The sequence below is a fragment of the Planococcus citri genome, chromosome 5 (assembly GCF_950023065.1).
Source record: "Planococcus citri chromosome 5, ihPlaCitr1.1, whole genome shotgun sequence".
NCBI classification, from domain to species: Eukaryota; Metazoa; Arthropoda; class Insecta; order Hemiptera; family Pseudococcidae; genus Planococcus; species Planococcus citri.
The window spans coordinates 26989068-27120406 of NC_088681.1; the positions used below are offsets into that span (position 1 = coordinate 26989068).

General features: G+C 33.3%; 2 protein-coding genes and 2 long non-coding RNA genes across 9 annotated transcripts; 3 read left to right on the forward strand and 1 right to left on the reverse strand.

The window, feature by feature from the left end:
- Window positions 1-4902: 4902 nt before the first annotated feature.
- Window positions 4903-81834, forward strand: wdp (windpipe). Of its 5 annotated transcripts, none has more exons than XM_065367510.1 (4): window positions 4903-4922; window positions 42423-42498; window positions 64351-64400; window positions 78912-81834. In XM_065367510.1, the coding sequence occupies exon 4, from the start codon at window positions 78920-78922 to the stop codon at window positions 81110-81112; it is 2193 nt and encodes a 730-aa protein (XP_065223582.1). In that variant the 5' UTR covers window positions 4903-4922; window positions 42423-42498; window positions 64351-64400; window positions 78912-78919; the 3' UTR covers window positions 81113-81834. The 5 variants fall into 5 exon arrangements, with proteins under 5 accessions (XP_065223582.1, XP_065223581.1, XP_065223584.1 ...); XM_065367509.1 differs by lacking the exon at window positions 4903-4922 and adding an exon at window positions 15472-15653; XM_065367507.1 differs by lacking the exon at window positions 4903-4922 and adding an exon at window positions 28429-29034.
- Window positions 75748-90246, forward strand: LOC135847793 (uncharacterized). The gene is made up of 7 exons (XM_065367506.1): window positions 75748-76017; window positions 82038-82386; window positions 85041-85635; window positions 86000-87768; window positions 87865-88044; window positions 88121-88326; window positions 89870-90246. The coding sequence occupies exons 1-7, from the start codon at window positions 75986-75988 to the stop codon at window positions 90111-90113; spliced, it is 3375 nt and encodes a 1124-aa protein (XP_065223578.1). The 5' UTR covers window positions 75748-75985; the 3' UTR covers window positions 90114-90246.
- Window positions 90247-105118: 14872 nt separating this feature from the next.
- Window positions 105119-107824, forward strand: LOC135848762 (uncharacterized). 2 transcript variants are annotated; one of them, XR_010559429.1, is made up of 2 exons: window positions 105119-105159; window positions 105457-105838. It is a non-coding gene; the product is annotated as an uncharacterized LOC135848762 (long non-coding RNA). The 2 variants fall into 2 exon arrangements; XR_010559430.1 differs by lacking the exon at window positions 105457-105838 and adding an exon at window positions 106701-107824 and having other exon boundaries at window positions 105124-105159.
- Window positions 107112-107571, reverse strand: LOC135848763 (uncharacterized). The gene is made up of 3 exons (XR_010559431.1): window positions 107512-107571; window positions 107318-107430; window positions 107112-107225 (listed from the first exon to the last, which is right to left on the reverse strand). It is a non-coding gene; the product is annotated as an uncharacterized LOC135848763 (long non-coding RNA).
- Window positions 107825-131339: the final 23515 nt, after the last annotated feature.

The following is a 131339-nucleotide window of genomic DNA, read 5'->3' on the forward strand; positions in this document are numbered from 1 at the left end:
ACCAAAGAACTAAAACCGTTTTTCGTAGAATTTCTCATTTGTGTTTACTTACTTATACTTTTTTTTTTTTTCACCAAACAATGTAATTTCACTTAGGTACCTATAACGTTGAAAAGAGAAAAATAAAAGGTTCACTAATAGACTGCAGTTGGACATATTTACGATGCCACAAATTCATCATCGAGCCCATATGCATCGGATTAGGGGACGATACTTCGTTCTCAACATGTTGAAATACATATAACGTTAGGTTTCATCTTTCATCGCCGATAGGTCTTCACGCTATGAAAAGGTGGCCTGGACCAGGCCGCCGACAACAAAGAAAACATCCGGAAAACAAGACGAACGTGTAATTTGCCCAAGCCGAATGATAAAAGCCAGCGAGATAAGATTATTAGGTGTATACGACGTGTTTTCGCGTTTTATTTGCCCTCTGTCTCCTCCTCAGCCCTCCTAGCTTGAATCTTATTTCGTCTCATCGATGATCTTCGAAGAAGAACGCATCTAAAGTGTGAATTACCACCACTCTGGGCTGCACCGTGGTCTTATACTGCATAGGTCTGGGTATATAAATGGTGGGTAATCACCACGTGAGGCATTCTTTTGATTTAGAGTGCTTCATTTTTATGTGCAGCATTTCGGGTTCTCTGGTTCTCTTCGCTCTTCGTGTAAATTGATGAAATTAAGGTTGTCTTTTGCTCTTTCAGCGTAGGGTAAGGAGGTGCCTCGTAAATTATATCTTCGAATTGGTTTTCGTAATTGCAACTACGCCTATTTCGATGAAAATGGAATGTACTGGAATTGGAATTGATATTTGGGCTCGAGCATTTTTGAAATGTTCATCTTCAAGAATGTTCATAGTGGCAGGTTGAATTTTCTTGGCAGTGGACATTAAATTTAAATATGCACCGAAGTCGAGAATGCGAATTTAGCTTCCCAAATTAATTTCTATTCCTTCTGAAAAAATTGAAAATCGTGCTGGAGGCTCCAGAATTGCAGAAATAGTGAACTTCAGTTTGGACAAGTTGATATCATTTTTAGGGAAACATTTTCACCCCATTATATTTTTAAAAAAAATCATTTGGGATTTTTAAAAATTTACCAGAAATCGAAAAATCAATTTTTGAGTAGCTGGAATTTTGATTAAGGGGGTTTTAAATCAGGCTCCTTTCAAAAATCGCAGCCTCATTCAAATCGGAGACGAACGAACATCTCGAAATATTCCTTGGTTAATCACTGAAAAATACAAAAAATAAGATAAACCGTGAGAAAAAAATACCAACTATTCAACTCCTTAATCAAACAAAAACACGTGACATCCGTCTTCAAACATATTAGTAGGTAAGTTACGAGGTACATACATACTACACACGACAACAACAAAGACTCAATTCATTTCGACTACAGCAGGTCTTACTGTATAGTACAGTGTACACCGAATTCAGTAGCTGGTAATTATATTTAACCCTTCTAATTAGAGAGATGGTATTTTTTCAAAGCGATATCTCATCCCATAGTATAGGCACAAACGTTCCTAAAATCTTTACAGCAGGAATAACCCCCTCGGGACAATAAATTCCATTATCTGTAAATATATTACGAGTACTGCGAACGGCGAACCTATCCAGTATTCGCCAGTCTAACTGTATCATTATTCTGGAATAAATGCGATATACCTACAGGATTTTCATTCGTTCAGAAACAATGGCTTGACATAGACAAGTGGAGTTGCAGCGGTCAGATTATGTATATGTAGGTATACGATTCATAGAATACCAATGAATACGCATTGTTCGAGAATTGTGCTCCTCTTGTTCGTTAGTATACGAACTACCAAGCTTCCAACTTCAAATGCAGACCTGTACGTCTACACGGTTCCACAGTAGGTACTATCTACCTATACATAAAAAATAAAAAAATATATAAGATCTGGTTTGCAATTCATATAGGTATGGTAAACTGCCACCTGTTTGGCTTCTTAATAGTGTACCTACCTAACTCTAGCTACCTTCATTTTGAGTTGAAAATGACCCAAGAAATTTTATCTCCGAGTTTCTGGAGATAAGGTTCTTCAAAGAGGAGGTATTTTCTAAAAAAAAAAAAAATAGTGGCCAAGAAAAATGGCTTAATTTCAACAGATGGTACATATTTGAGGTTCTGCGTCGACCCAGACAGTTGCCATTGAAATTCACGATCACTTTCAATTTTTAGGGTTCCACTGAGAGATTAAAAATTTACAAAATACCTAATTTTGAGTAAACTTTATTCAAAAAATATTTTTTTTGCCAATTATTACGCTTTAATTAATGTTAAAACATCGAAAGATATCATTTCTGAAACTGGGGAAGTATTTTGGAATTACAGTACGCCAATTTTTGGTCAAATTATCAACTTCAAGTAAAAATTTGATAAGTTGATAGCTGTTTTTCTAAAATTTAAAAAAAAATGCCATAACTGACCAGAAAATGTCTTCTCTGGGTAGCTCACATTTTTCAAAATGGCAGATCAAGAACTGAGAGATGCTGAGTAGATAAATCTCACACAGAAATGGATATTGTAGAACTCAACGACCTCGAATTAGTAAAAATTAACATACATAAGTACGTATTACCAAATTTTTACAAATTTTTGATTTTTTTTTCAAAATTGGAAGACTAAAAGGGCGCTGAGGAGTAGTATCCAAAAAATAAGCGAACATGTATTCGAACAAAACACTTGGAAAACGAAACAAACTACTAGTATCAAGTCGAATTTTCAATCAATTGGAGTTTTGACCCAGTTCAAATACCTACACTGATGGATGGGGGGGGGGGAATAGCCAGATAGATGACAATAATATTGAAAAAATGAGCCTATATTTTGAGCAAATTTGAAAGCCATTTGTAGGTTTAACCCATGTGAAGTTGAGATCCCATTTTTGAAATCTACGTAAGTATATGAAAACAAATTTTCAATTATTAAAGCGACTTCGATGGATTTTTCAAATTTCTAAACGGAAGCCTGCAATTTGAAAAGTAGAGCTTTTGATTTGGAAATTCATCATCATCACTGAAGTTTTCAAATTTCAACTGCATTAATAGCTAACTTTTTATAAGTTAGCGAACAAATTACCTGAAAATTTCACCAGACTTGAAAAATGAGACCTAGAAGTTTGTCGAAAAATTGACCTGAATCCAAATCGAATAAGTCAGATGTAAAGTGAGGGAAAGTTGATAGAACACAATCAAAATTGTGTAAAGTAATAGCAGAAACATAATAAAATTTACAAAAAAAAAAAAAAAAAATACGGTCAAAATTATTTTTTAAAAAAACGTAAAAATTCATCAAGTGACTCAAGTGTTGTAAAAAATATACAAAAAAGTAAAATTTAAAAAAAATCAACTGAAATATCGTAGCAAAATCTGACACAAAGACATAAATTGTTGAAAATGATAAAAAATTAAAAAAATTATTGAAGTAAAGCTCAAAATTTTGCAAAAAAAAAAAACAAAAAAGGCTTGAAATCATAAAATTGGTTTTAAATCAAGAAGAAGTAACAAAAAACATTATCAAACTCACGTAAAACTAAACAAAAATTTACAAAAATCTAAAATAAATAATAATGTTGTGCATTTTTCTGCAATATTTTATGAATGTTTACTTAAGTATTTTATTTTAAATCATTTCCGTGTCAATTCAATCAATTTTTCATAAATTTTAGAGAATTTTTGCATTAATTTGTACTGTTTTAAATTTTAATGACGTTTTATAAATTTCTTAAAATGAAATAATCAATTTTCAATTTCAATTTTACTAAAACATTTCGCAAAGTTTTACCATCATTTTATCATTTTTTCCCCCGTATTTTTAGCAATATTTGGATAAATTTCATCAATCTCCCGTTGATTTTAAAACCATTTAAATATTTTGAGCAAATTTCACAATACTTATTTCATAAATTTTTTGTTTTTTGCTTTATTTCCCTTTCTACAATTTTCAGTAAGTAAGTTTAGTCAATTTATAATGAATTTTGGGAAACTTTTGCATTATTTTAGGCTATTTTGATAAATTTTATTTTTTGATGATTTAAAGTATAGACATCTGTACCCCGGAGGGCACAGGTACAGTGTCTATAATTTAAAGTTATTTTGTCAGTGCATATTTAATATGATTTTTGCAATATTTGGTTAACTTATAGCGTTGTTTTTGGCATTTTTTCTAGGATTTTGGATTTTCCACTATTATTGAACCAATTTTTTCCAGTTTCAAAAATCTTCACTCAGTTTTTGTGATGCTTTGAGTACCTCTAGGTAATAGGTATAATATTTTATAATACCTACACATGTATTTAGGTAATTTTGATAATAATTTTTAAACAAGTCAAGTCGCAATAATATTCTGTTGATTTCAGAAGGTTTTGTAAATATTTAGCTATTTTTTCATAAATTAAAGGACATTTAAAATTTTCTAAACCATTTTTTTTGATAAAATTTTACACCAAACTTCCGCATTTGAAAAATAAAACTTAAGGTGTGTCCAAATACACAGGATAATTCATCAATAGTACGCGTCATGTTCTAACTTGGTTCCTAAATGTTTTGAAAGAGAGAAAAAAAAAATTATTCAAAAGCGTGACTTACATATCCGACGACAAGAAACGAATACCAAATGTAATCATTTGAATTTCCACCGACAAAATCCATTTTTGGTTTGTAAAAGAGACGCACATTCAAAACACGTGTGTACATTTTGTACGGTGACGTAAACGAATACTTCAAAAGATAGATTTCCAATTGCATTGTCTTTCACTGATGGTTGATAAACGGTCATTATTAGTTTCGGTGTCGTTTCGGTGTCCACTGTCCAGCAGTCCAGGAACAGCTACTAGATACTCGGTTTTCAAGAATATCTACAACTCCGTTCTGGAAATCATATAACATAAGGTAAGTACCTTTAAAATCATTATAATATACTTATAGGTAGGTAGGGTGAAAAAATACACCGCGGTAGGTTATTTTAATTAGTGAGGCATCGAGTAAAAGTTTTATCATTCCTTGATAATGACGAATCACTCAACAAAGGCATTCCCGAGCAAAGAGATTAATTCATATGGTGCGCCTGCTGCGAGAACATCAACTGCTAATCGCCCCGAACTTGTTCTCGTTCTTGTAAAAGACTACCAACTACCTATTCATAAAAAGACCGAGCAAGATTCACGTTCCTTCTCTAATTTTTTTTTTTTTTTTTTTTTCAACAAATTATTTCATAATTAATTTCTAAATAAAAAACATCTCTTTGATGACCATTTCAACAACTTTTTTTTCTTCTTTATTTCATCGTCGCGAACAACTCTGCGAATATTCTTGATGCAGTTGAGATACACAAGGTTACTTTGTTTGTGGTGGAACCACAGTCTCGATTTATGGCAATTAATAAACAAAGGTATAGATAGGTAGTGTAAAAAATGGTAACAAAAACATTTTGTAAATTTCACCAAAGGCCATTCGAAAAAATTTATTTTCAATACCATCGCAAATTAAAAACACGTTGTAAGCATTAATGCCCTATTTTGCATAATTGGCAAATAACTTCCGTCTACGGTATTACAATCCTACATTTACTACCAACATCAATACTACCAGCATATTTTAAATAAAATTGGAGACATATTCTAAACAATATAATGTACTGTATTTGTATTCAAGAAGCAAGTTTCACTCGTTAACATGACCGGTTTTTTACCTTAACGACGAAATTTGTTTCATTGGTACCGAGTGTAATTCTTCGAGTACCTAATGCGAATTTTGGGTTCGAACAGCGAGATTGAAAAATGTACATTGTATAGTCTACGTGTCTTGGCAGGTATAATTATGATTTGTTGGAGAGTTGTTGAAATTGACGACAGAATGGCGAATGCTAACGATATGGTGAAATGTTTATCGAAATTTTAAAAGTATCTGGCTATTTTTAGATAATCACGATAGGTAGTTACTGAACTGATTAAACATTAAGTACCTACATATGCATATGATTTAGTTTTAAAGTTTTCAAAATCATTATGATTCGTATTACACATCACGTAACTAAAATTCAAATCTGCTATCCACTGGTAGTGGTACCTACTTAATGATTAACTTATTTAAAAATCTATTCGCTTAAAGGCTTATGATGATGTAGCCGCAATAAATCGATCGCCGAATTCATTAAAAATCTAACATCATTGTTTAGTTGCCATACAAAAACATTTTCATTATAAAACGTAATACTGTCATAATGCACTGATCTTTAAAAAACTTGGTGGATTTATATCCACAATGCCATGTTCGAACAATATAATAACTACAAATGCATAGTTACTCAGTTATAATTACGATAAGTACAAGTAGGTATGCTTAGGTACATAATGAAGAAAGAGGCTAGCAGCAAGAAAACATTAGAAGAGAGACTTGATATAGATACAAATGAATAATTTCATCTTGTACCGTTGATAATACAAGTACACGAATAACAAACTCAAAGGAAGGATATAAGAGAGCAATTTATGCTCACGTCGTTATTCTTCAAGAAGAGATGTACAAGTGTAGATAAATTCTCGGTAATGTGGTCACAGGTATCACGACGATGTAATAAAAACATCAGCGAGCAACATGTGTACAAAATACACGGAAATTTATGTAATGAAACGGGAAGGGAAAAAACTCGAGATGCTTTTCAGGGTCTGATATTTTTTGAAGGTATTTTTGTTGAGAATACATTTCAACCCAAATTTAGTTCAAAGTTCTATGATACTCTTCTCTTCTGGATGATAATTTTTAATCCGTGTAGGTTTCTTTTGAATTACTTTTTCTCGGCGAAAAATTGCAAAATGATATAAAAAATTTTGAAAAAGCATTAAAATCATTGGAAATTACGAAAAACGAATAATACATATTTTAGTAGAATCTGGTGACACAAAATCATTCAAAATTGCCAAAAACTAACGAAATTTTATAAAAATTTTCTAAAATTAACCAAAAATTGGGATAAAATAAACCATTATGAAAACACGTTAAAAATAACATGAAAACATTAAAAACACACATTAAAATGATATTTAAATTAACACAAAAATGTAAATACGTATAAGGAACCAAAATTGGAAAAAATTGCATTAAATATTTTGTCAAAGTTGGAATATTCAAAAAACACGTATAATAAGCCCCATCAAAATTGATGAAATTGCAGCAAAACTTATCAAAAGTTGAATAAAAAAAATCGTTGAAAAATACGATAGCAAAGAAATACTGAAAAAGAATTAAAATTACTTATTCAAAATTACCAAAAAATTTGTTGAAATTTTTCAGAATTTGAATAATAAATTACGAAAACATTATTTATAAATGGCAAGAAAACACGATAAAAAAAGCATTAAAATCGATAACAATTTATACCAAAAAAATGATGTTATGGCTAAATTTAGCAAAAATTCCATAAAAATATTATAAAATCTTGTTTATTTTACCATTCAAAATATTGAAAAAGTGATAAAAATATAAAAATTCAATAAAATTGAATAAAATCAAGCATGCAAGGAACAAAGTCAAAACTAGTAAAAAAAAAAAAAAAAAAAAAAAGGAGACAAAAACGATCAAAAATAGATAAAGTGTCTCAGAAATGTCATCAGAGTGAAATAAAATTTGGCATTTGAAATCAGAGTAAAATATCATAAAAATGCTCAAATATGAAACGAATTAAGAAAAATTTACATGAACTTGGCAACAATTGCTTGAAAAATAATTCAAAGTTGATTAAAAGTAAATCAAAATTTGATTGAAATGTTGCAAAAATCCTAACTAATGTCGTACGATGAAAAGAATGAGGAGTAAGTAGAAAAAAATGATGACTCGTAATTTTCATGAACCATAGTATGAAAAATGATTCGAATCAAGACCTTTTTGATCCGAACTGTCTTCAACCCAGGGTGGAAAGCCTTCCACGAAGAAATTATGCAACGCTTATTGATTCAATGTGAATATATTTGTCTAACGTCCAAGTCGTAGGGGTAAGACTATGCTCATTTGAAAACTCTCCACAGATCATTTTCCTTCCTTTTCTAAATTCTGAACGATGAAATTTAAATTACAAGTTCAATTAATTTGTTTTTTTTTTTTTACGAAATCTTGTTTTCTGTTTTATTTGAATGATTATTATAAAATAAACAACTTCCAAAGTTTATTGAAAAATTCGAATTTCGTTTTCTCAAAATGAAACAGAAAAAATGGTACAAACTTGATTTATTAATTTTTCAATTAGTTCATTTTTTATTGTGGGGAATGCCAAACCAAACATGTTCCCAGAACCCAGAGCCCATTTAGTATCCCAATGAGTCTAAAGGGGGAAAAATTTGAGCGGTTTGTACTCTCCCTTTCTTTTCCTAAAATTTGAGACTATAATCTAAATTTTGATTTTAGTAGAAAAAAATTATTATTTCACGAAAAATGGCAAAAAGTTACTTTTGGTGCCAGATCATGAAACAGATCTTGTTCATATTCTAGTCCTCTCCTTTCCCATGCGAGGTATTTCAATAAACTCGTACGGAGCTCATAAAAATGTCGCGAACTTTTACGCTGAGTACATAAATTAGATAAATTAGACGAATCCAATGATATTTATTATTATTCCTTCAAAAGAAAGGATATTCTACTATTTCAACAGTACTGTGATAAAGTTCATCTTACTTGTAGTTGCATGGCACAGATGCAGGTGCATGGACAGAGATTGTTGATTGTAGAATATCCATCGTATTTTCTTCTTTTTCTTCTACATATTCAATATGACCACTTTTTCCTGAAAAAGTCAAATATATATACGTTAGTTTTTACACTTGTGGAAAAAAATTCATTCAGGATGGTTTCAAAATTATTTGCAGATATCTGATCAGTAATCACAAATTTTCTCAGATCATCTGACGGCAAAATTATTTTTCATTTCGTTCTTTTTTAGAAATTAAAATTAGGAGAGAATGTTGATGCAATGAGAGTTTTGTTAAAATTCCTATCAGTAACCAGTAAGTAATAGGTAACTATGTTTTCAAAATTTTAAATAAGATATCGATATTATTTTCTGTAATTTTATAATTCTGACAAATACTTAGACCATTTTTTTCAATTAAAAAAAAATTTTTTCAACTTGAAAAAATCAAATATGCTTTGAACTTTTTTTATTTTTCAATTTTAAAAAAAATAATCAAGTAGGGCTCTAGGTAAACTAAAAAATTTTCACGTTTGTTTTTTTTCTTACAGGTAACTCAAAAACAAAAAACAAAATATTTTTCAAAAAAAAACAATGATGACCAGTAGGTACAAATTTAAAACATTAAACACTACTTTCTTCAGTTTTTAAGAATTCGCATAAATTTAAAAAAAAATAGGTACTTCGAAATCAGTCTTAATATTTATTATTGTTTCGTTAAAACTTAAAATCATGAAAATGTTTCCTTGTTAGGCACATAGGATATTTTCTCGGAAAACTCTTTCATTTCTCCAAGTCATAATTACTCCTCACTACAATAAATAAATAAATTTTTTTTTAAAGTTGTGAAACTAAATAACTCATAATCTGTCTAGCATTTCTTTTCTCATTTAATATACGACAATTAATTCAAGGTGAAGACAATTCAAGTCGTTTGCATCATTAAAAAAAATAGGTACACTGTCTGCATATAAAATTAAACAAGCATAAAGACATAACTCATCTATACTTTACTTACACCTTTATTTCATTAATGAAATCATTAAACATTAATCTGCAGTCAGTGGATGGCCGCTCAACATCAACAAATAGGCAAAGAAGCAAATGGTGACTAGGTTCTAATAATGTGAGCTATAAATTGTCCATATATACAAGCTCGGGAAAAATTCAATCGCATAAAAGAGCGAAAAATATTTGAGATAGAAATCAATGACATCTCGAATTAAAAATAAGTAGCTAAGTGATATAATTTTTCAATTTTTTTCCAATTCTTTTGCAAATTTTCTAGTGACAATTTTTTTATATGTTTGAAAAATGATTAGGTAAATTTTAAACGCCAAAAAATGAAAATTATTACTACACAATCTTGCTGACTGATTATGAGCTTTTTTTTCACTGCCAAGTTGAACTATACTCGCAGCTAATGATTTATTTCGACGAATATAGAATCTTGTAAACTTTTGAATAAAAAGCTACATAGCTTAGATGACATTAACATGCAGTTTGAAAACATTCGAGATGAAAGTCGTGTACCCACGCGATAAAAATAGATTACCCCCATACAATGTTTAGGTATGTATCCCGTTAACATCTCAATCAATGAAACCGCACAGCAACATTTTTACATTGTTATTTATACAATACACATTGTACATAATACCTTCCTGTATCATCTTTATATCATCTCATTTAACGTAGATCATCGTCTCGAATAAATAGGTACTCGTACCTTATTTAGCTTTGATTCAGATACCTATAAATAAAACTGCAAACCAAACCCTGAAACGATTTTAGGTATGGCACGCGTGCACTTACATCATTTTCGTCGAATAATTTTGAATTTATTTTCAAAAATTAAAATAACGAGCCACTCAGACATCTATTTCCAAAACCTTACAGCGACATAAAGATGAATCGATCGATTGGTTTGAGTTTGTGTGTTTGTCACACCTGTCTGATCATATCTCAATACATGATGCGTATATTTTTGTCATGAGACCATAATTCAAAATACGAATAATAAATATTTTATCGAATACACGATTCTATAATATTATATGGGTACTCGTGTCTAAGTTATTCCAAGTCACCTATGATGATATCTTTCTATGTACGTAAGTATATACGAACGAATATCTCTATCTACATAATGCGTTCTACGAAAATCATCCAAAATTGCGAAATTTTTCACCTCGTAGTCGATGCTACAATATAAACAAATCTTGTATGTAGACGATAATAACTCGACTATTGGGTAAATTCGCGCTTCGCGGTACCGTCTGACTTCAAAGTGCTTGCTAAACAGTAAAGCAAACAAGCCGAATCATAACCGCAACTTTTTAACCGTTACTATTTATTATAAACTTGGGGAGAAAGTATCTACCTCCTGCCTTCTGCATACCCATATATCCAATAATCGTTTATCCAAGTATTTATTAACCATCGACGCGACGTATGCAGTTTTAATAAATAATTAAATTAACTCGTATACTACATATAACTTCCTGACACTACGAGCGAATATACCTGGAATCAGGCAACTGCATAATAAGCGAAATAATTAAGCACACGAGGAGGTGACAAAAGCTGACGAAAAATATTATATCGCCACCGAATTTACACCAACTACCAATAATATAATCGTATACATCGGACATAGCGAAACGTACGATGACGTCACACGATCGCGTGACCAGACTGATCACTAATTACCTAAAATTAAGGTGCGAGCTGCCAATATGCTTAAACTTATACGCATACTGTATGACCCTAAAGTCTCGTGTGGGCGATGAATGAGATGACTAGACCAGGGTCAAGATTTATTTTAAAATTGAAAGGTAATTTTAACGCTAATGCAAAAATTTTTCAAACTGCAGTAGTACAGGGTGTCCCAAAAATTATAGAAATTGATGTTTTGAAGAAAAATTTGAGAAAAAAGGAAGGCACATATCACTAGTTTTCAGATCGGGAGGTCATGTACCTACACACATCAGGCAATATTTCAACGAAAAACCACTCGAGATATACCTTCTATGAAATCTGATTTTTTTCACAATTTTTGAAATTTACAATTTGGTCAAAAATTTACTATTAAATTTGCATTCCTGGAATTTTGTAATAACCACATGAAACGGTTGATAGGGTGCCCAATAAATACCGACCAAAATTACAGGTACAAAAGTTCCTATTTAGACACTCAGAGCGATTTAAAATTTCTGGAAAAATTTGAAAACTCGCTGTAGGTTGCAAAAAAAAAAAAAAAAAAATGTGACCACTAAATGATATTTTCCTCAAAAATCACTTCTTTCAAAAATTTATTTTTTTTCGATTTTTTTCTGGATTTTACAAATTGATCAAACATTCAGTAGTGAACTGGCACTCTTGGAATTTTACTATAATCTACCTGAAACGATCGAGATGGTGTCCAATAAGCATCAACCGGAGCTATAGGACTCGAAGTTCATTTTTGACCCTTCCAGAGCGATTTGAAGCTTCATGGAGAAAATTTAAAAATTTCTGGATGCTCCCAAAACCGGTAGATGTTGATGTGTAGAAGTTGAATTGAAGAAACTAATCACATCGGTTCACTTTGCTAAAAAAAAAATAGTTATATTTCTTGAGAAAGTTTTTAAAAATTATAGCTTTTTTGGATTTATGAAATTTTCAACAATTTGCCAAAAATTCAAACATGAACTTGAACACTTGAAATTTTGGTTAGGTACCGAGGGTTTTAAGACATGCTCTTTCGAACTAATCTGAGAACTAGTTTGAAAGGTTTCCTTATTATGTAGAAGAGGTGGAAGAGATTAAAAGCAAATTTGAAAAAACTGAGCGAAACTGAAGCTAAGTAAGAAAAGCTATTCACCTCAAAACGCCCCTTTAATTTTTAAAAAAATATTTCAGTTTTTTCGCTTCTTTCTTTTTCTATTTTTTTTTTTTTACTTTTTAATAAAAAAAGTTTTATACCTATAATTTCTTCTCTTTTCAAGTACTTACCTACTTTTCAACGCTTTTAAAAAAAATAAAATAAAAACAATAGATTTACGAGGAATTATTTTTCTATTTAGGTACTTCATCATTTTATTTATTTAAAAAAATAAAATTTCTGACTTTTTTAAACCATTTTTTAAAAATTTCTCTACTTCAAAATAATTTTTACCAGGGAGGTTCATGGGAGGCTATCTAAAATGCATTTTTCAATTTTTGGTAAATTTTCAAAAATGAAATCGGGGTCAAAAATTATTTTAAAAATCAAAATTTTACCACATTGAACTAGAAAGCTGAAAATTGTCACGTACCCTATTTTAGACTCTTCGAATCGGTTGGAAATGGGTTATTGAACCGTTTTGAGCAGTTCAGTTCAGGAGGCTCAAAGCAGAATTTTTAAAGTAGGAAATATTTTTATTCTAAAAGCTAAAGTAGATTCTTATATTTTCGGTGAATTTTTAGAAATTAAATGGGGGGTCAAAAATTAGAAAAAAATTAAAATTTGAAATTTGTTATGTATCTAGCCTATTTTCAACCCCCTCGCCGTGAGTCAATTGGAAACTGGTTTGAATTGTTTTGAACAGTTCCAGAGCTTCCAGCATATTTTCTAAAATTTGCTTCTAAATGATAAAGTGCATTTTTCGATTTTTGGTAAATTTTTGAGTCAAAAATGAGAAAAAAAATCAAAATTTTACTAAATCGACTTCGAAAGCTGAAATTTAGTATGTGGCTCATTTTCGAATTTTTAAATCGATTAGAAACGGTTCTGAACAGTTCTGGAGCCTCCAGCAGATTTTTGAAAGTTGAAATTTCCACAAAGTTTCAATCAATGAAGTTGGAAAGGTACATAAAATTTACTTTAAACCTTAATTCTAACATTCTGAGTCGACTGCTGGCGATTAAAAGCCGTTCTGGAGCCTCCAGATACATTTTGGAAATTCCAGATTTTCAAAAAGTGCCATAAACACTGTCTAAATCAACTTTACACGAACCTATAAATGAAATTGGAGATTGTTAATTTGTTAGTGACCTATTCGATCGATTATACGCAATTTTTCCAAGCCTTTGAACAAAAAAATCTAAAATTTTCTTTTTGTTTGATTTTTGACATTGACTGGACATGGTGTTTACCTATGTGTTTTGGAGTCTCCAGCAACTTCTTTAAAATTCCGGTCTTCTAAAAAATGACATAAAATCTGTTGAAGTGAATTTCATTACCTATAAATGCGTTCAGTGTACATTTTGTGACTCACTTGACCCTTCACATATCAATTTTCCAAAATTCAGCATGTTAAAATTAGGGTATAAGGTGAGTTTTGGCGTTCCAATTTCATCGGGGAAAGTTTAGTAGAAATTTCCAACTTTCAAAAATCTGCTGGAGGCTCCAGAGCTGCTCAAAATGGTACGAAACCGTTTCTAATCGATTCAAGGGATCGAAAATAGAGCAACTCGTTGCTTTATTAGGAAAAGGTCGTAACTACATGAAAGTTGATTTCTCAGAAAATGCATTTTAATTTTTAAAGAGCATTCTATCAAGTACACTTGATAGTTTTAGATAAGGTAAGAGAACATTTGGTTATTGCAATCATTTTCCTGCTAATTTTCAAAATAAACATCCTGGTAGCACTGATTTTTCATTTTTTTATTTGAGGAACTCTGAACTGAAAAAAGTAAAATTCAACAAAGGAACTTTCACCTTAAGTCAAGCTTTTTTCATCAAAAGCCCATAAGAAATACACAGGAACGATATCCTTAAGGTGATGAGGTTGATTTTCTGCAATTTATCAGTGAAATTACGTGAAATTATGTGTTTATAATGACTTTTCTTACCGACAAATTACAAAAATCGAAAGAAATAGGTTCAATCTGAGAAACAATATCATTTAGAACCTTTTCATTGTAACGGTTTTGAAAACGTATATTTAAAACCATTTGTTTTCGGCTATTACGAGAACAAAAAACATCAAAATTCAATTTCAAGTGTTGCATCATGTAGAGGACAAAATTCTCTTTCCAATGATACCACTATCTCATTTTTTATAAAAATTGTAGTTACGACCTTTTCCTAATAAAGCAACGAACTACATATCAAATTTCAGCCTTTTATAACAATTTGTGTTAAAATTTGAGTTTTTCCCCATTTTTTGTCCAAATTTTATTTTTAAAAATTCACAAAAAATCGAAAAAATGCAGATAATTTATTTTTACATGCTCTTTTGATCTACTCGTAGCTGCGTCCGATTCAAAATTTTCCTGGCAGTTTAGATCCTATACCGATCAAATCACCCCCTCCCTCTACAAAAGTCCCACTACAAAATTCATCAAGACTTTTGGATCACACTGTACAAGTAGTTAATCATACACACTTACGCACACCGAGATCATTATAAAGAGACGGTCGCCTTCAGCTAACATCTTCTCATCTCAATGCAGACTGGTATTGAATGGGATGCGATGGCTGGATGGATCCATGTTCCGCGTAAACGCGCTCGTGCTCTTGTGTGTGCTTACAGCTTGACGACGACAACGACGACCACCTGAAAAGCTGAAACACACCATCGTACGATCATACACATTATGTTGCATGTTGACACGTGTTTTTAATAAACGCCAAAAAAATAATAATTGCAACGTATAGCCTTTCATCGTCACGCTAAATTATTTTTAATTACAGGTAGCTTAGGGCGAGCGATAAGCGACAAGTTTGTTTTGCTTTTTCTTGCCAAAATATTTGATTAACGGCTACGTGCATTTTAATGCCAATATTATGTTTTGGAATTTCACATATGTATGTACCTAAACCTATACTTCGAGTGCATTTTCAAATTCGCGCCATTGTGTAAGTTTGATCGTATACCTACCTATTAATATTTTTCCTATTATGCGAATTTTTTTCCTCCGGTTCTAGTTTCGCGATTGAGTTTATACGAGTGAATAGGTGCAAACAAAATAGACCGGTGAGTTATTTAATTCGTTATCTACGCGAATAGATACCTTATATAATCTAAATTTAGACTCGCGTCCAAGTTTATTTACATTATATATAATTTTTTTTAGCGATTAAAGGTGAAGATTATACGCTTCTGAAGTGAAGGTTAACGTGCAATTGCGAGTAAAATAAAACCGTTTGATAATTTACCTACATTCGTCTTCGGGCAATTAAGAACTGTACTTCCCATTACGCTTCGTTGAAATTTTTAAACAATACGAGGAAATTTGTCAAGTCGAGAAAAGAATATTATCGAAGTAAATTAGCTTCAGATTGGACTTTGGTTCTATAAACGAGTGCGAATTTTCTCCCGATGTTTATTTTTTATGAAAATGGATATGGAACTGGCGAACTGGTATCATGACACTATTTTAGATGCTTTCTAGGGTGTTTTTGAAATTTAAAATCGAGATGATATCCACAAAAAAATGTTTAAATAAATAAAATAAAATACTAAATCAAGTTTTGCGATTAATTCTAAGAGGTAATTTCGAACTTTTGACCAATTTATCTGCTTTCAAACAGTTGAATGGGCGTAAATTCTAGAAATTTTGATATGAAAATGACAATTTTCAAGTACGTTAGATACTTACTAAGTACCAACATACAACAACATTGACGAGATTTTTTCAAAAAAAAAAAAAAAAAAAAAAAAGTAAGTTTCAGAACGGGATTGATGTTTTAAATTCTTGACCATTGCTTCATTTAAAAAAGTAAAAAAATACTTCTCAAAAAAATTGGAAAAAAATTATACAATTTAACAAGATGACGATACGTCAAGAAAAAATCCTTTCTCTCATATATACACGAAAAAAAATTTTAAAAATAGAAAGTAAAAAAGCTACCAAAACAAATTGAAAACAAATCTTAAAACTGACAAAAAAAGTAGCTGTTTTCATAGAGTAGAGAATTGAATAAAAGTAGTTAGAATTTCAAAAAATTAACAATTTTCCCAATATTTAAATAAATAGAAAGAAAAACAATCAAGTGTTGAAAAAAAAATGAATTGAAAGGTCGAAAATCGGAAAAAATATAAAATTTTTTAATAGTACCTAATCAAAATTTAAAAATTGAAGTATTTTTTCTGATACGAAGAAGAAAATTGAAACCAACAATGCAAAGTTGTCCAAAAACAGTTTTAAAAAACACAAAACAAACGATTTTTTCGTTCAAAACATAATTTTTAGATTTGTGAATTTTTGGGCGCTCTTTTTTAAGGATTTTAAAACATATTTGAAAATATTTTTAAAAAGTAAATAAAATGCTTAATAATAATTTCAACGAACATTTTAGATTTAACAGTAATTTTATTTTCTAATTTAAATTTAAAATAAGACTAAAAAAAATAAAATAAAAAATTTGAAATTAATTTTTTGATACATTTGTTGCCTGTTTGAGTTTGAGTAGTTTAATTAATCACAATGTTTGTGACTCCGTGAATTATTGCATTCTTTCCTTTTTCAGCCTTTTCTTGAAGCTAACAAAAACAAAATGTTTAAAATATTCCAAAAAATCACGAAAAGAAAATACAATCTATTCAATTTTGAAGAATTGAACATAACTTTTTTCAAAAAAAAAAAAAAAAATACAAAACCAAGTTTTTTTAAAAATTGGAGATGAAAGAAAACGTTTAAATAGAACCAAAAAACACACACACATTTGAACACTGTCTATTTTTTAACGCTAAAACGTTGCTTTAAACGTTTGGTGATATTTGTCAATTAACGTGTCAAAAAGGTCGAAGAATAAAAAAAAATACCATGAAAAATCATTTTATAAAAAACTTGTAAAATAAAAAAAAAACTGTACTAAGTATGTGATAACATTTCTTGTTAAAATTGCATAGTTAGATTAACATGAGAAAAGAAAAGAAGAATCAAAAACAAAAAATTATACAGAGTGATAAATTTTGAAACTAAATTTCAAATAAAAGTCAAAAAATTGAAAAATTAATATTATTTGACAAAATTATGGAACTGTGTCATAATTTCAAAAAGATTAGGTAAATATTCTCCAAGGAATTTAGAAAAAATTGGAAAGAAAAAGACAAAAAAAATATACTTAAATAATTCATAAATTGAAAAAACTGAAAAATAATGGGGTTATTCCATATTAATATTTCCCAAGTGGGTTTTACTCGAGGTTCTTCGATTTTTCCCGATTTTTGTTTTCAGTAGATCGTGTCGGACCATACTTTAAAATAACGACGTTTATGCCGCCCCCTACCAAAGGTTTAAAAGGGTATGAGGGAAAGATTATTTTTTTACATTGTTAATTTTCTAATAACACTATACAACTTTGAGAAATCTATTGAAGCCAACCTGCAAATTAAGAGATTTGATGGGTTTTTTAAAAAGTTTCAAAAGTTGAATGTTGATCTGATTTACATTAAAAAAAAGCTCAAATTCGGACTCACACCCCCTCCTTGTTCTCTCCAATTATCAAAAGTCATATTAGAAATTGATCATTGAAACCGAGCGATGGAATTGAACGGATTTTCGAAATCGTACTGCACAGAATTCTTCTCCATTCCCATCCACTCATCGATCTAAAATAGCCTATAGTTATTCTTCTAACACAGAAATCCGCTCAAAAATCACACCATACCCAGCGTTACATGAGTAGGTACACAAGTGCTTTCATCGATTATCAATGCACTTTTTACAATATAAACCACTGCAATACACACACAATACTCAGTGAATAGAGATCAAGTTCCTTTGAAAAGACAAAAGACTGTAGAGGCAAAAAATTAATCCGCTACGAGTGCTCGTACATCACGTTCGAGCAATTTGCAGACACCATGTGTCCGAGTATAGATACATACGAAGGGATCCGTTGTCAAACGAGGAAAATTTATGTACCATTAATACATAGTTAGGTATACCGATTCGTACATACGTTGTTGTTCCATTCTGTTGTTTTGCACACTGCTTTGGAATGCACACAGCCTAAGAGTAGGTACCGAAAGATCATCCGACGGCTATTCACACTTCACAGGGATTCTCGGTGTCGATACTCGAGTCTCGAGTGCGTCGAGTAGGTAGGCAAAGGTATACTGTAGGTATATTTTCCTCGAATCGTATTGACAAACGCAGGCGGTCTTTGTGGTATGGTAATTCGAGATCATTAACCACTTGATCAGCTTCACATACAAAGTTCGCAATAACCTGTAACAAACGTCATACCGTAATAATGTTTACATTGAAGTTAGATCAATTTGTATAGCGTTAGAGGTACGAGTATGAATGTAATACGAGAACATGATGTAGAAGAGAACGTCGCCGTCGCGTGTTTGCTATTTGCGGCTTCGTAGTAAATATTTGAAGGTTAGATTTTTTCTTTCTCTCTTTTACCTTTTTCCCTTCAAAATTGCCTAGAAATGCATAATGATAATTACCTATCTACACTTACGTCGATATAGGTACATACGTAAGTAAGATCCGCGTCATGTCAGGTGTAATTTCGTGTTTTACGATTTTTGCTATAAATTTTTTTATCAACGTGGACGTGGACGTGAATTGTGAATTAAATAACTGGTTCATTAGTTTAAAGTAAGGTAATATTGACGTTAAGGACGATACATGGGAAGATTTTTTTTTTCGTAGATTGTTTTACTGATAAATTGGATTAAGTATAAATTAACATTGTGAATAATCAAGTTGCCATAATCTTCGCTTACAAAGTTTTTAAACTCGATGTAGACAGAATGATGCCGCAGGCTGGGGATATTTTGGTGGTTTCGTACTTTTTGCTAAGACTTAATTAGTATTTACTCGTATTCGTTTTCGTAATTGCAACCGGAAGTGCTTATCGAGAATTCAACGGTGGATTTTGACAATCTTCGTTCGCTTATTTTTCCCCATTAATCATGAGATCAAATTTTTCCTCGAAATGTCTACCTATGCAATTAAATTTTTTTTTGAGAGCTATCAGAATTTTTTTCATTTTTTCAATATTTATTTTTATAAAATTTTAAATTATATTTTTATCCAATTTTCTCAAATTTCACAACATTGATTTGAATCGTTCTCGTTCGACTTTGGGTACTCAATGTTTTTAAAAAACAAAATCTTCTCAGTTCTCCCTCAATAAAAAGAAAAACACCATTGATGGGTTTCTTCAGTTCCCATGAAGGAGAGCGTGAGAAGGGATCATGTTTTATTTCGAAATCTCCCGAAATACTGAATAATTTTCAGGTCGAAGGGAGAAAAATCAAAAGGCATTTAAAAATACAAAAATTCAACACCAGACCAAACAAGAATTGAAATTCATTCTTAAATTTTTGTAAATTTTAAAATTTCATCCATTTTTAGAGAAAAATAAAAAATGTCACCAGATCAAGATATTAAACTCACAGCAAAAGTTAATACCCCGCATTCGACTTTTCGAATCAATTGGTGATGGTTTTTTTGAGCCGTTCTGGAGCCTCCAAAAAATCAGTAGATTTTCGGGTTTTAGAAAAATATTGTATTGGAGAATAACCAAAATGATATTCAGCACCTATATTGGAACTAATGTTTGTGACCTTTTTCATCAATTCGGGCAAAAATTTTTTAAATTTATTTCTGTGGGCTCAAATTCGAAATTTTTTTACAAGCAACGACCATTTTAAAAAAATGAGAAGTTCCTTGTTCACAAACTAGCCCAGTAAAAAACTGAAATTTGGATTATACGTTATTTTTGATCTTGAAAATCGTTTGCTGACGGTGTTCAAGCCATTCTGAAGCATCCAACAAATTTTTGAATTTTTTAAAAAATGATTTTTCGAAAATTCGAGCTTACAAGGGAGGTGCTCCAGGCGACATGCACCGATTTCAATGATTCTAGCACCATTGGATAGAGGACATCGAATATAGTCTACCACGAAATTTTCAGCTGCTGAAGTTGATATTTCAGCCTTCCAGGGTGACTTTTTTATTTTCACATGACAATAAATTTTGAAGAATTGGCCAAAAATAGTCGGCGCAGGTCGCATACCGAAACCTTCAATATATTATTTGGGTATTTTAATACATATGATGAGACTAGCCCACGGTGAAATTTTCAGCTGCTGAAGTTGGTATTTCAGGCTTCGAGGGTGATTTTTTGATTTTTTCAAAATTGCAATGTGAAAATCGAAAAATCGCCCTGGAAGGCTGAAATATCATTATCAACTTCAGCAGCTGAAAATTTGGGGTTAGAAGGTTCGATGTCCTCCATCCAATGATGCGAGAATCATTGAAATCGGTGAATGTCACCTGGGGCACCTCTCCCTTGTTAAATTAGTCGAAAAAGTCAAGACATTTCTACAGACAATCCCAATTTGTGGATGATAAATTTCAATTTTGGTCTTTTTGATGACATTTTTCCCAGACTGGAAAATTCAAAATCCGCTGGAAACTCCAGAACTGCTTGAAACCACCACCCATCGATTCAAGCGACCGAAAATGGAGTAGGTATGCACCAAATAGCTTCTTATCTTGTGTTGACGTATTCATTACCGAGGAGGCGAGGAATCTTTCATTTTCCCTCCAAAATATAATCGTTAGAGAAAATTTTGGATTTGAACCGACATCACATAAAGATTTTGATAATATGTGAATATGAAAGGTACCTACATTATTTTATTGAAAGGACTATGAAGATGGCCCATCCGAGTTCGCAGAAGCCGAATTCCAATCTTGGTCTTTTAATTGTAAGTTTCCCAAAACTGGAAATTCCAAAAATCTGCTGGAGGCTTCAGAACGGTTTAAAATCACCTCCGATCGATTCAGTAGGTCTAAAGTAACGTATAAGCCAAATTTTAGCTTCTTACGTTGAGATGTTCATTAACGAGGAATTTTTCATTGTTGTCAAAAAATAATCGCAGGAGAACATTTTGGATTTCAACCAGCACAATAAATGGATTTTCAAAATTTGCGAGTACATGGATTGAAAGGATCATAAAGACGATGCATCGGAGTTTAGAAGAGCTGAATTTAATTTCATTTTGAACGCTTCGTGGTAATTTTTCAACAAAAAAAAAAAAAAAAAAAAAATTGGAAAATTCCAAAACTCACTGGATGCTTTAGAATCGTTTGATACAGCCTCCAATCGATTATGTAGGTCTAAGATAGAGGATAACCCGAATTTCAACTTCCTACCTCGATAAGATCAAATTTTCAATTTTGTATTTTCGAAAACTCGTGCCATCTAAAAATAATGTCAGGACCTGAAATTTGGCCTGGTAGTTCGGATGCTTTTTGGATTTTTCTGTATTGATCAAACCATTTTTCGTAAGTTTAAATACCTTACGTACCTAATTGATTTAAAACTGGCCTCGCCATTCGAAACTGGGCGAGGGAATTTGGCTCAGAAACGTTCATTAAAATTTTCTTACAGTCAAAAGCTCAACTTTTCAATAGAAATTTCCCTTCTCATTTCTCAAAATGATACTTTCAGCCGAATAAAATTACAAAAATGATTTTGATGATTTTTAAATCGCAATTGAACATCCTCAAAAAAAGGGGATCACTCCCACTCCTAAATTTGGTTTTAAACTTCAAAAAAGGAATTGGAGCACGTTATACCTACATTGATGCCGATGTCTTTTTGAGGGCATTGAACAAGGTTATGGCTTATGGCCTTAATCATTCAATTTCACCGCCTCTAACTAAACACTTCGTACCACCCATCTAAAGTCAAAATTTAAACAAAATGTTCCTTCGCACTGTCTTTTTGGTAAATTTTTTATAAATTGTCTTTTATTGCACAGACTTTTTCACTTTATGACGGTCGTAATTTCATTTATTCTATAGTAATTTAGAAAATTCATCAGATCACAATTTATAACTTGAAATTCATCTTCTGCATTTTATTTTATTCGGACATTTCCTCCCAAAACCAAAATTTCTTGCAAGTTTTTATTTATGTAGGTACATCTAGTCAACTAAACAACTGAGCAGATACCTAAACTTATCCAATTTTTTTCTGTTTTTATAAATTTCACGGATATTACAGTTTATGCAATGTTCATAAATTTTCACGATTTTTACGATTATTAGCAAATTAAAATACTTATATGTGGGTATCGTACCATCAACTATCCACCTAATCCAGCTACGAATATTTACACCTAATTGAGCCATACTTCGTAACCCACATATTTTTTAATAGGTAGATACGCGTATTAAATTTACTTTCGAGTCTTTAAAATTTAATCCTACAAAGTATTTAAATAGAGTTTGAAATTCTCAAGGTTTCAATGCTCCATCTAATTTGATCGAAAAATCAGTCATAAGCAATTCGACATTTCCAAGAAAAACGAAAAGTTTCTTTATTTTATTCCTTAGGGTCTCAGACCCTCGCTGTTTTCTTCAATATTTTTTCACATTTTCTGAAATCTACAAATTGGTCAAAAATTCACTGTCTTTTGAACTGGAACTATCGGAATTTTGCAGTACTTAATCGCCTGAAACAGTTTATAATAACGACCAGGAGTATAGGTCCTAAAGTTCATTTTAGACCATTCCAAAGTGATTTGAATTTTCCTCAGAAATAGTTTTTAAAAATAAAAATTCACCAAAAATCCAAAACTGAACTTTGGGACTTGAATGGGGGGGGGGGGTTTAGGAGTTGTTCTCTGTTCTCTCGATCCAGTTTGATTTTGTTTAGATAGGAGAATACCCGCTTAAAAGGGTCCTTAGAGTGGTGTCTGTTGAGATGTTCTTTCGATGAACCAAATTTCGGCTTGATTGGAGTTGATGGGTTGTCTAAAGACCTCCTCTCGAAAGAAAGCACATCTTCGCTTATCTTCTCGTTAATTTTTATCTTGGAAAGGAACCATCTAAAAAAATTCAATTCTCGTTTCGAATTTTCTTAATGTTTCCTATGACCTATGACATCATACATACGTACTTACACCTCCACATCTTATTTGATCGTCAGCAATGTCAGCATACACGTATCAAACCAATGACGCGTGCTCAATACAAAACAAAAAAAGAATATTCCACGTACCTACGTAATGCCTTATTTACAAAAACGCGCCAAAGCCTGAAATAATCTCATATTGACGGAAATTGTTATTGCGGTATTATTCACTCACTCCTTAAGAGAGAGAGAAAAAAAAAACAGTGAAATGTTGAGGTTTTTCCATCCGATACCGTAACGTAAACGTAAAAATACGAAGGTAGGTATACTTACGTAAACACGTTAAATCCTTATCCGAGTCGGCCAAAGAACCGAATCTTATACTCGGTGAATTTCCAATATTTCAAGGCCATCTTATGGACCATTTAACGATCGAATGGCTAAAAATTCTTTCATAATTAGCTTACAGCGGATATCATCATCGTACACTTAATATACTTAAAACAAAATACGATGCTCACCGACAGTGCAACCAGACAAACGATCAAGTTCCATTTTATATTATAGCGCCGAATGGCGAATTACACGTTTGATTGGATAAGGAGCAGGTAGAGGAGCTGCACTGAATTTCAAGAAATCACATTTTACCTCCAATTCTTCTATACAGAAAATTCACTTCGAACTTTGAATATTCAATAATAATTACACGAGGTTCATTATTCATTAATAATACGAGTACGTACAATTTGGAGATTACCTACTTGGGAAAATTACGAATTAGCGGGTAATTGCCGCCAATGTTTCATTTTCATTCACTCAACCAAGTCTAATGACATTTATTAACCGACCTTATATTACGCGTACTTACTAGTATTTGCAGTACGAAAACGCTCGCGAGATTTTCGATCTTTCCTCAATGTCATTTTCGATTAATTTTTCCGCTGCTTGATTGCAAAAGAATAATAATTGTCAGTTTTCAAACGAATGAAAAGCATGCAGTTTTAAATGCATTATCATTCTATAATCGTTAAAACCATCACGGGTGTCCTTTCTCGTATATATCAGCTCGTATAGCTTTCTTCAATTTACGAGTAGCACAAGTTGCTAATATGTACCTACGTATACGAGTATTTTCTCAGAATAAAACACGTTGCGTAATATAGTAGGTAGGTAGCTAGGTGCCTTCATCATCATCTTCTACTTTAAATACCCTTCGCGATGAATAATTTGTCAATTCAAGGTCACTAATTGACGATCGTGGATCGCTCCGAATCCGATGAGCTTTGATGTAACTTTTTTCAAACGAGTTACCTACGAGAAATTCTCCACCTATCATTGTTTTACTTGGAAGTTGAATTTGGTGTTTCTCAGAAACACCGTAGATTGAAGATACATATGTTTCGATAGAGAATTTTATACATAATTTTTTTGGTAATTCTGCTCGGCTAATACATAGAAGTTCCCAGTATCTGGACTGAACATTGCCTCGACCTTTTTTCATATTTCATCATATGGATCATTGAGTATATTTTTCAAGAAATTTGAATCCAAAAATCAGCATATTTGACCAATTAGGTGCTAGAATAAAATTCTGACAAAAATTTTTGAAAAGATTTCAACGTTTTAAGAATTTGTGATTTGTCTAATAGGTACCTACCTAGAACTTACTTTTATTAAAATTTTTATAAAACCTTCATTCATAATATTTCGTTTTTAGGAGGACAACTTTATTAGAGTCCAAAAAAATTGTTTTGCCTATTTTATTCAAAAGTTTAAAACATTTACATTACAAAATCAAATTTAAAAAAAATTAAAGAACAACAGCTAGTAGGAAAATAAAAGTGAAAAATTGAAAAGTTTTTTAACACACAAAATGCAAGCGTTATAAGTACCTACTCAATTTTTTTCTAAAAAAAGGTAACCAAAAAAGTTCAAAAAATAATCAAAAAAGAAATAAAAACTTGAGCAAAACATATTATTGCAGAAAAAAATTACTAAAAAAACCAGAAACATTTGAAATTGAAATATACTGGTTTTAAGTAATTAAACTCCAATAATGAAACTCGACAAATACTCCAACAATTTCAGCAAGAAGCAGGATTTTTGGCAAACTTTGACAAAAACGTGATACTTTTTCACAATTTTAGTCAAATATTTTGACAATTAATTCTTGAACAAAAAATGTACATTTTTAATTTTGCCATTTTTGGTAAAAAAAAAACAATTTTTAGAAAAATACGAGACTTTGAAAATCTTGTTTTAAAAAGAAGAACCTTAATGACAATTTTTGAAAAAAAACATACTTTTTTGCAAAAACCACAATTTTTAATATTTTTGCAAAAAATACGGTTTTTTAGTAAAACTTTTTTAAAAAAAGACAATTTTTAAAAGTATTTTGCAAAAAGTGACAATTTTTGAAACTTTTTGCAAAAAATGACAATTCTTGAAGTTTTTTTTTTTGCAAAAACAACAATTTTAAAGTTTTTTTGCACAAAATGACAATGTTTGAAAATTCATATTTCACAAAAAGTGACGACTTTCAAAACCTTTTGCAAAAAATGATAATTCTTGAAGTTTTTTTCAACTTTTGATATTTTTGCAAAAAAACACGTTTTTCAGAAATTTTTACAAAAAATTACAATTTTTGAAGTTTTTTTAGTTTTTTGCAAAAAATGGCAATTTTTAAAAGTATTTGCAAAAAGTTTCAAAAATTGTCACTTTTTGCAAAAAAAGACTATTCTTGACGTTTTTTTTTTTTTTGCAAAAACAACAATTTTCAATATTTTTGCAAAAAAACACGTTTTTTAAAACTTTTTACAAAAAATGACAATTTTTGAAGTTTTTTTAGTTTTTTTGCAAAAAATGGCAATTTTTAAAAGCATTTGCCAAAAGTGACAATTTTTGAAACTTTTTGCAAAAAATGATAATTCTTGGCGTTTTTTTGTTTTTTCCAAAAACAACAATAATTTATGAAATGTTTCACAAAAAATGACAATTTCTCAAGTTTTTTTTGCAAAAACAACAATTTTTAATATTTTGCAAAAAAAAACACATGTTTTGCAAATAATGAAAATTTTTAGCAATTGATAATGTCAACATTCTTTCCCTTCAACACTAATAAAAAATTGAATTTTTGAAGATCTGCAAAAAAATGTAACTTTAATATGCAAACATCGAAAAAAGTAACCGATAGCAATTTTTGTAACTTAATTAAATACTTGAAAAGAAACCGAGTAAGAGCCCTGAATAGTGAATATGGCCACCAAATTGAGAAATTTTAGGGCGCTGATTTTGGCTGATTTTCATACAATTGATCAACTTTGACAGAATATTACATTTTTCTTGAAAATAGTTTATTACCACTCCCGAGGGTTATTTGGGGGTTTCAGTTGAATGACCATCAAAAATGAAATCAACAGCCTCAAAAACTGGTGTAAACAGCTTGTAAGGCTACATTTTTCATCTGAAAGATCACTGCGATGTCTGTTCCTTTTTCCACTGCAAAATTTAAAATACAGAAAATATTTTCATTTTGAATCTTCGGATTTTTTAAGAAAATTAGGAGAAGAAGAGTTGAATTATTTACTATTTTTTTTAACAATCAACCACTAAGCACTGTCCATTAGAAAAAAAAAAAATGGAAACCATCCAACTTTTATGTCTCATTCATCCAGTATCAAGAAACAAAATATTATGTACCTACTTGAGTAAATAGGTATGTACTTGACTTTTTTCTTTTTTTTTTTAAATTTAATTTTTCAAGACAATCAGTCTCTCTTTTTGAGGAATAAAATTTCCAAAAAATTCAAAAAGTGTATCTATGCCTAAATTGCCTATTTTAAAAATTTATTTAAAATAAAAAATGCATTCCAACTTTTTTTTACTATTCGCTTTAAACTTTTAAAAATCTTGGCAATCTCCACCAGGTTATCTTGTTCTTTTATGTCCAGTTTCCTTTTCAATTTTTTTTTTGAGTTTTTGGTAGATATTTTACCAAATCATAACCCAATTGATTTAGGCAATTAATGAATTAATAGACTGAACGAGTTTATTTTCATCAATTTCGAAGATGTCTTACTCTTCTCAACATTACACCGTCTCATCTCGCCAAATACGAAATCGAAACCCGCAACAAATGACCCTTTTCAAATCACTTCCTAGATATTAAACCCTCACAAAAGAACTCATACACTTTGAAGTTTGTTCCATTCAAATATCGCGTTACCAGCCTAAAAATACTCAAATGGTCGTAAAAGCTACAGGAGTGCAATTGAATAAAAATAATTTTTCATCGAGTGAGAACTCGATGGCGATAAAAATCTACTGTATATGGTCGATCTCTATTGATCTTGGAATGAAAATTTTCAAGCATTTGTTCGCTTAATATGGGGTCTTATGGTCTTTCAAGAATGATGCAAGGCAAGCTGCAAAATTGGTTAGTTCATTTTACGACTAACAACCACTGCACGAGTAAAAATATCATTCTTAGTAATAAGTATTCTTGAAGTTAGCACCATCGTATACGTAGGTATGTAAGTATAGACGTGAGAGCCCACGATAAATTTGGAATCTGGTAATGCTAAAAGTACTGTAGACATCGTACAATATACATACGTTAGTAAAGTAGCCTATAAGTACGCACAGTGCATAATATTTATAGCATTTAAGAATTAATTGTAAACGTACCCATAACAAGTGCATGTACAGATACGTTCATTATCATTTGTTTATCACGCGGATAGTTTTCGTGAAATATTTGTATTTGGGCAATAGGTTCGCGTTAAGAAATTTGGCATTGATACGAGAATTCGTACTAAAAAACCATTTCATTCTGATTCATTTTCATCGTAATCGCAAGTCGGCTAAATTTCTTTGATTTTTTTCAAAGATCGAGCTTGTTTTCTGGTAAATTATCGGAAAATTAACGCCTTATGCACGATTCGGGCGAATTCTCATTCGCACATCGTCGGTTCTCGTCATTTTTGGCTAAATTGATTTCACGTACTTACCTACCTACGTTTCTAATCATTACGCAAATTCGTCGATACAAATTTTCGTTTCCGATCATACCGTTAAATAAAAACGTAAACAGTACTCGATAATTTAACCAAAAAATAGAATAACCTGTACTGCATTGTATCTCGTTATTAGAAAAAAAAAGATAGACAGCGAAGTCAAAACGATCCCCTTATGGTACGTTACTCCTTCAAGTACTGTTTATGTAACTCGTCACGTTCCTCGGTTTCCCTCCAACTCTACACATCGTTCCGTCCGGATTTCAGGTATCGACGCTCGTTTCGTTTCGTTCCTAATTCAGTTTAAACCGAACCTATTCAGAAGTAGTTTATGTCAGTTTGTTTCGTCGAACCGGTTTTATTTCGTGGCGTGATTCAATGCGTGATTTCGATATCCTCGAAATTTGAGTTCGCGGTTCAATTTTTTCAACCCTTGTGTTCGGATTCGAGTGATTTGAGGATTTGCAACGAGCTGATTTTAATTTGATTCTTCAATTTTGAGTAAGTTTTTTCGATTTTCATTACAATTTGGTTCATTTTTTCAGTATGAAAATGCTGTTGGTGCCTTGGTAGGGTCGATTTTGGAAAATATTTACTTACTTCGGAATTTTATTATTTCCAAGAACGTGTATTAATATCGTTTATTTTTTCTTTCTTATTCGTGTAACATTGTAAAAGAAAAGAAAGAGTCCCATTAACACTTCATTTCTCACAATTAATGCTAATAAACGTGAAATTATATTATCAATCAACTTCAATTCATTCCCATATCTTCAACTTTTTCCCAGAACCAATCGAATATTCCCAGCAAACAGAAATTAAGTTTGATTCTGCTAATTGAACGTGAAAAATTAATCAGTCGACTAACAAAACCAAAGTGATCTAATCTTCGAATTATCAACTGCCATACTTATATCGATTAATTGCTATATACCTGTTAAGGAGTGTCGATTAAAAATGCATTTTTAATTTCATCATGATACCCAGAATCTTGATATTAATGTTTTCAAGTGTCAGCCAACAAATTATTATTGTTCGAAGAATTTTTAGACGGTTTTCTAATAAATATAAAGGTAAACATACCTACAAAAATACAGTTGAACAATAAAAAAAAAAATCAAAAATATTTTTAAATGAGATTTTAAACCGTATAATAAAGAAAAGAATGAAGACGAAATACCCATATCTTTCTATCCTCGTGACGGCAATATAGAGATAGAAAAGAATAATGAGCGTAGGGTTGCTATACTGGGTAGGAAGGGAGAAGATGGGTTAAATAATACTAAACATCTCGCCTTCGCAGACTTCACATTGCACCTGTACTCTTCATCGTTTTTATTCCAGCATTCCATAGCATAAAACTAAACCAATGGAATGGTGAAAAAAATAATCAAAAATTATTTCGCAAATTAGAGGGATGGAGGAGGGGGGCTCAAGGGGAAAAGCGACAAAAAAAGCAGGTTGTGTAACTGGATAGTGGATGTGCAAAATGTCGCAATTTACGGTTTAAAATATTCTTACGTTTGGAAAAATATAATAATTGGTCGATTTATAAACAATTTAAAAAATAGAAGAATAACACAGGAATGAAAACATAGTTTCCGATTTGTGTGTCAATATTGTTCAACATTTCAAGTGACATAAGTAGACAGAACAAAGTTCCGAAGAAATTGAGGACATTAAATGTTGAAAATAAATATTACGACGAGTATTTTTCCATTGATGTATTACTCTCGTGGTCAATAATAAAAAAAAATAATCAAAATCTTATAAAAATTATGATTTCAATCGATTGAATCTGTCAAGATGACTCAATGCAATTTTTAATATGAGAATGCATAAAAGATTTGTAACACCCGCCCCCCCCCCATGTTCAATTCAACGAAACGATTAAATGAAACCTGAAAAGAAATTCCAGAAACTTCAACACATAAATTTTTCTACAAAAAAACAAATTCGTATGTTTGTAGATGCGACTCAAAATCAGATTTTAAAAAGAATAGGAGGGGAGAGGTAGGGTCATCAATTCATGACCACAATCACAAATTAGATCATTGTGCATGCATTTGGAGGATTTTCAGGGAGGGAAAGGGGATTGATTGGGTAGTATTTTTGTGGTAATGGTTTCAACCAAAAATAGGAGGGGAAAAGGGTGGGAGGGTCATTCACTTCTTTTCTGTCTGGGTTATTGTGTACCAAACAGAGGAAATCAGCTGATTTTTCAGTTCATTGATAATAATTAATAATCATTTCAAGAATGGAGGGGAAGAAGTAGAACAGGAAGGGAAGATTTCCATCGTTTATTTTCAGTTTCAAGAATTACTCACCTATGTACACACAAAAATCGGAGACAGGGGTCGGAAAAATGGAAATTTTCAAGCAAAATAATTTTCTTGATTTTTTTTACCTGCAGTCCAGTATCCAGTGCTTACAATTCTACGTTTCGCGAACCTTTTTTTAGGCATTCGAGCGACTGAAAAGGGGAGTAATAAGGAAATATAGAGGAAAATAAATCGAACTTTTCAACCATTTTAGTTGAACTGAAACCCAGATTTGTGTTTCGAAAAAGAAAAAAATTCTGAATATCCTCGATATCTATGATTTGCATTATGCAAAAAAATTCATCCATTTCATTACTCGTATACGTATACCTTCCTTTTCCTAATACCTAATTTATGCAATCGAACCCATCATTTTCCACGAGTCAAGGACGATCTTTTTAAATAGAAGATAACTGTTTTTTAAAACCCACGTAGGGATTTTATTTATTGATGAAAAACACGTAAAAGTACCTAAAACTTATCAGTGGAGTTACCCACACCCAACTTTTCTCACGACCTTTTCAACTTAAAAAAAAAATCATAGGTACTTTTGATATAATTGTGATTGTGATAGTGAAGTTTTTAATTTGCAGTTGAACCATTTTTACGTTAATTATCAAGGTTCAAAAGGAAAAGTGTCAGTATGGACTGATAAAAAGAGCTGATTATTGATAAAAAAAACAAACGTTGGAAGTAATTAAGAGCAATAAAAATAAGAAAAAAATACTCGCATGAAATGGAATATAACCTAAGAGGCGAGATGCACTTGTATAAAAATGACAATCCAAGACTAAAGTCTCGTCTTCCTCAAGACTTACATAAACTTGAATATCTATGCTTAAAATCCTATTCCATAATTTTATCTAAATGATTAATAGGTTATCACTAAATTAAATATTTTGAAATGGTCTTTGAATATTTTTTTTGGAAAATGAAATATTTTAAAATTTCTTTCTAGATAGATTCTGAGTCAATGAAAGTTAATGCAATTAAACTTGATAGTTTTTGTGAAAAATGAAAACCCAAAGTTCAAATTTTGCAATAAATACCTACAATTTCATCGATAAAATTTCTTAAATGCTGATGAAGTTTTTTGGTCCAAATCAGTCTTGTAGAACTTTAGTTACAACATTTTCAATTTTAAATTGTTGACATTCACATCACTATCGTACAAAATGACCCGAAATTGATATGCAAGTTTATCATAAGCTTTCTATAAAATTATAAGGTGTTCTTTAATTTTTCTATTTTAAAAAAATAACTTCCTCCTCTTCCTCCTCCTCTTTCTCCACTTTTAACTGCTCACTTTGATGGATCAAATAATTCCCACATTTTTGTGTTCCACTTCCACTCCACTCCACTCAAGTCAAGGTCAAGTGATCTCAAGAGACCTTCAAAATCATAATTATTAAGATCCCTAAAATTGAAATATTTCAATTCGGATTTTATTTTTATGATCTTTTTGTCTTCTAACAGCTGGGAAATCGACTGAAGAATATAATGGAAAATTGTGGTAGGAATTTCAAAATTTTAGAAAATTTTCACATTTCAATTTTTTAGAAATTTCAATCAACTTCATAAACTCAGCTAATTTTGAATCCCTGACAGCAACATTTTTTGTGAGGAATCTTGCAATTGAGAGAATGTTTTTAATCGCAAGTGAGAATAAATTTGACATCTTCAAAATTCGAATACTATAACTATTTACCTATCTAAATAATATTCTTAATTTTAAAAAGAGAAGTGGGGGTACAGACTTGAGTTGTTAAGAAATTAATTCATCTTTATGTATTTGGAGTTGTGGTCAATAAGATTTTTTATTCAACTAAAAATTTGTTTTTTCAATATAATAGAACGCTAAGAGGGGCCTGTAAATTTCTATAAACTGAAAAATCATGTTCAACCAAAATTCCTCAAAAGATGATCTTATCTTCATAAAGAGAAAAAAAATATGATAATGACTCAAGAGCTTTCGTAAGGGTTAAATTTTTCCTCATTATTTTGTTTTCCGTTTTTTTTTTTTTTTTTTGAAAAAATACTTACTTTGAAAATTGAAGGAGCAGAAGTTTGAAAGTCACAAAATATCTGGCATTCTCCCCTCCTCCCTCCCCCAAACAAAATAATAAAATAAAATTGTTGAATATTATATCCAGTGTAATTTTTTGAGACAACCAAAAAAGTTTTTTTTTACATATGTACTTATTCACTATCTATAAAATTAGAAGTAAAGCGAAATAAACTCAGTTTTTCAAAATGTTCGAAATTTTGAATTTCGTCAAGTTTGAACACAAATTTACAAATTTCATTTTTACTCTTCCAATCTGGGATTCGATCTGTTCAGATCTGATCAAATTTAATCATTTTACCTTATAGAGATAGGTACCAAGAACTATGTTCAAAACTTTCACTTTTGATAATTTTCAAAATTTTGAAACCTCTGCCACTTTGAATGAGCATTTTCCGCAAAATTGAATGCAAGGTGTAAGTACCTACTTGTTTCCTCGAGTGAATCACGTAGATGAAGTATCGACTGAGTCAGTGTCTGGAATTTCGTGAGGTTCCCTAGAGAGGGAGGGGTTACAAAGAAACAGAAATTGAAGCATCTAATGTCACTCCACAATGCGAATGGAATTTGAGCTTAAGGATCTGCAATTGCCTAAGCAAAATGAATAACGAGAACTGTAAAGAGAAAAAAAAAGATCTGTTGGGCATCTGAAGGCAGGGTAAGGTGATGTAATTCGAGTTCCAGAGTAGCCTAGATGCCAAAAATTTATTTTCAGAAAGCAAGTACTGCTGCCCAATTATGAGTATCTTTCTTTCACCTTGATGTTCTCGAGGCATAACAAACACTTTCAACGAAGCGTAAAATCCCTAAATCAAGCGAGAAGTCGCCAATGCTATCCTCCCTTTAAAACACTAAAAAAAAAATCTAAAAACAAATAATTATTCTATTAAAAAAAAGAAAGACAAAAGAAAAGAACTCCAAAAAAATCAGTTTTTTCCTCTTTACTAGAAAGTTAATCCTGCACTGCTTGAAAAAACTCACCACTCCAGAAAAAAAAGGGCCCATCAATTATCGAAATTCTCGTCAAAAAAAAGACAAAAGGTAATCCTACCGGAACGAAATCTCGTTTATGAAACCCAACAGCACCAACGACAAATTATTCCTTCCAACTTGACGTACATACTCGTAGTATCTCCTCACGTCCAGGATCTAATTCACCATACACAACTTTATCGGGTTAAAAATTACCCTATAGTCTATTCCTGCAGGTTCCAGCCATGCCATCGTTTTGGTATAAGGTTTTGGTCTTCGACGTCTTGTTCGTCGCGTACTGTACCTATAGTCGAATTGTGGATGTGGAGCCACTGCCTGGGTTTTTAAAACTGACCTCACCCTAACCTTGTGTTTATAAATCAGCAACACACGACAGGGCATAGGCTTTCGGAGCTCACCACGTGTGGCCTGGCACGTTTATCAAGTCATTGTAATCTGGCAGCATCGCTACACCATCCTCTCTATGTATCCACAATCCACATCCGACAATGTACACGCAGCTCTCTCTTATCGATCCTTCGTTTACTGCGGCCAAGTACACCACGCTTTGGTCCTTTACATGCATCGCATTTTTACTCGTCGTACAAATATCTCGCTTATCTGTCCACATATTATAGTCCATGTTATCTCAGACAACTTCCTAATAATTGTCGCACGAGATATAAAACTTCAAAAAAAAATGTAATAAAAATGCATTTCCGGAATACCAAAGGACGGATGTACGTCGTGGACGCCGGACGGTCAAACAGAGTTTTATTTTATCGAGTAGTTTTCCATCGTGTGGACCGTGGTTGGGTTTTCTTCTTTCTTCTCTCTTCTCTCGCGAGACGATCAAAGACCGCAGATCGGAGATGGAAATTACGCGACACGTGCGTTATTCATCCCCGAGTGAGAAGGATACGATATCGCGTATAAAAATAGTATTACGTATCGGACGAAATATCGCGAAAACCTGTTTAGTTTCTTGTTTTAGAGACGCGATGAATTATTTATCGACGCGGCGGCGTATTTTCATGTAGAGGATTTAAAAAGTAAAATGAGGAGGTGGATAGCAAAACGCAATAACTCCAAAATTACGAAAATTGAGTTTGATATCTATCCTTATGTAAAATTCAACAGTGAATCCATTCCCGGTGTCAGATTTTGTCCATCAGTTGAATATCATAGCGCAATCAAGGAAAACAAGTCTGATTTTAGAGCTAAATGCACTGAAAAATGAGATTTTGTTTGCAAAACGCAATAACTCCACTACTTTTTATACATTTCAGTTGCGCAGATGTGGTAACACTGTTTTTTTTCATCGGGTGGGTACTGAAAATCGTTGGGTAAGAGTTACTTAAAAAAATGGTGCTTTCGTTGCCACTCTCTGAATGCCATATCACACACAGGAATTGTTTGAATTTCACATTCCAGTTTTTTAATTGTTTTTTATCGAAAATTCTCGATTAAACATCAATTTTTTCAAATAAAAAATACGTTTTTTTGCAGAAAAACACCAAAAAAAAAATTTTGCGTTCAAAACGCAATAACTTTTTTTTCTTTTCCTCACTGTGCTTACCCAGGTGACCGAAATTTTGAAATTGAGTGGAAATTTTATTTGTGGCACCTTCCCCTTTCATTTGACACCAATTTCGGAACTCGACCCCCCACCCTTCCCCTCCTGACAATTTTTCCTAATTTCCCAAAAAAAACAAAAATGGAGTTATTGCGTTTTGCTATCCACCTCCTCAAATAAAAAAAATACCTACGTCTATGACGAAATGTACGTAGACGTGGAGTGCCCAGTGCCATACGACTAACCGCAAAATGTACTAGTAAATTTGTCAAAAGTGAGGGAATTTCTACGTATCGTGTTACGTATGGTACGAGGTAAGAGGTAGCCATAGTCATTGTCGTATTCGAGTCGAGTGGTATTTTAGTAGGTCGATACTCGATGGTCGATTCATCGAGGGAAAAACTGCAACCATTTCTTATTCTGACGACTATACCGACTACCGAGTAAACGACGATCAATTAAGGTCGCTGGTTGGTTCGACTGTATTTTTCAAATGGTTATCAAACAATTATCTATAATAATTTGATCGTATTTGAACAATTAATCCGGACTACTTAGTACATTTTTAATGCTTACCAGTTAGGTACCGTTCTATGAACTTTATCTCGAACTTAGATAATGGTTCCTTTGCAAAATTCTGCATCGATAAGATGGTTCCATTAAACATCTCTTTTCGACTCATTTCATACACGAAAAATTATGCAATGCGAATATCTAGAACATATGCAAAAAAAAAGTTATGATGTTTAATCGGATGTATTACCAGATAAGAGAAGGTATAGGTAGGTGTACATCATGTAAAACATATCATAATTAGAGGCAAATGATTATCACCGAAAATCAACATCGAATACGTTGTAGAGAAAATAAAAATCATAAACGTGTAATTGGATGAGATAAAAAACGGATTAATTAATGTTTCGTATTCGTGTAATATGCACAGCATGGTTCAAAAGTTCTGATCGGTTGCAAAATTATGTGAATTTGATTCGAAAAAGGAAATGAAAAGGTCATCCATCTCGCATGAGAAGTAACGAGATGTATTTTTCGTGCTTACAATTAGATCAACTTTTGTGTGGTGTTCTTCATTAAATTTTTATGCCTTCAGCTCCCACACTTGCATGATCCCCTCATTTTCCTTTCAAATTTTTCCTCGATTAAATACAAATTAATTAAAATATATGTACCTTATGTATGCGTAATGGATCGAATATTCATCTTCTACAAAAAAAAATTAATTAATAATAATTTTGCTTGTTAATCGAGTATTTCCATAACTTGCTCAAGACTTTTCACGACTTTTCATTTTTCACGACATTTTTTTTTACAAAACTTTCTTCATCTTTTTTTTTGGGCGAGGGTTGTGAAAACCGAAAAAACACGAAAAGAAAAAAAAGAAGGTTCGAAACGAAATTTTTAGAAAAATTAAACTGAAAAAAAAACTGAAAAGAACTACAAACAGAAACGACACTTTGATTGTAACGTTCACTTTTGAACTCGTATTTTGAGCAGAAATGTTGCGCTTTGAAGTCACTAAAATTGAAAATTTGGGTTTCTCAACCAAACCCCTTCTATGAGGTAGATGGTTTTCTCAATTTTTTTCAAATTACGTAAACAGAGTATCTAACAAAATCTGAAAAATAAAAAAAAGGACCTTGGAAGGACCTTTTGGTTAAAAATGCACCTACTGACCCCCCCCATTCATTTTTACAAAATTTCCAAACAAAATAAAAGAAACAAAAAAATTAAAAATACAATTCGAAATGGACCTGATAAATTTTTTTGTCTAATGACTACCAACTCCAAAAAAAAATTTCGTAGATACTTTTTTCGTATTTTTTTCATATTTTTTTCATATTGTCACGCCTCACGTACCCTCGCATACTTTTTAGACATCAAAATTGAGTAAGGGAAACTACTTTGATGAAAAATTTCAATATCAGGGATGGTACTCAAATTTTTCTCAAAAAAATAACTTTTGGTAACCAAGAAGTAAAGTGACAAAAAAATTTTAATGTAATAAAAAGGAGGCGCAGAACATTACATTTTATTTTCAGAGGCGTGACGAAACGATGCGTGGCGTGGTGGGAGATTGAGAGGGGGTGAGACTGAGACATTCTTCCAATTTTTCTCGCTAGATTTTCCTAATTTTTACTCCAAACTCCCCCCCCCCCCTCCACACCAAGATTTTTTCCAAACAATTGGCCAGATGTGGTTCAAACCATTTTTTAAAAAAGGGAATTTACCCTCAAAATTTACATTTTTCTCATTTTTTGACTCGATTTTGTTTATGATGGTTCGAGATACTTAGGGTTAATGTGTTTGGGACTATATTATTTTTTCCTTTGATATAAGTATGTTTAATGTCAAATGTGTAGTCACTTAATTTTGTTATCATTCTTGCCATTCGAGCATTTGGTTGATGAGAATTTCGAAAATGAGTCAGTGCTGAATGATCTGTCAAAACTGTAAATTTTATTCTATAGAGATTTTCAAGAAAAGAAGTTATTGATTCTAATGTACAAGGTCAGTCATTTCAAGGTTGTATGCAGAATATTTTCACTGTCTAGGTAATAATTTTTTTTGAAAAATAGGCAACTGGATGTTTTTCTCCCTTTTCATTTATTTGACTAAGTTCTGCTCCTACTGCTACTACTGATCCACCATTCTCAAGGATTGTTTCTCTTCCTTCTTATTCCCAAAACTGGTTCTGATATCAAAAACTTTTTCAATTTTTCAAAACATTCATTTAATTTTTCATTCCATTTGATTAATTTATTGTCTTTGGGGTTTCCTTTTGTTTCATCAGCAAGGGATGCTGCAATTTTTGCAAAGTTTTTTTTATGAATTTTCTATAGTACTCACAAGGTCCCAAAAAGCTACGAACTTTTATTACAGTTTTTGGAATCTGAAATTTTTGGATTTTTTTCTAGGTTTTAATCTAGTGTCTGAAATTTTTTCCCATCAATTTTGTGGCCTAATAAATTATTGTTTCACTATAAAAAAATTTACACTTTTTGGTTTTTAATTTGAGATTCATTTTTGCAAATCTTTCCAATGGTAATCTCAAGTTTTCCAAATTTTCTCTTCTAGAGGACAGTTCGAAAAATGAAAAAAAACTGCATTCATTGAAAATTTGTTTCGTTTAAGTAAGTAAATAATTCATGTAGCTAAATTTTAGGTACCTATATAATTGAATGCAATTTTTTGAAATTTTCAGCTTTTTGAGGATTTCTTTCATTTTTTTGTTTTCAAATGTGATTTTGAAAATTGATGTTTTTACAAGTATCAAAACTGAAAAACTTGAGTATTTTTTTTAAAGCGAAGCTGGATTTGAAATTTTTGATGACAGGCTTCAATTGAACTCATTTTGCAACTCTTTGAGACCTATTTCTCAAAAATTGAAGGAAACAAATTAAAAATTCACAAATTATTGTTTTAAATTACACAATTTTTACCAAAGTAGGACATCAATTTAAAGAACAAAAATTAAAAAATCAGTTTCTAAATAATTTTTAAAATTTAGGAAATTTTAGATCACTCTAAAAATGATAATATTCAAAGGATTCAGAATTTTTTTTTTTAATTTTGAGATTTTTCAAAAATGCATAATCTATGGTCTTAAAAAAGATCGAAAGCTAACAGAGCAATTTTAAATCGCACTTTCATGCAGGTATTGTAATGACAAAATGATAAAAATTTTTGAAAAAACGAGTTTATGAATTCTTAAAGAATAATTTTCAATTCAAAGTCATTCCCTCAAATTTTGAAAACTTTAGCCAACTGAAAGTTTGGTTAATTTCTTATTTGAAGGAGTTACAAACTTTTTGAAATTATATAATTGTATGATGTTAATAGATTATTCTGAAAAGTTGAAATGAAAATGTTTAAAATTTCAAAAAAATTGTTTTCAAACGAGGGGACCTTTTGAACTGGCACTCCCGATTTGAACGAAGCCAAGCTAGATCAAAGGAGTACGTTCTAACACCCCCCTCCCCCCCCCACACACACACACACACACACCAAAATTTCAAGTACTAAAATTCATTTTTGGAAGGTAAATTTTTGAAAATTCAAAAAAGCTGTATACGGACGATTTATGAACTTTTTCATGGAAATTCATTTTTTTCCTTAAACAAATTGAACCAATGTCAATTACCTACGATTATGAACTTTTTCTTCTGAAATATATCGTCTGGTGTGTTTACACGATTACCCAACTCAGAAACAATCTCAATTTGACCTTTTTGTGGCTCCACACTACATGATGCTGGAATAATCAACAAAATTATGATTGAATAAAATTTAGATGATACTTCAAGCAAAACACTTTTCATTTCACTTCCCAACTGTCTCCTCACAATCTACTTACACAAGCAACTTCCATTTGGGATTTTTTTCCTCATCTTTATTCCATTGGCATTGCATATTGTAAACTGGTTGAGAACCACTGGACCAGTTTCAAAAACGCATCGTTTATTAGAATCGATCTACTACAAACCACTTCGACAATAAATCAGAACGAACCCTTTCCATTTTTTATAATAAGAAAAAACAGACGATTTATAATTTTGGAAACACCCTATACTTACGAGTTTTAAAAATTTTGGCACGAACTCTGAAAAAGTGAAAGTCATATTAAAAACAAAAATCCAGTCAAAAGTTATTCCCAACGATTACGATTTTTAGATCACACTGTACATAGAACTCTGATCACAACTCAGTAAACGTATCCATCTGAAGCTGACATTTATCTCTAAAATATACGAAGTATACGTGCCATCCAAAGTTCATTCTCAATTCTCATCGATATATTTCGTCAGCAAGGGTATGGAAAAAAAAGTAAAATTAAAAAAAAACCGTTCGTTTCGAGGAGTATTTTATTTTCCTTATCAATATATCATAAATTCACACAATGTACATATCACTCGTACACGTGAAATATACGCAAGTAGATGTACCCTAGCTAGTGGCTAATGCCTACACTGCAGGTATTTAATAAAACATACAAATACATTAAAACAATTTGTGTACGTAACGTAAATCGTATAGATACATATTAGTTGACCTCGAAGAACGAATACCTACATTTGAACCAGTTAAAGCGAGTAACAGCAGACAGAAATCATCAATTTCCTTTTGTATGAGAAATTACTTTTCTTTTAATTCCAGACTCGATACCATAAACGGAAAGTAGTGAACTCGTAATGAATGTTTCGCGTGTTGTCTTCGTACACATTAAAATGGTTATCAACGGTGGTGTAGGAAAAAAAAGAACCTTTTTTACAATTCGCCAACTATTTATTTACAATAAACAGTCGATAGATTTTAATTGCGTATGCGGTTATCGTGCTCTATTACTTTCGTTTATATGTTGTTGTCGTCTCCGTAATTCGCTACTCGCTTCCCTCCTCCTCGTTTGCCCGAAGTAATTTTTCAATTTGTATGTGAATGAGACATGATGTGGTGTAGGTCTTTCTGTATCTGTGTAGGTACTCGCAAGTTTCCAAGATACACATGTACAAGAGCTTTTTACGAGATACAAAACGATTTCCTTCTCGAATAGGCACTCAAAGTAGCCTACGATTAATCTGCAGTCTACGAGTGTATCAGAATAATGATGTTATAGATAAGCTATATAACCATTCGGATATAGTTCGAATTAAAGCTCGCTTAAGATCAAAGAGGTTTCGAATTATGAATTATGGGTCATCAGTTCAAGTTCAAATTCACCTGATAGGAAATGTACCTACGTAATTTGAGGTTATTGATATCGTACTTGTACACTGTGCTCTCTGTCTGTATTCTTAATGGGTTTATTTCCTTTCGGCATAGCGTATTATTTTGTATGTTGATATAATATTTTTTCGTAATATTTCGTAATGAAAGTAACTGGGGATTTCGATAATTTTTTTAAAATGAAAACAATGTGTATCAAGACTTGAGAAAAAAAGACTTTTTCATTTAAAAATATTCAAGAATTCTCTATTTGAAAAATAAATAAAAAAAGTATCGAAACTTTCTCGCTTTCTTAGACGTTCTTGAACTAATAAAATGAAGGTACATCCAAAATGAGCCACATCTCACTTTCAGTTATGCAACATTCCTCTCCTCCCTCCCTCCATCGCATCAATCAAAATGATGATACTTTCGAAATATTATTTTTCTGATTCAAAGCCCAACGGAAATTAATTTTTTTTAAGGAAGTGGGGGGAGGGGTTAAACTTGGTGCACCTTGGACAGTCGAAAAATACACAATTTTATTTTGGGGGGCAGTTCAATTCAAACCCTGGGACTCGATGATGTTTATTTACAAATGAGTGAATAAAACCTGACCGGAGAATTTCTAAACAATATTATTTGAAAAAAATGTAATATCAAATTTGAAATAATTAATTGCTACACTAGTTCGAAAAAAGTAAAAAAAAATCAGATTTAAGGTACTGCTAAGAAAAAAATTCCTCAGAGAAGTAAGGGCAAAATTTTTTTGAAAATCGATGTTTGAAAAATTCAAAAACTCAACGAACATTTTCCTCCCAAATGTTATCCAATTTTGAAAATTTTCTGTAATTTTTGTACCCATTTTCCAATTTTGTAATTTTTAATTGATTTGGCAACTTCCTCAGATTTCACGATAAGATCTTGCAAAAAGTACGAAAGTTACTTTGATCACATTTTTGGTGAAAAAAAAGTAACTTCTAATAAATAATTCTGAGAAAAGTTAACTAACTCACTGAAAAGTTAGCTCTATGGGTTTTTGTTCACAGGCGTAGAAAGGAAATTCAAGCCCTTCCCCCCAGGGAGCAAAACAATTATTCAAACCCTCCCTGACCCTCCCTAAAATAATTAAAAATTATTTGCAGGTAATTTTTTTAGTATAGAAAAATGCACATAAAATTCTTTTCTTGGTTAATCTCAAGCTGTACTAACGTGACGCTTTTTTTTTTCTTTTCAGATTACAAATTTTGAAGATAGTTCCTAGTATTTTAAAGTACACAATTGATGACATTGGGATTTCCAAACACACAAAGGTGAGTGAACTTTTCAATTCATCTAATCTTAAGTACATGCTTACGTCAAAATATGTACGCTATAGAATGTTGTTTTTTGGATGGGAGGGATGGGAAGGGGTATTCAATAGTTGGAATGTGGCTAATTTTTGAAAAATGGGGGTCACAGATTTGATTGGGGAAATTTCAGTGGGACATGGAGTAAAATTTTTATCCTGTCGTTCTCAAATCTATAACAATTCAAGTAGCAAAAACAGAATTTGATTCTCAAAAGTGATTGGAAAATCTACGTCTGCTCAATTAAATTCATTAAATGCATCAAAATTTAATTTACTTTTTAATGATATCTCACGAAGGCTTTTCTGAATTTTTGAAAATCCACCAAAAATACATTATTATTTCTTGAAGGTTCAAATTTCTTATCAGTAGGATTTTTTTGTTGTTTTCTCTTTTTTTGAATAAATTTTAGTCTTTTGGCTTTGAAACATTACTTACTCATGCTTTAAAAATTAGGATCTAATTTTGTGGGAAGGGAGTGGAAATTTCATTTTTTTTTCAAAATTTGATGCAATTTATCAAAAAATTATCAATCCCAAACAGCACAAAAAATTTTGAACCGGACAAAGAGGCATCGATAAAAGACCCCCAAAACACATCACCCACCAAATTTCAGGAGCTGAAATCAATTTTTCAATTTTTGGCGAATTTTTGAAAATTTAAATTTGGTTCTAAAAAAGAAAAAAAAAACAAAATTTTGCCAAATTGACTTAGAAGGCTATCATTTGGCATGTACTATATTTTTGATCTTCTGACTTGATTGTGGAAGGTTTCGAACCGTTCTGAAGCCTCCAGTGGATTCTGATTTTTTTCATCACAAGAAAATTGATTTGAACTGACACAAAAATTTTTTTAAATATGAGCTCAAGTAGATGGTAAGAGTGAAAAATATGGTGAATTCGAGTTTATATGTAGGTGCTGAATTTTATTGTCACTCTATACTTACTACAGCTTATTTTTCGAAAACAATAAAATCTAAAAATCTGCTGAAGGCTCCAGAACGGTTCGAAAGCATCACGAATCGACTCGGGATGTTAAAAATAGCATTCAAAACAAACCACATTTCAGCCTTTTATGTCAAATAGATCAAATTTTGATTACTTTTGAAAGAAATGGGCCAAAATTAAAATATTCAAAAATTCTCTAAAAATTGAAAAATCAATTCCAGCACCTGAAATTGTCGCTAGTGGTGTGTTTTCGGATCCTTCGTTGATTCTCCTTTGCCCGATTAACAAATTTTTGGCCAATCTTTTTATAAGTAAGTAAACAACGATTGTGGTTTTCCTTCTAAAGATCATAGAAGTCTGAAGGGTCATACAAGTCCCTCAAAACTTTGGGCTAATGAAACTTCAAAAATTGAAAAACAAATCGTTTGTACTGCTTGTGATAATACAAACCTCAAACATAAACTCATATTTTGAGAAAAATTCCTCCGACACCCCATTCCCAACTTCTCCCCTCCATTTTACTAAACGTTAAAAATCCGAAAATATTGCCTGAAAGTGAGAAAAATTACACAGCAGATGCATCAAAAATTACATAGCAAACCAAAAGTCAGCATAATCAAATAAGGGTAGGTATAATTCTTTCAAGCTCGAATATTCGAAATTTCCAACTTACAAGAGAACAGGAAACGACAAATGAACCCAAAACCAAACAACACGAACAACAAGTGTCAGTCCACCACCGTGCCCTGCACCACTGAAGCGAAACAAATGATTAATTTCACAAGGTGTTAAAACCGAACCACGACTCCTTTATTACTTCACGTTGATAATTGAAAAAATCCATTTAAAAGGTTGAACGGTTAACACGCCATTACGGTCAGGTAGGTAAATGTATATCTCTAAGAGTAGATCAAACACGATGGCTACCAGACTGGATTAAATTTCGCGGAAATATTCGATAAAAATAAATAACCGTCTGGTCTCGACCGGGTCGCCAAATACTCACAAGATATTTGAACGAAATTCAATTGAAAAAATAACAAAATGCACTCAAAATAAATAGAATTCCGCGCCATAATTATTATTTACAACCTTACATCATTTACACTAAATGATCTTCTCGATTACAGACAAGGAAGGTGCTTTGGTATAGCTAATGACGAGCGGTCAAATCTCTCCTATAGGTTATAGTATGTACTTGCTTACAGGATGATGCTACGTTAACAAAAAAACTTGCACATGTCATTTAATAAAAGCCTATTGTTCATTTTAGTAATACACGTTTAAAATTAACGCTATCCTCTCTATCTCATGTAAGTCTACGAGTACTTGAAGATTGCCTGCGGTCTTTTCATCATCCTCAAAAGTTTCAATACCTATAGCCTCAAGTTACTCTGGAAGCATTCAGACCGAAACATCTTCGTGGCAAGGTATTGTGCATGCATTTGCATGATAACAATACCTACAGGTACGCAGGTCTATGGTCTATACTCGCTATACGTAGACAATATTTCAATGAAAGTTGAAGAAACTCGGTACCACGTGCCTGCAATGAGTGGTAATTCGATTCACGTACATTAAACGTACATCAACAAGCACTTTAACGTCAAATAACGCCAATGGATTGACATCGCGGGTCGCGCCATCGCATCGTGTCATGAAAGTAAACGTCGAACAGGAAATAATATTAAATTCTCGAAAAGATGAAAAACAACACGCCGCAGTTCACATCTATAGCCATAGTTTTATGGCAAGATCTAGAATTATAAATCACATATACGAGTAATGCATCTGCTTGCTAATCCAATATACTTACATTTACCTACCCTCCTCCCCTCCTCACCCTTCCGTAATAATTCTAAACGTAATTTATTACATTCGCGAACGAAAAATCTATAAAAAATCAAATCTTTAATGTGTATTTTAATTTAACGTCGTCGGTGTAATCCAACTTTCGCCATTTGCCATAAAAAAAATCAACATTTAGAAAGATAGATAACCACTAACCTGCCTTATTGACTTTTACCTTTGGCAAGTTGGGCTGAAATTTTTTTCCCAGTAATGTTTTCATCGTATTATCACCTTGACAATAAACAGGAAAATTTACCTTGATACGAGCTGAGGCGAAAAACATTAAAAATGAATTTGTAAACGTTTATAAGAAAACAAATTGCAGCCAACTCGCGCAGCGGAGGTTTGGTTAATCATCTTATTTTGCAACAAACTGGTATCATTAGATGATTTGCTTAAATTGTATTTAATCGTGTAAATTAAACTAACACCATTTACCTACATCGAGTAATTGGGTTTTTATTGAATTATTTACTAAAGTAAACGTATTAACATAGGCTTGGTTTGCGAAAGCCTCCTTCCTTTTTTTCCTCCAAGGAACTACAACTCGTACTTGTAAATAGAGGAGTAGGTAGATACATTCAAGTAGGTGTTTTTCCAACTCATCAAACTGCTTGTACTTCTGCATAGAGTAGAATTTTGAAAATAAAAAATTACGTGGCATCTTATAGATACACATTATATACTAAACACTTTTTACTCGTTTTTACACACGTACACTTTCATTCATTGGCTGATTCAAGGTTAAAGAAAATTTATAGCTTGACAACATGTCCGCATTGAAATAGTTTGTTACACTCGCGCTGCTACTATCGCAGGGTTTCCATTTCCAAAGTAATTAAACGAATTAAAAGCTTTACTACGATCGGTCTCAATTAGTATACGATACGATGTCGTATGTTCTAAAAGACGTAAAACTCGTTACAGAACTCTCACGCCTCTAATACTTACGAGTAATTCCGGTGGGCTTTTACTTATGTATTAAGTATGTATAGGCACTAAACGATCGTTCTGAACGAAAAAAAAAACCATCGTTGTACAGCTACTTTGAATTACCAAAATTGAAAATTATATCATCTATATGCACGACGATTGCTTAGCAGGTTTCTACCCCCCTCCCCCGGCTCCTAGCGGGGTTTCCAGGGTCGTCTTCTCTTTTTAATTACAGAATTGAACTCAGAAAAAACATTTTGAAATGTGAAGTTTTTGAGTAGTAAGTAGGTACTTACTCGTGATTGGAAATCAGAAGTTTTCTACAACAGTGATTAGAGATTTAAACATTATCCTTTATGTAGTTGTAGGTACTTTCAAATTGAGTGTTTTTTAAGTCAAACGATCCATAAAATAATAACTTGAAGATTGGTTCTGAAAATACTGCACCTATAGCTATTTGAAGCATGTGTTTCCAAAACGCACTAAGTCCAAAAAAATATTGATAAGAAATTCATGGTACTTAGTACAATTTGGAAACGTAGAAGTGGACCAAATTGGCTGATTTATTGATATGTTCTAGCCAAGACCCTTAGGCACAACATATCAAAAAATCAGCCATTTTGGGCCGCAACTTTATGCTAGATGGCCTTGCAACCTCAGAATCTTTGAAAATGGTCTTAGTGCGTTTTGGAAACACATGCTTCATTTGTAGATAATTTTAAACGATCAAATTTCAATTTTTCCAAAATGCTCACTTTCCACTGGATTGACTGCAAAATAATTTTTTTTTTCTGAAAAAATAACGAAACATTTTTTTGGGCAGCTACAACTTTGAGAATTTTTATTTATATACCTACATATTTTTACTTGCTTTGGGTTTTGAGACATTTACAAATGTTGGGTTAAAGTTTCTCAACCTAAAAAAAGAGCTCAAATCCGGAGCATAAGTCTACAAAAGGCTCCTCGTAATAAATTAAGAACTAGATTCAAAAGCGCATCCTAATTTTGAATTTCAATCCACATGGATCGGATTTTTCTAAAAACTTTGGTTTGAGAGAATTTTGAAAAAAAAAGAGGAAAGGAAAAATGATTCTTCTGTGAATTTTGTTAAATAAGATTCTTCAAGATTCTGATTTCAAATTAAATCGATCTTATAAATTCTAAAAACACCCATTTCAGAAAATAAAATACGAGTAGAATAAAACAATATAAAAATTTGGGCATACTTTGAGTCCTGAAGAGGAGGGACGAGAAAAGGGATATGGGATTAGGAGGGAAAATCCGGGAAATTTGAAAAATCAATTCTATGTATAATTTAATGCAGGTGAACTATTTTAAACTGAAATTTAATATCTCAGCAGGCCAATTTGATTTCAAAACGTTTCTATTGTTCGGGGGGGAAGGGGTGAGAGGAGGAGAACCATTTGAGCATTTAAAAAGTAACTTCGGAATTCTCAATTAAAATCGGTCAAAAATGCTGAAATGGTGACAAAAGAGAAAGCGGATTGAAAAATATTGATAAAATAACATGATTCGCAGGAGAAAAAAGTTCAGAATTTTGCTAAAAATCATTTTCGAAAATATTGAATAAAAATTCAAGAGAAATTTTTAACCCCCAGAAAAATTTCAATTTTCAATTTCTTTTCTTGTCAGGCAGTTTTACATTACTTCAGAAGGGGGGGGGGGAGGGCTTGTACTCAATTTTTTCCAAAATTTAAAAAAAAGTAACTTCAGTTACCTACCAAAAAAGCTTGACTATTCCAGAAAATGACAAAACGTGAGCAAAACATAAAATAATTTTAAAACGCCAGAAAATTACAAATTGAAATGTTTTGGTTTTTAATTAAATAAAATCTAACTAAGTATTTTGCAACCTTTTGATGAAAAATCGAAACTTTTTGGAAATTTTGGGCGTCAATAAAGTGAGAATTTTGCAAATTTTGGCAAAACACTGACAATTTTAGCTTTTTGGCATTTTTTGGCAAAAAAAATCCGAGACTTCTAGAAGTTTTGGACAATCTTTGAAAAAAACAGACTTTTTGAAATTTTCTGCAAATTTTTCTAAAAAGGGAGAACTTTTGTCAATTTTTGAAAAAACTGAAAATTTTTGATAATATTTGGCAAAAAAGCAAAACTTTTTGGGAATTATGAACTGGTAAAAAAAAGTTATACCTAATTTTTGGAAATATCATGCAAAAAATGAGGCTTTTGATTGGTTTTCGAAAAAAAGTGAGACTCTTAAGCAATTTTGCAAAACAGTATAAGAATTTATGTCAAAAATCAAAAATTTTTAAAAATAGCAATTTTAGAAATTATTTTAAGGAAATGATATTTTTCCCGTATTTTTTAAAAATGAAAAAGAAAATTCAAAAATAATCCAATTTTACATAAATTTTTATTTTCCTTTTTGAGATTTGACCAACAGGTCAATTTTGAAAATTTTCGAATTCAGGAGATGGGGATGAAGAGTAAAGCAGCAGCAATGAAGATTGCTCAGCAGGGTCTCAGATTTGTATAAAAGTTCTCGCCTTATGATGTCAGCTAGACCACATATAAAGGTCTATCAAGTAATGAAAATGAATTGTTAAATTATACATTCAACGTACCAGTACCTTAATAACTACATACGTGTACATGCATTCGAAAAAATCCAGCATATTAAGTTATGAAACTTTTTCATTTAAAACTTGACACTGAATAATTGAACATAACTGTTCTTACAACATTTGGTCAAATTCCAAAATTTTCAACTAAAAAAAAAAAGAATGTGTTGATGTTTAATTTAATTAAAATGGAAATGTTTATAAAAAACTTCATGGAACGCTTTCTTTAATATATATCGGTAAGTCGGTTAAAAAAATTGATGAAAGATTCCAAAACTTCTCGTGGAGCACTCCAAGTTTTTTTATTTCAAAACCTGCATTTTTCAAAAAAAAAAAAAATTTAACTATATTTGAGATTTGAAAATCGTAAATGGAAAAAAAATACTCGTTGAGAAGAGGGAAAAAATGAAAAGCCATCCCACATCATTTATAGAGGAAATATCTATATTGAGAGGGCATTTGATTTTCGAGGTGGAGGGGGTGGCGGGCACAGCTGAATGATGACGAGAAAATGACAAAATGCCTACCAATAGAGACACATCGTAAACAGCCGGAATCCTAATAAAATTATAATAATAACGAGCATACCAATAACAATTTAAATTCAGACACCATCAGCTGCTCATTTCAACAAAGCCCTTTACATTTTAAAAACGCGTCACAAATTGGAAATTAAATTATTTAGCTACTTTCATTTTCATTTTTTCGTCGCTTTTTAATATCTCTAGCAAGCTTAAAATGGGTAATTTCCGTCTTATTTATCGAATCGATTCGATCTTCGAACTACAAAATTACATAGAAGACGTAGGCATTCGAAAACTACATCACGACTACATCGTAAGCCCAGCACGATATCCATAATACCTTAGCTCGAGCTCGATTTCCCAAAAATATAGAATCATGTGAGTTGGGCTCGCGACAAAACACCAACAGTGGCCAGTGGCGTCAATCGTGGTAATATTCGGCCAACAATAGCTCGACCATTTTCGTAAACTATAGCCACACAGCAATGATATACCTTCCTAATACCTGTGAAGAAAAAACCAATACTTACACACTGAGACATAGTGAGAGAGAGAGAGAAAGAGAGCAAAAACCGTCAACTCATTCTGAAGGAAAATCTACACTGTATCCGTCGGCGATCATAGACAGTATTGAAAAAAATCTTCGGCTAGTTTCTCACCAGTCACTAGTCAGTCAGTCGTCTGACCGGTAAAACTATCATCTACCCATCAATGAAGAAAGAAGGGTAGTTCTTAGCAATGGTTCTTAGTACATCATCGATTACCACAGCCCACTACAACAATGTTTAAAATCTGTATAAGTATTGTACTAATTCTTCTTCGCTATGGTAAGACGAACGAGTTCCTTTAGGCGGGAAAAAATCTTGAAAAATATTCCTCCGTTGATACGAGTAATGAGAGATGAACCAGGGCTACACCACCACCACCACCACCGTCGCACGTTCTCTACGACAAATTCTAACTAAACAGTTCGATGATAAAACGAGTTTTAAAAAAAAGTAAATTTATACTGTAACATATTACGTTCATTTTATATAAGAGTATGGTATAGTACAAGTACTGATTTATGTCCGCAAACCAAACCATGCTGTACAGTACAGTACCTACAGTACCATCGCGGTGACATTTAATGGAAACTGATTGATTGATATTTTAGGATACATCTCGGAATATGGGATTAACCGTAGTGAGATTCACGCCGAGCCGAAAAAAAATTATAAAAATCTTATTAATACGGAACCGGTTTAGCCTTTAAGGAGTATAATATACCTAATGGATCGTGTTTAGAATGCGTAATACCGCGCCTGACAGTAATATCACGCAGACGAGTACATCTGGTTGCGATGCTGCCCTTTTTTTCTCCATCTCTTGCCTTGTCTCTCCTTTCTTTTTCATATGCACCTACATTTAAATACATATAAAAAGGATAGAGTTACGTGGTTCGTCAATATTTTGGAGGCATTCCAGACTCGTTGTTGATTCTTTTACATACGAGAAAAAAAATACAAGATCATGGTGTCGCGGTGAATTTCAAAAAAAAAAGTATATTCGTACAAAGGCGATCAAACTTTCGACTATAAAACAATCAAAGTCCGATACTGTAACAACGTTACGTGCGCAACTGCGCATAAATTAATTTTTACGATAAAAATCTTTCAAAGGTTTATATAACGCATGCGAGGACACCCTGTGGTTTTAAGTATACTTTGTATAACGATCTTACAGATAAAACATTTAAATAGGCTGTTTTTTTCGTAGACTTTCGAGGGTGGCCTGTTTCATCTTTCTTTACTTAAGCGTATCTACGATATTTTTAGTCGAATTTCTTCGGAGGAAATTCGGTCGGCTCTGACTAATGCTAGTGTGTTGATGGGTGGCAGGAGGTGAAAAGGGATGAAAGGGGTGAGAACGCAATTTGGATGCAATATTTTTTGGTTTTTCTTCAAAAGTTACTGATAATTTTCGTTTTTAAAAATTTCTAAATCACTGCCCCTTCAATTCGTTTATCAGGCAAATGCCAAAAAAATTAAATGTGGGATAAAAGTCATTCCACTGGAGGTGAGAAGTTACGGTCGCCAATTAAAATGAAAAAAATCTTGTTCGTCTCTTGGGCACGAAAAAATGATCTTTGTTTTGTATTTTGTTTTTCTGGAATTTGCCCAGAAACAGATTTGAAGGGGCAATGGTTTGAAAATTGTCGATTTGGATTTCGATGGAACTTGTAAACGCCATTAAAAATGTTTTTATGACCAAATACTTGACCCATTTTCAAATTTAAAAAACTGTACTTAAGGTTGTATAATTAGATGTTCCTTCAATTTTGACCATTTATGTTTAAGAAATTCAAAAGACAGTCCTAACATAAAATCAAAAATTAGATTTGCCCTCATTTTGAGCAAGATGTAGAAAGGGACCCTTATCGTAAAAATGTTGTAACTTAGATTCATAGAAAACCGAAAATTATATAGGTACACTATTTTTAAAAATAAAAGAGAATGGAAAACCCTTCTGAACTTCATTTTGGGGGCTCAAGATCCACAAAAAAGGGAGAATTTTCAACGCTGGGGTACAATTGGTACCTGGTGTCTGCCGTAGAGTATTTCTCACCCCTCATATTTGATCTCCATCGTATCCTGGAAGGAGAGGTGCATCGTTTAGGTGGGTCTAAATGGTACGAATGTGAACTAAAATTCACCTCAAAGGCTCAAAGATATTAGGTATTACACAACATGTTCAAACATGAGTTTTTCATTTTTGTAGAAAAAAATCTCAATTCATGGTTTTATGAAGAAGTGAATCTTTTATCGCGTGCAATTCTCATTGAGCTGAAATTCTGCTTACTAAAAGACCATTGCACCCTTCATAAACAAACTTTGAGCTGCCAAAATTGATTTTTCATTTTTTAGAGAATTTTTGAAAATCTGACGTTCAAATTACAAAGGGGACCTACCTTTATGACCTATCAATTCTGATCAATCTGAAATTTGGGTCGTTTAAAGAGTTTACCACGTGCTTGCACCTCAGAACCAAACAGAGCTGCTGAGGTTGATTTTTAGATTTTTGAAAAATTTTTAAATTGCATTTTTTTGCTTTACCTACCAAAACCACTCAAAATGTGAGCAAATAGACTCCAGTTTGGCTCCAAAGTGGTCGCAGTCGATTCGGGGAGGAGTATCGTAGAACATATTTAGGGGGTGAAGGAAGTTTCGAGAAATTTTCTCCAGGAATGGGTGATTTTTGACTTTTTTTCAATAAGGGAACCCTTTGAACTAGCACTCTATGCGCCAAAACTGCCCTAACTAAATTTTTAGGCCATGAAATTCATTTTTAAATTTCTGGCGAATTCTTGAAAATTTTAAAATTAAAAAAAAAAGTGTAGAAGGACGATTTTTTTCAACTTTTTTATGAAACATGAATTTTTTAAGCAAAGCGGACCAATAATGTGAACAATTCCTTCAATCCAACTTCCATACATTGACAATTACTAATTTTGTGCCATTCTGGAGCCTCCAGCGATTATTTAGTTTTCTCCATCAATTTCAAATCATTCTGGAGGGGCCATAAAATGAACTTGAGAACCATTAACTTTGGTCAATGCTTATTGGGCGCCCTCTCAATCGTTTCACGTGGTTACCGAGGAATTCCAGAAGTGCCAAATCAACAGTGAATTTTTGACTAATTTGCAAATTCCAGAATAAATGAAAAAAAAATCAAATTTTCAAAGAAGACTGTTTTTTTGGTTAGTAGCCTCAGGGTATGTCTACATCATCACTCGACTCGAAAAAACAATCGCAATTTGACCTTTTTGGAGCCTTCAGTGAGTTTTCAAATTTCTCCTTAATAGACCTCGATCAAAAATATTTAGTATTTCATAAAAAAAGTTGTTTTTTACATTTTTTTAAAATTTCAAAAATTCGCCAAAAATCCAAAAATTAACTTCAAGACTTGAATCCTCTTTGGGTGTGCTTTTGTGTGTGTGTGTGTGTGTGTGTGTGGGGGGGGGGTTGGGACCTGGTTTTCAGCTTCTTTGAAATCAGAGAGCGCCAGTTCAGAAGGTTCCTTTCAAGCATGAAATTTCAAACAATCAAAAAAAGAATAAATCTATCAACTCATTCGCTTAGATTCGCAAATTCATTTTGTCTAATCGACTGAGAAAGTCAAATTTATCACAGAATAAATTTTCAGCTGCCAAAATTGATTACAGGTTCTCTTGGAGCAATTCCAATCATCAAAAGGTCACAATCAAATGTCGTTCAAATTTTACTGAAATTTCATCAGTTTCTGAAAATTTTCATTGATTTTATTTTATTTTAGTGTTTTTAAACCATTTATTGCGTTTTTATTTTTTTTTAAATGCAACTTATGTCCATATTTTCTGAGCAATTTCCCCAGATTTTACTGAAATTTCACGATGTAAATCATCACTTCGCAAATTATTTCAATTCGGTAGATTTTTCAATCCAAAAATAACGTCCTTAGGATGTTTAGTAGGACCTTTTTGAATTCGGATTTGTGTCTTCTCCACGGTCTATCCAAATTAACCTTCAGCTTACAGACGTCGTGGAAGTCACCGATACAATCGAGGAGGGAGAAGGGGATATGTGGATTTCAGCGGAATAATAATTATGACTTCGTTATTATCTTATAGTCTTCCTATCGATCATGTTTCTGTACTTACTGTGTAGACCATAAAACTACTGATACACACATATTTAAAGATGAAATTCGGCTCTAAACATCCCAGCAGCGATACTTGTACAATGTACAGTATGTAACTTTAAACCAAACCATAGACATAGACCGTCGATGACTCTTCAATCGAGTAGGTACTACTTCCCGACAAAATTCTTTTTATGTATACAATACACACGAACCTCACCCGCAATTGCTATCCTACAGTGTCTCTGCCCAAGCTGTAGCTTCGACATACCAAAGTCTCCGAATTTAATCGTATTAACCATGTCGACGACCAATCATCTCGCTATATTTCAAAGGATTCTACTTCCTTGGGCTTATTCCATATTTCCATTCAGCGCAGAACTACATATAAGCCCGGTGATATTTTAAATCTTTAGGTACCTACTTATATTCATTTCCAAATAAACCATATACGATTCCTAGACACTCTTTTTAGTACTTGAACATACCTAATGCTGCGTCTGTCTCTCACCGCCAGCGCAAAGGTACGAAGTAGAGGCAGCACATTTCGCATCTATTTATGAAAATACACAACTCCTCTCATTTATACTCGTCCAGTCGTCCTGCTGGCAAATGGCAGGGTATTTTTCACTTTCCATGTTTATGCTAACAAACAACAAACTGTAAAGTTGTTGTTGCAGTATACACACTGTCTCGTATAGGTATAGAACGACACGACAATAGACAACTAACTCCCTATCTATACGTTGTATTTTACTTGTACTTATAATCTTTCCAGCGCAAATTTATCATCTCATTATCGCTATGGAAAGTTGCAATCGTATACACGAGCCAGTGTATGGAACATTGGGAATAGATATGTGTACTTAAAGGTGGTTCAGCCGTCACCATAGAGGCCAGTTCCCCTAGACCTATAGTCGCTATCGTCGTCGTCGGTTTCTCTTAATATTGTTTTTAATTGTTGTCCATATTTATAGGTAAACGTATAAGTTACCTATGTTTACTGGTTTAGTAATATTATGCCCATGTTATCTCGTGTCGCAGAGTCGTCCAATTCGATATAAATATACAAGCGCAAGCTGCACAATAACAAATTACAATTTATTATCAAAGCCTAATAAAAGTAGCTCGACGAGTTCGCCGCCTTGTCTCCAGTGCAAGAGTTAGCCTATATGTACCAGTACTATAGGTAGAAGATATATACCTATGGATACATTTGTCAAGTCGTCTAATTCGACGTCAATTGTGTATTCCGGTGAGCGCTGAGCGCAGTAAACGTCTCAAGTGCATTGTCATCCGAGATGGCGATGAAATGACCTAAAAATGCATACCGTCGTCATTTATCCTCCTTCTCTGGCATAGGTTTAGTATATCTACTACTACTGCGTATGTACATCCAGTCTTCAAACTTGGAGCAGGAAAGAAATTCGAGACGTAGCGTAGGGTTCGTCGCGCGTGACATTCAGGAGGATCGTCGTATAGTGACAACGGTCATCTCAAGATGACATCTTTCAATCGATATATCTACGTGGTCAAGATGGGTGTTCCATGGGTTTCAACGAGTGGTCAGTCGAGACTTGCGAAAGAATCGTGTTCATGTGGCCAATGGGGAGTGCCAAAATATTTGATTTTTTAAAAAATAATTCAGGAGATTGGAAGCTGTACTGCAGAAGCAAATCATTTGAGAGAAAGTTTTTGCGATTTGAATATGTACTTCAATTTTGGAGAATGTGTTGGGGGAAGGATCCCAAAACCCGAAATTAATTTTCAAAGTCATTTTTGAGGGTCATCTTTTAAAATTTTTGCTATGAAAGTGAGAATGGGGCAAATTGCTCTTGACATAATTTTTCGAGACAAACAGCAAACTTCCTCTCATAATATAGTCTATCTATAGAACTGAATAAATTATCAGCATGTTAGGAAAAAAAGACACCTATTGAATTTTTTTGCATGGGGGACAAACCAGATTTTTAGGTATGAAAAATCGAAATTTGAGATAATTTTCCGAAAACCTTCATAATGAATGATTATTCTATTAAAAAAGTAAAATTACTGCAAGAGCAAAATTTTTTTGAAAAAATTGATTAAAAACCCAAAAAACAGCAATTTTTGTTTCAGTATTTTTTCAAAATCTTCATCGTCAATGGGGATTGGGCGGGGAGGGGTTGATGTAGATCGCCCTTGGAAAATGCATTAAACCGCACTTGATTTTTCGTCATTGAGATGAGACGATTCTTTCACTAAAGTAACCTCCATTTTAAAAAATTGTCAATTTTTTTTACAAATATATTTGGTTCGATGTTTTTTTATCAGCCCCTCCTTCTCTTCCTTTCAAATTTCAGGTTTTTCTTTCATAAGTTCAAAACGCTAACGAACAATTTCACCTTGCGTTCCATTTCAAACGATTTTTCAGCTCTATTCTCAAAAAGAGGAGGAGAAGAAGAGGGGTTTAAACTGTAATTTTTTTATATTTTTCATTTTTCGTGGATTGACAATTGCTTCGAAGTTAGTAAAAATATTTTTATCTACATATTTGAGAAGCGTAAAGTCACTGAGAAAAAATTTTAGCTTCTGGGATGCTTCTGAGAGAGAGATATGGGTCATCAAAGAGGAAACATTTTTGAAAAAATTGTGTTTTTTTTGCTCCAGCTTCTACCCATCCTATTCTGGAAAAATGGTCCAGTTTCAAAAGATAAAAATTTGAGATTCTGCGTCAACTTGGGCTCTTTTCGTCAAGCGTTCTGAGTGGTTAAAAATGTGTAATTCGCTTATTTTGGGGGTGAATTCCAGTTTTGAAAATTTTTTCCTCTGAAACATTTCACATTAATTAAGCCAAAACATCGAAAGATGTCATTTCTAAAACTGGAGAAATATTTTGACATACAGTGGTGCCGAATTTTTGGTCATTATCGTCAGTTTCAAAAAATCAAAAAAAAAAAAAAAAATGGCAAAAAATGCCAAATTTTTTTTGAAATTCAATTACCAAAAAATTGGTTTACATATCGTTCCAAAATATTTCTTCAGTTTCAGAAAAGATATCTATCAATATTTTGACATAAATAATGCGAAATATTCAAAAAGAAATTATTTTGAAAACACCAATTTACCCAAAAATACACGATTTGCAAATTTTCAACTGCTCAATAGAATCAAAAGGAAGCTATTAAATTTTGATGGTAATGGTCTAGGTTACCGCAGAAGCTCAATGAGTATAAGCAAGAGCGAAAAATCGCAGTTTTTTCGAAAGGGCCCTTTTACAAATGAGGAGGTGGATAGCAAAACGCAATAACTCCATTTTTGTTTTTTTTTTTGGGAAATTAGGAAAAATTGTCAGGAGGGGAAGGGTGGGGGGTCGAGTTCCGAAATTGGTGTCAAATGAAAGGGGAAGGTGCCACAAATAAAATTTCCACTCAATTTCAAAATTTCGGTCACCTGGGTAAGCACAGTGAGGAAAAGAAAAAAAAGTTACCTATTGCGTTTTGAACACAAATTTTATTCCAAAAAATTGAAAAATTATAGAAAAAAAACTTGTTTGATCGAGAATTTTCGATAAAAAACAATGAAAAAACTGGAATGCGAAATTCAAACAATTCCTGTGTGTGATATGGCATTCAGAGAGTGGCAACGAAAGCATCATTTTTTAAAGTAACTCCTACCCAACGATTTTCAGTACACCCACCCAATGAAAAAAAACAGTGTTACCACATCTGCGCAACTGAAATGTATAAAAAGTAGTGGAGTTATTGCGTTTTGCAAACAAAATCTCATTTTTTAATGCATTTAGCTCTAAAATCAGACTTGTTTTCCTCGATTGCGCTATGATATTCAACTGATGGACAAAATCTGACACCAGGAATGGATTCCCCGTTGAATTTTACATAAGGATAGATATCAAACTCAATTTTCGTAATTTTGGAGTTATTGCGTTTTGCTATCCACCTCCTCAAATTTATCTTGAAATAAGTGATTTGCAAATTATCAACCACTCAATAGAACCCTGAATGGTAGAAGGAATTTAGAGCGAAGAAATCACATTTTTTTTTTTTTGAAAATGCCTCTTCTTTGAGGACCCACATCTCCCCTCCAGGGGCACTTCCGGAGCTAAAATTTTTCCTGAGTGACTTTCATTTCAAAATGAAGGGCTTCACTGAATTTGGTCAAAATCCTTCAACATTTTTTCTTTGCAATCCATTCTACTGAGATAAAATCATTTATCTATTGATAATTAAAAATTGAAAATTATAATAACAAAGAGCTAAATTGCTAGAAATACTAACTGAAAGTTTTCAAAAATCGCCTAAAATGCTTGAAAACTTGTAAGCGGTGAATTATCATCGACATGAGACCAAAAGATGTTGTTTTAAATTTTTTAAAAAAAGTTCAAAATACTTAGCTGATTTAGGACATTGAATAATATTGACACGTTTTAAATGCAATTTTTATGTCTTGAAGATTTTTTTCCCAATTTGAAACACATTTCAATGCAGCAACTTTTTTTCCCTGCAAATTCATCTATTTTTGAGTTATTTGAATTTCCTTTATTTGAAACATTTTTCAATTATTCTTTTTCTATTTTCTTCTGTGCCAAGATTAAGGGGTTCTGAATCGATACGATGGTCAATGGTCATAATTATGAATTTGGGTTTGGGACTAATGTTTTTGAATATCAGTTATAGGTACCAATCAGGATGAGAAGTTTTTTTTTCTTCAAAATGTCGAGTTATTATACTCCTCTAGTCTAGCCCACTTCTTCCTTCCTTCTCTATTGAAATATTGATAAACAAAATGACCAATACGATCGGTACAAAAAAAATCCCAACTTATTAAATGTTTTATGTTTTCATTAAAATGCAACTATTTAACAAACCCAACGTGTTTATAAAAACGAATTTGTCTGACGAAAAAGCGTGACATAATCACTGAGCAAGACCACTTACAACTTTATTACCATTTGACAATTTTATTGTAGGTAGGTACCAGTTTGGCGAAAAATTTTGACACATCTATTTTTCAATAGAATCTTAACACAACCTGAAGGAGAATAATTGCGAATATGTTTAGCACCGGTGATTTCGTTTCTCGTTAATCTGCCTAGATTATAAAAACCTTCAACGTCACACCACGTGAAAAAAATTAAAAATTCGGTTCAAATATAATGTCTCGTTTAAAATGAATAATGAAATTCCCAAAAGCATTCCGAACCGCAAACATTGAAACGGTATCATATTTCATTGGCATCATCATCATCATCATCAACATATTCTCATCCATTAAGTGGTAAACTACTTAGACGTCGTGTTAAAGCAATCGTATGGGTTTTAAAGGTTCGCATCCTTTATCAACCTAGTTTTAATTTACCATCGTTTAAAATCTTTTGATAGCTGAGGTTTCACATCTGGTCTAAAAACATACGGTGGTGTAAAAACCTTAGGCTATTATCGGTCGGCTTTTTAATACTAAAACTTGTCGTACGTTTCTTCGAATAATTTAAACTTCCCTAGAGAGAGATATACGGATTTTGTTTACTAATTCACTTTTTTTCTCATTATTTTTTTCCCCTTCAAGTCTTCAGTAGCAGTAGTGATTAAAACGCAAGGTCGTTACGATGACTCGTCCAACATATTCCAGCCGAATTTCACGGTCAAATTGGTGCAACTGCAGCTGACAATGAGCAGATTGACTCGCGTCGTTACAAATTAGCCGACGTTATATTTATAAAACAAACATTGAAAAAATCTTGGCAAGCACAAATCCACGTATTAAAATGGTTTAAATTGAAAAGTGTCATTTCTGGTAATTTAAAAATAAACTCCAGCGAAGCCTCGAGTGCAACGAAAGGGGTAAACGGTGTCAGATCTTTCGTCAACTTCCAAACTGTAGATCTATAGGGCTGTAAAATATGTACGACTCGTAGAATTTACTTGAACAGAAATGTAAAGAAAATTAAGCATAGTGATATGGGCAAAACGTGCCAACTAAATTGGCATACCTAATATATTTTTCAATACTTATCGGGAACGATTCGGGCGAATGGGGGCGGTTTGTGAAGACCTTGAGGCGGATTTAAAATACCGTATTTGTTTTTTTTCTCTCTTTTTAACCACCGTACTCTGTTGTACATTTAATTACTAAATTAGGTAGATATCTAGATACTCGAATATGTAATACGAGCGCTTCCTTCGAGTATTACTTCACTACCTATACAGACCGCCACAGTGAGACATATAAAGCGGATTGTATAATTACAGTAATTTCTATTCGTGATGATTATTTGTATAAATGTAAATAGAATATATTTCAAGTTCGACAGTGGAACTGATTTCGTGCTAAGAATAGCACCGCAGTCCGGAACGCGCGGTATTCGTTTGAAATTAAAATCAACCTTTTGCCTATTACAATGCGATGATATTCAAATAGGTACGAGCCAGTTGGAAATTGATCAGTAGCCGAGATCTGTGTAAATGCTACCTTGATGGGTAAATTATTCAAAACTTGGAAATTACCTATTCGAATTTTATAGAGATTCGTTTGTTGGTATTCCATTGTGAAGTGATTTTTTCTCCTCTCTTATGAGGTGGAACTGTGAAATTGTATTCTAAAGAAAGACGATATATGCTGGAAAAGTGGACAGAATCGTCGAATAATATACGAATGAAACAAATTGTTTTACAGAGATGATGATAGATAAAGATCAGTTGGCAACTACTCGTATACGATATACGTGAATCACAATTGCATAATCGGTCACTAGACAAATCAAACCACGTGGAGTATTCTATAAATATAAAATGGTTGGAAAATCATTGAGATTATTTTAATCGGGACATTAAATGTTATTTTAAAAGATGAACTGTTTTGCCTCTTCAATCATGATAGTTTCACTCCATTTTTTTTCGAGTTCCTTTGGAGGCCCCGAACCGATGACTGCGATGCCTTAAAAGCTTTTCATCCGCCCTATTGTCACTTCAAATTCAAAATATTCTCAGAAAATATTTTTTTATACGTCATTATGTCAATAATTATGACGATAATTTACAATTTATGCCATTTTTAAAACATTTTAGATAGGTGCCCAATTTTTAAAATATTTTGTGATTTTTGAATTAGGTATGTACTTGACATTATCAAAAAATAAAATAATGACGTTGAACTGTACAATTTTTTCAATTGAAAAAATTGAAATTTGTACCCTCTTCCTCAGGAAATAGCTGAATGACCCTAAAGTAATGTTTTCCAGTGTATTCAACAAATTTAATTTTTTCAAAGTTTTTAGAACATAATGGCGACACCCTTCCCCCTTCAAGTAGGTAAAAATGAAGAGTTCAAACTCGATTTTTTGAATTTTTTCAATTACAGAATTTGCATTTTTTTTCTATTTTTTTCAAATTTTTGAAACATAAGTTTTTATATTTTAAAATTTAAACCATCTTTATGGAATAAAATTTTAAGATTTTGGAAATTTTATACCAGGTGCAACTTAAAATATGTGACTGAGCCGATACAGAGTCATTGAGTGAATTCTGATGAAGTTCAACATTTGTTAATTCTTTACTAATCTCAAACCTTTGTTTCATTTTTTTTGGCGTTTTAGAGAATCAAAGTCTGGAGAAAATTGTCCATTCTGTCTCCTCCTCTTTACAACTCTATTCTTTTTTCAAAATTGGGAGCATGAGGGAAACCAAGACCTTGAATCATTTTCAATCAATTGATATTCTGACCATATTAAATGTTAAAAATACAGTAAAAGCTCGTTATAATGCTGATTTTGTTATACCTAACGCTGATTTCGTTATAACACTGATTTCCACTGGTCCCTAGACAACCCCATTTAAACTAATGTAAAATTAATCCCGCTATAACGCTCATGAGCAATTATAAATCTCGTTTTAACGCTCTAAAATTCAGGAAAAATCAGATTTTAAAAATAATTTTGACAACAAAAAACCAATTTTTTGCGACAAAAAAGCTTACTTTCATGTAAAAAATTCTCACTTACTGAGAATTTTGGCCGCAACAACAGTTTTCTTTTGCAATTTTTGCAAGTTTTGAATTTTAAAAAAGTAAATGAAACTTTTTATGGAACAATGTTGCCAAAAAATCTGTTTTTTAACTTTCAACAGTTTCAGTTCATACAACAAGTAAAATTATTTTTGATTTTGGCCAAAAAAAGTAAAGATTTTTTGTTAAGCTAATCCAAGTTTAATAGAAGCTTGATTACAAATTCTTACAAAGAAAGCAGGTAAGTAAGTATCTAAAGTTTTTACAAAAGAGTCGAGTTCTAGATTTTTCATCATTTGAGAAGAAAACTGAAAAGTAAAATTTTTCAAAACTTCGGTAAGCAACTGACTACTTTTTGGAAAATTTGAAACAAAAAAGCAAGGCTTTCTGAAAATTTTGACCACAGAAAACAGTTACAACAGACCTCAAAATCAAAGTAAAATTTCATTTTTTTTTTCAATTTCCAACTGGAACAGTTGTTCAAATTCAAAATAAAGTTCACATTTCCACTTCTTTTATTACATTCTTTTTGCTTTAAAACTAGAATTTGCGGTATTACACTCATCAGCGTTAAAATGAGACTTTTGGTTATAATGTGTTTCGGTTTATAACACTTTTTTTGCAGTCCCTTGAAGAGCATTATGCTTATAACGAGCTTTTACTGTAATGAAAAATTGCTTCATTATGGGTAATAAATTCATAGTCTTTGAGATTGCGAAGAACGTGTTACATTCAGGGCTGTTGAATTACCGTAATTTATTCGCTGGTAAAATATGGCGGTAAAATACGGTAAAATATGGTATTTCACCACTTTGGATATGAAGAATTATAGAGGGCAGATTGTATGACTCTCATTCAAATCTGAACTAAGTTTAACTCATTGTTTTTGACGAGTTAAACTGAGTTCAACTCTTGACAAGAGTTGAACGAGAGTCGTACAAGTGACCCCTATAGTAGTTTGACTACGAAGTTCTGAACATTCTGACCTGCCCCTGAAGTAAATTTTCATCATTAGGTGTTATTAGAGATTATAGGAAATTTTCCATGGAAGTTTTTTGGAAATTTAGAGGAAAAATTTTTGGTAACTTTCAAGTCATAAACTTCCATGGAAATTTGGAAATTTATGAAGAAAAGTTGGAAAAAAAGTATTCAATTTTACTTTTTGGTAAATTACAGCAATAAACTTTTGGTAAAATACTTACGGTAAAATACCGCCGTAATTTACCTACATAAATTACCTTACAGCCCTGGTTGGTTACATTACCAATCAATAGAGACTTGGAAGATCCTGTTAAAACTGAGAGTAGCAGTGTTTTGAAGGAAACTAAAAGCACTCAACCAACGTCGAAGAACTATTTTGAAATCTTCTCCAAAATCATAGTGTTTCTTGTCAGGGAATGATGATTTGGACAACAAAAATTTCCAAAACTCTCATGATAGTGAAAACAATTCAGAGTGAGTTTCAAAATTGACTAAATGGAGAAGTTTACACAACAGTAACTGATCAAAATCTCCAGATCTCAACTATCTCGCTAATTGTGTTGAAATCAAGATTTTCTTGTCCAAATTAGATTTGTTACAGAGTTCTTAAGAAGAAGCTATTTTGAAGTCAAGATTGTTCTAAATGGAAAGAAGCAATGCATACCATGATAAAATCCATGGCTACTAACAATGTGTGGGATTTAGTTCCTAGACCACAGGGAAAGCCTGTTCAATGAAACCAATGGGTTTTTCGCATTAAAACAACCCCAGTTTACTAAAAATTGACAAAATCGTGTGACATATCGTTAACTATCAGGTTTTTTAGAGCACTGAATACGAATATCAACCAATTTTTTTGATTTGGTCCCTCAAATGCCCTCATCAGGTATAGACAACTTTTGAAAGACAGGAATTGCTTGACTTATGAAGATGCCTTAAACATCATAGACATTTTTCCATCTTGAATTTGCAAGTCAACATGAAAAAGTTGAGGTACAACACAACTTTAAAACTCAAAGGTGCTCAAATGGACTTTTAAGACAAATTCGTATAAATTTTCAGTCGTCGTCGTCATGGTTCCTTGTCCTTTACAGGACATTGGAAATAGTACCTAATATTATTTCCTCTCTATTTTGATGACTTTTATTCAAAAGTCCAGAGACTAGATCAAAGTTACAGTAGGGTATCCAAAAAGCAATAATTTGAAAGCTCGATCATAACCATGGCTAGCATAAAATAAAATATTTTAACGATATTTATTTTTCATGTTTGAAAATTACAGAGAATAAAAATGAATTTTCGATTTCGTTTTGATTTCAGAATTACGCAGAATAACCGATCACTGTGATAACTCTACGGTTCGTTACTTGGTAAGTTGTACTTTTGAATCTCTTCAAGGTCTATTTTTTCAAGCTTAGAAAATGTTGAGAAAATCTTCGAAACACTTTCCCTTAGTTATTAGCAATCCCCTCAATACACGATTTGAACGAATGCACCCCACTGTTTCCGGATCTATAAATACCAACACGATACAAACTGATCGAACGATAATAATCAATCGACTAAATCTAAAATCATGAAAGTGTTTTTAAAAATTCTAAAAGTCATCTCGTCTATATTGAACATTGACAGAACGCTGGTAACTATACCGCCCAAATACGAGCCAGGATGTCAAAAATACTTACACGATTTGCTTCCTCTTCATGCAAAGACGATAACCTTAGAAACATATTAGATCGATATTTAGCTATCTCGATTTTCCATTACTGTGGACGCGAGCCATCGATACATAAATTGATGGTATTAAAATGTAATACGTAAAATGTAAAATTCGTGCTACGAAATATTCACCTATGGTGCAGAATGTACTTTTACCTTCACTTAATGTAGCAAAGGATACGTACACTTCCTGCTTCCACTCGACGGTTTTTACCTGATACCTCGCAAAGACATAAAAAAAATTCTATGTGAACTGGGTTTATGAACTTGTTTCATCAAACTGCAAGGTGAACGTGATTACGTATTATATCGCAAAATCTTTAACCGGTTTCGTGTACTTAATATAATAGAATTACCCAAATGTAAACGCGTTGATATGATTAATTATTGTACATAATTGAATTATCTACATGCTGACGATCCGGCTGACGACCGAAAAGAATACCCTCGGTAGTATGGAATTTTATCATTATTAAAGTTGATAATACACCGCGAACGCAAACAGCCATCCGCGAGTTTATCGTTCGTTGAATTTTTCTTCTTTTTTTTCTGCTTAAATATGGAGAAAATATTTGATAATTTACTCGATAAGCCTCGAATCAAGGTAACCTTGTTCACTATATGGAGAATTTCCAGCCAAAACGTCCTCATCGTTTATGGAAAACGTGGAGAAAATTCGTAGAATATGAAATAACCGGTAAAAGCGAGAGTATAGTTAAATACGAGTACGTCTAACTGGTTTTCATCTGAGTCACCCGTCGCCAGCCATCATATTTTATAGGTAAAACTATATAAAATACCTACCTACTGGAATTGGATGAAATTTATGCCACCATTTGACTTCTCGAATAAAAAATTATACCACCAAATTTATACGAAATAGGAACCAGATATCTACCTAGGTACCTACCTAAGTATCTACCTAGTTACATACGTAGGAATTTTCACAACATTGCATCATCTATAAAGAAATGCATTGCAATGCAACTAGGTATATGTATGATAGTGATGATAATGATGATGAGATTTTGATAATAGGATTTATTAGACCGACGAGTGTAAAAAAATGTTAAAACGTTCAAGAGGTAATAAATTTTTTTCATCGTATATATTCTTGAAGATTATCGCAAATGCACCTTCAATGCGGTTTAATGCGACTTACGCGGAGTTGTTTGAATCAGATACGACGACAATTTGTAATATGTCGGATCAATGTAACACTCGCGAGGAGTAATGCTAATCTCTGACTGAGACGGAGGTTCGCCTGTTCGGTGCGGTGATGTGAAGTGTACCACAACAACAACTATGTCACAGTTTAAAACAATTCTACTTAACCTTCTCGACTACTTAACATACTACAATTACAATCAGACAGATAAAAATACACCTAAACTGGCAGATAATCTGTTACCACAATTAAGCATTTCCTATCGGGTGAGTGAGATATTCTGTATCATATGCTCAAAAGAAACTTTCTACGAGTATGGTTGGCTGTGATATTTTCCAATACATTCGATACTCAGATCTATAATATATTACGTAGGTAAATTGTTATAATTATGATTTATAGAGCTGTACGTGTACGTGCGGCGAGTCGTCGTCGTACCATTTAGTATGAGTATTATTACGTATGTGGTATGGGTAAAGGTATAGGTGGAGGTACTTCAGTAAGTACAATGAGGACGACCTTTAGTTTATAGTTAACCGATGATAAGGCAGATTTTTGATAAGTGTCATTAACCATATCACGAAGCAAAGTTCTATAGGTATCTCTAAAAATCATTGAAACACGTGCCTCAAAACAATATAATCAAGCAGCGAAGCGTTCAGAGGCGAATTTTCAGTTTAAAAATTTTCAAATAGATACTAGAATGGTATTTTATTCAAAGTTGGAGACCTTACTTCACATGTTTTCAAGTTATTAGGTAAAAGAATGAAAAGAAATTGAAATATTATCTGATGAAATAGAACCAGTAATACGTAGTTTTATACATATCTTGTTGAAATGTCAAAAAATTGAAACATTTTCAATGATAGGTACCATAAAAAAAATTAAAACTTCAACTTGGGAAAATATTTTTTGAAAAACAAAAAAATATTTGAAAAGAGCTTAAAAAATCTGATTTGAATGAGTTTCAAAAAATTTAACTAGGACGACTCAAGACATATTTCTGCAATTTTTCCCAATTTCAGCAAGGTCAATGACCTTTTAAAAAATACAAAAGAAATGAATTGTACCCAAAAACTTAATTTTTAAATGTAAGAATTTCTTGCAAGTTTAGTAACAAACAAAACTTCTATGTTTGACCATAACAGTTTTTTTTTCAATTTTGATTTTAAAAAAGGATGAAGTTGTATTGTTAAAAGTTCATTTTCGTAATTTTTACGTAAAATAATTTTCTTCTTTTAAAAAAATGTTGACAAAAAAATTATATTTTCTGGTGATTTTTATAAAAAAAAAATACTTTTTTTAGCAATTTTGAAAAAATGGCATTTTTTAGTTTTTACAAAAAAGTAGGATTTTTGATCATTTTAACCGAGAAGGCAGATTTTTTGCAGCCAAAAAAGCCAAAAAATTACGAGAAGAAAATAAGCCTTTTGAAGATTTTGGCAATAAAAAACTAGACTTTCTGGTAATTTTGATTTTGAAAACCAGGTTTTGTGGTAATTTTGATAAAACATGGGCCTTTTCACCATTTTAATATAAAAATAATATTTTAGCAATTTTGGCAAAAAAGTGAAATTCATTGATTCTTCTAAAAATCTGCAGATTTTTTTGGGAAATTTTACCAAAAAAAAGCAAAACTCTAAAAATTTTAATGATGAAAAAAGGTTTTTCTGCAATTTTGATAAAAACGAACCAATTTCTTTACAAAATTTTCATAAGTTTTTTTTTTGCAATTTTGGTTTAAAAAAGGAGACTTTCTGAGAGGTTTTTGACAAACAAAAAAACACGTAAATTTAATGCATTAATATTTAAAATTGATTTTTCTAATTCAAATTCTCGTTTTGAAAGTTTTTTTTGAGATCTAAAAAAAATTCAAATACATCTGCTGGAGGCTCTATGGACAGCTAGAAAAGACTACAAATTGATTTTGGAGATTAAAAGTGGGGTATAAACAAAATTTTAGCTTTTCAAGTCAATGCCTTCAAAAACAATAATTTTTCATGTTTTTTTTTTTTTTTTTTTTTTTTTAAATAGGGGTGGTTGCGGGTTAGATGCCCGTAGTCGGGGGTTAGATGCCGGTGTGTCGCGGTTTTTCGAGCCTCACTGCCATAATTTTCATCGAAATGATTTCAAATTTGCGCGAATTGGTAGAGCAATTATTCCTCTATATTATATTAAAAGCGTAATTTTTTTTATCCAGTAGTTTTTTTGCAATTTGAAAAAAAACAAGGTCACTTTTTGACCGGCATCTAACCCGCACCTACTGGCATCTATCCCCCCAGTGCGGGTTAGATGCCGATTTGGTGCGGGATAGATGCCACTACCCAAAACCCCCCCAAAAAAGGCTCCTGGAAGATTGAATTCGATGAAATTTTTTTATTTCATGCACAATAAATAAAATGAACATCAAAAATTCACAATGGAAGTTTAATTAACCAAAAAATAAAAAAGGTGTTTTTGAGAATTGACAATATGTGTTAAAAATGAATGTAATTCCAAAAATTGACCACGCCAGTTGAAAATATTTAAAAAACCATCATTTTTGGACTTTTTGCCGCAGTATTAACAAAAAAAAATTTCACCTTCCTCACTCCCATTTAATTACTATGGGCATCTATCCCGATCACAAAAACCGGCATCTATCCCGAAATGATGGGTCAGATTGCAAGGTCAATTTTCATACCAGATTTGAAACAAATTTTTGTAAATTTGCGTGAATATGTTAGTCCAAGGTATATACTTATGTGTGAGATACTTACATGCAGTTTTGAAACACTTTTTCTGGAGAAAAAATGAGTTTCAAAAATTACATGAAAAAAGTATCACTGGTTTTACCTACATAAATTTTTTCATTCACATATCAAACCAGGTTAACAATAACCGTCACAGATCAAAACTTTAACACAAACTATGTTCACCTTAAGGTATAATCTGTGCTAATCAGTTTTCAGAAAGAGTTGATAGGGAGCGATTGGTGACCTCACCGGCATCTAACCCGCACCGGCATCTAACCCGCAACCACCCTACGTATTTGCTGGAGAACATTTCAAATTTTAGGTTTGAGCTGGTAGGAATGGATTTAAAAATCGGCGCCAAAATCGATCAAAATACGTAGTTACAAATGAATCGGTGGGTGCAGAAAGGGAACAAGTCACATTTTTGGAATTTTTTTTTTCACGGATATAGGGGTTTCAAAGTACGGCGGATCGACTGGTGATGTTAGATTTCCGCAAAACTGCCGGGAAAGTGGTATTTGGGCGCAGAAAAAGGGCGGATCCGCATTTATGACTTTTTTGTAAAATTTTTTTGATTCCTTGAAAAATAACTAACATTTTTGAGAAGACCATTTTTTGAAATTTAAGTTAATCTCTGAACTGAAAAATGATGAAAAAATTAACAACTTAGGCAAAAAGTCTTAGAACTCAAGGGGTTTTTGGTCAATTTAAACGAGATAGCAGTCTAAATGATGTACTTAGATGTAGAATCAAGCCCCATTCGTGCCCGAGCAATTTCAAAAGAAATTTTGTCGATTGGGTGCAGAAAGGGTCTAAGTCCCATTTGTTTAGGCAGCAACAGCGCCGGCGCACGTGAATATTTTTTTTTCTAAACAGAGCTACAAATTGTGTCTTGAGGTCCTCTTTCAATGACCTTAAGCATGTTTACCAAAAATTTTTGATTTTCAAATAAATTAGTTTTTTGTTATTCCTGAAAAGTGCGAAAATGGACTTAGCCCCTTTCCGTTCCCGCACCGATTCAATTATAGGTACATTTTCAAAAAACTTCATTTTCCTCCATGTTGTAATTTTATTTTCAGATGAGTTTCGACTACAACAAAAATACATTGAACCAGAAAAGTAAGAGCCAAAGTTCAAGTTTCAAAGGATCATAAAAACATACGATTATATTTTCACATTTCATAACTGCAATAGAATGCAGATTGAAACATGTTACAGGATGGAAAGAAATCTGCATAATTTTCTTACTTGTAATGCCCGGATATCCACAAATTGCCCTTATGACACCGACGCAAATGGTGAATTTTTTCACCATCTTGTAAGGTATCCTAATACCGAATTTAACTCCAAAAAAATACCATGGGCGATTAATTTGATAAAAATTGAAGAGAAAATCCTGCCTAAAAATTTCAGTTCTACACTATGAACGTCCACATAAACAATGAAAATCTTCGTAACATTTTTGAAAAGAAAAAAGAAAGTGAATCTTCAAATACATTACATACATTGTAAAATTCACTTAACCTTTTCGGCTTATGCAATTAATAACGGATTTAATTAAACCATGTTGACGTTCGAATACAGAAGGGAGGAAATAATTAATGATGTCATAAATTCTAAGTTACTAAGCTAAAGTGTAGGTACGTAGTACGTACTACGTACTGTACATACGTATTACACATCTCTATACGTATGCGTTTATACAATCACTATACTACAGTACATACTACAGTGTATTATGTATAAATAATATTCTTAAAAATATACCAGAGTATAAATACAGTTGCGATTGCGGTTTGTTAATGATCGAAGCTATATGCCTGCGTTTGTTTAATAAATTTAATATTGTCGGAAACATTATGAAAGGGATTTAATGAGGCAATTAGTGCCTCTAGTTGATGGAGAGACGCTGCATAAAATACGAACTCTTTTTACACACGTATACGTATGTATATTATAAAATTGACCCGCACCCGTAGGATAATGTCGTGAGCTTTAAGCTGATATTAATGGTAACAGTACCATCTACTAGCCTGTAGTATATATATTATACGTACGTTACCATAATCGAATATACAAATTAAATTTCAGAGCTAGTGGCCGATGGCAGCAGTGAACAGAGGTGAAACTTGACGCGAGTGGTTTGTTTTAAAATAATGTTCTGGAGAATGACGAGTGGAAGTGGTGTATGGGAAAACGATTCTACAACAGAGAGAATTTCAATTCTATCTGGATCGGGTTTTGACTTCATAAGTATAACTAGGTACCTGTACTCATAAATGAAGTTAAGGGTTTTCCATTTAGTGGATAATATTGTACAATAGGCTATGGAATAATCGATAATAATGTAGTCACGATTATAAAAACGATAATGATTAATTGTAAAAATATCAAAATTGGATTAAAGTTCAATATTTAATGTGAGATAAACCAATTGTTCGATATCATTATTTTGAAACGTATCTATGCACGAATCATTAATTAAATTCAAATGTAAGCAGGCAATAAGCATACTCCGATAATATAGGAACGAAAATTCATGTTTTGTAAAGTCACTCAAATTGTTAGGGGTACAAAGTTATATTTTCCAAGTACATACTTTACTATCGAAAAATAAAAAAAAATATGCACAGACAGCTTACAAAAAATGTTCTCCATCAATCACTTGTTTTAATTTGTTCATTTTTTTGGGCATAGCCTACATCATTTCCTGGTTACGAGTATAATTTTTCAAGATCACGAATTTTTTCTCACAATCGATTCGTGGCTCCCTCAATTTTATAGTTAAGCAACCACTCTTCTGATTATATGTTGCTCACTCATGTGCTGGTCTTCTCTCTCACCAAGACAAAGCTTCATTCAAAAATTTTTTCTCCTGTATTTGCCCCTCTAATTTTCAAGATAGGCAACATATTGATCTAAAATTTTTCCAGCAGTATTCCGTTATTTGGTAACAATCAAAATTTTGATTTTGACCACTCACTCCTGGAACACCCTCTGTGTATTCAAATCTCACAACTGGATATTACTTAATGAGACACTCGTACTTGATCTACTCTTGAAAATCAATACAGTCAAATTCAATTCATTCTAACCCAATTTAAATAGCACTCCAAATTGCAAGGAATTTGTTGTATGCTCCAAAGTTGGAAACATATCTACATAGCTCAGATGACAAAAATTAATCGTAATCAACGCGCAAGATATCCGAGAAACAAGCTACATAAAGTTATGTTCAAACGTAAACTAAAAAAAAAGTCGATTTCGTATCGAACCTCAATTTGTGAAACGAAATTTACACAATTCCACGAGCATTGTATGTAATATACGAGTACGTACTAGAGCGAGGACAATTCATGTTTATCAAAACCTTGTAGGTATTATTCAACCGGTGTAATTTTTTTCTTGAAAAAAAGCCAATTGTGAATTAGTACAATACGAAATACCGACTTCGTTTCCGATTAGAATTGTAGTATAAATTAAACATCGAATACAAAATGCATCGATCTCGTGGACCATAAAATAATAGGTTACAATACTGGCACTGTATATAGGTACTTTGGGTTACTTGGGTGTATTTTACTATAGATTCACTTGTTGATTAGTTATTCTTTATGTCGATAGGCTATAGGTATAAGTTGAAGAGAGAAAACGAGAGTATAATGATCTAAATAGATGTTTTAAGTAGGTACATTAAAGAATCGAAATAAAGGAAGATCATTTTTTATCGTATAGTCTCCGCGAGTTGTAGGTAATTAAAATTTATTGTTTTGGACCCGATTATCGGCTAATTATAATTCTATGAAAAAATTGATAGGTAAACTAAAGGTTAAATAATCATTATTCTAATACGATAACCTCTTCAATTTCTGTATACACTTGATTTTAAGAACTCGATATTCAAACGTAAACAAATCAGGTTTTGGGTATCTAATTTCAACGAAATCGAGCCTAACAAGTTGTTTTGTTAGGTTCAAAATTTAATTTTTTCTCTGTAAAATAATTTTATTATCAACAGAGAATCCGATTTCTAAAAGAATGCGATGAAAAAAATTAGTTGTGAAGGTACTCATTTTTTTTTTCTGGAAATGAATGTAGCATTTTCGAGGATCATTAAGAAAATTAATCTGGGTTTTCAATGATTTTGAAGATGAACAATTAATCATACAAATACTTGATCTCATAGTAATTGGTATGAGTGATCGAGTGATGATATATCCCCGTTGGCTCAGCTTTGATTTTGTATTACGTCGAAGGGGAACAGAATCATTCGCATTTTTCCTCTAGCTTCTCTGTGACGTCACCAAACCGTTGAAATATTAGTATTTGGAAAAGAAAATGACTTGAATTTTTCATAGATTTTTAAAAATTAATTTTAATAAAGTTTACGTGAACATTTTTGTCCCTCCAATTTAATTTTTTTTAGTCAAAATTTCCAGAAAGTTTACTTTTTTGTCGCAAAAAAAAATCATTAGGTACCTTCAAAAAAAGTTGTCCTTTCTAGCAAAAATCGGATATGTTAGAAAGCTCAGTTTTTTCCTTGTCATAATTTTCCTAAAAGTCTTACATTTTGTTTGTCAAAATTGGGACGACTCGTTCTTGGTCAAAATTGCCTGAATGTTTTGTTTCCCTTAGTTACTGAAATTACAAAAATTAAGTTTTGGAAAAAATTCATTCGAGGAATTAGTTGTTTGGGGAATATTAATTCCGGAAGTCAGATTTGAGAATTTAGTAGGTAGTCGAAAAAAAAAACATTCGAGATAAATTTCTTGCCATTTTACTAACAAAGCAAACATTCTAAGGTACCTAATTTTTATAAAAACCAAATTCTTTTTGTTTGACAAAAAAAAGTAATTACTAATTTTTTGTGACAAAAAGGCGAGACTTTCTGGAAATTTTGATCACAAAAAAATTTTTCTTTTGCAGTTTTGATAAAAAAATCAAGACTTTTTGACAATTTCAATAAAAACAAGGGTTTTTGAGGATCTTGAAAAAAATTTCCTTTAAACACAAAAAAGGAAAATTTTTTGGTAATTGAAACTCATTTCCATTTTTGCAATTTTGACAAAAAACGATACATTTTTTGCAAAAAAAAACTTTTTAAAAATTTTTGTCAACAAGAGGGGTTTTTTAGAAATTTGGCAAACTAACAAAGACTTTTTGGCAATTTCGATTTTACAAACAGGATTTTTTTGGAAACTTTGACAAAACATGGGTTCTTTCTGCACATTACAAAAAAGTAAATTTCTCAATTTAGGCAAAAAAATAAAAGATTTTGATTAAAAAAACTTATTTTTGTGCAGTTTCAACAAAAAAAACGTAACTTTCTGGAAATTTTGACTCCCCCCCCCCAAGAAGGGTTCTGTTCAGCAATTTTGATAAAAAGCAAGACTTTTTTTGGCAATTTTGATTTAAAAAACCGTTTTTTTGAAATTTTGACAAAAAACGAGTCTTTTCCAGACTTGTGATTAAAAAACACTGAATTTTTGTCCACCTTGGTGTGTTTTCGGAGTTCCGGATAATGGAGTTGAAGAAAGTTGATTCAGGAAGGTGGTCATTCGGGAAAATTACAATTCAGGGATTATCCTGTCGATAAATTGTACTCGAGGGAATGCCCGGGAACCGTTTCGATATTTGAAAAAAATGTGCGATCGGAGGGAGAGGGGTCACCAGTAGAAATTCGAACATGCCACATCACATTATGAAGGGAGGGGATCGCACTCGCACGCAAAAAATGAATGGTCGATCTCAATGAATGACATAGAATTTAGAAGAAAATTAAATACAAAAAATTTAGACAAGGTTTATTCAAAAATAGGACTTTGGTTAAAAAGAAATAAGATTTCTGTATAAACTATTATCAAAACCTGCACTAGATTTTGCAACTCTTCCAACATTATTGTATCACAATCATCATCTTTGATTCGTACCTAATCATTAAATTAAAAAATGAACCCGAAAACCACGATCAATAAATCCAAATTCACTTAAAGGAATCGAACTCGAACCACTCGTTAAGATGCACGTTTCTCGTTGTATCTCAACAAGACGAAAAAAATCATTCTTCCCGTCTCGTATCTACATTTTTTACAACTCGATGCCAAAAACAATAAAAGGTGTAAATAATTTGTAAACATAAATCTTTGTAAATTGTATAATAAAAACACATCCTCGTACGCGAGATAATCTAAGCCATGCAAAGCATAATAACCTTTTGGAAAATATACATTCCGTCAAATGAGATTTTTATTCGAAGATTTCATTGAATAAAATATGTTGTCCCGATATAACTCACACAACGAGTTAAAAGGACTCCGCACCGTTATCAGATCTTTTAAACGAAACCGAAAATTTCCAGCATTTCAAGTACCCACTCAAGTACCTCTTGATGGTGATTTCGATAGAAATCGTTTCAATAATTCAATGCATTAAATATCGTCATTTTAACAGCTCTATTTTTTGTGCCGAAGTTTCGGTTTGTTTACGAATCCATCTTATTAGCGTTTTATAGTAGATCAAGACGTCATGATAAGTGACGTTATAACAACAATGACGCAAAACCGCCTGTAGAATTACCAACATCTTCTCCCTAAGAGTATACGTATATAAGTTGCAGTTGTAGGTATTATAATAACGTACTCGAAGACCGTAATTACCAAAGGAAATACTCGTCGAGGCTTTTCCACAGCGTTAATGAGAGTATGACTGTATGATTAAGAAAGGAAAAAAACCCACCTGTAATTTCATACAATTAAAAATTCTCTCAATGAATTTTTCCTCCTAAAAAATCTTTACACGCGTTTTGACAGTTATCTACTCAAGGAAATAAAAAATTTTCGATATAGTGATTATCGATTGGCATAAACGTAAAATTCTAGCTGACAGATTGATCGAAAAACATAATATCTCACATCACGTACATACTCCAGATAGAGTAGAAAAATTTCCTGGAGTTTGTAGATTCAATAAGTATTACGTAGGGATACAAGAAACGTATAAGTACCTAGTAAAAAAAAGTAAAATAATGAATGTTTTCAATTACCAACCTTGGGCTGTGAAATTAGTTTATAAATTGTAAAATCTCTACAAAGTTATCAAGTATTGCAGCTGTGAGCTGTGCAATAGCATAGGCTACATTTTATATTATTATGCAATGAATAATATTCTTAATCTACGTTTGCGTGGCATTGTTCGACGAAAAAGTTAATGAAGTAGTTTTGCCAAAAACACCTTTGTGAACTACCTCAAATTTCCACGAATTTTTTCGACTAGAAATTTATGTGTATTGTGGTTATTACCTACATTCGCGTTAAAAGTTAACTACTTAATTGCGATGACATTCGATATCCGATGCAACTGCTATCAGTATGATTCAACTATTTTTTATTTTTTTGCTTTTCTACCCAAGTAATAGCTAGATCGATGTTGTAGTAAATTTCGCATTAGTACCTATAATACATATTTGTAGTTCATATTGACGTAGGTACCACATAAAATGTAGATAGCTTTTGCTCAGCCTTTTTGGTGATAAATTTTTTACCTAACAATTTTTATTTTTTCTCAAGTAAGTAGGTATGTAAACAGGTGGGTAGTTGATAATCTAAATTAGTCATCCCATGTATGCCATTAACTCACCTATATCTGATAATATGATCATATATTTGTTTACATGATTAATATGATAATTTACAGAAATTTCCCCTTATCAACTGATTAACAAACGAAAATAATGGAGGGGAAATTCGCGAAAAAAGGGAAACCCTCAATGACTATCAATATCGATTTTTGAAAAATTATGACTTGATTTTACTAAGAATAAATCTGGATCATAATATGTTGTACATATTTGTGCAGACTGCATAGATAGAGATACATACAATATAGGTACATAAAGGACTACGTGTAGAAAGCAGTAACACTCATTATATTGGTGCTTCCTCGAGTGCAATCTCGTATTATTGCGTTAAGTGAAAAAGTTGAGTGTAAATTTTACTTTCCTAATAATTGTTAATCCTATTTGTAAAATTTTTCGGTTTTTTTGCACAAGTTGTACTTACTAATCGTGAAAAAAAAGGTTTGTTTTACTATTTTATCAGTAAATATTTTTGTTTAATTATTTTCCAGAATCGAAAATTCGATGAAATATTTAATGAAGATAATTTCTTAAAAGTTAACTTTACACGTGCTAACTATAAGATAATGTGTTACCAAGATTATGCTAATCAGATATAAGTCGTGAAAAAATATGCACTCTAGATGAAAAACATCTAGGTACGGTTACTTTTTTTAAAATCCAAGTTAGCCAGTTCATGCTGAAAACTATAATGCTGAAAATATTTTTAAAAGCTTTCAATAATTTTATGAGCAATTTTCATGATGAATAATTTGAAATCTTGAATGACCGAGCATGAATTTTATTTGGTTTTGATACGTTTCAAGTCCGAGGAGACATGAGGGAAAAAAGGAAGAGTAAAAAATTATTGCAATCATTTCAAAAATTTTGTTTTGCAGACAATTACTACCTAATCTTTTAGGCAAAAAACCTAAAAAAATTTTAAAAACGTTTCATTTCAGCTAAATCTCTATCTCTATGCTTGAAAAAAATTAAGGAAATTGTGATATAACTTAACAGACAGCTGGCAGTTGGAATTTTTAATCTAGAATTAGAACTCTCCTACGAAATCTAGATGAAGTTTTGAAAATTTCAAGTTGACATAATTTTGGAGAAGCAGTCATTTTTAATGTTATAAAAATTTTTAAAATAAAGTTTTGAAAGTTGCCAAGTTGATATTATTTTGAAAAAAATGCTTTAACTATTAAGAAATTTCAAAATAATGGTCATCGAGTTTCATCCACTTCCTTTCCTTTTAAGCATAAAAGAGATAAGAGTAGGGAGACAACTGTTGAAAATAATTCTATAAACACCTCAGACGAATTACAAGCAATGAACTTCATTTTTTGAAAATTTCAAGGTTTATTACTTTAAAAATTCAAAAAAATTGATCATATTGAAGTACCTACCTAGAAAGCTTATATGTATTTGGTTTCCACGCTATTATAGATTTTCTGAATCGTTCGAACCATTCGGGAACTTCTAGTGGATTTTTAGATTTTGTAGTTTTGAAAAAAAAAGCTACGAAAGTGGAACAAATGAAACATGTTTTCAAAATCACTTGACATTTCTTCAATTCACCAGGGAGGTAGACTTCAAAACAGTTCAAAATTATCATCAATCAATTTGGGAGGTCAAAAATTGGATATAAACCAAAATTTTGGTTTTTTGCTTTAATTTGAATATCCAAGCTTTTATAAATTTTTCTTTTTTTTCTTTCTGTTTAGTTTCAAGATTTATTCTTCCATAGACGAATTTTAATTTTTTTATTATGAGTGTGATTTTTATCAACTTTTTCAGGAAATACGTCACAAAGAGGTCAAAATAAGACAAGTGAATACATTTAAACTTTTTTTGATGCTTGGAATTGAAAATTACATTTTTTCAAATTTTGATTTTTTTATGATGAGTTTATTTTATTAAGATGAAGGGTTTTTCTCAACTTTTTCAACGGATACGTAAAAATAGGGGTCAAATGAATCAACGTCACCAGTCAAAGCTTTTTTTCATGTTTCAAGTCAAAAAATCGCATTTTTTCGCAAACTTTCAATTTTTTAAAATCGAATTTACGAAATAATGCCATCCTAATTTTTTAATATGTTGTTCAGCATGAAAAGTTGTCCATTTTTTTTCAGAATTTTTGAGAGTCGGAACGATACAAAAACTACTTACGTTTTGAAACTTTTCGAGCTGATTTTTCGTACAAAAAAAAGTGGCAACACTGATTTTTATGATATCACCAAAAAGCCTTTCAAAACCCCTAACTATTGGAAAAAGTTTCATTTTGGTAGGTATCGCGGTTATCGAGTAATCCACTGCTGAAATGGATGATATTTCAAGTTCACTGAAAACTTTGACACCCCCTACTAGCAGCCTTTATAAAAGGGCTAGAGGGCTGCGATTTGCGCCATTGGTCATCTTCAGAAGGTCTTTCCACAGGAAAAATTTCAAAAAAATCGCCGACCCCCCCCCCTTACTTCTTCTTGGTTGAATTGACGTGGAACGACCCTTGTGTCATAGACATTTCAACCATTCTCAAAATAAATTCGTTTTTGAAAGATTTTCTCAACAATTGATTTTTTTTTGCATCTCTGCTCTTCTTAAAGAACTCGATTATTAATATCAACACTTTTTTTTTCTGTTACAGACGAAGTAATGTATGATTCAACCTTCACATTCAAAATTCGTCAAAAACATCATCTACTGCTGCTGACATGTCTGGTGATTTTAATCAACAATGTTGCTTCAATGGCCATGCCAGTCACTTGTCCAGAACCGTGTGAATGCTACTTAAACAACAATGGATTACAATCAGCGAGATGTTCTGAAATCTACCCAAATCAGACTGAATTCTCAAATATACACGTATTGGTGCTACGGAAGTCTGAAACACAAAAGCAGTGCACTATTCCAAAAGATATTCATCTGGTCTTTCCTCAGTTGAATTACTTCTACGCGATGAACTGCTCATTAGTAGATATTCCAGTTGAAACTTTCAAAGACCTGCAATTTTTGCAAGAGATCGACTTATCCTACAATTTCATGAAAAACATAGAACCATCGTTGTTCATCAACAATCCCAAGTTGATATATGCAAATTTACAAAACAATCGTTTCCGCATACCAGACAGACCTTTTCTGATTTCAAAAAGTTTACGCGAGTTGGATCTGTCATCTTGTGGCATAAAAGAACTGCCTGAAAATATGTTCAATAACTTGACTAATGTAAAATACCTCACTCTCAACAATAATAAGTTGTCAACTATTGAAAAGGGCACCTTACCTAATGGTTTAAAACTTCTTAGTTTGAGTAAGAACAATATTAAACATGTCCCTATGGGAGAAATTAAACGCTTGAAAAAGATCAGAGAAGTTGATATCAGTGAGAATCCGGTCAACTGTACCTGCGCATTGATGAATTTTGATTCTTGGATGTCCGACGTACCAATAATGTTTATAAATGGAGTCGAGTGCAGGTATCCTGAGGAATATAGAGGTCGTCAATTGGGTAAAATGCCCGAATACGAATTGTGTGATGCCAAAGTGGCTGCTATGAGCAATGCAGAGCTCGACGCTGCGCTTCAATTAAATCAAATTTTACCAGACGAAGAACCAGTTCCAAAAAAAGATAGCGTTAAGAATGATTTTGAAATAGATCAGGTGGTTCCATTTGACAAAAAATCAAATGCTGATTACATCGATCAAATGCAAAGTGATTCGATTTCAGATGAAGGCAGTGGAGATGGCGGAGATAGTACAGATACACCAGAGGATGTGGTAATACCCAAACAGGTATCAAATAATAACGAAAGTAATGAAACTAAACCAAATGTGGATGGTGAAGTACCACCAACTGATCCAAAACCAGAACAACCAGCTCCATCTGAAGAAACTACAACAGAAAAGAAAAAAGATGTCACATACTACGAACAAGAACTTCCAGCTCCTAACAATACTGATGAAAATGTCAAACCCACTGACACTGAACTCACCATAAGCCCGAACCCAACAGATGTATCTGAAAAGAAACCAGAAGAGGCTGAAGTGAAAACTGAAGTGTCTACATCTACCTCAGAACAACCTCCATCACCAAGTCCAGAAAACCCACCATCTGAATCAGCGCCAGAGCCAAAGATTACTACTACTCCTGAACCTGAACTCAAACCAACCGAGTCTGAACCAACCAAGATAGAGGTACCAGAAACAACCAAACCCAATTTAGAGACTATTACTCAAGAACAACAAACTAAATCTGAAAATGATGCTTCATCTACATCAGAACCATCAACCATTCAAACTTCTGAGAAACCAGTATCTGAAATAGAAAACGCCCAATTACGCAATACTCCTGAAACCCACGGCACACCTCATCCTGAACCCATATCTGCTTCTTCATTCAGTGTTGGTTATATTATTCCATGCTTAGCCATCTTAATTATAATTATAATCTGTCTAGGAATTTACTTCGGTCAGCGTTCTAGTCATAAAAATTGGGAACCTAATAATGGTACCAATGCTAATGATGGTGGTGCTGAACTTCAAGATGTTTCTTTACTACCAGATAAATCAAAACCGCCGATAGTAAAAAATAATAAAAAATATCCTTCGGAAGAAAATTCTGAACAAACTGAAAGATTAATGAGTGATGGAGAAGCATCAACTCCAAGATCAATCTGGGAACATTTAGAAGAACCGATTGAAAATGGCAATGCTAAACATTCAAAAGACTCTGACAAGTTACCTAATGGACAGCCAATCGATAAAAATGAACCAATTGAGTGTGCTATTGCCAAAGTTACCACATTACCAGATTCCATTCCAAGAACACCTTTAATTCGAAACACTTGAACAGTTCCAGACTTAGTTTTTTATAAGTTGTACCTATTTGTGTTAAACTAATTTTTGAACTTTTCCATCTTTTTAAAAATTACTTCAGCTAGCATTGTTCTGGCTCAATTGAAAAGTATCTAAATGGCCATAATAGAATGAGTAAATATTGTGCCATAAAAAGTTGATTTATATAAGAGAGTGATGTGGCAATGTGAGGGTCAAAAATCGTGTAACTAGTCGTATTTTGAATCTTATTAAAGAGGTTTCCCAATAATCAAAATACATTAAACACTCGTTGTTTATATTTCTTTTTTTTTTGTAAATAAAATTCAACACTATGTATACGAATGATCTTATCTAAAAATAGTTTTGATTTGTTAACTGCAAATCATCTTGATTTGATGTTTGTATTTTATAAATGTAGTTACTATTTTTTGTGTGTGTGATATGTTGTTTTTATGTATAGAATTTGTTTATATGAATCAAATATTGTGTCTCGATGTAATTTTATTCCTTCATTTTTATTAATTTTTTAGTGTAATCTGTGAACAGATTATTCAACGTGTCGCTTGTATTTTAAATTATTAAATTGACCAAATTTCTTTTACCTTGGAATTACTTTTAATTGTATTTTTTCAACGAAATACGTTTGGTAATTACTTATTTAATTTTTACTATTTTATTTATTATCATTTTTTCCCCTTTTTCTATAAACGAATAAATGTTTGTGATCGCGTAAATGGAAATTTTTTTCACATGTGTTCTGTTCTGTAGTTTGCTCGCTTTAGACTTCTATGGTGTGTAGTTTTTATCAGCTTTTTTTTGGAGACAGCTATGCGTATTTGGTTGCAATAGATAGATAGTTGATGGGTAATTGGGTACAAATGGGTACAGAGTTTCATTTCTCGTTTTTTATACAGTGTTAACAAAATTTTTATTGCAGGAATATGCCCATTATATGGATAGCAATTACTCTGGCATATTTAGAATTAGCTAAAAGCAAAGCAATGTCGTGGAACAATATTGGCTTATCTTCTCAGATATCACAGATAACATCGCAGCCTTTGAAATTCAAACAAAAAGAAATCACCAAAAATATCAATTTTTCTGAAAGGATCGAATTTGATTCGCACGAGTTCGATAATTTTACTAGAAATTCCACAGAAATTGAAGCTATACAAGATTCGACTCCAAAAGGAAATTTTAGCAAGGAAAATTCTACCATTGGAAAAATTTACAGTGGAAATGGTTTAAAAATGAATTCAAATTTTTTACACAAGAAAACAGTTCATGTAAGTACGAGTAATTTAGACTACCTATTGATGATGATGGATTAATTTTCAAAGAAATGTTGTGGCTCAAGTATATCTACAGATACAAAACCAGGCCAAATTTTGAGCGCTGAATTTCATTTTTATATACATTTTTGATGAATTTTTGTATGTACATTAAATTTTCATTAACCAATGTTCATAAAAAAAATCATAATTCGATAAAACTTGCAAAGGGAATCTCTCGACCAAAATTTCAGCAGCCCAAATTCATTTCCAATTTTCAACGAATTAATTAAAAACTCGAAATGGGCCTTATTCAGAAATTTATGCTACGTTAAAAAATGTGTATTGATTCTTTAAAAACGATGGAAATTAGTCCTAAAACTAATATCAACTATCGCGAACCGAATCTCAACATTTCCGGACATTCTAGAAGCTGTTGCGCGATTTTCGATATATAAAGAATTTTAAAATGTCTCCAGAAAGCATGGAAATTCTTTTGGAAGCTAAAAATCGAGCTGTGGTTCATTCTCAACCGGTTTGAAGTGTTTATTTTTATTTGATCCGATTTCCAGGTGGACGCTTCGAGAGTGTTTTTTGATCAACATTCTTCAGTTACTTGAAAACCGCCTAGAAATTGGGCCAAATGTGAGTTGAATAAGACACTACTCGATTTTCGACTCCAACACCTTTCGGAGAAATTCGAATTACTGGAAAGAATTAAAATATCGTTGGAGGCTCCAGAATTACTCAAAATAGTGAAATTCAGATTCGAGGGGTTAGTTTCGGGCAAGAAAAGGGCATTCGTCCAAATTTCAAAAATTTTTCGCCGAAAAGAAAATGTTTTGATTTTGAAAACTTTTTTCCCCAGCAATTTCAGTCAGAAAACCTGCATTTGAGGTGTCTGCCAAGAAATCAGGCCAAATGCAGACAACTCGTTAAATACGTAGAGAATAAGCCAAAATTCGATTTTTAGTAGCCCAAGTTAATTTCTGCGTCTTTTAAAAAAAATTTAAAATTCTGGAGAACTCGAAAATCACGTTGGAGGTTCCGGAATGGCTCGAAATAGTGAAATTCGGATTCGGAAGGTTGATTTTAGGCAAGACAAAGCCACTCGTGCAAATTTAAAAAATTTCTCTACGAATAAAAATTTTTTGATTTTTTGAAATTTTTTTCTTGTTTAGGTACTTATAAAATATTTTGCTCAAAAAATACACTTGAAGTGGCTGCCTGGAAATTGAGCAAAATGCAGATAAATATCATTAAATAGGCCAGGAATACAATTTTTAATGGTCTAAGTTGATTTTCACGTCCTCTGTAGGAATTTGAAAAATGTGAAGAAGTCGAAAATCACGCTGGAATGGTGAAATTAGGTTCGAGGGAGTTGATATTACATATATAGTTTTAGGACATAAGAATACATACCTACATTATTTTTTAGAGAAAGCACAAATTGCCGAAAAAGGGAAAATTATACATTTTCAAAAACTCACCAAAAAATCGAAAAATCAAAGACCATGCTCCTTCCAAAAATCGCGAGCCCGTTCAAATCGGAGATGAGCACCTTGAGAGGTTCTCTAGTTAAGTAGTAACTTGAGATTTTATTCATACCTGGGTAGCCTATTTTTGATCTCTAGAATGGATTGGTGGTACCTTGTTTCGAGCAGTTCTGAATCCTCAAATGCATTTTCAGATTCTCCAGATTTAGAAAAATTGTCATGAGAAGAACAAAAATGAAGTTTGGCGCTCATGAACTTGGATTGATTGCACTTTGTGACTCTTTCAATTGATTTATTTGGACCCAGATTTTGAAAACTTGTTGCGTTAATTCAAATTGTAAATTTTCTCCAACGAAAATTTTTTTTATAGACAATCACGTCAACAAATTATCATAAAAAGGACCGAAACTAAATTTAACGTCCAAGACTTTGAAATGATCGCCCTTATCACTTGTTATTGTCACATTACCTGGGCACAAATTGATTCTGCTGGATTAAATCCCAATCTTTCAAGAGCTTACAAATTGAAACATTTGCAGGAGGCTCCAAATAGCTCAAAAAAACCACCAATCTGGCTGTAAAATTCAGCTTTTTTGGTCATTTTGATCAATTCTGATTCTTTCGTGAATAATGGTCCAAATTTGAATTTTTGAGTAAGTATTTGTTAAAAATCAAAAAATAAAATTAAGCTCTTTAAAATGAAACAAGTGACACATTTTACGAAGCAACTTTAATTTTCCTGTGACTGATTGGGATAAATTCTCTGAGAAAATTTCAGATTCTGTTCAATACTACTTAATGAAAGGCCACAACTTTTTTTTGAACTCTTCTCTCCATCTAGCCCCCTACCAAGTGTGAAAGGAAGAGAAACTCATCATATTCTACAGTTTCAATTTTTCATTAATAAGTCAACATTAACCACAGTATGGTACAAAAATTTCAAAAAATTTCAGATTCAAAAGTTTTTACTACTCTTGTTTACAACTTAAAAAATTTTCAAAATTCACATTTTTTTGACCCATTCGACTTGATTTTCTATCTTGTCCACAATAACTCATCTCTGATTCAATTTTCCAGCTGTCGAAAAATTTCCAAATTCACATTTTTTTTGGTCCATACGACTCGATTTTCCACCTTGTCTAAAATAACTCATCTCTGATTCAATTTTTCCAGCTGGAAACCAGCCCGGAATTTGCATCAAATGAAAAAACCTCGGTTCCTTCTCAAGGCAGATCATTACCTAGCGAAAACGACACCATAAGCGACATCTTGATATTCACAATTTTATCAATTTTCATCCTAACATTAATAGCGGTCACGGGCTTCACGTTCTACAACAAACATTCGCAAGCTTCCATGCAAATCAATGAGGATATTTCGAAAGACGAGAAAAAATTACGTTATAGAGAGGTGGCTACTGAAGAACCACCTAATAATGATGATGAAGAAGCCACCAGAGGCAGTTGGAGAAAAACATTGATTTCTAAAATTAGCTTACCATCTACTTGTAAGCTAAAATCTGCTAACAATTCGACCACTTCGGAAAATGAAAATGAAATTGAGATCCAACCACCCCCACCAGATACACCATCGACTCGTACTTTGAGTACAGGGAGTAATACCAGTACAAGGGCAGGTTCGTGTATTGAGCCATCGAATGAGGCGGGTGAAAATAAAGATGCGGGTCAAGAAACTTCAAGAAAATCAACCTTGTCGCGAACCTTCAGTTTTTTAGAGAGAGTGCGGGCATCTCTTTCGTCAAAAAAAGGTGACGACATTTTATTGTTTACAGTTTATGCTATTTTAGTAAGCTTTTAGTTTCGATACCTACCTACGTTGAGAAATGTGTGTGTTATTCTTTCCAAAATCAAAATATTTTCTGGCCTTGATGAACCATTCGGCATTTGGTAATAATTGCACAATAATTTTTGTGAAGAACGATAGAAATTTTTCAACAATTGATTTTCTACTTGAATTGAATGAGGATGTGTTTTTCTAAATTTTAATCAAATAGTGTCATTATGAATGTTCATATGAAATTGAAAATTTTACGTAAGTGTGAAAATATTTTCAGGAAATTGTCTATCATCGTCACTGCTTTATAAACAGGTATGTTTTGTTTTTAATTATAGATCACGAAGATAACCTGGATGTTTCCAAGAAAATATGCACAAAATGTAACCACTACAGAGATCCTCAAATGATCATTAAAAGAATCGAGGAAGTCGAACGTAGAGGAGGACGCATCTTAATCCCAATTCAGTTACCAGTTACTTTGGGATCTGGTAGAATAAAAACTTTAGGTTTTCCAAAATTATCTCGCGGCCAATCTACTCCAGGTTCAGGATATCATAAATGTCATCGAGGATCTTGCTGCATTGCAAATCAATCCAATTTTACTCCGTCGACTTCGGGTTATTCTCAAAAAAGCCAAAACAGGAAATGCCACCAGACTTCCGAGTCATCAATAGAGAAATCCAAAACAACCGATCGTCAATCATCACCTACTCCAGGCTGCTCTCAGCAACAAACCGATGAACAATATTTCGTCGAATCTGACTCGCTTGAAAAATCAAAAATAAATGAAGACAACTTATCATCAAAGTCTTTGAACTTAGATAAAGAAATCTGCGGTGAAAGTCAAAAATCTTGTAAAAGTGCCAAACCTTCTGCTACTTCAACGTGTACTAAATCAAAATCTGAAGCACTCTTTTCATCAACTAGAAGGTCAAGTTCGTGTGATACTGAAAATGTCTCAAATTCACCCACAACGAGAAGTATTACTCGTAGAAGCTCAATATATGGCTCAAATTCTCGTACAGCAAGGATCGAGTCACAGAATGGGGATCACTACGGTTCCTCTAATCAATGCACGAGTAAAATAGAAAATTCCTCGGACGATTCATCGGAAACTGCATCAAAAGCCAGTTCATCATATTACAATGTTCCAAAACTTGAAATTGAGGAGCACTATAGTGACGAAGAACAATGCCAGGATGCTCCTAGTGAAAGAGAAAATACAAATTCTTCCGCAGCCTGCAGTATCAAGTCAATTCCATCGAATCTTTCTACAACTGCGAAATGTATTTCAGGTTCTAATCAGTCTATAGCCAATCGGCCTTCACGTTCTAATTCCATAGTCACAAGTCGTCAGTCATGCTGCGACCTCTCGTCGCAAAATGGCGATTCTTTCGTGAAAAAATCAAAAACTAAATCCACCGATGACCTCACTTCATCTCAGACATCTTGCAAAAGATTAAATCAGTGTAATCTCAAATGTACTTCAACTACTCAATCGAACAAAGAGCCAGTATGTGCAAAAACTCCGTTAAAAGCACCGGTAAAATTCAAAGTCCTATCAACTGATCCAGACTATGATCCTAGCACACTCCAAGTCAAACAACAATTGAAAATGTTACTTCAGGATAACCCTACTTCCTCACAATCAGCAACTCAATCGAAAAAAAATCGAATAAGGCCGGGTCAAGTTATTTATGCTGATTTATGCTTCGTTCAGCAACAACCTGCAGTCAAATGTAAGGACAATTCTTGTCGTAAATCCTCTTCATTTTGCGAATCGACTACGAAAGAAGGTATAATAATAGGGACACAATCATCAGGATGTTCTGTCTTACAAAAAAATGGCAATGTCACTTCGGAATCCGAAAGTGATGCTGGTTATGGACCATCTCATAGTGACAGTAATGGAAATGAAGACCTTTACAAGAACGTGGATTGTTCCACAGAAGACAATCTTAGTCACGAAGCTGAAAATTGTTACAGGAAATGTGTATCCACAATTTGTTGCGATGATTATCCCAGGGCTAGTTCGACAAGAAGACTAGATTCTGGACTGGGAAGACGTGATAGCGATTTAACTTTGAACAGTTGCATGAGTGCTGTAAGTTTTTTTCTTAAATTTTTTCTTTATCCTTATGGACAGATCCTTAATTTTCAAGTTCTTTAAAATGTTCATATACCCAACTTAAATTTATAGGATTCCAGAGGACATTTCATACAAAGTTTGAACCAACGCCTCAAAGGGAATTATTTGCAACAGTCAAAAGGTTCGTCACACCGGAGCAGATTAAGTTCATCCAGTCGATATGCTCCGGTTTTCGAATATGCTGAGGATACCGATGACTGCGACGTTTACGAACCTATAGATGAACATCTCGTGAGTAACAACACCTCGCCTAGCACACGATGAATTTAAATTCAATTTGACGAAAGCAAAACAATTTTATTAACAGGAAACAGGAGCTCGTTCTAGTATGAGGAGCAGTATGAATAAATTATTACCAAGAATTAGATCGTACATGGCTAGACGTAAGAAAAGCAGTATTTGTGGATCAGAACTTTATTCTGAACCATCGATCGAAGAAGGATCGACGGAATTATGCGAAAATTGTATGAAATGTATTCCTCGCGATATTTCCAAAACAATACGAAGTCGACAGTAAGTATTTTTCTTTTCATATTCTACTCCTTGCTAAAACTACTCAAAGGGTAAACATAAATGTGCAATGAATTGCATATTTCATCGTATTTCAGGCAAAATGATTTTTATTTCAATATTAGGAGTTCATTTTGTCGACAAAATACTGGAAAAAATAATAAAAGTGTACTTTTACATTATAAAAGAGTAAATAAGTAAGTAGTGTAAGTACCTATGGAGATAAAAATTTGAAAAATCTAAGGGAATGACCGAATGAGTTGAAAAATGCATTTTTTTTTTACAAATTGGAAACTCTCAATATTTTGAAAAAATTCCAAAATCGTCAATTTTTACAACAAATCGCTAAAAACTTCTACTACCAAAAGTTGCCCCCTTCCTAATCGATTTCCACCATTCTCGAGTCAATCTAGCCTCCAGGAAAAATTGTTTTTTTCTTCTTCTTTCATTCCAACTATTTTAAATCGCTTTAGAAGGTGTGATCAACTTTGGCAGCTGGAAATTTAATGTTGCAATAAGCTCGAAATTTGAAATCGATTAGGACTGACGAATTAAATATTCAAGATGATGGCTGAAAAGTGTAGGTATGTTTTTACAAGTTAGAAAATCCAAAATTAAAAAAAAATTCAAATTCCTGTCACAAATTTCTAAAAAAATTTTTACCTCCTTTCCTCGTCGACCCCCTCCCCATGAGTATTTTTGCATTCCGGCCCTATTCCCTTCTGGAACAGTGCTGTTAAAAATTCAAAATAAAATTAAACCAATTATTAGAGAGGCTGAAACATTGCACAAAATATTACAAAAACAATTTTTTGAATCTTTTTTTACGAATGGAATTCATTTTCAAAAAAATGAAAAATTGTTTGAAAAACACATAATATTCTTCTGAAATGTTTGTGTCACTTGGAGCAAACATTTTTTTAAAAAAAATGTCCAAAAATACTTTGACAAGTTCCAATTTACTCACATTTAAAAAAAATTGAAAATTGAATTTTCATTTTTGAATATTGACAAATTTTATTAAATGAGATAATTTTCAGACAAAATATGATTTCAAACAATTTTTATTTTTTATCCAATTTCAGATAGGTACATAACGCTTGTATATTTATTCCAATTTCAGAAGGTACGTAATAGGTAGGTCTAGGTACTCCATTCTAAATTTCCAATTTGAACTCAAGTTAAATGTATTGAACAGTCTTCAACATTTGCATAGCGTACTTCTGCGCCTACAATCCTAAAACTAGGCAAGACATCATATGAGTAAGTCAAACTGGTTGCAATCCACAGAAAAAAGATGGCCCAAGCCCAGTCTTTCCATAATCCATTATTTATGTACTTCATTTATCTCTTCAAAAGCTCAGTCTGAAGAGTGTGATGGGGGGGGGGGGGAGGAGGCTGATCTAAGTCTACGCAGTCCGTTTTTTGAGCACATATTTTAAGCAGATTGAAGTTATCAGACGAAGTGAAACTATCTGGGTGAATTTATCACTCAACTACCTGCAATTTTTTATGACATTGAAAAAAAATTCTCAATTTTTTTCAGATCATTATACACAGACGTTGAAAAATTCAAACACGGAGGCACAATTCATCTGAATGATTTGATCGCAGTTTACCCAAATTTGTATCCTAAACTACCAATCCCTGTGAGAGAAGCATTATCCAAGGGTTTTGATGACTATTCTGTCAGCCCATATGGGAACTTATGCGAGAACAATCAACTCGTTCAAGAGACAAAATGGTCAGACTTGAGCTCATCCTTTGAAAATATCAACTGCACGCACTAATTAATATGCATTAGAAAATTATTAATAATTATATTTTACGTTCAATGTACTCGTATCTATTTAGATTAGCCACCATTAATATGGATTTTAAATAATGTTTATTTTTACGTTACATACCAAATAAAATATCGTCAAAAAATATTAAAATTTACTCTTCATTTCTCAAGATGCCCACCTCCTATTTGAACAGAACTGCAATTTTTGGAAAGGGCGTGATCTGAAACTTTCATAACGAGAATAAACCGATTAAATAGGTTGAGAATAGTCTGCAACTTGATTTTTAGGAGCCCAAGTTGGTTTGATTTTCACTCTTTATGGAAAAATTTTGAAATTCTGGAGGAATGTGAAATTGAGCTGAAGGTTCCGGAATGGCTCAAAATGGTGAAATTTGGATAAGAGGGGCTAGTTGTACCGGTAGGGGATGCGCCCGCAGCTTCCACCTAGAGGGAAGTTGTGTTCCTGTCGGAGTGGCAGCACTGCTTACGAGTAGTGCACTCTGTCGAAGTAGTTCGAGACGCGCCACTCCGAGCTTCGAGCTTTGAAAGCTCGTTAGGTATATTTTCACTGGTGCTAGCGTAAGGTAGCAAGTTCAGAGCTTCCGCTTGTAGTCGATACTACAAGTGTATTTTATTCAATAATGTGTAGTGTGTTTTATTATAAATCTTCGCGTGTGTAATACCAGAGAAGTGAATAAATCATACGAACATTTAGCGGTCTTATGATCATTTATGAGGTGTCTCAACATCACTGCAATTTGATATCTTTCGCAAGGATATCGGGCAAGTTTAGGTTCCCTGGGCTTATTATATGCACGCTGGTCTTGCGGAGGTCTCCCTCAAAGTAAAGACCTCCCAAAACCACCACATATTTGGCGCCCAAGCGTGGTTCTCTAACCCAGGGCTTTTCAAAATTGCATTTATTGCAATACTTAGGCGCAAGCAGAGACGTTTTAGTCGAAAACGAGGCACACCGCGTGTTCTCAGGCCTAGCCTACAATTGCGCTCGTAAGACGCAAATTGCAATTTATTGCATCGGAAACTAGTTTTCCATTTGAGGTTTCACCTCACAGAGACGATTCGAAGAAATCGCGAATTTTTTTTATCGTTGCTTGTACCACGTACCTGAAACAGAGAAGTTATAAGTTCGATAATGGCTACGAATAATTTGGAATATTTATCGGATGAATATCTTGAATTATTACCTGAACGGATGCGACGACTATACGAGATGACGGCTGAAAACAATTCTCCAAATCCTGGAATTGACAATTCGCGACAATCCAGTTTTCCATCGATTAACTTGGATGCACGTGTGACACAATTGCGACCTGAAATCAGAGAATATGACAGTGACGGCGTAAATCAGAGATGTTTAAATGTAAATCAGAGATGTTTAAATGAAAATCAGAATGACGGTAAAAAGCAGCTGAGACGTTCGACCAGAAATGCTGCGAAAGATGCTGATTTTCGACGCCGTGAACAACTAGGAATTCAAAAAACACCTAAATCGAAGCCACCTAAAATTAGAGATCGAAAATTATTGCGCAGCTTGCACGAGAACATTTTGGATCAGAGAAGGGAATGGCGGAGTGCTGAAATTCGAATCGATTCCCAGGAATATCAGGAAGCACTCGAGGATGGTGATTTGGATTTTCTAAAAACTGACTTAGACGAAATAGATGCGAATGGTGCCGACGAAGCTATAGCTGGAAGCAGTGCACTGATGTCAGGATTCGAAAATCCTGATGCATCGATAAACCAAATTGAACTGGAGTATGAACTCGAAGATGAAATAAACCGATCAGAGAGATGTTTAAAAAATATTGCTGAATCCAAAATGGCCCAAATTTGCAGTTTTGATCCTGTGAATTTTGAGAAGAAAATTGATTTGAAAATTGAGAAAAAGCCTGATGAGCAATATCCAGCACCATTATCTCAGGACGAGTTAATTTTTCGAAAATGGGCCTATGCTGCATCTGATAATCACGATAAAAATGAAGACACCATTAGTAGTCGAGTAGTTGACTCTGAAAAGGCGATTTCAAGAACCAGAGAGGATGTAGGTCACTTATATCTAGAGCTGCGTGCTCAAATGGCTAGAATGAAATCAGATCTCAAAAAAGATCACGAGAAGAGGATCAATGACCTAAGATCAGAGATGAGAACAACCTTCAGAGCCTACAGGGAAACTACTGATCGAGTACTCACCTCTCACGTGCTCATTATAAACAAAATGAAAGAGAGAAATATGTACATGAGTAATTTAATGCATCAGATTCAAATGCAGTACTTAGAAGATCAAGAAAATATGCAGATCGAAAGAGCCGAGTATTTATCATGGAAAGATCACGTTGACGGTTTCATAGCAGAGCTTCATGATCCAGAAGAACCACCCTACCAGCCCCCTGTTGTGCCGACAGTTGTGCACAACGTAAACAGTAGCAATGCCGATAACACTGCCGGTCGCAGCAGTGTAAATCCAGGCAAAGGCGCAGATCTTTTCCGAGGAAGGAGAGGATCTAGAGATCGATCAAGGTCCCCCGCCCCCTACAGGGGCAACACCGATAACGACAGCCGCAGTAACGAGAGATGTGGCAACAATGGTAGCAGTAACAATAGCTATCGAACGCATGATAACAGACCTAATCGCGATAGATCATCGTCAAGAGAATCACGATCAAACAGAGATGATAGAAACAACGATCGAGACCATCGAAATGATCGAGATAGCAGAGATTACCGAAACAACGATCGAGATAACAGAGATAATAGAAACAACGATCGAGGCAGCCGTGATCGACGAGACAGCAGAAATGATCGAGATAACAGAGATGATCGAAATAGCGATCGAAGCAGTGATTATAACAACAACAATCGTAACAGCTTCGATGGCAGCAGTAATAGCAGTAACTATAATCGCGACAACAGAGATGATCGACGAGATGATCGACACGATGATCGAGCGAATGATCGACACGGAAACGACGACGATCAAGAAGTGCAGATTGATCCTAGATGGATTCAGGCTGAACGTGAGCAGCAAAACAACCCCCCAGAACGTAAACTGAATTATAGAATCAGATTTGGGAATTCAAATTTCAACATAAGACCAGACAGATTGCGTGAATTTGGGGTAAGATATTCGGAAGATAATAAGTACCAAGTTTACAACTTCTTGCACCGATTTGAAAGACGTATGCAGCCATACCAAGTATCCCAAAGCCAGTATTGCGATGCCCTAATGGTCCTGATTGATGATAAGCTGATTCATATGGCACCTTGGAAAGATTTGCAAGAAAACAATACTGATTATTATCAATTGAGAAAAGATTTCATCGATTGTGCTTGGGGTCCTCAGAGACAAAATGAGGCTAGAAACCATTTCAGAAATATGCCAGTGTGTAAAACATCTTCAACCACACAATGTTCAGAATTGATGATATGGCTGAAAGTGCTCAAAACGACAAATTCACCATTCGAAGATATCATTATGATGATATACTATAAAATGACACCCAGCCTCAGACCTCGCTTCACTGAGATTGAATTGCAAGATATCAACGTTTTCGAGAAAAGACTGAGTGGAATGACTCGTGTTGAAGAATTTGCTCAGAGACCTCCTGAACCAGAAAGGCCTGCTACTCAGACTCGAAATACACAGCAAAGATCAGAGAATCGTCGATCCAGCTTTGGTGGCATTGATAGGCGCTCCAGTTCCTATACAGCTCGGAACAATACCAATGAAAACAAAAATGAGCGCACAACTGACAAATATAAAAAGCCAACATACGATAAAAATAAAAGTCAGCTCAAATCAGAGACTACCAAAACCTACCAAAAAGACAGAAAAGATGAGTCTAAGTATAAAAAACCAAAGGAAAAGACACATGGTGTTAATCAAATGAACAAGGAAGAAACACCATCAGAGAATGAAAGCTCAGAGGAGCAACAGTCCCCCCCTACCTCACCTGAGGGATCGATTGATTCAGCAGGATTGCCGTCGGGAAACGAGTAGCTGACGCGTGCAAATTAGCACAAGTGGAGCAATTCCATGAGCTACCACAAGAAGAGTTTGAACTCATTGGAGATTCACTCGCTGTATTCTTAGCAAATATAATACCACGACGAAGGCCTGAAATCACTCAGCCTTATCTCAAAGAACAGATCAACATCAGCGAACTGAAAACAGCCATCAGAGCAGCCACCTTTACGAAGAAAAAAGCCATTCTATCATTGGCTCAATATGAACTGAACTACTCAGACATGGCTTCGAGTGTTGTGAAAAATTATGCGAAGCAGATTATGGAGAATTTAAAGCAGAAAGGGTTCGAGAAAATTATTTTACTGTTTCCACTGGTAAAGCCAAAAACTTCTGCAAGTAATCCAGTATCAATGGACAAGTATTTTGCCTACAGAAGAGCGCTAGAGTCACTGGAAGACGATGTTGTGTCATTTTGGTGGTCTCCTGCTGCCTTATTTTTGGACTTGAAAAGAGACTCACAAGATCGATATAAGCGTCAATTTCGAGTTGATAAAGATTACAACATGATGCCAGTGATGCATAAATTCCATTTGAGCAGAAAAAATGGCAGATATTATCCAAGATTTGCACGCAAAACAGAGTTGTTCCAAGAGATGGATAAAATGTACAATTACGATTGGCATCAGAAGAAACCTCCTGAGAATGGCACTGAGCAACATGGCACTCAGACTGAAGAGAGTAGAGAAGTTATAACTGAGGAAGATGGCTTGCAATATGAAGTAGTAAAGAAGAAAACCCTGATCGAAAAGAAAAACTCAGACATTCCTAAAAACATCGAAAAGGAAGTCGCTGATGCTGTAAAGAAAATAGAGAAGTTAAAAAAGTTCATGAAACCTCAAGCGCTCCAAAAGCTACTCAACAAGATAGGAATCCCCTCCCCCCATGAGGAGGAACGAAACTTATCAGAGACGTTACAAACACCTGTTAAATCCGCTGGGGCATCAGAGAAGTTAAAAATAACAGTCAATCACGTGACTGGGGCAACGCCTGAGCCCCCCAACACAACACGTATATCTAAAAATTCAACACATGTGCCTCAAAACACAACTCAGAGTGCACAACCGACAGCAGGAACTTCGATGAATTCAATCCAGCAACCTCTTACACCTAAACCTCCGCTGCGCAGAGAGGAAATTGAGGCTCGAGTTCGAGAGCAAATCCTCAGAGAAAAAGACAAATTTGACACGTGTGTAGTGCCACTTACGATGGATGGCACCACCTACCCAGCGCAGCTTGATACCGGGGCTACCCCTAATGTAATATCAGAAGAAACTGCGAACATCCTGCTCAGAGATCACTATGATAGCGTGCAGTATATCATGCTGAAAAAACCTATTGTGTGCTGTTTGGCTGACGATTCAAAGGTAGAGACATACAGATATGTGATTGTGCCAAAACTCAAATTTGGAGAATGCGAGCTCAAAATTCCATTTTACATTATGAAAGGGTGTAACCAGACTTTTATAATTGGTACCAAAACCATGAAGGTACTTGGAATTAAGACCGATGTGGAAAATAAAAGAGCCACATGCTGCCCTCCAGGCCAAGAGAAGATTGAAACACTCAACTTTATGACTGAGGAGGAGTACAAAAAGAAGATTACACTCAGACGAATCAGAGTAAAGAAAAAGAGCGTTGAGCAAATTGATCACATATCCAAAAGAGCAAACACAGCTGATAAGTACCAGGAAATGGAGCCTGAAGATGTGGACGATGGTCCAGAAGTATTTTTGGAAACACTGAGATCGGATTTGGAGCAAGCTGTAAATGAAGAAACCATTACGAAGAAACAGGCTAAAAAAGCATTTGACATACTCAAAGAATTTGCCTGTGTGTTCAGCAAGTATCCGGGAAAATGGACAGGACCGCCGATGAAATTGAGATTCAAGGATCCCAAGAATATCAAAAGATTCCATGGTCCGAAGTATACTCCATCTAACAAACAGATGCCACTCGTGAGAGAAGCTCTCAGAGTGATGATAGCCAAAAAGATCGTTGAACCTTCGACCTCACCTTACATCAATGCGCTGGTAGCAAATATCAAGAAAAATGGCGAGGTGAGATTATGCTTGAATCCTATGGAATTGAACCCTATACTCGAAAATGACTACAATGAAGCTCCATTGCTTGATAGAATTATAACAACAGACGGACGTGCCAAAATGTACTGTTGCCTCGATTTTGTGGCAGGATTTTGGCAGATGGTACTACATGAAGCATATAGGAAGTATTGTGCTTTCATAGTAGATGGAGAAGTCCACCAGTTTATAAGGGTGCCATATGGATTGAAAGTGTCATCTGCGTTATTTGTGAAAATGATAAATACTATCATGAAAGCAAAAAAAGGCAGAACGAAGTACGTAGACGATGTGCTACTCAAGGCAATGACTTTCGAAGAGATGATGGAATTACTAGTTGATACACTGAAAATAATCAGAGACAATGGACTTAGGCTCAATCCAAGAAAATCAAAGTTTTTCAAGAAAAGTATCAACCATCTTGGTTTTCAACTCCAGCCTGGGGCAATTTTGAAGCAAAATAAAAAGCTCCAAAAGCTTGATGAATTCAAAAAGAAGCACACCAACAAGAAAGGCGAATTCAAACTCAAAAATGAAAAAGAAGTTATGGCATTTTTGGGAATTGTTGGATTCTACAAGCGCTTCATTGCAGATTATCAGCAGCTAGCAGTGCCACTTTATGAAGTGACTCGAAAAGAAAACTTCAAGTGGGGTGAAGAGCAGCAAAATGCATTAGAGATGTTGGAAAACGAGTATCGTAAAGAATTCAAATTAGCCACTCCCATTGATGGTGCAGATTTCTACCTAGAAACGAGTTTCACCCAAGATGCCATGAATGCGGTGGCATACCAGAAAGACAAAGATGGCGTAGATCACGTTGTGCTGTTTGTGAGCAACACATTTAAAGAGCACCAAAAGAAGTACACAATAATAGAGAAAGAGATGCACTCACTCGCGAATGCATTAAAAAAACTCGAAATGTGGCTTCATGGATATACTGTGCATGTCAGAAAGGACATAATGTCAGTTGTGCACCGATTTAACACATTGGCTCAAATACATCGCAAAGCAGCGGCGTGGATAACGCATTTTAACTGCCACGACCTTGTTTATGACCTGCCAAAAAGAGTTGGAAAATGGTGGGATAGACAAGCACCTGAATTGACCCTATACAGCACGAATTGGACTCATATGGTGCCACTTGGCGTTGTTTACAAAGATTTGGTCAAGGAGCAGTTGATTGATTGTCTTAAGAGGCTGGACTTGTACCAAAACAGAGATGAAAATTGGTCAAAAGTCATTCGGAGACTTCAAGCAGACGAGATTGACATGACTTCCAAGCAGAGAAAAGCGAAGAAACAGCTCGAGAAAAAATATGTCATTTTGGAAGAAGAAGAAGGTGTCAAAATACTGTATCGAATCAGAGAAGATGGATCTAAAGTGCCATGCATGCCTGATGAATTGTACAAAGATACCATAATGTACTTACATGAAGAATATGGTCATGTGGGAGCTGCCAAAATTGACTCGATATTTCGACGCATGTATTATTCGCCAAATGTGCCAAAATCTGCAAAATTGGCCACAAGCGAATGCCTCGATTGCAAGCATAATAAGAACTTTGGGCAGAAAAAGAAGCTAGAGTATGCTCAAATTGAGTCTTATGGCATAGCAGATGTCTTGTCAGCTGATTTAATTGGCCAAATCGCCAACAAAGCCAAGGACCCAAAATACATGCTAGTAGTAAAGTGTGTATTCACTGCCAAAGTGTGGCTCAAAACCCTGATTGTGGCTACTAAAGAAGAGGTCTCAAAAGCGATGAAAGAGATACTCGAAGAGATAAAGAAACTGGGGCACAAGGTGCGCAAAGTGATCACTGATAATGGTACTCAATTTGTAAGTGATACTTGGAACGATTTACTCAGGTCCTACGGTGTGAAAATTGGCCACACTACCAAGTATAATCCACAATCAAGCTTAGTGGAAAGAACAATGAGAATAATTGGCGATAGGCTGAGAGTAAAAATCAACCAATCAGCAGAGGACTTCGATTATACTCATCATGGTTGGCACAAATATGCCAAGCAGGTGGAAAATGAAATAAATAATACACCTACTGAATTCGGAGTGAAGCCAAATGAAGTTTGGGGAATTCCTGATAACTTGGCTCAAGATTTGCCAGTGCCTAATACTGGAATAAATGCCAAATTCGAATTGAGTAAATTACGAGAAGAGCAACGTGCCAATAATGTTCCATCAATAACATCAGAAGAAGCTCTAAAACTCAAAATGGACCCAAAAAAGCTCATTGTTGACAAGAAAGGATTTATCTGGGTAGCTGTAGACGGAGCCTGTTCCCAAAATGGTACAGATGAAGCAATAGCGGGTATCGGAATCAGTTGGACACCTAGTGGAGACTTCAATGTTTCGGAAAGAGTTGTGCACCCAGAATATAAAAATTCGAATAATTTGGCAGAAATCATTGCACTGATAAAAGTGATGGAAATTGCCCTAAATAACCAGATAGAGAAGCTCAAAGTATTTTCGGATTCCAACTACTTGGTCACTGCAGTAAATCACAATTCAAAGAGATGGGTAGAAAATAACTGGAAAAATACCAACAAAAAACCAGTTCATCACAAAGCAGCATTCCAGCAGGTCATTGAACTCTCTAAAAAATTCAAGGAGTTCGAATTGAGACATGTAAGGGCGAGAAAACACGATCATAATAATTTCGTAGCTGATAAATTGGCCAGAAAGGCTGTATATACCCAAGAAGTGGTTGATGAGAATATTGAAAATATGACCCAGCAGCAGGCTTTAGTGAATTTCATTCGCGAAAAAAGAATGCAGCAGAGAATAAATAATGAGGTCGCTTTCAATAAATTACATGGGCCCCCTACCATTTTTGAAAATGGTGAATTGGTCATGTTAACTTCTCATCGTCTGTCATCATATGAAAAAGGACTTTCAAAAAAGCTATTTCAAAAACGCTATGGTCCATATACAGTCGAACAGCATGTAGGTAGCAATTGTTACATGGTCAAAAATGTAGCTGATCCTACTGACGAGCAGATTGTTAACACTCGCCAAATGACGTCATACCTCAATAAAAACCAGTTGGAAGAGCTCAAAAATGACCTAAAGCAGAGATCAAAATTCGACAACAGAGATTTGGTGGAAAAAATCAGAGATTTTTCGAAGAAAAAAACCACAAATCAGAGTGCTGGAATGGAAGAAGAAAATACTGATGAGGAGGAGGTCGATGACCCCAGAGATCCGGAATATTTACCAAGAGGTTCGCGAAAACAGCCTGAAAAAACCCTGGAAAAAATTCGCCAAAATTGCGAAGCAGAGAGACCTAAAAGAGATGTTACAAAACACGATGCAGAGTTCCGCCAGATAAAAAAGAGATTACGAAAAAAGCTTCCCCCCCTCCTAGAGAAAAAGCTCGAAGATTGTCTCAAACAAACGTTTCCGGACGAAGAGGAGTACAAAGAGAAGAGGGAAGTGGCGCGGGAGAGATATGAAACGCGTTTGAGAACGAAGCAGGTACCTACCAACGTTGAAAGCTCGAACTTGCGAGATAAAAATGCACCGGATGGCCTTGACAATCCTCGTAACAAAAAGAAGCGAAAAAAGACCTTGAATTTCATCTACCTAGAGATGTTAGAATGGGATGAACGTGCATACTTCGTGCAAGCTTTCAAAGCATATGATAAGAATAGGCTAAAACAGGCTGAAAAGTGCAACAGAGATAACGAATAAAGTATGCCGTTATCCAAAAGCACGGCGATGAAAATTACCGTTATCGTAAGTTTAAGTTATTTTTAGTAATTTAACAATAGAAAGTTTCATTTGGGAAAAACCTCGCTTGATGTAATCGTAAGTTGTGCTTTCATAATAATTAGAATTAGGCAACATTTTTCAAGTTTTTACACAGAGGCGTAATATTAGATAGTGTGTACTATATTAGGTTACAAGAGGGGCGTGGTAACCGGTTCCCACCACTTTCGAGTTGATAAAAGCTCACAAACGTCAGAGCTCTCAAACTTTTCATCGTCATTATCTTTGAGAATGTGGCCGGTTGAAGTTCGATTGCGATTTTGGCTAGTGTTCGCTGAATACGTTCGCGAGGTGGCAAGACAGACGCGGTTATTACGAGAGTTTACTACAGTGGTTCCAGTGGAACGCTCATTCTCTGTGCTTGATTTCCAGTCAGATTTCCGGCATCTTAATTGGAGTTTAATTCCAAATAGAGAAGTTCAAAACGACGCATCCAGTTTCCAGTGGAGCACCGAATCCGAGTCAGATCAAGATTGGAACGAGGCTGAGAGCGAATTTAGCAGCGAGTGCGAGGCACGCAGGGATTTCTATCCGAGCTCCAGCGAGTCAGAGACGTGGCACTCCATAAACTGGGATTCAGACGACACATACATAACCAACTCGTGGTACGAGCCAAAAGAGAAGTGCCAAAAAGGGACTACTGAAGCTGAAGAGGGAGATTGGCCTCCGACAGCCATTTTTTGGTATTAGATGGCCGAAATCTACAGAACGAGGATAAGATTTGATCAGAGAAGTTACAAATTCACAATTCAAGTAACACCTCGTCTCCGGCTCTTGAATTTGGCTCGAAGATACAATTCCAACGCCACTCGATAACCAGAATGGAAATCAACCACGCATTCGGTAAATATGGCGTGGGGTGCAAGTCGGTTATGTGTCCTTCATGTCACCCTTTAAAAGAGAAGGAAAGAGAAACCACATACTACCTCCTCCATGTATGCACCCACATTGGAAAACTCGAATTTAAAAATTTAACCTCCATACCAACGATGCTAGATATCCACTCGACACCAAAGGAAGAACTGGAGGAAGGAGAGATACCGGATTTTGAGGAGGAAAAGATCAAAAGAGAAGGGCCAGCCCCGATGAATTTGAAAATCAGCTCAGTGAAATCCCTGATAAAGGAAACGAAGTCAGAGACGATGAAAAAGGGGCCAAACGTAGCTCCATGGCTCAAATTTAGCAGTTCGAGTTCAAAATCAATCGACACAGAGAGGTTTGAAATATTTCCTGATACCAGTGTGCTGAAAGAAGAGACTCAAACAATCGAAACATATGAGCAAAGAGTAAGAGAGGTGATAAAATTCAAGTCAGAAAACACAGTCACGATCAGAAAAACGTGTGTGGACTTGACATGGTCGTCAAGTGATGAAAAAAGGACAGAGACCAAAATTCAAAGATGCTCGAAGAGAAAGACTGCGGCAAAGGCGAGACAGAGAATCAAGAAACAACTCAGTAAGGAGAATAAGGACGACAAGGATCGAGAGGATACTGAAGTCATCATCGCAGGAATATTCGATCCTAGAAAAAACCCGAATGCCAGAAAAGTCAAGATAAATAGAAGATTCGATATAGATTACGTCCCTTGATATTGCGGTAATTGTTCCTAGAAATAGAAGTTTTATATTTTTTTTTATCGTAAGTTTTTGCCTCTGTGTAAGTTTTTGTTTTTGTTTATTTGGTTAAAATATAGCTTCATAAAGCATTGTATAATTTGTGACTAATTTATTTTTGGTTAGTTGACCTAGTTATAAGGATCGTAGTTGTAAATATGTGTAAAATTTTTTTTCCCAAGAGAAGTTGAAAAATTCACATGAGTGTGCGTTGAGGAATTTTGAACAAGCATTTGTTTTCACAAAAAATAGAGAAGTTCAAAAATTCAAGTTCGATAAAGGGTCGAAAGAGGCGTGAGAAAGTTTTCAGTGGCGAAAAAATAGGAGAAATCGCAACTTTCGAACTTGAAAAATTTGCAACCGGCCAGCTGTCAGTGGAGATAGCCAAATGTTCCCAGCTGTGTGTGGGGATAGCAACGAGCGACTAGCTGTCCGTGACGATAACGTGGGACCAATGCAATACAACACGAGAGAAAACGAACGCGACACGATAAAAAGCCAACAAGACCACTTGGTACGCGAAAATAAAAAAAAACGAGGTACTTACTTCAGCAGAGATGAGAAAAAGGATTCCAGTTCCAGCTCCAGGAAAAACTTCCAGTTTTCGTAATGTCAGTTCGCTGATAAAAGAGATGTTGAAAAATTCCATTAATATGTACGAGAAAAATGAAAAACTAGTCGTAAATTTAACGTACCTGCAATCTTGGCAGTTTTCCAGACACTGCAGCATGGTTCCGGCATCTCTGTTCAATATGGATGCTAAAAGTGAGAGTTCAGTCATCCCGGACGGAAGCTGTGACATAAGAAAAAGAAAAGCGACTCGCCTAGTGTTTCTAGATGTGACAGCGATTCGTCTGTAACAGAAATGATGAGAAGATTAACGTGAAGAAAAATAGAAACAACTCATCTGCATCTCGAAATGATGAAAGCCAACTCACTCAGTCAGGCAAGTGGATCCAATTTCCACGATGGCGGCATCGTTTCAAACTCCTTCGAAGCAAGAAAAAGAAGAAAGACAGCTCCCTATGTGTTATTGTTGACAAGATGGCGGATTCGCCGAATAAACGCAATATCGGCTCGAGGATCACCTAAAGAAAAAGAAAAAAACGAGTCACCTGGTGAACTTCCGTAGCGACAAGGTACACAAATGGTACTTGATCAAGGAGAAAAAGAAAACAAAAACTCACCAAGCTGAGATAGCTGCTGTGGCTGGTGAAGAATCACTGTCCGTGCCTGTGACTGAGAAAATATCGTTGAAATATCTGGAACGGAGATAAATAGAGTTTAGCAACATTCAACATACGAGAATTTTGGAAAATTTAGCAGAGAAGTTAGAAACTTACCTTGGCGTTGAGCTGAGTCAAAAATAGTCATCTCCGTCCGGTTCCGGTGAATTTATTTCGACGCCGATCGAATCCGGGAAAGTTGCTGCTGGAAAAGAAGAGTATCATCATTAGCCTAACATCTACAAATACGATATGGAACGCGTAATTAATTAAAAAGTACCTGTTAATTGCTCCAGAAGAAGAGTTCATTGACCTCGTGTTGGTAAACAAGCTGTTGGCACGAGTGGCGCAAAATTTTGGCCTCATGTCAAACCAGTTGACACACACCTCAACGTTTTTTTTTATTATTTGTACACATTTTTCTGCTGTTTATGTAAATATTTCGTGTTTGTGAATTTTGTAGCACCTTAGCGACTAAGTTTTGACCTGTTTTAGTACTTAGATGACAAATTGTTTGCACCTAAGGTAATTTTAAGTCGCTAGTGCCGTGAAAGTTCAGCAGAGATGTTTCAAAATTGGAAATTTGACTTAGCGGAAGTCATGGATGGATGCCGAAGAACCTAGCTATTCAACATCTTGGAAGCTGCGGGTTCATAGAAGCGGGGCAGAGGGGCCCTACCGTCCGTTGTCCGATTGGCCAATTTTTGGCTTCAATGTACCAGCATCTCCGATGTCCACGCTGTTTCAATGGAAGCGGGGCATATGTACCGGTAGGGGATGCGCCCGCAGCTTCCACCTAGAGGGAAGTTGTGTTCCTGTCGGAGTGGCAGCACTGCTTACGAGTAGTGCACTCTGTCGAAGTAGTTCGAGACGCGCCACTCCGAGCTTCGAGCTTTGAAAGCTCGTTAGGTATATTTTCACTGGTGCTAGCGTAAGGTAGCAAGTTCAGAGCTTCCGCTTGTAGTCGATACTACAAGTGTATTTTATTCAATAATGTGTAGTGTGTTTTATTATAAATCTTCGCGTGTGTAATACCAGAGAAGTGAATAAATCATACGAACATTTAGCGGTCTTATGATCATTTATGAGGTGTCTCAACATCACTGCAATTTGATATCTTTCGCAAGGATATCGGGCAAGTTTAGGTTCCCTGGGCTTATTATATGCACGCTGGTCTTGCGGAGGTCTCCCTCAAAGTAAAGACCTCCCAAAACCACCACATAGTTTTAGACAAAATGCAGCCATTCGTGCCAATTTCAAAAAATTTCCCCTTGAACGGAAAAGTATTGATTTTAATGAAAATCCTCACAAATATTTTGGTCAAAAAATGGACTGGAGCTGCAGTTCACTTAGAAGTCGACTCAAATGTGACTAACCCCTTTAAACAGCCCAAGGATAAGCCACAACTCAATTTTTAGCAGCGTTAATCAGTTTTCACGCCTGGAGAATAAAAGTCTGGAGAAATCGAAAATTGCGCTTGAGTCTTCAGAATGGTCAGAAATGACGCAATTTGGTACAGGAGTATTGATATTAGTCATTCGGACTAATATCCATCATCTTTACCTACCAAATAAGTACCCACATACACATATTTTTGAAACCTAATTAAACCACCAAAAATGGTCAATTTCAAATTTTCAAAACTTTACCAAAAATCAAAAAGTCAATTTGAGCCATATGATACTTTGATTAAAGGGGTTTCAAACCATGCTCTTTCCAAAAAATTTTGATAAACTTTATTCAAAAGAAAACAGATTTATGAAAAAACTACACATTTAATTTCTCTTGAATAAATCAATTCGAAATTAATCACTACCTTTAATTTTACATTTATGCAAAGTTGATTACTAATCAAATTAGATAAAATTGTGTTTGTTTTAAATGCATTTCAATATTCATTCAGGACTTCAGAGTATAGGTAGTCGTAGCTTATTCTTGCATTAAAAAATTGAATTGTTTTGTTTTGAAACCCGAGGAGTGAGAATTATAGTAAATTTTTTGGAAAAAAAATTGATACAGCATTTTCTAATGATTACCTGCTAACAGATTAATTATTAGGCAAAAATAAAATATCAATACGAACTCAATAAATCATGTTGAAAAACAAGGTCTGTTTTCGAGACCTCTGATAATTTTCACTTTCTAGTATATTTTAAACAATATTATTTACAAATATTGTACTCATTTCGACCCACATTTTTGTTCAATAAACCTTCAAATTATCGATGAAATAAGTAAATTAAAATTGCAATAACACAAGCAAAATCAGTTAGCTGCAGTTGTGCTGTTTCATTCATTCAATGTGAGTATCATTTAAATAGTCATTACAAAATTTGATTTAAATAATTTAAACCTGACGAAAATAAAAATCACTTTTACAAGAAAATTTTTCATTCTGTTTTCATGCCTTGAAGATGGTACGTGCTGTACCGAAACGGCCGTCGCAGTTCGCAGTTCTCGTAACAATAAATATAGTGTTTTTTCTTGTAAAAGTGATTTTTATTTTCGTCATTATGCAAAGCACTAAAAGTGATAACTTCCTTAAAACAATTTAAACCTATTTGAGTAAGTAAGTACTGTTTCTTTCATTTTTTTTCAGCACATGCCTATAATCTAATGTCTTCGAAAAGTTCAAGTATTGCCACCTTGAAATCTTTCTCAAAAGAGTATTACGAATATGAATTCCCTTCGAACGACTACGATTCCTATTACGAATCCTTTGACTCGTCAACTTCACCCGATCAAAATTCAAACCAACGAATTTCCCTCGAATCTTTTTCATCTTCTGCAGTAGATCAAGCTGACGACTTTTGGATACTTCTAAATAACTATACAGTCCTCGCAATCGTTCAGTTTTTTCTATTTTTAGTGTTTTTATTTTTACTACTGAAGCTTGTATTGACAGCGCGATTATTTTATAAAGAGCGATCGAAAAAATATGAAGATGTAAATAATGATGAAGTATAATTTTTAGCATAAAATCAACTCTAATTTATTTTGAAAAAATATTGATCCGAATTCCGAAAAGTGACAGTGAATGGACGAAAAATTTACAGTAAGATTAGGAAACGTACAATGTTCGTGAGAAAATAGCCTACCTCCTAATTTTTGCGCAAGTCATAGAACCTCCCCGAGCAGATAAAAATTCTACCGCTTAATCCAATTGGAAAGGGTGTTAATGCGCGTTAAAGTTACGCGGATTTCCCACCATTCAAGACGCCCTTTTCAATACAGTAGTCAGTACGTCACGAAAGTTCAAATCAAATGTGCCATTTACCTATTGAAAAACAGGACAGCGAGAGCCGTAGACAGCAAATGAGTAAAATATAATTTGAAAAATTGATAATGAGATTAGGAATTGAGAGTCTAAGGTATAATGCATTAGCTCAATAGAATTGGGAGCGATTAGCTAGTTTATTTACTTATGTTGAATTGAACAGATTTTATGTTTTTTTTTTTGGAAAACTGGAATTCTAAAAAGTTGCTGGACGGCTCGAAACGGTTTCCAATTGATTTGGCGAGTCGAAAGTAGGGTGTATCCAGAATTTCAGCTTTTTACGTCAATTAGGGAAAATTTTGATTTTCTCCTCATTTTTGGAATTCCATTTTCAAAAATTCTAAATTCGTCAAAAATCAAAAAATGCAGTTCAGCTCCTAAAATGTTGACTAGATATACTTTTTCGTGCTGTTTCGATAAATATTTGCGTGAGTCAGGATGCTTCTTTCGATTAAAAAAAAAAACAAGGAACTGAGCAACTAGAATTTAAATTCAACGTTAGCAGTATTAATCACTCCTCAATCAAAATAAATAATCAGATTGTATCATCCGGTGACTTTTTTCAGGTAAAATAAAAAATAATGAAATGGACAATACAACTAATCCTATTCGAAACACCGATATTTTTTCTCCTAATCTCGAATTCAATCCAATTCAAATACGACCACTCCTTCGAACCGAACCAAAAAATGATTTCGAAACCAAGACCTGCAGCTACAACGTTTACAAACGAAAACAGAAACATTCGCAAACACAATCAAAATCACCAAAATGATTATGAAAACCGAACAGTTATCGGAATTATGAATGAAAACATTTCTTCATCTTTCAGCACACCTGACATCGTTAATTTTCGCAATTCTACAGCTGTGACTGTGAAACTAGATTCACTCACATCACAACCAAATATCCCTAACAATACATCGAATAATTTCAATTTCAATTCCATATCGCTTCAAAAACGAAAAATAATATTTATAAATCAGCCAGTTCACTCACCGACAGCCAAATCAAGTGTTACAAAACATCCGGTGGAGTATTTCATGGAATTTGATCACGTAATATCCAACGAATCTGAATCCAATCACTCGCTATACAAAGCAATATCTGAATTATACGAAATGCTGAAAAGTTACTTCGGTAAACCTTACACGTTACCGAGTGAATTTGCTGTTATACCCACCGAACAGATTCCAATGACGCAGAAAAATGATTATCCATCGTCTGAATCTCCAGCTGTTCGAATTCGAAATAATCAAGCCATCCACCATTCTGATGTGAAAACTGCAGCGATCTCTGAAAAAGAAGAAACATCGCTGAATATTGCTCCTAATTTCGATCAATTTCGTAAAGATGCGATGAAATGGGTAGTAATACTTTTCGTTGTAACGTTTGCTTTGGTGGTCATCGTTGCAGGAAGTGCTTCGTATTATCGATCTAGAAACAAATCATCTTATGAGTGCTGGATCATCAGAAATGATTTCCATCATACAGCTTGTTTGTAATTTACTGTGAATGTAATATTAGAAACTTAAGAGAGAAGTATTTGTATTCGTACTTACTCATAATTACTATACATGTATGTTACTGTAGTTGAGGTGCTAACACGTGATTGATGATGTCTTGCTTCTGCTACCAGTGATGGTGAAAATAAATTCAATACAGAAAAATGCACTATTAATTTGCAAAATGATTTCCAATTCATAATAAGTTATGAGAGTAAAATACGTAATGCAATGCAAGTTGATCAATAGATTTTGATCCACTACTGATAACAACTGGAATCAACAAAACACGTTGGTATAAAATATAAATATAATGATGTCACATGTCACCAAGTGTTGAAATAAATGATGCAATATGGCGAAGGGCAGGTATGTATGAAAAGTTGCATAACTATCTTTCACGAGGTAGTCTTTGATATGCCAAGAATAGCAAAGATGCGTTCGAATTTCGAATGAAAGTCTCCCATAACGATTGAAAAGTTAAAAATGAAATCAAATCATTAGGATCACTGCCCACAGGTACTATTTTAAATGATTCATTGCGTGGGTATTCTTTGCTCATTCAAGTCTCCACAATCTCCACAATATGGAATGAGTTAAAACTGCACTTGTCAAGTATTTATTTTCTTTTACTTCAATGAAATGAAAAGGACAAGACATATTTTTTAATTAAATCAAAATTCAACACTTCAACGCCTGGGAGAAGTAAGAAGTTCAATCGATTAATTTTTAAAATTCTCATGAGAAAGAGGAAAAAAGTGAATTTGAGTGATCACTCATTTTGGAAATGGAGGATTTTTCTCTTTTTTCTCCAAAAGATTATGCAGGTTACCAAAGCCAAATTTACATATGCAGGCGGAAGATTTTTCGATTATTTTTCTCAATAAATGTGGCTGTTCTTATGCAGCATCAGAATTTTTCAACAGAAACAGAATAAGACTCCTGGACTTGTATGGAAAATATATCTATGTTTTGAATTTTTAATCCTATTTATAATTTCTTTTTGGAATTTAATTTTTTTTCAAATTTAGTAATTTCTCAATTGTTACTTTAAAATAAAAAATTAGAATCTTTACCATTTTTTTTTTTTTTGATATTGAAATTCCAAAATAAAATTTGACCAAAATTGAAAACCCTGGGGTGCGTTTACTTGAAAAATATCATAGAATTCTGATTTCAATTGGATCAAAACATGCTTAAGTACTCTACTTATTGATGTTTGCCATTTCAATTGTGTTAATTATTTACAGCAAATTTCTTTATAAAAATGCAACGTAACATGAAGAAATGTTAAACTAAATATTTTAAACATAACAATAATGTTATTATTTTTGTATTTTATTAGAACAATAAATGAACCTTGTAAATTGAACGCTGGTCTATATCTTGGCTAATTATACAAGTAGCTATTGAAGTAGAAGAAAAGAGCAGTTATAGGCACCATATTCTGTACATTTTTTTACGAGCTAAATTTTCTGCGGTATTGTGTATTTGCGAATAATTTTTTTCAACAGTCTCGTTGTATTTGAAAAGAAAAAACTTACAAATCCAGGTAATTTTTGTAAATACCTATTTGGAAATATTAGTTATTAAAAAAAAAAAAAAAAAAACTTTATTATTCAATTCTCATTGATTTATATGCAATAAATATAATAAATTAGACATGAACTTTTTCCCAGTCTAGTGGTATCTGAGCTTTAGACGAATCAATTATATTATCTTGAATATTTATTATTATTTTTTTTTTACATTTTAAAAACAGATAAACCGTTGGAAAAAAACAGATGATTTTTCACAATGAAGAATAAAATCGATGTTAATTTCCGAAAAATGCCAGTGATGAAGATCTTTACCGTACAGCTGCTGGTAATTCTATTTCATTCGAAACCTACACATCTTCAGAAAATTTATGAATTAAATGCAATCTCAAGTGGAACAAACTATTCTGAAATCAATCGAGAAAACAGTAATCAAAACATTCGTGACAAATTTTTCTCCAGAAATCTCAATAATAATGATCGAACATTATTAAAAGAGAATCTCAAGTTACACCCAAACAAACTGGAAAATTCAGGTTTTAGAACTAAACACTTTTTATTATTAAATCGAAACAATCGTCCAAATCATCCTGCAGCTCAAAACCAAATACTATTCGAATCGCAGGCTAATCAAATTGACTACAATTCAAAATTAAGATATCCCAATCGTAGGAAACACAGGTTACAAAAATTAGACCACGTTTATAAAACTAAAACTGAAAGTAAACCTGCACGAGAATCAATTGATAGGTCTCGTATCATTTTGGAGAGAAATTCTAATCTGAACGTTCCTTATTTTATGGAACCAAAAAGTAGATTTAAACGCCAGTTGAGTGAATTGTCGACGAATTTGACGACTGAGAATGGAAAATTTTCACGTGATTTTGACAGCGATTTCATAAGTAGTGAAGGTGAGGATCAAGATCAGGATCCGGAATTATACGTTCCGGGGGAAGCTGAGTTTTTGTATTTCATTTTTCTATCTGTATCATCTATTATGTTGATAGTTACTTTGGTTGTTTTAATTTTTATAATTGTTACCGGTATAAATAAACGTATTGTTTTAGGTGATTATCATTTTGTTAATAAGTAGGTAGGTAATGGAAAAAAATCGTTCCAAATGAGTAAATGATTCTGTAATGTTACACTTTTTTTTATTATTAACAGTTAAATACCAATTTCAATAATATAATTTAGGATTTCTCGATTGTTTATTTAATACGTTTAAGCTTATTTCCATTACTTATTTAAAAATTCAAACGAATAAACAAAGTTCTATTCATACTCGTTTGTTTTTTTCCTATACGTACTATATCTCTTATCAGGATAGTAGTGAAGCCTTCCTTCAGTAACTTTAAAGTACAACATTTATCATGTCTGTGTAAGTATGGTTGCCTAACCGTCAATCTCTGGAGACATTTAAAAAATATTCTGAATAATTTTCGAAGCCTGAATAATATATCTTTCAATTGAGAACTTGGGTTGTCTAAAAAACTTACACTAGCACATTCTGACCATTTGAAAAATTGAAAGCCTCAAAGATGTTCTAATATTCGAGATAATAATTATTACAGGGGTGTAATTTGAGGTTGCCTCTTCATAATGCATCGTAACTGAAATACTTAGACGTTATTTTTGTTAGTATTTTGTTAGGAAATAACAGAATAGAGATGCCACCGCCATCTTCAGCAAACTTGAAACATTGTCAATATAAAAATATAATAGAAGAACGAAAGGAAATGTAATTATTGATCGTTTTAAAATGAGAATCAGATAGATAGAAGCACTATCGACTTGAAAATTTGATCACCATCTATGCGTTTGTAAATTTTTAAAAATTATTATTTAGATATGCATGGAAAAAATATTTCAACAGTTTTTTCTTTTTTGAACCTATTGTTTAGTTTCTTGCATTCGTAAGCATTCTTGTTTGAAAAAAAAGTTTATAGCCTACTTAGTAATGTATAATGTTTGTAATTCAACTTTTAAAATCAGTCTAATGGAAAATGAACCACTCGTTTTTTTACGGTTGATTCTACATACTAAGGTGTAAACAGAGGATGTTTACCTATTTCCAGTAAAGTACGTCAATGGAAATAAACTAATACTTACGTATAGGTAGACTTTCTATTGAAGCTTTGCTCACACGTTGTGCTTTATAAGGTGTACATTTTGGTTAAATTTAAATTAGCAAACTACTAGATGCAGAATAAATTATTCAAGTTCGTGATTATAGTAATTGAAATTGTGATGTGAAGTACCTACTTACTAAGTACCAAATACGTTAATGATCAGTGATCAGTCAACATTGTCTGATGAAAATCTGGTAAGTTTTTCATTTTTGAATAGACCTACACCAACCTAATTTTTTCAAACGGAATTTCATTATCAACAGGTACCACAGATCTACCCACATTCAAAATGTACATCGAAAAACTGATTTTATTTATAATTCTTACCCCTTCTCGCATACGATCATTCCCTTGTGGCCAGAAGAATTTTCCCAATCGGTCTATTTTTTGTGAACCATCAGATAAAAAATCTTCGAACATCGATCTTTCACTATTAAATGATCCAGTGGAATCTAATGCGAGTGAACTAGACCTGAATGAATCGTATTGTCTTCTGGAATCGATCGCAGCATCCAACACAGACAAAAATGTAAAATTGAAGCGTCATCTTGAAAATACGAGACTAAATATTTCAGGAGCTCGATCCTGGAAAGGGTTTCAATCCAGCTACGCAATAACTTTGATCTCTATTTTTCTACTCGTGCTGAATATCGTCCTACTATTATACGTGTTGATTACACACCGCAAATCTAAATCCAAATCCGAAGATGCGAAAGTTTACGATGATATTAAATTGCAAACGAAACCCGATAAATCATCATCTTCGTCTTCGTCGTCGTCGTCGTCTAGCTCGTCAACTACTTCTACGCCGCCGTTATCTGATGAATATCCCTCTTCTTGTTCGGATTCCGAAGGAAATGAAGACTCGCCCGAACGTTAGATGAATAGTTTTTTTAACTTTAGCTTACATATTTTCATGGTATGATGTACTCGTATGTATAATCGTGAGTGGAATATTTGTAGGATGTAAATTGCGAATAAATTTTAAAACCTTTTTTATCAAGTTGTGTTTTATATGTATTTGTAGATAGGTAAGCATAGAAATCATTGAACATTAATATTTGGGCAGATTTGAGTTTTAAAGCGTTCTAAAAGTAATTGAAAATAGCTATAATCACTTTCATAAAAATTCGCTAAACATGTCGAAATTTCAAAATTGCAGTGCTTTTTTTAAAACAAAATTTTCAAAAGCTTGCCAAATTTTGGAGCTATAGATGATTTGAAAATTTGAAAAAAATCCCAGAAGCATTTATTTTTGTGATATTTACAATACCTACAGATGTGAAAAATTGTTCATGATTGTATTTTGTAAGATATGGGAGGATGGGGTACGAAGTCCTAAAATGTTGGTTCTCTGAAGATTGGTTGCTCTATTTTGTTACTCACCATAGATTTCAAGATTTTTTTGAACCATTTTTTTAGGGGGGAGGGGGGTGACGAAATTGAATATGTCAGTAATATATCTCGATTTTTTTTTGCTTTTTTTGACATGTAATACATATGTTTTACATAGAGAGTCTGTCCAAAATTTTCAAGACCTTAGCTGATCCACGTGATGCTGATTTCAAAGACCCTTACTTTTAAAAACTTGTAAAAAATTCTGTAGGGTTCTTTTCAATCTTGGAAAAAATTCTGATAAATTCTTGACTCCGATGTCAGACTTTTAAAATCTTTTTAAAAAAAAAACAAATTTCTGCCATTTCAGTTTTATTTTATATCAGCGACTCTTGAAAAATAGGGAAAAAATTAATCGTCGACATCACGTAACACTTTTAAAATATTTTGGAAAAGAGACCAATATTTGACATTTTGAGTAAGTCTGAGTAACAATGAAATAGACCTTCTGGCCAGACTTTTGAAAATTTGGAAAAAAACTTAAATAATTTTCCAAGCAATAAAATTTTACTAAAAGCAAAAAACATCCATGATTTAAAAATTTCCTATTTAAAAAAACCTTTTTACACTTCCTTTTTGTGGAAAATGTCGGAAAGTCCACATAAAGATGAGGGGTAGTCTTAAGGAAAATTTCTGGCCGTTGATCCTCAAAAAAAAAGTGGTCTTACTTTTAAAAAAAGGCGGCCATTTTGATTGATGGGTCAGCCGAAATCACAGATTTTGCGTTTCAACGTAGGACTTGCATGAAATTTTTTAAGCCGTACGATAGTAGATCGAAAGATCAGGCCAAAATTCATCACCTATCAGAATTTCAAGTGCTAAAGTGCCTAATTCGATTTTTGGTGAATTTTTGAAAATCAAATTTAGGCCAAAAATGAGGGAAAAAATCAAAATCTGACCAAATTGACCCAGATAGCTGAAATTTGAGATATATCCTTTTGTTGACCTGCCAAATCGATTGAAAACTGTTTCAAACAGTTTTGAGTAGTTCTGGAGCCTCCAGCAAATTTTTGAAACTTGAAATTCCTACAAAATTTCATCAAATGGAGTTGGAAAGTCGAAATTTATTCTGCAAACTAATTTCAATACGCTACGAAGTACTGCAGGTGGATTTCAAGTCATTTTGGAGCCTCCAGCAGATTTCTGAAACTTTAAATTTTCACAAAATTCTATCAAATGGAGTTGGAAAGCCGAAATTTACTGTGCAAACTAATTTCAAAAGGCTACGAAGTACTGCAGGTAGATTTAAAGTCGTTTTTGGAGCCTCCAGCAGATTTTTGAAACTTTAAATTCCCACAAAATTACATCAAATAGAGTTGGATAGCCGAAATTTATTCTGCAAACTAATTTCAATACGCTACGAAGTACTGCAGGTGGATTTCAAAACATTTCGTGGAAATTCAAGTTTTAAAAATCTGCTGGAGACTCCAGGAATTTTCAAAAAGTCGCTGGAGGCTCCAGAATGACTTGAACTCACCTTAAGTCGTCTTCAGAGGGAGTAAAAATCGGAATGTACAGTAAATTTCAGCTTTGAATCTCCATTTGATGATATTTTGTGAAAATTAAAACTTTCAAAAATCTGCTGGAGGCTCCAAAATGACTTGAACTCGCCTTAAGTCGTCTTCAGAGGGTGTAAAAATCGGAATGTACAGTAAATTTCAGCTTTGAATTTCCATTTGATGATATTTTGTAAAAATTAAAAGTTTCAAAAATCTGCTGGAGGCTCCAGGAATTTTCAAAAATTTTCTGGAGGCTCCAAAACGGCTTGAAATCTACCTGCAGTACTTCGTAGCGTTTTGAAATTAGTTTGCAGAATAAATTTTGGCTTTCCAACTCCATTTGATGAAATTTTGTGGGAATTTCAAGTTTCAAAAATCTGCTGGAGGCTCCAGAACTACTCAAACGGTTTAAAACCGTTTCTAATCGATTTGGCAAGATATATCCCAAATTTCAGCTTTCTAGGTCAGTTTGGTAAAATTTTGATTTTTTCCCTCATTTTTGGGTTAGGTAAATTTTATTTTCAAAAATTCAGCAAAAATCGAAAAAAGGCACTTCAGCCCTTGAAATTTTGACAGGTGATGAATTTTTGCCAGCTCTTTCGATCTACCTTTGTACCCATTAAAAAATTTCGTGCAATTCGAGCCGATGCAAAAAGGGCTTATCAGCCAATGAGCTCCCTTCCTGTATCCATCGTCCAAATACGTATTTGCGGCGAACATTTAAACGCGAATTTATTAAGACATGGAAATCTCCAACATTTAGTCGTTGCCGCCAACTCTAAATCAAGTCCCCAATCGGTTCAATTCACTCGACAGCAAGTTGAGGATAATTTTGAACTAAGTAATTTCTGGCAAAATCCAAGACTCGTACATACATTCGATACACGCGAAATTCTAGTAGGTAAACACGTGATTTAAGAACTAAACTAAAAAAAAAAGGTATTGTATCGGAACTGCCTAAACTTTACAATAACGTTCTCAGTTAAGGTAGGTATTTGCTTTACACTTAAGCTCAGGTTAGGTTGTGCAAGTAGAGGTAGCTCTAGCGTGTACGTATAAAACGAACTTACGTAAAAGACATTATCTTGAGAGAGCAGATGCGAACGTATTTTTGCAACATACTCACCCTTAACAAGGGACACAAACACACTCTCACATATTCGGTAATAGCTACAGCTGAAGTTATTAAAGTAACAGCCATAAACAATCATTTTTGATGCTTGCAATTATTATATATAACGTGTACCCCGAAGCAATAAATAAAATGTTTTAATCCTAGCGGTCGCAGTTGTGGTATCTAAGTTTCGGTAAGACTTTCTCAGCGAGATCAACTTGTAAGAAGAGCTTTCCATCTTTATTTATGTCTTATTGAAGATTATCGGAGCAAGGAAATGGTTAGATTCGCGTTTAACTTGTTCCCTTTACTGCGTTTATTTTTTCATGCAACAACGTATCTCACTATGTAAGTAGGTACTATACAAAGTAATATACCTACTTATATGTGTGTACACTACGTATGATGCAGTAATCACGTTTTCCTTAATGAGAAAACGTGAACCGATTTCTTCAGACGTTAATTGCCCCGTCGCTATTAATTTGATGTAGGACTCGGCCCAAAAATATCGTGAAAAAATAAACAAAGCTAGGATAGAAAAATTAATATCTACGCCAGGAGGGAAAAAAAGGAGTCAATGGCAAAACACGATTTTGGAGGAAATCAAATCGTAGTACCATTTAAAAACATATACTAAAATATTAACTCTCGTGTCGTTTGAGAAAAAAAAAAAATACTCAAACTCGCGTTCTTATTACCATGATAAAAATAACGGACGTAAAAGTTCCACAATTTCAGTTAAGCTGGAATTAAGTGGTTGAATATTCCAAGACTTACATTTAAGAAGATTATATTCTTGTTCAGTAGGTATATTTCTCTGCTCTTATTATTGTTAAGTTTTGTTTTCATACTTCTTTCAAAGAATCGGTATTTTTTACCTCTTTTTTATACTACTTCGTTATACTCTAATCCGATTTTTCCAATTAAAAGTAACTTGTATGAATTTAAACTTAATCCCCTTTAACGTTATAAAATGCAAATAATTTATTAACTAGTCCATTTCGTTCATCGTATTCTCCACAGCCAAATAGAGTAAATTACTAAAGCTACGCAGGCTCGTTAATTAATAGTTATTATATATTTATAATAAGTGAAATTTGTCGAGTAAATATTCCCCCCTCCCCTCCCCCACCAAATCGTATCGTTTATAATTTTTTTTATTACGCGAGGCTTTTTTTTTATTCCATTGTCAATACTTTTACCACTATCTGCTACGTTTTGTGGACTATGTAGGTTAGAAATACGTGTAAGAGGATTTTCAGATTTGCATGGGGCACTTTTTGCATATCTTGTTCGGCAAAAATCCACCATTCGGTCAGTATATACTTAGGTTCACTTATTCGTATGCATCGTAATAATTTTTCCTATATCGAAATCGGCCAGCCTAGCGTAAGCTTGTATTATATTGAATTATTATAAAAATACTAAATCATTATTTTGCCAAAGTCTGGGGTTTTTCTCTTTGCAACCCACGTTCTCTCTCTTTTTGCATCGTGCATACGAAGGATTGAATTGATAAATTTGAATTTTTCTTAAGTAATATCGTTTTGTACGGAAATGCTTTCGTTGACAATTTTTCGTATAATATTTTTACAGGCTTGAGTGAGAAATGTTTTTACTAAATGTAAGAGCGAAATGACCGGCTTGGGCAGTGAGATGTGTTTTTTCAAGAATGGATGTGGAAGGAGGTTGGAGGGAGGGGGAAGGGGACATCGGAAATGACTGAAAAAAGTTGAATATTTTACTGGCAGCAAAACACTAGAATGTGGACAAAAAAGTGAAATTGGCCAGCTTTTGTTTTAAGCTACGTCAACGATTTTACATTCACAAAATCTCTAGAAAATGAAAAAAAAAACTTAAACTTTTTATACACATTTTAAATAGAGAAACTGTTTGGAAAAAATTAAATTTTAATTCATTGAATTCATCGAAAGACTGTTTTCAAGTGAAAAATTCAAGCATCAACTACTTTTGCACATTTTGGTGGAAATTCTGGAATCGAATTATAAAGTGAGGTTTCATACGCTGGAATTAATAGTTTTGAACCAAGTATCATAACGAAATATTGCTAAAACAGAGCCATACTTTCACTCAACTCAGCCCATCGAGGAAGCTTGATGCAAAAAAATTGGAGTGAAATCGAAAAAATTCAGGTCGAACATTCTGATGGTAAGTAGGTAAACTTTGAATTCGTTCAAAACCGTATTTACGGCGGGCAGGTTATGCAAATTTATTAACATGTAGGAATCTCCAACATGTGGCCACCTAGTCCGGCATCTGACAATAGGAGTAATTGCATCTCCGCCTGTCGATCCTCTAGGACAACTTTTTTTCGAAGGAGACATCCTGAAGAGCATTTTAATGCAAACTTTCCACAAAAAAAGTTGGTATGTAGACAGTTAAAATTTGGTATATGCCCGATTTTCGACTTGCAAAATTGATTGAAAACGGTTTAAAACCGTTTTGAGTAGTTCTGGAACCTCCAGCAGATTTTTGAAACTAGAAATTTCGACAAAATTTCATCAAATGAAGCTGGAAATCCGAAATTTACCCTACACTCCAACTTAAACACGCTATCAAGTCGACTGTGGGTAAGTTTAAGACATTTTGGAGTCTCTAGCGACTTTTTAAAAATTTTTGGAGCCTCCAGTGGATTTTTGATGCTTGAAATTTCCGTAAAATTTCATCAAACGCGGTTGGAAAGCTGAAATTTATTCTGTAAACTAATTTCAATGTGCTATGAAGTCGATGGCAGGTTGATTTCAAGTCGTTTTGGAGCCTCCAGCAATTTTTTGATGATTGCTGGAACCTCCAGTAAATTTTTGAAACTTGAAATCTCTGAAAAATTTCATCAATGGAGTTGAAATAAAACACTCACGCATTCAGCGTAACAAGACTGACTTTTCTTCAAATACAAATCTTTTACGAACAAATTGAGTCACTTTTTTTGAAACATCTGTATAGCAATAATTGATCTGTTTACAAACGAATCGAATCATTTACGAACGATTGGTGATTAAATAAATTGATTGATTTCTAGGTGAATCATTCGCAAACGCAAACGGATCAATCAACTTACGATTGATTAGGTTTTTATGAAACTATTGTACCTATGTATATTGTATAGCAATTGATCTGTTTTCAAGCGAAGTGAATCGAATCGAATCATTCACAACCAATTGGCGATTGGACAAATTGATTAATTTCTAGGTGAATTACTCGCAGACAAATTGATTAATAGTTGGTGAATCATTCGCGAACGAATTGAATAATTTTTAGCAAATCATTCGCGAACGAATTGGATAATTTTTGGTGAATCATTTGCGAACGAACTGGATAATTTTAGGTAAATCATTCGCGAACGAATTGGATAATTTTTGATGAATCATTCGCGAAAAAATTGAATAATTTTTGGCGAATCATTCGCGAACGAATTGAATAATTTTTGGTTAATCATTCGCGAACGAATTGAATAATTTTTGGTAAATCATTCGCGAACGAATTTGATAATTTTTTATGAATCGTTCGCGAACGAATTGGATAATTTTGGTGAATCATTCGCGAACGAATTGGATAATTTTTGGTGTATCATTCGCGAACGAATTGAATAATTTTTAGTAAATCATTCGCGAACGAATTCAGAATTGGATAATTTTTGGTGAATCATTCGCGAACGAATTGAATAATTTTTAGTGAATCATTCGAGAACGATTCAGAATTGGATAATTTTTGGTGAATCATTCGTGAACGAATTGGATAATTTTTGATGAATCATTCGCGAATGAATTGAATAATTTTGGTGCATCATTTGCGAACGAATTAATTCGTTTAAGTGACTCGTTCACGAACTAATCGATTCATTTACTTAATTTTTAGTGAATCATTCGCGAACAAATTGGATAATTTTTGGCGAATCATTCGCGAAAAAATTAAATAATTTTTGGCGAATCATTCGCGAACGAATTGAATAATTTTTTGTGAATCATTCGCGAACGAATTGGATAATTTTTTGTGAATCATTTGCGAACGAATTGATTCGTGTATGTGACTCGTTTACGAACGAATCGATTCATTTACTTAATTTTCAGTGAATCATTCACGAACGAATTGAATAATTTTCGTTGAATTATTTGCGAACGAATTGATTTATAAATTGAAGAATTGATTAATTCTTTCACGAATGGTTCTTTCAAAAAATTAATCCATTCGTTCATGAATGATTCCCTTAAATGAATTAATACTCTCACGATTTGACTGACCGAGTTGCTTTTCGGTTCACTTTTTCAGTTTGACCATTCGAGTACCTATACCTATACCTATATTTCATAGCATGATTTCAACATCAGAAAACATGAATTGGGTTTTTTAGAAAAGCATCTAAGATATCTTGAAACATCTCTAAAGAGGATTCGCATAGATTTGCTTGAAACAACCAACGTGAGAACATAACGACATTGATATTTTTCGAGATATGTCGTCTGCATTATGAAATTTCATACGTAAGAATATTTAAGAAATAGGTTTATTGAACACTTCGCGGAAATATACGCAAAATATTCTCTCAATGATGAAAACATATAACAAAAAGAGTAAGTAGGCACTTACCTATCAATTTTTTTGCAAATCCTGTAGTTTTTCAGAAATTCCTACTTCATTATTAATGATTTCCATGTGAATCTTTCCCAAATAATTTTGAACCACTTTTGAGAAATCCCCCCCCCCAATTTAGCTGAATTTTCTATTTTGTATTTTTTTTTTGCATTATTTCACAAAATTTTGAAGATTTTTTTCAAACTTTTTTTTAGATTTTAAATTATTTTACAAAAAAAATTTGCTCCATTTTTTTGAAAATCATTCTCCAAATTCTATGTACATAGTAAGAATTGACTTTTTTAAAATTCTAATCATTAAATTTTTTGACACAATTTATTTAACTCACCATCGCAGTAATACGATACCTAGCTGAAAAGTATCCAGCGAAAAAAGGCGACCCTTCAACCCACCTTGTCCTCAGTCGTAAGAAAAAATAGTCCACAAACGACACTCTTAACGACATTTAAATTACATTAAAAGAATTCCCGCAAAGCCACTCGGTGAATCTGCAATCTCATACCTAGCAAGACGTACGATTTTTGGCGAATATTTTCGAAATCTTTTTCGGCAATAGAAACTAATATAAAGTATCCGGAAAATTCGGAAGTGGAAAAAGCAAGTGAAAAGTTTTACATTAAAAGGAATATATATCAGGCGCGGATTAAGGGCAAAACGTCGCCTACCCGCAATATCTCGTAATTTCAGCTTTTTATCATAAAGCACGAAGCCTGGCTAAGACGGTAAAACTTGGGAAGTGGAAAATTTCGAGCAGAGACGCGAGCAGGCGACGAATCTCGCGTAATAAGATTCATGAATGCGAAGGCTATATTTTATTATACTCGCCGACGAAAAAGTGTGTTACAAGCGGGGGTAAAGCAATAGCGCGACCGTTTTGGCGTGCTGTAGTAGTGCTGTTTTTAAGCCGCCAGTAGGGTGTTCGTAATATTTCCGTGCGAGCTGCGAATTCTTAATTAAATTTTCACCTTTTCAAGTCGCGACGACGACGACGATGTCGTTGTCGTGTTCGCATGTTACTGGATGCTTTGAGGTGGTTCTTTGTAGGTGTGTGGTCTATACCTACGTGATATGATGGACGTGTATTTTGCTTGATTTGGTCATCTTATGATGGGTAAATGAGTGCATTTATTTTAAAGAAAAACGTGGTAAAATATTTTATTTTTATTCGAACTTGTTTTGAATTTGTTCACGATATTCTGCATATTGAGTGAATACTGAATTTATTTCAACATTTTTAAAAAATAGACTACGTACCTAAATCTAATCTAACAATATAATCAATCTTTTTGGGCAGAAAAAAAATACTTTGGTCTCTTTTTAGAGCTAATTTTAATCTCTTCACAAGCATTCCTCGTCTATATTATTATCTTTTATCCAATCCATATATTTTTCAATTCGGGTATGGACGGTGGGAGCCTTTGTACCTCAAGAGACAATACCAGTAAAAATAAATAAATAATAAATTATTATAAATTGTCAATTTTTGAAATTGCTGAAAGTACATGAATACATGATAGGTATATAGGTAGGTACTTATTTTAAATTGTCATAAGTCTAGACATGATTTTTGACCAGGAGGTTCACCCGAAGGAGGAAGGACGTCAGAAGTTCATAAAATTGTGCGATTCAATTTAGGTCTATATTCAAGTAAAAATTATAAAACAAAAAATTGACAAATTGGATTCGAATTCGGGTTGATGGTGCAGGTAGGACTTTTTTATGATATACGTAGGTACTGCGAAAAATTCTGAAAAACATAGGTAGAATTTGTTTTTTTAAAAATAACATGTACCTAACTAGCATATTTTTACGCTGTAAGAGACTAGATTGATTTTTTGGAGGGGGGAGGGAAACATTTTTCAATTTTTGAGGGTAGAGACATTTTTTTGCATCCCCTCTTCATAATCAATTTGACGAGTCACTCGTCAAAAATTCAGGTTCATAGCATGCACCCCTGGCCAAATCACCTACTGTACCTGGATATGCTCTTTGAAAGAAAATGGGGAAGTACGTATTCAAAACTGGTATTTAGTAGGTACCTACCTAGCTACAAACAGGTTTTCCCTCAAAAAATGATTAAATTTCTCTTACCAGCAACTTCCATTGTTTCAGGTTGTTTGCCATCAATTCGTAAATTTTGGCGATTCAAAAGTGAGTGCATATTACATTAGGTATCTAGATCGGTAAAAAAAAGTCGGTAGATTTTGATCAAATTCAGCAAAAACCTTCAGGTGGTGCCTCAATTAGAGAAGATATGGTAGCCCTCAAAGAGGATGCATTTTCGAAAAAGTTCAAAATATATCCCCAGTTTAAGCAATTGTATCATTCTACGTTTTGGCTCAATTAACGTGAAATATTTTTGAGAAGAAACTCTTAAAACACGAATCTGCTCGAAAGTACCTAAGTGATTTTCAAATTTTCAACCGCTCATTAGAACTTCAAGAGTGGTCTTGGATTTTCACAGCAATAGCATATTAGATCGACGCAAATCTCAAATGCGTATACTTTCATCTGGGACTGGATAATTTTTTACAAAACAGGTTGGGAAGCGGCTAGAGCACAAAAACTGCGTTTTTTTCTTGAAAATACTCATACTTCTTCTTTGAGGGTTCATATCTGCCTTCCAGAGACATCTCCGGAGCTAAAATTTTTCCAAGTACCTAATTTTCAACTCAAAATTAAAGCCTCTTCTGAATTTGGTAAAAAACTGCGGACGTTTGGGAAGGGGAAGGATTCACACTCATGTAAATTCATTTCAACTTTCAAAAATTTTTCATGAGAAATTCTAAAAAATTCTTCATTTTGATTCGTGTTAATCAGATACTTATTCACTTTCTCACATGCACAGAATCAGAATAAATATGTACTTATTTCGTCAAAATTCTTGCTTAAAGATAAAAAGTTTTCCAAAACGTTCAAATTTTTATCAACCAACTACCTCCTTTTCAAAAATTTATTCACAAATTCTATAGGTAGGTATAGGTAATTTTATTCATATTCTTCAATTTTACCAATTAAGTATGAAATTTCTACACGCTTTGTACATAGGTACTTTCACAATATTGACTTCATAGGCTACTTTTTGTATGTACTCCATACTTGAATACTAAAATTTCAATTTAGCTAGCTTAACTTTTTGGCCCTAATAGGTAATTAATTCGAATTGTCTCCTTTTCCCATAAATTTTTCAGCATATCAACGTACGTAATTTTCTCAAATTTACAGCATTTCAAAAATTTCAAAATTCTTTGTGTATGAAATAGGTATCTCTATTTTTCAATTCTTTTTGAAATTCGTCGTACTCAATCATCTTCATAAAAATATTCAATACCTACTTATTCAAAAATCAAATTGAATTAAAAAAGTTCCAACTTCTTCTTCTTCTTCTGCTTCTTCTTCAAAAAAAGGGGGTCATCTTCAGCTCCATGCAAATTTCATTGTATGAACTTCTACATTATCAAATCACGATTAAATTTCTCCATGTTCAAATAGGTTTGGATTTTATCAGGTGACGCGGTAGCGTTGCCACCCCCTCGCCTTCCCATGGGTCCAAATATCAAATGTTCTTGTAAAATTCATTGTCATAAAAAATATTGAATAGGTTTTTTAAAAAATTGAGATCTTATGAATTTTCGGCGTTATTATGGTACCGCGCACCATGAAAATTTTTCAAAAATCTTCATTAGAAAAACATTCTAAATATTTCAAAAATAATTCAAATTCTAGGTATTAATTTCAAAATTTGATATTTTCAAAAAAATTCGTGATTTTTAACTTCATTCAAATTTTATCATACTCACTTCTTGTAAGGTACATAAGTACTATTTGTACTTAGTTATGTCATCAATTACGAGTAGATCACAATAAAAATTCATCGTGTGTCTGCCCATCTGCCCGCGTGCCTGTCTGGCCTCTCAAGGTCACTGACCTACCTGCCTAGCCTCTAATGGTAGTGAGTCCCCGTCTGACTTCTTAGGGTCATTGGCTCGTCTGTACGGCCAAGATCGTAATGTCTGTTTGTCTGGCTCCCTAAAAAGTCATTGACTCGTCTGACTAGCCTCATCAGGTCACTCAGCTATCTGTCTATAGCCTCTCATGGTCGTCTGTCTGACTGGCTGGCTTCTTAAAGCCATTGACCGGTCTATATGCAGGGGCAAGGTTGTCTGCACATAATCAAGATTTTTAGTGGACCTCAGGAGGGTTTTTCCTTTTTTTTTTTTCAAAATAAAGCGTTAATTTAGAGGAATCCTGCCCAGAATGAAAAATTTCCTCAAAAATTTGTACAGACTCCAATTTCTCATTTTTTTAAACATTTGAGAAGCTTCGCACAAAGAGGCCAATATTATTTGGGGGATCAATAAAGATTTTTTCTTGAAAAAGAAGTCAAAAAGGACTTCAAAACGCACCATCAACTAAATTTCACCAGCTGAAATTCATTTTTTGATTTTTTGCGAATTGGAAAAAAATTAAATTTGGGCCAAAAATGGAGAAAAATGTGTGTAAAGTCTTCTCTCCGAGGAAAGTTTTAAATCATGGATATTTTTTATCGATAACTCATCGCTCGGAATTCCAAATAAAAAGAGAAGTCTGACAGAATATCGTCAAGTCTTTGTTGAAAGTTCAACTTGATTATAGTAATTCTTCAACCCCCCCCCCACCAATTTCTCAAAAGTCAAACTTGATATCTAAAAGTCTGGATACCTGCTTCAATTTAAATAGACATTTCAAAAATTGATGATATTTTTCCAAAGTTTTTAAAAGTCTGACTAAAACATGGGAAATTTATCATTTTTTTACAATGTTTTTAAAAGTGTAGCAAAATATTATTGGAAGATCACTATTCTAAAAGTTTTTTGAAGAAAATAGTACATAGGTAATTTTTTCAGTTTCTTAAGTCTCCATGTCGAAATCAAAATTTTACCAAATTGACCTAGAAAGTTGAAATTTGATTTTACTCTATTTTTGACCTGCTGAGTCGATTGGTGATGGTTTCGAATCGTTCTATAGAGCTCCTAGCACGTGATGGATCACAAACATGATAGGTCTTGCAAAATTTCACTTTTTTTCATTTGTAAGTACTCGTATGTAATCTCTGGGGAATTTTTTTCGATTGAAATTGGCACCAAAAGATTTTGGAAATAAGCACTCAAAGCCATCTAAAGAGTTACTAAGATGGTAAATTCGAGTTTATAAGTGCAGGATTTCATTTTCACACTTCTTACAGCGTTGTTGTTGTTGGTTTATTTTATTTTTTTGAAAACGGGGGGGGGGGGGGGGTCGTGACATCAACTGGAGGCTCCAGCAGTTTAAAACTATCGGCATTTGATTCAGAAGGTCGAAAATAGAAAAGGCCTACGAGTATATACAATCCAAATTTCAACGTTCTGGATCAATTTATTAAAATGTTTATTTTAGTTTGGGTTAAATTTTAATTTTTTTAAATTGGCTAAAAATTAAAAAATAGATTCCAGTCTCTGAAATTTTGGCCGGAGACGTATTCGAGAGTTCTATATCAATCCCCTTTTCTTCAGTAAGAAAAAAAAACTCAAGCAAACTCTTCTTTAGTTATTATTTCGGTTAGTAGGTGAGTAAAGATCAAAACAGAAGATGTACGTTCTGTCTTCTCTGTAAAATTGATAAAGTAGATGAAAGTTTCAACCAAAAATAGTGAAAATAGGTCCATTCCTTATACCCACTAGGAATAATGACAGAACTCGACAAGTCTTAAAATTCAATAGGTAAGTATTCTAAGTATAAAAGTATTGAACTTCTTAGAGCCAGAAGGATGCATTTAAAGGGAAATATACGTACAGATCTATCCACCCTTATTTAATGTAATTTCGCTAATTGTACGTACAAGACTGGTTAAAACGAATTCTGTATGTACTTAAATAGGAAATTAGATCAACAATAAGGAATTGTTTAGGTACCTATGTTGGTTTGGTTTTTTCCTTTTTCGCGCAAAAACATAATAACTTATGAGACACCTTGTATAAAAAGCAACTCATAGCGAGCGACTGCAGATAAGCCAGGCAGGCTTCCATATAATAACGATTTCTTAGTCTTCTATCATAATAATTCTCAAAACCACCTTTCTTCCACAACGTTTATACACAGTATAATACCGGAGACGCAGTAAATCTTAACTTTTCTGTAGAATGGGAGCTCCCCAGGATTAAAGATTAGTAATCTTAATGTTACTACGACTTGAATTATAGCTTTCTTGCTTTATGTTATTATTTGCTCGCGGGGGTTTCGCAGTCCCTGCCGTCTTCACGAGTAAACGCTGATAGCGGCGAATATATCCTAAACCACGTTTACGGCATATTTCGCCCCTCCGATCTATTCAGGTTTTTCCGACAACGTCGCAGATAAACTTTTATTTAAACTAGAATAATTAAGATGTACGGTGTCGTAATAATTAAAATTTTTTTATTATACAAACTGTGAGAGTGTATAGTGTATAAGGATATATAAGTTATGTAGCCGAACTGTTACTGTACGATATTGGTGCGGTCGTAATGTTTTCTCTTAATTGCGTGGATAATACTGTTTTACGGTTGAAATATGAAATAAACGATACAACTAATCTGAGCCGACTTTATAGCTGTAATAGCGTCGCGCGTTCAAAAATCGTAGTTTTGTCGAAGAAAAAAAAACAAGAATTTTCGAGGATATTTTTTTTATACGGGTAAAAGTACGGCTATGTTTTTGAGATGAGAGTGTATTTGGACGAGGGAGAGATTCTGGAGAAAAAATACTGCGAGTATTTTCAACTTCAACTCGTTGTATTGAAATTAAATTTTGCTCAAATTTGAAAATCCAGTAAAGATGGACCAATCTTGCAAAATAAGGTTGTGCAAACCGTTTCTAAGTCTCTCACATTGAAGGTGTACTTAACATTAATCATTTTAAAAATTAAAAATAAAATGAAAACAATTTTTAAATTGCAATATTATTTTCATTTTGAGAATAGAGGAGCTCTGTCTCGACAGGTGTTGATAGATTTGCACACCTTTTCTCCGTAAATAGTCGTATGTGTTTCCCTATGTGTTAATAAATTTGCATAGCGTGTTTGCCGTAAATACGAAATTCAATGAAAATAGAGATTTCATCGAAATTTTGAGACCAGTTGCACTTGAAACAAAATTGATCACAAAATTTCAAAAGTTGATTGGATGAGACTCGACGTTATTCTGGAGCCTCTAGTAGATTTTTTGGATTTTCTTTTTTCGAAAAAATTGCCATAAAATGGACCAAAATAAAATTTAGAACCCATAAACTCGCATGTGATGTCTTTGTGTCCCTTATCGTGGACTAAGACATACATTTTCTCCAGCAAATGATTGAAAAAAAAATTTAATGAAAGTGAAATCTCCTCTGGAAGAAAAATCATGAATCATTGATGTTTTTGGTTAAAAATTTGATAAAAATCATTGAGAAATCAGCGATGAGATGAAAAATAAACAATAAAATGATGAAAAGATTAGAAAAGAATCACTAAAAAATTGCATTAAAAATCATTAGAAAATGAGCGAAGGATCACTAGAAAAAAAATAGGTAAGTGAAAAAATGGCAGAAAATTATAATACTTTGAGTCTTTGAGAAAATCACTGAGAAATTAATGATAAATCACTGGAAATTTAAATCACTAAAAAACAGATGAAAGAAATAGCAAGGCAAAATAGGGTGATCGCTTGAAAATTTCTTAGAAAATCCTTAAAAAGTTGAATTAAAAAATGACTCAAAATCAGTAAAAAAAAAAAATAAAAATACAGAGAAAAATGTGAGAAAATGGCTACAAAATTCAGTATTCAGAAAAATGTTATGAAACAATAAAAAACGAGGGGAAAATTATTAAAAAATTGGTTTGAAAAAAAATCAGCTTGAAAATCAATGAGAAAATCTAGAAAATTAGTGAGAAAATTGCTAGAAAATTGGTGAGAACTCATTAAAAATTCAAATCACTATTAAATTGATAAAAGAAATAGGAAAATTAATTAAGATAACCTCCAGGAAATTCCCTTAAAAATTCTACAAAGTTAAACTAAAAAATGACTTGAAAATCAGTTTTTTTTTTAAAAAAAAAAGCAGGATAAAACAGTGAAAAAATGATATGATTACAAAATTAGTACAAGCACTTTGAAAAATTGCTGGTTAAACAAGGATATTCACTAGAAAATGATCTGAAAAGTGACTAGAAAACTTCTCCAGAAAAATGTCTACGAAAAATGACAGAAAAATAAATTTTGTAGAAAGTAACTGGAAAATCAATGCCAAAAACTAGTAAATTAAAAAAATTGAAAATTTTTCCAGAAAAAAGTCCATAAAAAATACTTAGCTGTAAAATAAGTGTTGGAGAAAGTAGCTTGGAAATCAATGAAAAATATTGGAAAATTAGTGAAAATCATTGTGGAAAATTTGTAAGAAATCATCCAGAAATTCAAACTATTACAAAATGATCAAAGAACAATCACTAGAAAATTTCTTTTAAAAATCTCAAAAAAATAGTAGAAAAAATGACGGGAAAATTGATAATAAAAAATCACTGGTAAAAAAGTTACAAAATTAGAGTCCTTCTTGAGGTCATTCACCCGTCTGTCTGGCTTCTCAGAGCCGTCTATCTGGCTTTCTGATCTCTTAAGGATATTGACACGTTAATATGGCTTCCCAAGGTTGTCTGTACACTTGTTTGTCCACTTAGGGTCATTGACCTGTCTGTCTGGCTTCTCAAGGTAGTCTGTCTGCTGGTCTTACCTCTTAAGGGCATTGACATGATCGACCTCTTAAGGTCATTGAACTGTCTGACACCATAAGGCTATTGACCTGACCAATATCGTAAGGTCATTGACCTGCCTGACATCGTGAGGTCATTGACCTGGTGGACCGCTCATAAGGTCATGGACCTAGCTGACCTCTCATACGGTCATCGGCCCAGCTGACTGTTCTTTTAAGGTCAATGACCCGTCTATCTGGCTGTTCAAGGCCGTATGTTGCCTGTCTGACCTCTTAAGGTCACTGACCTCTTAAGGTCACTGACCTCTTAAGGTCACTGACCTCTTAAGGTCACTGACCTATCATTATGACTTTCCAAGGTCACCTGTCCGCCGGTCTGTCCGGCCTACGGAGGTCATTGACCTGTCAATATGGCTTCCCATGGTCGTTTATCTGCCTTTTTAGCCCCTCAAGGTCATCGACCTGACGGTTTGGATTCTAAAGGTCATTGACCTGTCTGTATGTCCAATTTCCGGAAATCTAGAAGTCTCACAAATTTGCGGTAGGCTTTGGAATGGCTCAAAATCATCACCAATTGATTTGGGAGGTCAATAATAGGTTATCAACCAAAGATCCTTCTACTTTAATTTTTGATAAAAATTTGAACTTTTCAAAAAGAATGGAACAAATTTAAATTCTCAAATCGAAAAATGGAATTCGGCATCAGTTGAGATTCTTTCGATGTGAAAAGTTTTATCCAAGTTCCCAGCTTCTGACAGTAGGTGGTCAAAAAAAACGTGAAAAAACTCATTATTCTGCATTTCGTAGTTTTTACTCATCTAAAATTTCGAAGGTTGAAAATCAAAATCTAAAAATCGTAGATACTTTACTTACCCATAACTTATATTATTATATGACAATTCTTTTTTTTTTTTTAGGGAAAAACTAGATGGTCATTTTATTTTTATCGAAAACACGTCGAAAAAAAACGAAACTTTTGCAAACTTCCTTACTCCTTCCATCCAAACACATCTTCTCATAGCTACCTATCCGAATAAGTTGGATACACATTTCGAGTGCATTTTACAAGGGGTGAAACTGCGGTGAAAGGATAGCGCCAGCGGTGGAAATTAATCTGCATTCAAAGTAGACGTTATAATATCCTTTTCTAAAATCTTAACGGATTTGGTTGACATGTCTGCGATATCGACGTAAATACGGAAATATGGAAACACTTTTCAGCTAGACTAAATTCATTGTTGTCCTTGCCGTTGTATCTTACCATTGAATGCTTATCGTATCCTTAAATCCTTTTCCTTTAACCGATTTCCCTAGCGAATGTAATTTGCAAAAACGCTTTTAGTCACCTCTTATCGAAATAGGTTAAGATGGTAACTTAATTCATTCTATTTCTACGTGAAATCGACTGATTAATTTTATTGCATTACCATGATGCCGCGGCTAAAACCAATTCCATATAATTGAACTTAAAGCTTTCTTCTAGGTATACGCTCGTCCTTTTGAAAATACGTACAACTTTTTTCAAACCCTCGACAAACTGCTTGTACGTACGTATATAATATTCGATGTCCTCAGTTTTTTTTCTCTCTTCAATTTTTTCATTTTTTATTTGAACTTGCTTTATCGTCGACGCGCGAGGTCAAATGTTTGGTAATTCTTTTTTAATGATGGTAAATTTCTTCTTTCATTTCGAGTTTTTTCCCCCAACGTTATTCGAAGATTTGATACCCGAGCTGTGCTCTGTGTTAAGATGATTTTAAAGAGATTATTCTATTATAAAAGTTGCGAGGAGGAAAAAAAATTGACGCTGGGGTTTATTAATAATCGTTATGTTTTATATAATTCCAACAAACGAGCAGAAATGTTTCACTTTTAGTTCGAACGGTAGCCAAGTAGGTACCTACTTATATGTTAGGTATAGTTGTAGGTAGGCAACTAACTAATAATTACTGAAGTTTCACCTTTAATAAATCGAAATTTGTGAAGATACTTTATTCGAGAATTAATTACAAAAATATGTACCTAAATATTACCTATTCATTAAAAAATAAAATAAAATAAAAAAAAACTCAAGTTCAATGTGGTAGGGATATTTCAAAGCAACGTGGGACTTTGAAAGTTTTCTCTTATTATCGAATCAATTTAAAAATATTGCTTCTTTTTTTGATCATTTTTCTTAATAGGTTAGATAGGTACCCATATTAGCCTAGGTATTTAGATATTCGACAATTTGTATTGGTAAAATTGAAAAAAAAACTGAACAAAAAAGTAAGTTTCGACGGTACCCCCCCCCTCCTCCTCCTCCTCAGAGATGGTCCTACTTCTACTCGGTCAACTTTTTTTTTCATCGCTGACTTTATATTCAAAGAGTCAAATTATTCCATTTTTCACAGCTTTTGCGATGATTTAGGCATAAATTTTAAATAGGTAGGTAGGTACCTACCTACATACCAACATCTTTTTTCATCTTGAAATTTAAAATTCTCCATACAAAATTCAGTCAAAAAGTCATATTTTGAAAAATTATTTCTCCAATATGAAAGTTGACCTTTGAATCTTGGATTCGTATTCAACAACATCCACAAAATCTACAAAATTCATTTTTTCAATTATTTTGCTCAATTTTTTTAAATTTGATCCTACCTAGATTTTTCATGAAAAATTTCAAATTCCAG

Coding starts and splice junctions, on each gene's coding strand:
- LOC135847793 (XM_065367506.1), top strand. CDS start 75,986: ATGACATTCGATATCCGATGCAACTGCTATCA. Junction 88,045..88,120: donor AACCTATAGATGAACATCTC/GTGAGTAACAAC, acceptor TTTTATTAACAG/GAAACAGGAGCTCGTTCTAG. Junction 88,327..89,869: donor AAAACAATACGAAGTCGACA/GTAAGTATTTTT, acceptor AATTTTTTTCAG/ATCATTATACACAGACGTTG.
- wdp (XM_065367510.1), top strand. CDS start 78,920: ATGTATGATTCAACCTTCACATTCAAAATTCGTCAAAAACATCATCTA.